Genomic DNA, 140,218 nt, shown 5'->3' on the forward strand with positions numbered 1-140,218 from the left:
AATGAAATACAATAAAAAGGGCTGGGGATGTAGCTCAGTTGTTAAGCATCCCTGGATTCAATCCCCAGTACCCCAGTACAAAAAAAAAAAAAAAAAAAAAAAAAAAAAGTATGTTTCATTTAATAGAACTGTTGGGTTTGGCATGGTGGCACATGCCTGAAATTCCAGCTACTTAGGATGCTGGGCAGGAAGACTGCAAGTTCAAGGCCAGCCTGGGCCCACTGTGTAAGACCTGTCTCAAAACAAAAAATGAAAAGGGTTGCTAGGTGCAGTAGCCCACACCTGTAATCTCAGTGGCTCAGGAGTCTGAGGGAGGAGGATCAGAAATTGCTAAGCCAGCCTTAGCAATTTAGGGAGGCCCTAAGCAACTCAGCAAGATCCTGTCTCTAAATAAAATATAAAAAAGAGCTGGGGATGTGGCTCAGTGGGAAGGAAAAAAAAAGGAAGGAAGGAAGGAAGTGGGGAGAAAATGAAAAAAAAAAAAAAAAGAGCTCTTTCTCCAAAATGTATCATCTTATTCTCCCACCAACAGTATGTGAGAGTTCTGGTTGTTCCACATCCTGATCAACATTTGGTGTTTTTAATTTCACCTGTTTGGATATACATGTAGTGTTGTCTAATTGTGGTTTTAATTTGCATTTTCCTGGTAACTAAGGATGTTGAGCATCTGTACACATGCTTATTACCATTCATTCAGCTTCTGTTGTGAAAGAGTCTGATAAAATCTTTTGTGCCCCAATCCACCCCCTTTTTTTTAAACTGGCCTTTCTGGTGTTTGTGTCTGTGGGTGGTACTGAAGATTGAATGCAGGGGCTCTCTGCCACTGACCCATATTTCCAACCTTTTTAAAAAATATTTTGGGACAGGGTCTCAATAAGTAGCAGAGTCTGGCCTCAAACTTGTGATCCAAGTGACCGGGATTAACAGGTGCCCCACCATACTTGTTTTGGTTTTCTTTTCTTTTCTTTTCTTTTTTTTTAATATTTTGTAGTTGTCAATGGACCTTTATTTTATTTATTTATGTGTGGTGCTGAGGATTGAACCCCGTGCCTCGCACATGCTAGGCAAGCGTTCTACCACTGAGTCACAACCCCAGCCCTGTTTTCTGTTTTATTTTTAAATTGTAGGAGTTAAGTTCCAATGTTAAATTCCAAACAGGAATTTGGAATGTGCCCTATGGGGAACATATTCATGAAGGATTTTGTAAATGGTCTCTAGGTGAACCACTGTATTTTCTAGCAAGAGCCAAATTTGGTATCTGACAAGCCTGCCATGATATAATCCCACCAATGAGGAAGGAAGTGTCAAAAAGATGTCTTTTATCTCATGCCCTCATTCTGCCTGCATCTAGTGTTCCTGGAATAGTAGGAAGGCTGTGAGCTTAGATGTCAGATAGATATGGATTCTAATCCCCACACCTTTAATCCATGAGTATAAGCAACCCCAGTGTCACTTCCTAATCTGCAAAATGGAGAAACATACTTTCAGACCCATTGTTAGGATTAGATGCCATACACATGCAGGATCTGGAATGTAATGTGATTAATGACAGTTTCTTAAGCGACCCTATCAGGTAGGTATTATCTCCATTTTACAGATGAGGAAACTCAAGTAGAGAAACGGGATAATTTCCTAAGACTGCAGGAATGGTGGAACCAGAGTCTACATTACCAACTTCAAAATAACTTTTTTTAAAAAGGCAGCTGCCGTCATTATGACTATTTTGTTTTTTTAAATATGGAACGCTGCGTGTCATCCTTGCGCAGGGGCCATGCTAATCTTCTCTGTATCGTTCCAATTTTAGTATATGTGCTGCTGAAGTGAGCACTACTATTTTGTATTTCTACTGCTTCCTTTTGAAATGACCTGTCCCCATCATTCACAACCCAGCCTCCTCCAGTGAAGATTTCTCCCTCTCTAGTGGGCTACAGTTCTTTGGGTTCTTCTGCTCGAACACTCGTCACCTTATAGTTCCATAGTCTGTGGCCATATCTGCTTCTAGAAGAACTCCTGGTCACCTTAGTATTTTGGTTGCCTTAATATTTAGGTGGCTAGCACCCAGCAGGTATGCTCAGTACTGCATGAACAAAGGAGCAAGAAAGCATCCCAGTAGTTCAACAGTTCTATCTTGTCCCCACATTGCCACCCTGTTTGAAGAATCAAGTCCTGCCGAGGATTGCTACAGTGAGGTTTCAAGGGAATTTTCTCAGCTGTAGTCCCTCGTATTTCCTCCAAAATATAGGGCTCTACGATGACATATCTTCTCCCCTCCTCTCCAGAGTCTGTCAGGATGTCCCCCCAGTAACAAGTCTAAACAACAGAAAGAAGCCACATTGACTTGGAGACTGAAAGCTAGGCTCCTTGACTTGGAGTTGGCTCCAAATAATTCATCTCCAAGGGCACTTTGTGGCCTCAAAAACAGTCAGCTGGAGATGATGCCTCTGAAGGCCAGCCAACTGGCTGTGGTTTGGCAGGAGAAGAGGTCATTGTCCCAACCAGGAAGTGGTCCTGTGGTCTCAGTTGATTCTAGACTTTTCCAGACAGAGCCTGGCCTCACAGTATCTGAAATGAAGGCTTCCCATAGACTTGCAAACAATTCTGCTCCCCAAGAGGGCTGCAGATCTCTCCCCCGAGTCAGGCTTCGTATCCAAACCCCCACAATCTTAGCATTGTGTGTGTGTCTGGGGTACTAAGAAATTTATCAGCATGTTGACAGCCACCAAACCAGTACAGCTTTCCCATCATTCACCCTGGAGGGGAGGAGGTTCATTCCAGATCTGAGAAGTCCTGCATAGCCACAGCCCAAGAGGAGGCTCAGCCAGCCAGACACGAGGCAGAGCCTTGTTAAAGAAAGGGTCAGGATATAAAAGGCACCAGAGGACAAAGACCATGTATTCCGAGTCCCAAAAAGTTATAAGCAACCCAAAAAAATCCCCAAGGTTAACATGAGACCGGGTCGTGGCCCAGTTTAGTGAATGATCTCAATATGGACCCAGAAACTTTTAGACAAAAAGGTATTCATTCCACAAGCTTCCTAGGGACAGGGAAAGGCTAATGGATGTGCCTACATCCCTGGAGCTCCCGTAAGTTTCTATCTTTAGGAAAAGCATTTAGGAATGGTCATTTACAATGATCTCCTGAAGGGGTAGAAGCAGGATGAGACATTAGGAAGATGGATTTCTGTTCACTCAGACTGGGAAGCACAAAGAACTTTAGGATTTTAGGCTGAAGATCACTGATCCATGGGTTGTGTTTGATATATGAAGGGAAGGAAGTGGAATGACTTTTTAAAATGTTGAGACATGAGCTGATGTTCCTTAAGGTCGGATCCTCCTTTCCACATTCCCTGAGCAAGTTCATTCTCACCCATGGCTTCACGTGCCACCAATGCACTGATAACTTATCTATTAATTTTTCCAGCCCAATCCTCTCACCCAATCCCACACTCAGGGGTCCAGGTTCCCACTCAACATGTCTAAATCCAAGTTTATAATCTTTCCAAACATGGTTCTCTCCTAAACTCCCATCTTGGTAAAGAGCACTCAAAACCATCCTGATGCAGGAGGCAGAAATAACAGTGGTACTTTTGACTCCCTCCTCTCACACTCATCCTTTAAATGTTTTGGAATTTGCCCCCAAATCGTCCTTCCTTCCACTTTTCCATCCTCGAGCCTGAACTCTCGGCTAGATGGCTGTGATCATCTTCTGGTTTCCAGGGTTCCCTCTAAACCCCTCTAATCGCTACTCCACGGGGACCTTCAGCCATCATCCTAGTTTATTTCTACTCTTTAATCAGATCTTACTCAAGCATCACTTCCTCAGGGCAAACACCCTGGTAACCCCTCTGAAAACGCCAACTCCTTCCTAGCACTAGTCATAGCTACAATTTTACATTTGGGCTCCCACTATACTGTAACTTTAGGACAGCAGGGACTATATCCACTCACCCATGCCCCGCTCTACCACCACCATATCTACAAGACCATGCTCAGTGTCTTGCACATACTAAATCCCAATAGTTAATATCTGTTCAATGAATGACGTTATTTGTTTACACCCTGATTCAACCCAAGTAAACTATCCTCACCACTGTCTTCTGGGCCACCGTCTCTTGCACCAGTTACTGTGTTATTTACCCGTCTTGAGCCAGTCCTCCAATACTCTTACAATACAGTCAGAATTAGCTTTTAAACATGCAAATCCTTCCAATCCTTCATTGCTCCCAATGAAGTTCAAACTCTAACATGTAAACTGCTAATTACCTACCCAATGACTACCGCCCTCTTGCTCCTTAGTAACAAGCCCGATTCTGTCAAGACAGCAGTGCCCTTTCAAAGGACTATCCCAACTCCCCAGCAGCCACGATACTTCTCAGAGATCTGACAGGCAGTACAAAAAGCAGATGCACTGGTATCTTAGGGTCTTGAAAGGGTTATTGTCTTTCCAAAACCCAGAATTTCCTTTCTTCTAGGTAATGCTGTGTCCTTGTCTATAAAATGTCCACAAATGAAACATTTCCTGTGTTGCCAAGTTCTGGTCAATGAGATGAAAATGGAGGCTATTGCTCAGAACGTCCAAAAATGCTTTATAAAGTGAGAAAGACATCAGGCTATGCCCTCTTTGCCTATATCCTATTTCTTCTGCTGTCAGTTTCAAAGTCATGATGGCTGGGGCTTTGGCAGCCATCCTAGACATGAGGTATCCGTAAGAATGAAAATCATGTGCCCTGAATGGCTGAGCAAAAAAATAAAAAGGAGCCCAGTTCTCAGTGACTATAGAGCTTCCATACAGCTATAGCCCTGCATATTTGAACTTCTTTTATATGAGGAAATATATTTATATCTTAAGTCATGATCTTTTACTAGCAGTCAAATTGAAACTTAGTACAGGCTTCAAAGCACCTAACCTTTGTCAATCTCCCCCCACACCCCCAAGTATTGGGGATTAAACCAGATAGGTTCTACTACTGAGCTATATCCCGAGCCCTTTGTATTTTTTGAGACAGGGTCTCATAGAGTTGCCCAGTCTGGCTTCAAACTTGAAATCCTCCTGCCTTAGCATCCCAGGCTGGGATTACAGGCACATACGACCACCTTGGTCAATCTTTCCTTTCCCTTCATGTCTTCAGATCCAATAATTTGGCCAAACTAAATGCTTCTCAGTTCCTCAAGGTTATATTCTCCCCATTTAAAGTCTTCACAAACTGCTCCTGCTGCCTGAATCCCATCTCCTTGCCTCTGCCTGGCCTGGCTAACTCCCATTATCCTTCAGATCTCTGCTAAAATCATCAACTCTTCAATTACCACCCAAGTTAGGTTAAGACACTCCTATTTACTATTACAAGTAGAACTTCATCTTGCTACTTATCAGACTGTGAATTTTCCCTTCTGTATTCATGAAGGCAGAGATACAGCTGGTCTTGCTCAAAACTGCACTCCACATGCCTAGTATTTCAGTATTTCTTTAAGAAATGGAGTCAATGAGTGACGGGGATATGGTGTTGGTGAGAAAGTAAAGACATATAGTAGGTTGGAAACCTCTGTGATGTGAAAAATGAAGTGGAATGGTTGGTATATTATTATTTGTTTATTATTTATACTGTGTCTTTTTCCAAAAAGGACGTAAGGAGGCAAAATAGCTGAAGTACCACCTCATTTGGAGTGCTAAGGAGTTCACGTCCACTCAGAGACACTGGTTTAGGAGGCTCTACTGGAAGACGACAGGATGATTAGGGAGGAAGCAGAGCTAAGAAAAGCAGTGGCCTCTTGTCCTACCTCATTTTCCAACTCCCCACTTACAAGTCCAACTCTGAAGTAAGCCAAAACCTGGTGGAAGGGTTGCAGCGGGAAAGGTTAGCAGAAAAGCAAGAGGGTTAATGCTCAGAGAGGTACGCTATCCCACCATCCTCCCCTCCCTTTGGTGCTGACTGTAAGCAAAGTGTCTGATCTCCTCCTGAAGGGCTCTGGCTGGGCCTAGGGTCCCACTTGGAGAATAGCCAGCATGGTCAGTCTGCAGGAGGGGCCCACTGCTAGCTGCAGGTTCCAGGCTCTGCTCCTCCATCGCCCCCATCCTCCTCCTCATCAGACTGTGCCAGGGGTGTATCTGCTCCACCATCACTTGGATTTGGACTATGCAGGTTGGTGGAAGAATCAGAGGACAAGGAGGAGGTCCGGGATGTAGTCCTGTCTGGCGCGGGCAATGGCAGGCTCAGCTCCTCTAGATGGTCCTCCACCCCTGCCCAGAGAGAACAGCTGGTTAGACCCATAAATGGTTTCAGAGGATTCTGAAGAGCTATCTGGCCAAAGAAACTGAACCCCAGGGAGGGCAGGTACTTGTCCAAAATCCTCTGCCAGTCCAGTGAAGAACCAGGGTTAGGAGCTCCATCTCCTGGCTCCCAGCTCCTTCCACATCATTATACCATGTGTGGGCTTGAGTCAGATCTACATACATCATCTACTCTCTGCTGAAGAGTTTTGGACAAGTCACTTTCCCTCCCAAGGATTCTGCTCTTCCTCTGTAAAAGAAGGGATACCTACATTCCCAAAGGGTTTTGAGAATAAAACGTAAGAATGCTTAAAAAATATCTGCTATAGGAGTAGGTCATCAGAGAACAGCAGGAGTTTAAAATAAGAGAATATCCTACAGTTAAGCACATGGGCTGTGGAGTCAGATGGTAATTTGCCTTCCCGGCCTTTCTGGCTACAATGTGACTGAACTTCTGAGCCTTATTCCCTTCTTATAAAATGGAGATTACTGCCAGGTGCAGTGGCTCATGCCTGAAAGCAGCTCAGGAGGCTGAGGTAGGAAGATGGTGAGTCCAAAGCCAGACTCAGCAATTTAGCGAGGACCTAAGCAACTTAGTGAGACCCTGTCACTAAATAAAATAGAAGAGGGCTGGGGATATGGCTCAGTGATTTAGCACCATTGGGTTCAATCCCCAGTACCTCCTCCCACAATGGAGACTATTTCCATTCTTCTGGGGATTAAATAAAAATAAAATGAAGATTATATATCTGCCCTGATAGGACATTTTAAGTATTGAAATAAAATACATATAAAGGACTTTAGCACAGTATTAGGAACCTAGTAAAGTGCTCAATAAATATTATGACTAAAATCATTTGTCTAATGTAAAAATTATATTTTAAATTATTTTTATTGCAGTAATTATATTAATTTCACAAATGCAAAATTACAAAGACTAAGGAGACTGGCCAATCCTAGAATCTGGGCCTAGGAATCTGTAGCCCAGTTCCCCTTCAGGGTCAACTTCCTTAAAATCAGAACTGAAGGCTGTTTCACTGGCAACACCCACTTCCAGCCCCTTCTTGAATTCTTCCCCAGTTCAGCCTTACAGCCTCAATATTCAGCTCCACTAAATTGGTGCCCAAATCCCCAAAGCAGAGAGGCATACCAGAAGTCTGGGGCATTGGTGGAGGATCTTCACAAGGCAAGAACACATCTGTTCCATCCTGATCCCCGAGATCAATAAGTTCTACTTGCTCCAGTGTGTCTACATTGACTTCCATGGATGAGATACTACCTATGGGGGCTGTGGATCAAAAAGGGGACACCAAGAGTTACCCTTTGGACACCAAGTTAGAAGTTCCTCCAGTTAAGAAAACAAGAGGGAGGTGGCCCCAGAGATTTAGGACCCATAGGACATCCTCCCCACCCTACCGCAATCCTGCACCCCAGGACATGGAACTTACGTCTTTGTGACTCAAGATGCAGGTGGGACAGAGGGAAGACAAATTCTGTCTCTGGTTGTAAAATGTCCTCAAAGAATTTCTGCCTCTCCCGAAGGCGGAGCTGTTGCCGCTCCAGGGCTGCCCGAGGATTTGGGTCCATGTCAGCCCCTGGAAGGTAGAGAAGCAAGACAAGTCCAGCTGTGAAGATGATGACAGTGGGACCTGAGCTTAGGGAGGCCCACAGAGGCCAGAATCCCAGCAGTGGGGTTTCTGGTTCCAGCTGGACACCTCTGGCCTCAGCTACCTCTTTCCCCTGCTCTGAAACAAAGCCCATCCCACAGGCTTCAAGTCCTATGCAGAGGCAGGGCTTGCCCCAGCTCTACAAAGGGGATGCCAGTTCCAGGCACCAGAGAAGATTCTCTGTATTCAGGGAAGGCAGCCAAAGGCCAACTCTCATATTATGCCCTTCTGAGAGGGTTGGGGAGGCTCATCCAGCCCAAATGATACTTTCTCCACTTACTAGACCCAAATTCCTTCAGAAAGTCAGGGAAGAGGATAGGATGGAGATGGTAGGGTAGAAGGTCCTCATCCTCCAGTGCTGTGAACTCTGGTTTCTCCCCATCCTTCAAAACCCACAGGCTACAGCAATCCCTCCCTCTCCACTTACTTTTTTTTACATACACACACACACACACACACACACACCATCCCCATCACCTCCAAACTCTTGCTCTGAAGTCACCTGTCTTTCAGACTTGGATGCCCTAAGGAAATCATCTTTCGCAGTCTCCCCATCTGAAAAGGTATAGTGGTCCTACCTTCCTGAAACACAACACACGGCTTGTGAAGGTGAGCTATTTAAGGAACCACCATCTTTTATCTGAACTCCAACAGCTCTTTATTTGTTCCCCTCTTCTGACACATCTCCCCGTCTTATCTCTCTACTGGTCAGTGAGTAGGAATTGGAAAGGCAGGTCTTGGGTCCAATTCAGGCCGGGCCTCTTGACTCCCAGTGCTGAGAGCTTTCCAGAACACCAAAAGTTCCAGACCAGTCCAGGCCCTGTGCATTCACCTCCCTTCGTTCAATCTCATTGCTGGCATTCTGCTCTGAACCCATCACCAGGGGCAGTGTAGTTTCTGGCCTGAGGACCACATCTTCATCCTCCACAGACCACCTCATCTGGGCTCAGCCTTTCCCAGGCCCGGGCCTGTTCCACAGGCGCTGGGGCAGCTCAAGATGGACAAGCGGGCCAGGCAGTGCTATGGGGAGCCAGTGTGGCAGCGAGCTGGCCACGGAGAAGGGAGGCGCTGACGCTGATTCCTGGGAAAGGCTCTTAGAGCTGCCGCCCAGGTCACAACGCTAAAAATATCCAGGGCCCCTGGGGCCGTCTGCGCTTGCTTGGGGAGAGGGGGAGGAGAAACCGAGGGGGAGCTGATGAGGACGAGGGGCTCCCGGACAGCCCCTCTCTTTCCCCTCCCCCTGACCCCATTGGTTTCACGAGATTGAAGGGGCTGCCCACCTGGGGCCACGGAGCCGCGACTGGAGCTAAGGAGTTGTTTACGCGACCACAGGTGCTGGGGAGAGAGTGAAGAGATTTGGGGGCAGGAGGCTGCCAGGGGACCAGGCAGGAGCCAGGAAATGGAGAACTCCCTCTCAGTCTCAGCCCCACCCGCACTAGAGTAAGCAAGAGGAAAAGAATTCCCAAAAAAGGGACACGCCGCGTCCGCGGGGGGGAAGGGAGGGGTCAGAGGAGGGCGCTACCCACCCCCGGCAGTTCCACTGGTGCTCGGGTCCCCTCCGTTGTCCCCGGAGTCACCTGTGCCCACCGCCGCCCGAGCCCCTACCTGCAGCGCCCGGCGCCCCCGCTGACTCAGTCTGTCCGCTCCAGCTAGGCGGCGGCGGGGGCGTGGGAGCGAGCCGCGCCGGCCGGGGTGGGGCTGCGCCTCCGGGTCTCCCCCGGGACCGACGGCCCTGGGAGCCGGGAACGAGGAAGAGGCGGGAGGCGGAAGTGGGGGAGGGGCGGCGGGCACACTCGCCCTGCGCTCGCCCGGCGGCCGGAGGCAGCCCCTTGGAGCGCGACTACTCGTACTTGCAGGGCCGGCAAAAAGTTACCGGCACGCATCCTTCCTCCCTCCTATCAGCCTCGCTCCTCCGCGCACCACCTCGCCACCGACGCCGCGCGCGGGTCCGCGCCAGCAGCGCTGCACTTGCGGCGCCCCCGCCCAGCGCAGCCCCGCTGCGGGCACCCGCGCCGGCTCCCTGCCCACGCATCTGGTGCTCTCCGACTCCTGGGCAGCGCCCACGCAACCACTACGCGCACGCACCAGCTCCCGGACTCTCGGCACCCTCAGCTGCACTTGCCACGCTTCTGCGCGCACTTCTCGAGAAGGCGCACGCTGGGGAACGGAGGGTGGGGACCTGCGGAGGGGGAGGGGCACTGACCCTGAGCAGCCCAGCGAGGCAGGTGCGTGGCCCGGAGGAGACCCTGACCCGGGAATTCACCCTGCTGCCCCTGAGTCCAGGCTCACGGAGAAGACAGAGCCGCCGCCCAACCAGTGCACTGGGTGGGGTGGATCCGGGATCGGGCGGATCAGGCCTGGAGGGGTGAGCCGCTGCGCCGCACCCCTAGACGCGGGCAAGGCGCCAGCACCTCCTCGGTGCTAAGACGGGTGCTGGACCTCCGGTATGGCATGAATGGAGGTGCCAGAAGGAAACTGCGGGCGGAGGAAAAATGCTTTCCCCCTTCGCAGCATATCCCGGCCCTGACCAGTGCTAGCAGTATTCAATGGAGCAGCTCCTGGACCAAGACTGTGTTCCCATGCCCTTCCTTCTGTGTTGGCACCCATTCCCTTGTCGCCCGAGCTCCGGAGCAGTGATGGGGACCGGCCAGCGGCGGGTGTGTATGAGGGGGTGTCCATCCAAGATGACTGTGCGTTGGGGGTCACTCGATAATTCATTCAACAAACAAGCACAAACTGGCCAAGAACTAGTAGTCATCCTTGGCACCTCCCTCGCGCTCACCGCCCACATTAAAATGCACCTCCATTTCCTGTCGAATCTCTTTCCTAAGTAACTTTCCAATCCACCATTCCTCTGCTTTCCACCACCAACTCTTGCTTGGCCCTCCGCTACAGGAGTTTTTATCTATTTTTTCTGTACTCGCTTTGGGTCTGTCTGTGCCCCACTCCCCACACAACAGTCAGCTGTCACTTCAGAGCACAAAGATGTTGTGCCACCGTCTGCTGAAATCCCGCCATTGTTAGACTAAAATCCAGGCGCCGAGTCTTGAAAGAAATGAGTTCAAACAACAGAAAGGGAGAAGGGCATTTGTAAAGAGATGACCGGAAGTGTGGAAAAGAATGTCACATTCAGGTTTCCCTGTCAGGGGAACAGCGTGCTACAAATACTAAGGTACTGACCCTTCCATTATGTTTTGGGACCTCCAAACAACCCTGTGAGATAAATACAGCAAGCAGCTTTCCCACTAGTCTGCCAGAGTGGAAATTAGTTTGTGGGAGGCGACAAATGAAGTGGTTAAGAGCACCAGACCCTTTTGGGTTGTAAAACTGCTTCCTTCTCTGGCCACCTGGGTGTAAGCATTTAACTTCTCTGATCCTTGATTTTCTTGCCTATGAACTAGGAATAATTAAACCCTACCTTTTATGAGAGAATTCTTACAGAACGCATAGTGCAGGACTTGGACACTTCAGAGATGCTCAATAAACTTAGCTGTTTTGATTGTAGTAGTTTCTGGGAAAGGAGAGGAACTGTTCTCTGTCACCAGTTTCTGAAATTGTAGAAAGGGAGTCCTAATTAGCACTGCTACAGAGCTTATTATGTGCCAGTCACTATTATAAGTGCTTACGTATATTAACTGGTAGTCTTCATAACAACCCTATGAGATAAGTGCTATTATTATTTCCACTTTACCAGTATAGAAACTGAGATACAGGGAGGTAAAGGAACATGTCCAGCATCCTACGGCTAGTCAGCGATGGAGCTGGAACTTCAACCCCGTAGGCTGCCTCCAGAGACTGCCTATAACCACTGTCCCAGCCTATTTCCTTTTTACCCTGCTGTAATTTTCATCTTCCAAGAAACATTTTAATAACTTTGACTCCTATTTCTCATTAATGGATAGATAATGAGATACTTGGTCCATTTTCAAGCACAAAAGAATGGGGCCAAGTCAGGAGTACAGTAGATGGAGCTCAGCTCCCAAAGTCACCTTTCCCATGTTCTCCCCCTGGGAACAGAACTCCATGGATTATTTTGAACTCAAAATGATGAAAGATCAGAAACCTCTGTTCCTTCTCTTTGTCAGTTGTTTCGCACAAGAATAGTCAGAGGCAGGGGGCATCCAAGCTGAAAATAATTCCGGCTGCTAAGCTGGAAGTGTGTCTCTCAACAGAAAGACCCAGGCAGCAGGCCAGAAGCTGGTGGCCAAAGGAGTTGAAAAAGAGCAGAAGAGTAGATGTCTTGATACTTCTGGCTTCCATCCAGCATGCAGAAAGCTGGGAGAGCATCGTTAACACACTAATAACAATTGTTAAGAAGCGTTGAGTAATCTACAAAATCATAGCTTCTGTCAAAACCATCAGAGAGTTGAGACTGCAGAGCAAATGATTAACCTGAATTTCAAAGGAGGACAACAATCTCCAAGAAGAGATAGGATGTAGGCACTGGCTCACTTGTAAAGCAGGAGGAGTTGAAGTCTCTATGCAGGAGGGTAAGAAGGGTTTGCTAACATTTTCACTGAATTGCTAAATGCCCATTGTGGCTAACACGAAAGCAAAGAATCCATGGGAGCTGCAGACAATGAAATAATGAGAGAAACAACAAAACCCAAACCTAATTCAGCTCCTGACAAGACTGACTCAGTTCCTCACACTAATGGCCCAATGGAAGAGACAGAACAATTTCCAGGCATAAATGATGCTATACTCAACTGTATTCAGTCTTTACTGTTCTACATACTATATGTCCAGAAATCAGTCAAAAACTCACTACACACACACACATACACACACACACTTTTAAAAACAAAACACGCTGGGGTTGGGACTGGGGCTTTGGCTTAGTGGCGAGTGCTTGCCTAGCATGTGTTAGTGGGTTCAATCCTCATAAGAACAAACAAGTAAAATAAAGGCATGCTGTCCGTCTGCAACTACAAAAAATAAAAAAATAAACAAAACCAAAAAACCCAGATTAGCAGAACCAAAAGCTAAACCCAGATATTGTAGTTACCTGAAAAAGAATGTAAGACAATATCTACCTAACATGGAAACATGGAAAATGCAGACAACATAAAAGAACAGAAGAGGAATTTTAGCAGAGATATGGAAACTATAAAAAGGAATTATGTGGCTGGGCTTGGTGGCACATGCCTGTAATCCTAATGGCTTGGGAGGCCGAGGCAGGAGGATCACAGGTTCCAGGTCAGTCCCAGCAGTTTAGTGAGACACTAAGCAACTTATAGAGAGACCCTGACTCAAATAAAAAGCGTTGGGGATGTAGCTCAGTTGGTAAAATGTCCCTGGATTCAATCCCCACTACCAAAAAAAAAAAAAAAAGGAGTATATGGCAATGCTAAAAATAAACCCACGGGGGCACCACCACCATCACCACCCTGCCCCCCAAGAGGTTTGAAGAACACTTTTGACAAACTCATCAGTAAACTCAATACAGCTGAGGAAAGAACTGGTGAACTTGAAGAGAGGTCAAAACAGAATTCCTGAAGCTGAAACAGAAAGAGAAAAGTGAAACAATCAGAACTAACTACAAGAGCTTAAATGTGAGTAATTCTGATTCCAGAAGAAGAGGGAGAGGGAAAAAAAATCTACATATAGGTGTAATAGCCAATAATTTTCCAAAAATAATGAAAGATATCAAACCATAGAGCTAAGAAACTTGAAGAATCCAGAAAAGAGTAAATACCAATGAGACAGGGACAAAGGGCAAATGTACTCCTGAGCTTTGGCTCATAGCCAAGTGGGGACAAGCAGGAAAGTGAGGTCAATACTATAGGAAACTGTTGAAGCACAAAGTTTAGCAACCCTGTTACCTGCAGTAAAATGGAAAACACAAAAGGTGCCAACGAATTGGGTGATCTAGCTAAGGGTATTTCCTAGCAAAACACTGAAGTACCACCTGGTTTCTTGCTGCTTATAGTAAAGTGCAGATGGAGAGAGAGAAACTAAAGCAACAGTTCTCAAAAGACAGAACTATCCCAGGGGATAGTTGGCAATGTCTGGAGACAGTTTTAGTTGTCAAAGCTGGGAGGTTGCTACTGACATCTAATTAGTAGAGGCCAGGGAAGCTACTGAACATCCTACTATGCATATAGGAGCCCCTCTCAAACAAACCACCTGTCCCTGCTATACACACACATCAAAGATGTGTAGTGCTGAGGTTGAGAAACTGAATTAAAAGGAAGGACTGTTAAACATGGGAGAGCCTGTAAGCCCATGGCCCACAAATGACAGGCAGGAGACAGCAAGCAAACCTGGATCAGCAAGCTTTCCTTTATTCTGCAGCAGTCAATATATCGGCATGGGAGCGGTTAAAATTTTAACTCAGGAAGGCAGTTGTACAACATTTGAAACTCACTGTCACTGGGAAAAGCTCACAACTCGGTGTTCCCTGCTTATCTTCCTTCCTCTGGGACCCGTTGTTACCTAGAGCTTCACTATTTGCTTTTCTCCTTCCAGGACTCAGCAGCACGGAAGGGTAAAAGTCCAGGGCCCAGCGTTTCAGTATTTGCCTCCTTCCTTTAAGATCTGTTGGTGTTGGGAAGGGATATGTTTGCTTTTGGTGGAGATGCTAGTGATGAACAGGGGAAGGGATGAAAGTGTGCTTACTTCCCTCGGGGCCTATTGTCACTAGAAAGGATGTACTGGGAGAGATTTAATGTTCGGCTAATTTCTCCTTCCTCCTCCTGAGTCACATTGTCACTCCATTTTTCCCAGGGAGCTGTCTTGTAGGAATATTATTTTCCATAACCCTTCAGAGCCAAGGCTTCGTGGTTTAGAAAATGCCTCTCTACTAGCAAATGATGGCAAATAGCTTCCTAGCAAAGTTCAAATCCAGGGCACTGCCAGGAAACCCTGTTGGGAATATAACAAATCTTTTGTTAACATCTCAGAAAGATTCAAGGCAATGCCTCAGAGTAAGATTCAGGCAGATAAAGAGCTCCAACAAATTTGAAGACACCCCACAGACCCTCTGAATTGAACAACAGGGATCCTAGAAAGTCCAAGGGCATTTGTTGTCACTTGGCTATCTCAACAGAGGCCTAAGGTGGAGAAAGGCTTGTCTCAAATTTGTGAGCATGTCTCTGGTGTAAGACAGTTAACTTTGATGATACCCAAAGGGATCCACAAGTTTTCAAAAGGTATATTATCCAGAAACTTCTCTACCTTGGATTTATAAGGATAAAGGGAGTAAAAGTAAAGAGAACTTCTGGTTCTGGACTGGAAAATTTATTAAAAAAAAAAAAGACTGACAAGGAATGTGGAGAGAAGACCCAAACTATGAATATCAGGATGAAACGGTATATCCTACAGACTCCCACAGATGTTAAAAGATAATAAGGGACGACTAGACAATTAGGAACAGCTCTATACGTGTCAATTTGACAATTTTGTTGAAAAGGACAAATTCCTCGGAAAGCACAAACTCCCAAAACTCACCCAGTACGAAATAGGTAATTTAAATAGCCCTGTAACTATGAAAAAAATGGAATTTATAGTTTTTTAAAAAACCAACTCTTTTTAAATAACAAAGTAGTTCTTTTTTTGGGGTGTGTACTGGGCATTGATCCCAGGGGCACTTTACCACTGATCTACATTCCTGGCCCTTATTTATTTTTTTTTATTTTGAGACAGGGTCTTGCTAAGTTGCTTAAGGTCTCTCTTAAATTGTTGAGGCTGGTCTTGAACGTGTGATCCTCATGCCTCAGCCTCCTAAGTCACTGGGATTACAGGCATGCACCACCACATGCAGCAACACACAACTCTTGAAAGAGAAATCTTCAGGCCTAGACGGATAATTCTACCAATGACAAGTCTATGCAATGTCTTTCAGAAAACAGAAGAGGAGGGAACACTTCCTAACTTATTTTGTGAGGCCAGTGTTACCTTGATACCAAAACCAGATGAAGGCAGTTCTAAAACAAAATATAATGGAACACAATAGACACATGTCATCTAAGTTATCAAATTTGAGGAAATATAGTTGTTCATAATATTCCTTTATTATCGTATTGATTATCCATGGGATCAGTAATGATGACTCTTCTTTCATTTCTAAAATTGGTAGTTTATGACTTCTTTCTTTTTTTCTTGGTTACCCTGGCTAGAGGTCTGTTAGTTTTTTTTTTTATCTTTCAAAGAATCAACTTTTGGTTTCACTGATTTTCTCTATAGTCACCCTGTTTTTAATTTCGTTGACTTCTGGTTTTGTTTGTTTGTTTGTGGCAGATTCTCACTCTGTTCCCCAGGTCGCCTGTGCATTAGCTCAGGTTATTCTCCTTTCTCAGCCTCCCAAGTATCTGGGACTGTAGGTGTGCACCACCACCCCCAGTTTGCTCTACTTTTTAATCCTTTATGTTCTTTTGGCTTAAACTGTTCTTATTTTTTTAAATCTCTTAAGGCTGAAAGCTTAGATCAACTTTAGATCTTTTTTCTTTTCTAATAACATGCATTTATTTTTTAAAATTAAAAAAAAATTTTGTAGTTGTAGATGGACAGAAAGCCTTTATTTGTTCATTTCTATGTGGTGCTAAGGATTGAACCCAGTGCCTCACACGTACCAGGCAAGAGCTCTGCCACTAAGCTACAGCCCCAGCCCTAACATATGCATTTAACACTAAATTCCTCTGAGCATTCCACATATTGCATAAACTATATTTCCATTTGCATTTAGTTTAAGATATTTAAAAATTTCTCTTGCAATTTCTTCTCTGATCCATGTATAATTACTGGTGTGGTGTCTCATCTACAAATATCTTGGAATTTTCCAGATTTCTGTTACTGGTTTTTAGTTTGATTCCATTGTGACTTGAGAACATACATTGTATGATTTCTATTCTTTCACATTTGATCAGGTGTATTTTATTGTCCAGAGTATGTTCCCTCTTGAATAGTCCATGTGAGCTTGATAAGAATGTATGCTAGGGCTGGGGATATAGCTCAGTTGGTAGAGTGCTTGTCTTGCAAGCACAAGGCCCTGGGTTCAAATCCCCAGCACCGCAAAAAAAAAAAAAAAAAAAAAAAAAAAAGAATGTATGCTATTGTTGGCTGAATTACTCTACAAATACCAGTTAGATCAAGTTGACTGATGGTGGCACATTCAGGTCATCTATATTCTTACTGATTTTCTGCCTGCTTGATTTATCAGTTATCAGAAGAGGGTTGTTGAAGTCTCCAACTATAGTAGGATTTCCTCTCTCCTGGAACTCTACCAACTTTTGCCTCAAATGTTTTGGCACTCTATTGTTAAGGACATACACATGGAAGATTGTTATGTCTTCTCAGACAATGGACCCCTTTATTATCACTTAATGACTTTATCCCTACACTGATGCTCCTTTTATAAAGTCTGCTTCATCTGAGATTAATATAGCCTACTCCAGGTTTTTTATGATTAGTGTTTAAAGTGGGCTTTTTAGGTAACACACAGTTAATTGGATCTAGTTCTTTTTTTTTTTTATATTCTCTAATAGTCTTGGTCTTTTAAATGGTATATCTAGGCTATTCACATTGAGTGACTATTAGTAACAACTTTATACAGTATCTTTCAGAAAACAGAAGAGGAGGGAACACTTCCCAACTTATTTTATGAGGCAGTGTTACCTTGATAGCAAAACCAGTTGAAGGCAGTATCAAAATAAAATATAACAAAACACAATAGACACATGTCATCTAAGTTAGGGAATTCCAGGGCATAGAATTGTTCATATAACTGGTTTAAAATTTCCCAGATTTGTAACTTTTCTATTTTTTGACTTGGTCTTTGTTTCTTTTTTTCTTCCTTCCCCTTTTTCTGCCCTCTCTGGTTTCAGTTAAGATCCATTCCCTTAGTACTGGGGATTGAACCCAGGGACACTGTACCAGTGAGTTAATCCCCAGCCATTTTATTTTATTTTGAGTCAGGGTCTCACTAAATTGCTGAGGCTGGCCTGGAACTTGTGATCTGAAGCATGTGCCACCCACTGTACCTGGCTAAAATTGAGCATTTTTACATAATTCTATTTTCTCTTCTCTCTTACCCTACAACTATACTTGTTTTTAAAAAATTTAAGTGGTTGTCCTAGAGTTGGCAATATACATTTATAACTAATTGAAATCCACTCTTATATAAAACTATACCATTTCAAAGGTACCATATAACAGGGACCCAAATACCTCATAAAAATAGCCACAAAAATCTTCATCAAAATACAGTAATCTCTTATCTGTGGGGGATGAAATGGATGCCTGAAACTGAGGATAGTACCAACCTTATATAGACTATATTTTTCCTATACATACATGCCTGTGATAAAGTTTAATTTATAAATTAGGTACAATAAGAGATTAACAATAACTATTAAAATACAATATGCTGCAATAAATGTTATGTATCTGTTCTCTCTCTCTTCTCAAAATGTCTTATTGTACTTTCACCTTTCACTTAAAGAAAGCACTTCACAGTCCCTCCTTGACAGATCTGAACATAACTCTTGTGCCCTGGGACCTTTATTAGGTGAAATAAGAGTTACCTGAACACCAGCAATGCCACAACAGTCGTCGCATTGATGCGGCGACGGCTACTCAGTGACCAAGGAACACATGACATACAGTGTGAATAGGCTGAACAAAGGGATGCCTCATTCTCTGAAGATGGAACAGGACAGCATACGATTTTCACACTATCAGAACATCAACAATTTAACTTATTTTTATTTTGAAATTTTCCATTTAATATTCTTGTAACACAATGGACAACAGATAACTGGGACCACAGAAAGTGAAACCAGGGATGGAGAGGGAATCACTCTGTTAGCAAATTGAGTCCAGCAACATAGAAAACAACAAAGTGGAATCATTCAGGAATGGAAGCCTGGTTCAGTGTTCAAAATCAATCACTATGATCAACTGAGGGGGAGAATCACCTGATAATCTCAACTAATGCAGAACAATCATTGGACAAAACTTGATACATTTCATGATTAAAAAAGAAACTCAACGAACTAAGAATAGAAGAACTTTGAATTTGAAAAAAAAAACACCTACAAAAAACCCCATAGCCAGCACTACACTTAATGGCGAAAGATTGTTTACCCTTAAGAGCAAGGACAAAGCCAGGTATGGTGGTACGCACCTGAAACCCCAGCAATTTAGGAGACTGAGGCAGGATGATCCCAAGTTCAAGGCCAGTCTCAACATACGCAAGACCCTCAACAACTTAGCAAGACCCCATCTCAAAATAAAAATTAAAGGGATTGAGGCTATAGCTCATGGTAAAGTGCCGCAGGTTCAATATCCAGTACCAAATATATGTGCATGTGTGTGTGCGTGTGTGTATGCATATGTGTACCCATATATATATTTCAAGAATGAGACAAAAATATCTGCTCCCCACTAATCTCCAAAGTTTATAAAGAACTTAAAAAAAACTTTACACCCAAAATACAAAGAACCCAATCAATAAATTGGGGCTAAGGAACTGGGCAGACACTTCACAGAAGAAGATATACAGGTGATCAACAAATATATGAAAAAGTGCTCTTTTTTTTTAAATATTTTTGATTTTTAGTTGTAGGCGGACACAACACCTTTATTTTATTTTTTTTATGTGGTGCTGAGGATCGAACCCAGGGCCTCATGCATGCTAGGGAGGTGCTCTACCACTGAGTCACAACCCTAGCACGAAAAAGTGCTCATTATCCCTAGTAATTAGAGAAATGCAAATTAAAACCACCTTAAGATTTCATCTAACTCCAATTAGAATGGCTATTATCAAGAACACAAGCAATAATAAGTGTTGGTATGGATGTGGGGGAAAAGGTACACTCACACATTGCTGGTGGAGTTGCAAATTGGTGCAGCCACTCTGGAAAGCAGTGTGGAGATTCTGCAGAAAACTTGGAAGGGACCCACAATTTGACCCAGCTATCCCACTCCTCAGTTTATACCCAAAGGACTTAAAATCAGCATACGACAGTGATGCAGCCACATCAGTGGCTCAATTCATAGCAGCTCAATTCACAATAGCTAGATTGTGGAACCAACTGAGATGCCCTTCAAGTGATGAATGGATAAAGAAACTGTGGTATATATACACAATGGAATATTACTCGGCCACAAAGAAGAATAAAATTATGGCATTTGCTGATAAATGGATAAAGTTGGAAAATATCATTCTAAGTGAAATAGGCCAAGACCAAAATACCAAAGGTCAAATGTTCCAATAAGTGGATGACGATATATAACAAGTGGGGGTGGTGGGAGGAAGAGAAGAATGAAGGAACTTTATATGGTGTAGAGAAAAATGGGGTGGGAGAGGGTGGGGGACAGAAAGATAGTAGAATGAAACAGAGAATTACCCTATGTATATGTATGATTACATGAATGGTGTGAATCTACATTGTGTACAACCATAGAAATGAAAAGTTTTACCCCATTTGTGTACAAAGAATCAAAATGCAGTCTGTAAAAATAAAAAAAAAATTTTTTAATAAAAAAAATCTGCTCCCACCACTTTTTATTCAACAGAATATTGTAAGTCCTAACAGCACCATGTGACAAGAAAAGGAAATGAAAGGTATACAAATTTGAAGAAAACATCTGTAAACCACATAGCCTACAAAGGACTCATCTGGAATATAAAAAGAACTTAGTTAAAAAAAAAAAACAACAGGGACTGGGGTTGTGGCTCAGTGGTACAGTGCTTGCTTGTCTTAGCATGTGTGAGGCACTGGGTTCTATTCTCAGCACCGCATATAAATAAATGAATAAAATAAAGGTCTATCAACATCTAAAAAATATTTTTTTTTAAAAAGCAAGTAAACAAAAATCTAATTGGAAAATGAGCAAAGGAGATGAACAGATATTTTACCAAAGGGAAAGTAGAGAAGGCAAATGAACACATTCAAATATGTTCCATATCAACATTTCTAAATGCAAATCAAGGTCATGATGAGGGCTGGGATTGTAGCTCAGTGGTGGAGTGCTTACCTTATATGTATGAGGTCTTGGGCTCGATCCTCAGCACTACATAAAAATAAATAAAATAAAGGTATTGTGTCCATCTACAAGTAAAAAAATAAAGCTTTAAAAAAAGCCATTATGAGATATCACACCTATTAGATAGCTAAATTTTTTTAAAAATTCATCTCACTAGAGTCAGAATGGCAATTATCAAGAATACAAGCAATAATAAGTGCTGTTGAGGATGTGGGGAAAAAGGCACACTCATACACTGCTAATGGGACTGCAGATTGGTGTAATCACTATGGAAATTCCTAAGAAATTTATGGAGATTCCTAAGTATGGAGTATGGAGATTCCTAAGAAAACTTGGAATGGACCCACCATTCCACCCAGTTATCTCACTCCTTGGCTTGTACTCAAAGGACTTAAAATCAGCATACTACAGTGATGCAGCCATATCAATGTTTACAGCAGCTCAATTCACATTAGCAAAACTATGGAACCAACCTAGATGCCCTTCAACAGATGAATGGATAAAGAAAATGTGGTACATATACACAATGGAGTATTACTCAGCCTTAAAGAAGAATGAAATAAGAAATTTGCAGATAAATGAATGGAAGTGGAGACTATTATGCTAAGTGAAATAAACCAATCCCAAAAAACCAAAGACCAAATGTTTTCTCTGATAAGCGGATGCTGATCCATAGTAGGGGGTGGGTAGGGAAGAATGAAGGAACTTTGGATTAGCAGAGGGGAGTGAGGGGAGAGGTGGGGTGGTGGGGATGGGAAGGACGGTAGAATGAGACAGACATTATTACCCTATATACACATGATTACACTACTGGTGTGACCCAGCACCATGTACAGCCAGAGGAATGAGAATTTATGCTCCATTTGTGTACAATGTGTCAAAATCCATTCTACACTCATATATAACTAATTAGAACAAATTTAAAAAATAAAATAATATAGTGACTATTCCAAAAGCAAGTCAGGATGCAGAGAAGCTATATCATTCATACATTGCTGGTGAGAATGTAAAATGATATTCTAGTCACTGCAAAATAGTTTGGCAGTTTCTTGAAAAACTGAACATATACTTCCCATATGATTCAACAGTCACACTACTTGGCATTTATATTAGAGAAATGAAAACTGTCCACACAAAACCTTGTGTATTAATGTCTGTAGCAGCTTTATTTGTAATAGCCCTAAGTTGGAAATGACTTAAATGGCTGTGGCTATAAGCAGCATGAGGGACCATTGGGATAACAGGAGAGTTCTGCACCTTGGTTATGGTGGCTACATGAATTGACACATGGCTTGGATACAGCACAAAAGGTATGAGAGATGTTACCCTTGAGGGAAAATGAGCGAAGGGTACTTAGGACACCTCGGTATATTTTTTGGAAACTTTCTGTGATTTTATAATGATTTTTTGAATTTATAAAAGGGAATAAACTATCAATACATGCAGCAACCTGGATCTCAACAGCATTATGCTGAAATTTTTAAAAAGTCAACCTCAAGAGATCTATACTACATGGTTCCATTCACAAAATAATCTTTTTCTTTTTTTCTTTTTTTTTTTTTGGTACTGGGGATTAAACCCAGGGTTGATGAACTACTGGGCAACATCCCAAGTCCTTTTTATATTTTATTTAGAGTCAGGGTCTCACTAAGTTGGTTAGGGCCTTGCTAAATTGCTGAAGCTGGCTTTGAACTCTCGATCCTCCTCAGCCCAGTCACTGGGATTGCAGGCATGCTTTAGCATGCCCAGCTCACAAAATAATCTTGAAATAAATTACAGAGATGGAGAACAATTAGTAGTTTCCAGGGATGAGGAATGTGCTGAGAGGAGGGGAGGGGCAGATAGCACAGAAAGATCTTTCTGGTGGTGGGACACACAAATAAAAGAGAGCAAAAGAATAGACACTTCACCAAAGAAGACAGCTTTCAAATGAGCAGATGAGCATATTTATGCTCAGCATTATTGTCATTAGGGAAAATGCAAATCACCAATACTATGAGATACAACTACATATCTAGTAGTAAAATCCCATCACCTAACAATATCAAGTGTCTTGTGTCCAATACATTTGATATGGAGCAATTACACCTCTCATACATTGCTAGTGGGAATACAAGCTAGTATAGTCCCTTTAGAAATGGTTTGACAATTTCTTATAAAGTTAAATATACAATTACCATATGATCCAGTAATCCCATTTCTAGGTAGGTATCCAAGTGAAATAAAAACCTACAGTCCCATAGAAACCAGTGTACAAATGTGTTTACTAACTTTATTCATAATCACTGAATATGAGAAACTAGCCCAGATGTCCTTTAATGATTAAACATATTTATAGAGTAAAATACTACTCAACAATGAAAGCAGACAATTACTATTATCCAACATGTGTGAACTTCAAATGAAAGTAATCCCAGCAGCTCAGGAGGCTAAGGCAGGAGGATCACAGGTTCAAAGCCAGTCTCAGCAATTTAGTGAGGCTGTAAGCAACCTAGTGAAATGCTATCTCAAAATAAAAAGGCTGGGGTGTAGCTCAGTGGTTAAGCACTCTTGGGTAATCCCTGGCACTAAAAAAAAAAGAAAAAGAAAAAAACAGAAAGTAATCCCGATTCAAAAGCCTATGTACTGCATGACTCTATATAATTTTCTGAAAAAGACAAATGTTTCAGGGACTGAAAAACACATCCTTTATCTCCAGGCTGGGAGTGGGAGAGGAGGTTAATACACAGAGATGACTTGAAGGAACTTAGTGATGTTATAAAAAGTCCCTATATTGATTGTTGTATATAATAATACACATTTGTTTAAAATTATAGAATTGCACACTGAAATGGGTGAATTTTGCTGTATGTAAAATATACCTCAAAAAAACCTAAGGAGCAAAAGCAAAAACTATGAGAAGAAACAAAACGAAAGAGTGGAAACTCATACTCTATAGGATGACAAACAACTATTAAAAAAGCTCAGACTGTATCAAGTGTGGCTGAGGGTGTGGGGAAACTGGAGCCCCTGCCACTGCTATGGGGGATGTAACTGGACTGCACTGGGCGAGTGTGGCGGTTCCTCCTGAGAGTCAAAGCAGACTCCCCGGGCTGCAGGCTAGTTCTGCCGTGCGGGAGGCTCCGGGTTTGAGCCTCAGCACCACACACACACTCACACACAGAATTACCATATAATCCGACAACTCCATTTCCAGGCATATACTCAAAAGAATTAAAAGCAGAGTCTGGAAGAGATATTTGCACATTCATGTTCAGAGCAGCATTAGTCACAATAGCCAAAAAGTAGAGAGTCCAAATGTCCTTTGACTGACAGGTGGATAAACAAAATGTGATATATACACACAATGGAAATATTATTCAGCCTTAAAAAGAAGGAAATTCTGACAAGAACTACAACATGAAAGAACCCTGAAGAGACTAAGTGAAATTAGCCAGGCATAAAAAGACAAATACTGACCTACCATGCTGGCACATGCCTACTGTCCCAGCGACATCAGAGCCTAAAGCAGGAGGATCACAGTTTGAGGCTGGCCTCAAAAATTTAGCAAGGCCCTAAGCAACTCAGTGAGATCCTGTCTCAAAATAAAAAATAATGGGTGGGATGTGGTTCGGTGGTAAAGTACACCTCTGGGTTCAATCCCCAGTACCAAGAAAAAAAAAAAAAAAAAAAGGTTCCATTGAAGACCTGGGTGTGCAGTGGCACAGAGCTGCAATTCCAGGAGCTCAGGAGGCTGAGGCAAGAGAACTGCAAGCTCTGGGCCAACCTGGGCAACTCAGCAAGACCCTGCCTCAAAATAAAAAATAAAAAGGGGTAGGATGTAGCTCAGTGGTAACAGTGCCTCTGAGTTCAATCCCCCGGTACCCAAAACAAATCATATAACACAAAATCCACAATTGTAACCATTTTTGGTATGTGGTATTTTACTACTGAGCTACATCCTCAGTCCCTTCTATTTTTTTTTTTTTTGAGACAGGGTCTTGCTAAATTGCTGAGGCTGGCCTCAAACTTGCGATCCTCCAGGCTCAGTCTTGAGCCACTGGGATTACAGGCATGTACCACAATGCCCAGCATGCTATATGTATTTTACCACATTTTCTTAAAAGAGTGGAATTTTCTCATGTAAGAGCCTTAGATTTAATCCCCAAGGTTTGCCCACCGTGTGTTACAGAGTATGAATGCTGTTTTTTCCCTGTGTAAATGGAAGAATCAAACAGGATGGAATATGAAAAATTGCTTTTGGGAGCCATTGTGTGGGCACAACTTCAGAAAGGAGGGAAACGAGTGAGGAGTGAAAGGTATGTACCAGTTTGGAATATAGCCAGTTTGGAAAATAATTTGGTGGTTTCCTAGAAAACTAAATATATGATCTAGCAATTGCACTCCGTGGTATTTAGCCAAAGGAATCAAAAACATATGTCCACACAAAAACCTGCACACGTTTATAGCAGCTTTATTCATAATTGCCAGAACGTAGAATCCCTCAGGATGTCCTTCAGTAGGTGAAAGATAAACCGACATTTCCAACAATAGAATATTATGCAGCATTAGAAAGAAATAGCCATCGAACCATGAAAAGACAAGGAGAAAAAGGCCAATCCAAAAGGCTACCTACCGTATGATTCTAATGATGGGACATTCTGGAAAAGGTGAAACTATGAAGGACTGTCCCACAGTCTTGGCTTGGTCTGTCACCCCTTGAAGGTGGAGCCAAGCACTCCCTGTGCCTGCACCCTCTCCCCCGGCAGTGGTATGGAGTGGTTCCCACACTTGGGTGCTGAACTGGCCTACTGAGGTCTGGTGCGGAAAGGCTGTTCTCACAAGCTCTCCAGACCACTCTGATGCAGCCAGCGAGGCACCAGAGCTTCAGAGCTGCCACTGTCCTTCAAAGCCAGCCCTGACCTGTCCCCAGCCCACCCCAACCTCCTCTTTGCTTTCATCTTCTGCTACTACCATCTCCTCTTCCCTCTCTTCCTTCAGGTCTCTGCTCAGATCTCATCTTGTGGGTGGATCCTTCCCAGATGGCACTTTTTAATACAGTGAACCCCTATCTTTACCCTCCTTGTCCCCTTCACCCTGTTTACTTTGCTCCAAGCACTTATTTCCATCTGACATAACAGTGGTGGACTGACTCATAAGGGCTCACAAAAGTCAATTGTTACATTTTGAGCAACTCTGCAGGCTGGTTGTTAAGCAGGGCCATCATTAAAAATTAAAGTATGTAAACTTATGACTACATAAATCATATTAAAAACATGAAAAATGCTCAAACTCATCACTTTCTAACCTTTGAACCATCTTTTATGGATCTTTTTGACTTTTGGGGGGATAGGTACTGAGAATTGAACACAAGAGTGCTCTAACATTGAGCCACATCCCCAGCCCTTTTTATTTTTTATTTTGAGATAGGATCTCACTAAGTTGCTTAGGGCCTCCCTAAATTGCTGAGCCTGACCTTGAACTTGCAATCCTCCTACCTCAGCCTCCCAAGACCTGGGATTATAGGCATGTTCACCTTCTTGAACTTCTTTACATATAGTAGAAATATAAAATATACAACAGGATGCTACTGTGCATTTTGACCCTGTTCTGAGTTTAGTGACATCAATTGATTATTTTATTTAAAAAAATTTTAGCAAACTTTGTTTTTTGTTTGTTTTGTTTTTGTTGTCATTGTGACACTGGGGATAGAACCCAGGGCCTTGCATACACTAGGCAAGCACTCTACCACTGAGGTACACCCTAGTCCCTCAATTGGTAACTTTAAATCAAATGTGGTAGGAATAGGTAAGCATGACAAATTGGCTTTTAATTTATTGTTTTGTTGACTCTCTGGACCTGGGGTTGGCATGGATCAAATCCAGCCCACTGATTATTCTTGCAAATAAAGTTTTATTACAATACTGTTACGCTCATTCATTTACTTATTACATATGGCTGCTTTCACTCTGTAACAAGAGAACTGAGCAGTTGAGTTTGGGGTCACAACTCTATGGCCCCCAAATCCTAACATATTTACAGAAGAAAATTATTGACCTTAAGAAAGTAATGGATGGGCTGGGGATGTAGCTCAGTTGGTAGAGTGCTTACCTGGCATGCACAAGGCCCCGGGTTCAATCCCCAGCACCACACACACACACACACACACACACACACACACACACACAAAAGTAATGGAGAGGCTAGGCATGGTAGCACAGGACTATAATACCAGGAACTTGGGAGGCTAAGATAGGAGGATCACAAGGCATCCAAGCAATTTAGGGAGGCCCTAAGCAACTTAGTAAGACCCTGTATCAAAATAAAAACTAAAAAGCGTTGGGGATGTGACTCAGTAGTGCCTCTGGGTTCAATCTTTGGTACCAAAAAATAGAAAATAAAAAGCAATGAAAAATTTAAAAAAGTAATGGAGAAGTTAGTCATGGTGATGCAGGCCTGTAATTTCAGGAACTTGGGAGGCTAAGACAGGAGGATCACAGTTTCAAGGTCAGCCTCAGCAATTTAGGAAGATCCTAAGCAACTTAGCTAGATCCTGTCTCAAAAACAAAAAAAACCTAAAGGGGCCGGGATGTAGATCAGTGGTAAAATATTCCTGGGTTCAAAACCCAGTACCAATAAAGGAAGAGAAAGTAATAGAGAAAATGTCAATAATATAGATTAAACAAAAGGCTATTACATTGTACATAGTTAAAAAAAAAAAAAAGTCTGAGAAAATACTTCAATACTCAAAAATTATGATCCAAGTCAGGTGTGTTGACACATTCCTGTAATCCCAGTGACTCAGGAGGCTGAAGTAGGAGGATCACAAGTTCAAAGCCAGTCTCAGCAATTTAGCTAGGCCCTAAGCAACTTAGGGAGACCTGTCTCAAAATAAAAAAATAAAAAGAGTTGGGGATGTGGCTCAGTGGTTTAGTGTCCCTGGGGTCAATCCCTGGCCCAAAAAAAAAAAAAAAAGATCTAAAATGTATAATAAACACACAACTTACATATTCTTTGTTTTAAAGGGTGAATAATGAAGCATTCACCCTCATACACATTGGTTTGTTTCCCTCCACGAGAATGTGAGCTCGAGAGTAAGAATTTTCTTTTATTCCAGCACTTAGAAAAGCACGTGGCCTGTAGCAAGTACAGTCAGCTCATGGGACCCAACAGAACAGAGGAGCGTGGTTTGGGAACCTGGTTTCCAGAGCTGCCAGACTTTGGTCAGGTTTCCGGCCCCACCGTCATCCAGCTATAAATTTTTGAACCTTTTTGAACCTTGACTTCCACATTTAAAAAGAGGGAATAATCCTCTTACCTCACAGGGAGGTTGTATCAGGTATGCTGCCGCCTGTCCCCTACTGTGTTTTTCCACAGATGGGAGTTTCCTTCTCACCTCCCACCCTCTACTCCTGCCCCCCACACACTCCCTGGAGACCCAGCCCTGTTGCTGTCACACATTTCAGTGATGTCACAGCTCCCCTGCCTGGGGGCTCCAGCACCGCTCTCTGATGTCCAGGCTGAGTGCTGTCTGAACTGCGAGGGGCAGGGCACAGGCAGTGCCTGGTACCAGTCTTGCTCCTTCAGTCTTTGAGGCCTCACAGCGCCAGCATGAGTCCATCAGCAAAGAGGCCCAAGGACAAAGTGGTTTCCGAGGTCAGACTTTGGACTGGACCCTGGGGTTAGCTCCTAGAAGGGGCCTTAACAGAGTCCAGTCATACCAAGAACAGGGGACTTCCAGCCTGGGGGGAAAGGGAAGGCGAAGGACAAAGGGAGATCAGGAGAGTTAAAATGGCCTCCCCAGTTCTATGCCCAAACCAGGGTGACGAAACTGCCAACTTGGGCCATCAAACCACACTTGGTCAAGTGGAGAGGCCGAACGGAGGTGTTCTGGAGATCCCTCCTGCACTAGCTAACTCACACTCTCTCTCCCCACCCCACCCCACCCCAGATGCAAGATGAGAAACTACAGGACAAGATAAGTCAGCCTGTCTGCAAAGCAATTGAGCGGAACCGACTTAAAATGGTAAGATGACTCACTTTGACCCCAGTTGAGGGGATCCTGAGTCCCAGTGCATAGCTGCTCCTGGTTGCCAGGCCAAGTGACCCAGAGGAATCAGCAGACCCAGTTCTGAGCTGAGAGACCCACAGGCAGGGGATTGGAAGGCTATCCCAGGACAGCTGGAGCTTCTATTTCTCTGGTTTCTTGCCCCTGACAGGTATTAAGAAATTTGTCGCTCTTGAAGCTACTCAAGAGCTCCAACCGCAGGATCCAAGAACTACATAGCCTAGCAAGACGGTGTTGGAATTCAGTGCTCAGAGTTCCGAAGATGCTCCGTATTTCCTCCGGGTGAGTCCACATTATCCTCACCATGGACCCAATAGCTGTCATTATGCTAAAGAATATAGAGAATAGGTCTAATTTTCTCAAAGGCTCCCTAAGACAGGTATTTATTGTACCTGTTTTACTACTGATGGGGACTGAGACTCAAGAGATGAAGTGACTTAGCTCACTTAACTGAACTGAGAAGTGGAAGAGCTAGGATTTGAAGTCATTCCTGTCTGATATCAGAGCTGTGGCCATAACAGTGTTCATGGTCATCCAATTATGAACCTAAGCAACACCTGCAGCACTGAGTGGGCGGAGTCACTCCCCCTCCCCCTCCCATCAACCCAACCCAGAGATTCACCTGCAGACTGGCCCCTGAAGTCTGAGGATTAGTATATCTTGGTGAGGCTCAGTTTCCTAAGTTACAACCAAATATTAAGAAAGCTAACATTAGGTACCTGCTAAGAACCTAACACCAGCTACTGTGCTAAGCACTTTACAAGTATCTGCCCATTTAGTTTATCCTTCCCAAGAATCCTAATAGGTACACAGAATTAGCTCAGCTTTACAAATACAAAAACTAGGACTTTGAGATGTTAAATATCTCACCCTAGTTCCAGTTGGTAGAGAAAGCTGATTCTGAATCCCCATTTGTCTGATTCCAAAGCCTCTGCTCTACAAGCCACTCTGCTGCTTCACTGCCTCCTACTTAGCAGAAATCTCATGAGGATTCTGGCCTCTGGACAGTGGGCCTCCAATTAGCAGCATCTATTACCATCACCAGTACTGCTGCTAGCTCAAGCCCACCTCTTTCCACATGGCTAGGATGGGCTAGGATGGGGCTTGGCAGGAGCCAAATCTATTAGACACCCTAGGGGAAGTCTCCTTCCAGCATGTAATACCTATTAACCCCCCTGGGCTCCTCTGATTTGGCCTCCTAGATACAAGCAACCAGAAGTAACAGAACCAGCAGAGTCAGGTAGCACCACAGTTTCCCAACTTGATTATGATTATGATTATGATTTGGTACTAGGGATTGAACACAGGGGTGCTTTACCACTGAGTCATAACCCCAGTCTTTTTATTTTTTTATTTGAGACAGGGTCTTGCTAAGTTGCTGAGACTGGCCTTAAACTTTCAATCCTCCTGCCTCAGCATCCTCAGTTGCTAGAATTACAGGCATATACCACCACACCCACTTCCCAAGATTTTTTTAAAGCAGTGGAACCTCTCCTCAAATATCGATCCCCAAGCCTGACTATACTTTTGTTGGGGGGCTATCTTGCCCTCATCCTGTCCACACCCTAGGGCAGGTGAGGACCTTGGAAATCTTCTTCCTCAAGGAATCTTAATGCATCTTGAGACATGATCTGAAAACAAACAAAAACAAACAAACAAACAACGAACAAACACTGAACTGTTCACCCTCTCAACTGAAGTCCAGAGAGACAAAACTCTAACCTAGTGGTAGATGCAAACAATATATATAACCTCTCCCATCCCTCTGCCAATATATAACTACAGCCCTGTCAATAGGCACAGGACTCTGGGCAATGGACAAGTTTCTTTTCAGGCCCTCTCTAGCATTTTTAAAAAATATATTTTTAGTTGTAGATGGACATAATACCTTTATTTTGTTTATTTAGTTTATGTGATGCTGGGGAGCAAACCCAGTGCCTCACATATGTTAGGCAAGCGCTGTACCACTGAACCACAACCCCAGCCTCCTCTCTAGCTTTCCTAGCAGGATCCCCTGAGCTGGCTGCACAGCAACTTTCTCAGGACAGGGCTAGAAAATCAGAGCCTTGGTTCTGCTCTGCTGAAAGCCTTTTCTCCCCCTGCCAGAGACAATGCCTGCAATGAAGTGAAAAAAAATAACGAAAAACCCCAGGAAGCTAGATTCCTTGAGAAGAAACTGGAGACTAAGAAAGAAGAATCTATAGAAGAATCTAAGGAGACAAGGGCCAATGAGTGGAAGCCGGAGATAGCATCAGAGATAAAGAAAAAGGAAAAGGAGTCAACTGAAGCAGTGCCACTAGATCAGGTGGAGCCTGAGGTCCCAAGGACATCGGGGGGTCATGGCCTGAACACTCGAGCCCGGGTGAGGCAACTATCTGTGGGCCGCCGAGTCATCTTCCTGAAGACCAACTACCACAGAAGTTCCATGGGGGATATGAAGCAGTTGGATGTAGACGGCCAGAATATCTGGTTCGAGGGGCTGCCCAGACGAATCCACCTCCCAGGGCCCCGCGTCATGTGCAGACCCTCTAGCCTGCGCTGGGTCAAGCGCTGCTGTACCCGCTTTTGCTCGGCGTCACTTGAGCTGCCTATGTACCATTCCTACAAGGTGGGTGTGACACCAGTGCCAGGCCAGGGAGATGCGCGCCCTGAGCCAGGCACAGAGCCCACAGTCAGTAGGCTCAGAATCCTAAGGCTTTTCAATTTTTATTTTTATTTTTTTATGCTATTGGGATTAAATCTGGGGCGCTCTTCCACTGAGCTACATCCCCAGCCCTTTATTTTTTACTGGAGATTGAGTTAAGTTGCCCAGGCTGAACTGAAACTTGTAATCTCCTACCTCAGTCTCTTGAAATTGCTGGGATTACAGGCATGCGGCACTAGGTCCAGCCTGAATCTTATTTTTCTGCGACGGGGTCTCACTGTTGCTCAGGCTGGTCTCGAAAGCATAGGCTCAAGCACTCCTCCTGCCTCAGCCTCCCAAGTGCAAGGCCTACAGGCATGTGCCGCCATGCCCAGTTGGGATCCCAAGTCTTGAGGGCAGTGACTAACAGTGCTGGGAGGCGCTGTCTTCACTGCCAGAGACGGGAAGCCACTGACCAAGGCCAAACATCGGCATAGTGGCAGGGCTTAGGTTTCTCAGGGGCTCTGGGGAAGGAAAGGCACTGAGAGTGTGGGTTCCAATGTGGGTCATCTCACTGCCAGGAGGCCTCGGGATGGGCTAGAACTGCTTGGCTCTCAATCTCATAGAGGTTTAAATGAACCGGTTTAGGGACATGGCCAGATTGGGCCTTGTGGCATCCTGTCCCCTCTTCCACCAAGTCAACCCTCCACTGTTTGATTTGTTCATGCTTCAAATGAGAGTTACTCTAAGTTTTGAAGCAAAATAATACTAAAAAAAAGAAAAGAAAGAAAGAAAGAAAAGTACAAGGAAAGAAAAAGAAAACGGAAGAACACAATACTTTGATCCTTCCATGGAATCAGTGCAGTCCCAGAGAAAAAAGGGGGCCATTGGCTCTGGAGGTCCAGCTTAAAGGGAGGCTTCCCCTTCAGCAAAAGACGAGCATCTCCAACTTGTCCCTGTGCCCTTTTACAGGACAGCAGCGCCCTCTGGCGGCAATCTTAGCGCCTAACACTGAGGTCTCTGTGCACGCAGGTGGAGTGACTCGATGAGGAGAGGGTGGAGATCGCGCAATCGGCTGGATGGGAGGGTTGGGCGGGCAAATTTGCGAGTCTACAAATAAAATCTTCCACATGGCACTTAAAAAATGCTGCCGCTGGCTCTGCCAGTTCATGTGAGGTTGGGAAGGATGGAGAAAAAAAGGCCCTTGGTGGAGAAGGCCAAGGGAGTGTGTGTGTGTCACGAATTCCTGCTCCCCAGCTCCTTAGGCCAGTCTAGAGCTGGGACAAATAAGCCTGCTAGAGGCACTAGCACCCACCCCCAGACCCCACCCCCGAGCGGGTCTCCTGAGTGCTGCACTATTCTCTATGAAGTCAGAGCAGGGCATTTGCTGTGGGCTTCCTGGGTCCAAGGTGCCTCACAATGGCTCTCCAAGCAGGAGGAAACCCTGGCGCCCAGACAGAAAAAGGGACTTGCCCTGACTCACTCAGCAAGGAATGGCAGGAGCTGCTTCCCATTCCATTGTCCCAAGAGAGGGAAAGGTGCAGAGAGCAGGTCTGGAAGTCACTAGGCAGTGGAGAAGTTCCAGCATCCAGCCGTGACAAGCCCTGATTATCAGTGCATTCGAGTCCATAAATGGGTTTCGGCTTGACCTCTATATATGGCCCCCCTGGGTCACATCACAGAAAACACCTGGTCAGGCAGGGAGCTGGCACATCTCTGCAGCTCCAGTGACATGGCAAGTCCATCCTTGAATCCAAGCCCTGGTCGACTCCATCTGGTGGAAGTCACCCTCTGTCCATAGGAGCCAAAGGGTCTGGAACGCAGTTGGGGAAAGGAAAGCCCAAGTAGCTCCGGTTTTCTCCAAAAACTATACTCCTCCATATTCCCGGAGGCATGCTGCGCAGAGGGCGCATGTTCCAGAGAATTCCGCAGCCATCAAGAGGCGCAGCCTTCTCCGCCCTGTCAGAGGGAGACTGCGGTGGTGAAGAATTTCAATGATTAAGAGGGTGACCTATGGGACGGCTCGCCCACGCCGCTCCTCTCCTCTGGACAAGTGCTCAGCCAGGCGACTGGGTCTCAGTGGATCTGGCATCTGGGACCCGGTCCAGCCAGAGTGGAGCCCCTCTGCGGGCTTCCTACCCCCTGGTGTGATCTAAACATACCCCCCCCACTTCCCCTGCAACCTCCATTCCAGTAACTTCCACTTCCCAGCTCAGCCTGTACTCCCGCCCACTTCATCATAGTCTGCATTTCCTTCCATGGCCCATCATCAATCCCATCGACCTTGGAAAATAACCTTACTCAATCGTCCTTCCAAAGCACCTGATCCATCAACTAATGAACTTCTGTCCTGAGTTGCCATCAGTGGGCAGTCAGGGCAGCCTGCTTCCAAACCCTTTCTGTCCCTCTCCTTTCCTCACACTGCCGGGGACCCCCAAGTGAAAGCCCAAATGGGGAAATGGGGTGGGCCTAGGGGGACTGGCAACTTCCACTTTGCTCCACAGAAAGCAGTTGAAAGTCACCCAGTACAGGGGAGGCCTGTGTGCTGAGGGTGCATGGCCAGGAGAGCAGGAACTACAGGTCCCAGGGAAGAGTGACTCCCAGCAGTATACCCGCCAGCCTTATCCCCCCCTGCCCTGGCATTTATGCCTCTGATGACGTGCCTTTCACAATCCCACAATTGCGATCTCCCCACTACCACCACCCTCTTATTTAACCACTGTAGTCTGAGGCTCTTCTGGGTTCTCTGAGATCCTGATTTGGGAACCACCTCACAAGTGGTTCCCTAACAGTTAACCAGTGCAGGAGGGGAAACTAAATGGTTGAATCTAAACTTAAGTTGATGTTTAATAAGCCAGAAACTATTTCATCTGTTCTCAAAATAGGGATAAAGTGGATCAGGCTTATGTAGGTGAAGCCAGTTTGTGGGGTATTGAACAAATGTTTGGCCTTTCCCCAAACCACCTTCCTGGCCCTTTGCCAAAATAAACCTTGAGGCTAGTACTGACTCTATTTCTTGCTTACGAGCATCTACCTGTCAGCTTTTGAGAACTAGCTGCTTGTTAACAAACCAAACTTATGTTCCCATTCACAAAATTTTGCTAAGGTGGCATCTGGACTCCCTACATTGTCCCAGTTGTTTGGACTAGGTATATTCAAACAACTGAAATGTATGGAGGGCGAGGCTTTGGGGCAGATGTGGCTACCTTTTTATCAGTCGTGCGATGTTGGGGAAAGCGACTTCCCAACCCTCAACTGTTGTCTGCAAAATGGGGGGAATGGCGGTGCCTGTTTCATTGGATTAGATGAAAATGGACATTGACCACTTCCAGGGCAGGGCACAAAGAGTCCAACACTTGGTGGTGGCATCTATATCACAGGCAAGTCAGTCCCCTATCTAACATTGGATAACACAGGCTCAGAAGAAAGTCGTCTCCTCTTCAGTAAAACGGAGAGGTGAGCAGTAGCCTAATAAATATAAATCCATGGATTCAACCTTGGACCAAAATTACTTGCGAAAAAAAATACTGGGTCCATACTGAACATGTACAGATCCTTTTCTTGTCATTCCCTATAGTATAACAACTATTTACATGACATTTACATTTCATTAGGGATTGTAAGTACTCTGGAGATTAAAGTATACAATAGGAAGTGTGTAGATTATGTGCAAATAACATGCCATTTTCCCCTTTATTTTTGTTTTACTATGCCCCTTTATTATATTTTACTTTATAAAAGGGATGAGCCTTCAGAATTTGATATCCTTGGGGGTCCTAAAACCAATCTCACATGGATACCTTGGGATAACTATACTCACCCTCATTTTACAAAGGAGGAAACTGAACTAGGGTGAGACTAAGTACCTTACCCAAGATCTCACAGCTATTAATGAGGATTCCAGAACTTAACCCTGCACTCCACTGCAGCTCTTTAAAGTCATCCAGCATTGGACCCTGAGAATACTGATTTGCCCAGGTAGGGGCAGAACATGGCTTAGCTTCTTCTATCCCCTCCTCCCACAATGCTGTTTTCTACACCCTTTAGTAGTTTTCTACAGAAAACCTCAAGCAAGACACTGGCTTCTAATCCCCCAGGACTCCTCCAATACTGAGTCCACCCTTCTGCCCTGGGTTCCCAGAAGCCCTGCCCCTGAGGATCTGTGATCCCTGGAAGTACAGAAAGATATTCCACACCTGAGTGCTAACTGCCTCAGTCCCTAAAAAACTACCCTGATCTGTAGTCAGAGAAAGAAGTCCAAGAAACTCAGCTTCTAGGACAGGCTGTTTGGGCTATGCACCACCAGAACTTAGAGAGACCTCAAGCTTCCCACCAATCCCCACTCCCAGGTATCTTTTGCTACCATCCTGGCTCCCATTTGGCTCAGATTTGGACAGGGTTGCCTAGAGCAAGGGGTTAGAGGTGCCCTCTGAGCCAGACATCCCTTTCTGCATTCCCATCCTCCTTGAGAGTTATAAACTATTCTCAGCAATTATTCAACAGTCCACTTTTCTCTCTGAATGACTAGAAAGTCAAGATTATCAACTTGAAATGGGATGAAGTAGTTTTGTGATCTGGGTACTATCCTTTATACTTTGAAAATAAAGATATTTCTGCATTCCTACAACTACTTGGGAAATTTCTGGCCATATGTAGTATACTGTCTATCAGTTTTTCTTTGAAAGTTAGTAATATTTATAAAGCACTATTCATCCTTAGTATTTAAAACAATGCAGTGGAATGGGGAGGTACGCCTATAAGGTGATAGACTGTTTAACCAATCAAAATGTATGCTTATTAATGTCACTATCAGAGCCCAAATCCTGGTACTGCCAGCTCCTTACAAGAACCTTGTGTAAGTTCCCACACTCCTCATATGTAAGATATAGATGATGGTATTTCCTTCTTCAAAGGGTTGTTGGGAAGATTAAGAAATGAAGCATAAAGCCCCCAGCTCTTATTGTTACTTTGGAAACTATAAAACTATTTTAAGGTGACTTTTTCTTTTTTGGGGGGCGAGGGGGAAAGCTGTACTAGGGAGGGAACCCAGGGACTTACACCTGCTAGATACTCTGCCACTGTGTTCACACCCAGCCATTTTTTCTTTTTGTTCTTAAGAAGTCATTAAGTGGGCTGGGGAGATAGCTTAGCTGGTAGAGTGCTTGCCTCACAAGCACAAGGCCCTGAGTTCGATCCCCAGTACCTGAAAAAAAAAAAAAAAAAAAAAAAAGAAGTCATTAAGTTGCCCAGGCTAGACTTAAAAAACTTGCAGTCCTCTTGCCTCAGTCTCCAGAGTAGCTGGGATTACAGGCACATGTACTGTGCCTAGCTTAAAATCACGTATTTTTGATCCATAACTGTCACTCAACTTGCGGGGGTGCTGGTTCTTCTGATTTGGGGCCCTTTCCAAAAGTCAAAATAACACGAGACAAAGACTTGTCATCACAGAAAATATTCAGAAAAGAGTGGCACCAGTCCTCAAAGGAAATCCTAAAGAGGTATTCCAACCATAAGAGCAGTAACAGCCTCCACAACTCATCAAGGGTTGTGATCTGGGTGCCACATGGGGTGTATCTGAAGCCCTTCGAAATGAAGTTAGTCACATGCCTGTAGAATTTGTGGTGTCTAGGGGGAAATCCACCAACCTGCCAGGCTTACCTCCTGGACCCCGCAGCCAGGAGTACCATGCCCCAGTAACAAGCTGCTTCCTTCTAGTTTAGCCACAGCACTCTGAGTTCTTGATCTGCCTCACTCTAGCACGTTCTCAGCTTCCCCCCAAGCATGTATGCTCTTAGACCTTCACCCTGTAAGCCTCAGTTCCCTACACCAGGCTCAGAGCCAGGACACTAGAAAGGCTCCCAGAGAGACAGCAAAACTCATCTATGTAACTCTAATCCTAAAAGCTAAAAACGACAGCTTTCTTGGGCAAGATCCAGAGAAACTAAAGAATACTGATAGTTTCAACGCAGAAGTGGGTCTAGACTAGTGTGCTCCATTGCACATGTTCAAAATCAGCAGCAAGTAGCGGTGGCAGGGTGGGGGCATGTCCTAAGAGTCACAGCAGTTAATCAGAGGCATAGAAGTAGCTATGGGGGGTGGGCAGGAATTTCCTGCATATGAAGTATCTTAACCAAATGGAGGAATAACTCGAAGGTCCAGGAAAGGAGAAGTAACTTAACAATTCTTTGTAGCTCCTTTGCCTAGCTGCTCATCTATCTCAGTTCCACCCACGAATTACAAAGGAAGTACAGACAGAACCATGGAAAATACTGTATTTCTGTACACAGGAAGGAGAGCTACAAGCCCCTCACAGAGGAAACTCTACCCCAAAGAAATATCTTAGCAGCAAATTTTTATCTGACTCAAGGCTATCAGCATATCCTGGGCTAGAAAGTTGGGCTTCCTATCTCTGGGCACCCATTATGCCCTTCCCACCAGAGAATTCCAAATAATATAGGAAAAAGGAACTCCTGCCAGCACTGAGATCCAGTGGGAACTGGGGAACCTGGTCATTCCTAGAGAGCAGGCAGTGACTCTATTATGAAGGTCAGACTGGAAGTGATGGGATTCTTCTCTGGATCCTGTGCCCTGCTTTGAGGACTGGCAGCAGGGGGAGTCCCAGGAGTGGGAACTAGAAGGAAGTTAATCATGGGTGCTTGGGTGCACATGTGTATGTGTGTAACAGGGCACAGGCCATGCAGTCGCCTTGTGCTTGAAGTCTGCATCTCTCGCCCTCTCCCTGACAGCAGCATAGTACTTTGCACCTACATCTCTTTCTGTGGCTATGGATCCAGAAATCTGTTTCTCCAAACAGAATCACCGTGGCTCGGCAACATGGCAAAGGAAATAGCTGTCCAGGGGTAAGACAGATGACTAAAAGAGTGGTTTGTTCCAATCAGATATCCTTGATTTTTTTTTTTTTTTCTTTTTTAAAACAACAGGCTGGTGACAGGTGTGATGGCTCAAGAGTGACATGGTTCCAAATCTTGTATGACCCTCAAAGAGGTCCCCTTCCTGACCTCCCAGATACCAAGGCTTCAGCAGACAGAGGGCATTCTTGCAGCTGTGATCCTGACTGCTACCTGCCTCCTTGATGGGGTCTCACTATCTCTCCACCAACAGAGACTTCACATTTCCAGGGTACCTCTCAGACCTGGGCTGGACCTCATCCAGAAGGTCTGAACAGCCCACGTTGGGGAACCCAAGTGCCAGTAGAGTGTCCAAAGGGCCCAATTCTAGACATTGGATTTAGGGGCTGAGTTGAGGGGGATCTCCTTGAGCTCCGTCCGCATGCACAGGTACTCCCCGATGACAGCCATGAGTGCAATGCACACGGCTTGGACCAGCCACCAGGTCAGCGCCGAGGGAAAACGGGAGCTGTAGAACCAGCAGCCCAGGAGGTGAAAGAAATGGACAGTGACAGTGAAATCCAGACACTGCTTCCCTCGCCGGATGAAGTACAGCAAGCCCAGGGCACTGTTGGGAGAGGACAGCAGTGAGTTGTCACTGAGTTGTCCTGGTTTTAGATTAGGTTATTTGGGGGGTAGGGGCAATTAGGATGGCAGCATGGTGGTCAGAAGCGAGCAAGGTTAATTGTGAAACAAGTGTTACAATATTAGATGCCTAAAGGAACCTGGTAGGTAACATCAAGAGTGAATCACACTGAATAGAAGAAAATAAAACTAGGAGAATGATGATAAACGGCAACTGTCAGAGGGATCCTAGGGATTGGTGGTGCACCCTAAAACTATACACATTCTTTCTAACGCAAAGACAAAAGCTATTTGCATCTAGGCAAATGTTATCATACTAAAAGGGTAGCCTGGAATCCATTCTTCCATTATTCAAGAGAAGCCATAAATCTGCACTTTTATAAAATATGCTAACTTTCAACTAAGTGAAAAAATGTTTTAATGCCAGGCCCAGTGGCATATCCCTGAGGCTTGAAAGGCTGAGGCAGGAGGATCATGAGTTCAAAGCCAGCCTCAGTAAAAGCGAGGTGCTAAGCAACTCAGTGAGATCCTGTCTCTAAATAAAATATGAAATAGGGCTGGGGATGTGGTTCAGTGGTCGAGTGTACCTGAGTTCAATCCCCAGTACTCAAAAAAAAAAAAAAAAAAAAAAAAAAAAAAAAGGTTTTAAACTCCATGTATGGGCTGACCTCTATATAAGCCAAACAGAACATATGTGGGAGACAAATTTAGTTCAAAATTAGCTCACCAGTTTTCAACCTCCAGTGTAAGATCAATAATAATAACTATGTACAAGGCATCATTCTAAATACTTCCTGTGAATTAGCTCACTTGATCCTTACAACTATGAGGTAGGCAATGTCATTAGCCTCACTTCACTGATGAGGAAATGGGGCTTAGATAGATTTAACTTGTCCAAAGTCATTAGACTAGTGATAAAGCTGAGATTCAAAGTCAAGTGAGTCTACCTCTGAGCCTGAGATGTTGATCACTATGCTAAACCACCTCTCAAGAGACAGTCAATGGTCATGAGTGATCTTACACATCACCAAGTCCAACTCCTTGTATGCAGATAAAGAGCCTGAGGCTCAGAAAGGAGGGAAGTAACTAGGTCAATGGCACAGGGACCAAAGATAGATAGTTTTCCTGACTTCCAGTCTTATCCTTCCCTCACTTCATGCCATATCAGGAAAGTGATCTGAGATGGAAGCTATCATGCAGGCAGCACACATAGTTACAGAAGAGCTTTGCAGCTAAGTCAAAACAGCAACAGAAGGAGTTCCACAATAGAGTCAATTCCAGAATTGATCTCTGCCACCCACTTCAGTCCACCACTCCCCAGGAACAAGTGCCAGCATGTATTATGTACAAATTTAGGAAGTTAGTCCCAGTGCTAAGACCCCAAAAGCTGGATAATAAAACTGGTGATACTCACCAGGTGAGAGCGTTGAGGATGAAGGACATCATGGAGAGCCGGCCTGGAGGGGTAGAAAAGCCCAGGATCTGAGGGGGAATCACAAATGGAAATATGCTGGAGAAGTGACTTGGCAGAGCCCCAGGCTCTAGGATCCCAGTAGACTTCCTAAGGCACAAGTATTCTTTCCAAATCACACAAGACCATACCTACTTTGATGGGACTGTATGATAGACTATTTCTAATGATATATTTTCATATACATTCATTATGGTATCCCATTTGATCCTCACAGTAGGCAAGAAAGGAATTACTATTCTCAGTTTACAGAGGAGGATATAAAAGCTCAAAGGAGTTAAATTGCCCAAAGTGATACAATATTTTGAGAAGGAGGTTCAGCAAACTCTTGGCCCATAGGCAAGGCACCTGGTTTTGTAAATAAAGTTTTATTGAAACATAGTCCTCAGCTATTCACTTACTTATTGTCTCTGGCTGCTTTTGCACTATGGTGGCAGAGCTGAGTAGTTGTGACCTAAAACCTTTACTATCCTCCTTTCAAGAAAGGTTTGCTGACTCCTGGTCTAGAACTCAGGTTGTACACATCAGTTGACTCTTCAACACAGCCTAGGATTTCCATGTGCCCTTCCTAAAAGAATGAAGGCTCCTACAAAGCTATTACCCTGCACCTGGTAGGTATGAACCTCTGCTACCCTTGACACAACATTAAGTGAAGACCAAGTATCTCTACCACACTTTCAGCTTACAAAGAAAGGCCTATGACATCCATAATCTCATATTATCCTTATGAAAACCTTGAAAAGCCTTTGTTATTTTTATTACTATCTCTATCAGGATAACAACTTGCCCAAGGGCTATGCAAAGAATAAGCATCAGGAGCAAGAACTCCAGCCAGGTCTCCTGGCTGAGCATAGGTAATGATCTGTGCTCAATACCAATATACCAATAGCTGCCTCTCAAATGTAACTTCCTTTACACTTTATAAAGCACTTCTTATTCCTAGGCCCCTCTGGGCTTCATAACATTTTACTAAGGATGATATGGTAGGATTATTCTGCCCACTTTCCAGAAAATGAAAAGGCTCTAAAAAGTGAAGCAAGTTGCCCAAGTTCCCAGAGCTAGTATGTCTGGGCTTAGACTGGACTCTTAAGTACAGGCTCTCTGTACTGCAATTCATGTCCTTTCCAATACCAGTTTCATGATTTTGCAGACATGAAAGTAAGTTCAGAGAAGGAACATTTGCCCCAAATCACAGGGCAAGTAAAGTGAAGCCTAAATGGAAGCCTGTGACCCAAAGTCTAGGCAGTATTCACTGTACCCCCACGAATGCATTTTTATCCATTCTTCTCCCCAGAAAGGAGACCCAGAGTTGCCTGGGACGCAGGCCTATGTATGATAGCATCCAGGCCTTTCCTTTGCGCTCATCTGCCTCTGTTATCAGTCATTCCATTTCACCGATGGGGCAGTTGAGGCTTAGAAGGGTAAAATCCCTCCCGCAGGGCCACAAAGAGAGAAAGTGGCCCAGCTGGGTCTAGAGTCCAGTAGTGTCAGACCACAAAGCCACTCGGTGTGGCCGAGACCCCACCCCCACCGGCCCGGGAACCCTACCTCGGCGTCGAACATCTGGTCCAGCGAAGGGCTGCTTCGCACTAGCGCGTCCACAAGCGCCAGCCACAGGCCCAGCGAGCCGTAATAGACAGTCTGCATGAGGACGATCTGCGACAGGATCAGCAACGGGTCCCACACGTAGCTGCGGAACTGGCCCGCCATGCCGGCCCGCCGGGCCCGGCCGCCGCCCGCGCCTCTGTCAGCACCGCCGCTCCATGGGTCCCGGGCCGCCCAGCCACCTGCGGGGACACACGCCCGGCCTCAGCCGGCGGGCCGTCGCCCTGGCAACGCCGCCGGGCCTGGAGGAGGGACTGGGCCCGAGGGGCGAGCCCATTCCGGGAGTTGGGGGGAGGGCGGGGCGGACAGACCCATTCCCAGAGTGAGGGGAAGTCCTGCCCATTCCGGCTGCTCGGCCCCCGCGGCACACGAACTCTTTGGGGGTTCACTCACCGGTGATGGAGTCAAGGATGAAGGTCCCGAGCGCGACGTGGCTTCATCTGCAGGCTCCCGAAGCAGGACTGACAGACAGAACCATGGAGAAGCGGCCCTACGGCCTAGAGAGGCAAAGATCCAGCGACCCGAGGGACTGTAGACGCTGCGTAGGAAGGAAGCGTTTCCGGGGACGACGGCAGAGGGGCGGGACTGAGGTTGCGCAGGCGCGCTGTGTGCAAACTTTCGCTAAACCACTTAGAGGGTATGGGCCGCCGGGAAAGGATCGGAGCACATGCGCAGAATGAAGGGTGAAGGCGAACGGAAGTGAGGCAGAAAAGCCGTAGTGCTTGCGTGCCCTCTAGAGGGGAATATAGAAAAAACCTCAAAGACCGAGTGGTCCTGGGCGGAGATTGAGGCCGAAGGATGACAGGTTTGAGGCCAACTTCTGCAACTTATCAAGGCCCTCAACAACCTAACAAGACCTTGTCTCAAAATAAAAAATAAATAAATAAAAAGGGAAGGGAATGTAGCTCAGTGGTAGAGCATCCCTGGGTTCAGGCCCCAGTACCAAACACACACACACACACACACACACACACACACACACACACACACGGGATACGGGGTGGGGCGGGAGGAGCGGGGAGTGGGCAGAGAGAGGAAGGGAGAAGCACAAGGGCAATGTTAGGATTAAAATTAAAGTGTTTCCAAACACCTGAATTCCCCGTGCCGGGAAGAAGGTTAGAACACATGAGATAGTACCTGCTGTCAGACACACTGTGACTGGTTTAGATGACAAAGTATTATAATGTGTTATCCAATGGAGAAACTAAAGGTACTAAAGTCATACCTGGAATCAAATCCGACCTTGCCTGCTGCCTTGATTATTTTATCTCTGCTTTCTCTGAGTCTGCCGAATAGTGGACAGTCAGTAAATATTTGCTAAATGAGTCAAGTACAGAGAAAGGGCAATAGCAAATTGGTGACTCACTTTATTTCCGCTCCAGCTGACCAAAACTCTTCAACTTCATTGATCCTAGGTTCCTCTTCTCTGGAGTTGGAAAGAAGGGAAGTAACTGGTTGTAGGAAAAGAACCAGGGTTTCAAAGTCAGCTCTATCACTTCTTAGCTGTGTGACCAACAAGTCATTTCCTTCTTTAAACCTCAGCTTCTCTGTTTATGCAATAAGGAGTTAGACAAGATTAATGTTTTCTAATATTTTATCTGCCCTCCACTAATTATTTTCCCATTTAAAAAATGTATCAGAGACCCATGAAACTTCCAATCAGAATTTCTGAACTGCGTGTGATAGCCATGTTATCACCTTGAGTTGATGTAATTCCAGACAAAAGTAAAGAAACTTGAGACTTTATCAAGAGTATGTGCCAGGTGCTGTGGTATACACCTGTAATTCTGGCTACTCAGGGGGTGAGGCAGGAGAATTGGGAGTTTGAGACAAGCCTAGGCAACTTCCTGTCTAGAAAATAAAAAGGGTTGTAAATGTGGCTTGTGGAGCAACTGCCTAGCATGCAGGAGGCTCTGGGTTCAATCCCCAATAGTGGAAACAACAAGGAAGACAAAAGAAGTATATGATTTTCCTTATCATTTGGAAACACTGTGAACAATTCACTTGGGTTTCAGATTAGTAGTTATTAAGGCCCAAAGGTTTCTGAAGTGTTTTCCAGGTGAATCATTCTCTTAGGCACCTCAATTCATTTTACAAAAGATACATTCAAATTCCTTTAGTCCACTGATCACTCACATGACTAGTGTTTGTGAGAAAACATCTGTTTATTAAGTGCCTACATGATCTTGTTTAATCCTCATAATCCAAGAAGGTATAATATTATCCCTCTTTTTATAGGTAAGGAAACCGATGCTCAGAGAAGGGACCTGGCTACTACCTAAGTCAGGGAGGTTGTAGGAACCTGAGCAGGATTCACACTCAGGATATCTGGCTCCAAACACCAAAATCCACTCCAGAAGAAAAGAAATGGAAGGAAGGATCCGATCGTGACAGAGTAGTAGGAAGTAGGAAAGGAACAGTCAGTTCTCTACTCAGGTCACCCTGGGGTGAGAGATAAGAAGTGAGGTTCAGGAAGTACACTGGAGAGCTTAGACTTAATTTCCCAGGGCAGTTCCATCTTCTTCCAGGTGCTGGAATGTGTGGCCTGTCTTGGAGTCCATCCCCCTCATGTCACAACTGGGCCCACTCCACCCCTTTCTCCTCCCCCACAGGTACGGCTCTCCCTACCTAATTCTCCTGGAAGGAAAACACACAGCCTAGACCTTGAAGTTAGGGCTGTTTGGAAAGCTTGTGTCTGATGTCATCCTGTATCTTTGAACCTGCCTGTGGGAAAACCCCAGGACACGACTAGGCAGGAGCTTGTTTCCTTTTCCCTTTGGAAGGTTAGCCCTTGGAATCCCACCTTTCTGTGCCCCAGAAATGGGTACCATCCTGTGTCTTAATTTGAATCCAAAAAGGAAACCAAGAGCTGGGGAAAACCAGGGCAGTTCCTTTCGCAAGACTTCTTGGCCTATCTGCAAAATTTGACCACAGTCAGCCTGGTTCAAACCACAAAATCAGAGTTAAAGTCCCACTGACTTGCTCTGTGACCTTGGAGTCACACTTGCTGGGTCCTAGTATCCTAAACTATAAAATGAAAGAGGGACATTGGATTCCAACCTCCTAATGCAGCCTGTGGCCATTTGACTCACCCCTGGAACATATTGGAACATTGCACATTCAGATTTCCAAGCAAACCTGAGTCTGAATCTCCAAAAACAGAATGCAGAAATCTGTATGTGTGTGTGTGTGTGTGTGTGTGTGTGTATGAGTGTGTGCAGTGCTAGGGATCAAACCCAGGACCTTGCACATGCAAGACCAGCATTCTACTACTGAGCTACCCTCAAAGTTAAAAATCTATATACTAAAGAGCTCCTAAAGTGAATCCAAAGTGTAGCCACATTTGGTAACTACAGAACAAGATGATCTATTGTTGACCCTAAACCAATTTCTCCATTTAACAGAAAACTTCTCTGTGACGTTGGCATGTACATGGCTCTCACTGAGCTTCGGGTTTTTTTTTTTTTGTTTTTTTTTTTCTTTTTTCTGTAATATAAGGGGGTTGGACTAGGATAGCTGGTCTCAAGGGCCCTTCCCATCCTGCCAAGTCTGTTGTTCCAAACTTATTAATGAAATTTTAAACTTTAGGACAAGGCAGAGTGACAGTCACAAGCTGGGACAGATTGTCCTCCAGGTGGAGGGGAGGGGAGTAACTTTGGTCACTTGGTCACTTACGTCACTCCCACATTGGGGCCTCACTGTGAGCATGTAAGGACAATTCCTACTAGGGTCATTTTCTGGTCCACCCCCATAAATCTCTTGAGAAATATTCTCACATTGGACCATGGGCTTCTGATCTCTGCTTAGATTCAAATACTGACCCTGTTGCTTCTTACTGGGTGACCTTGGGGAAGTTATTTCATCTCTTTCAGTCTCAATGGTTTTGGTTTTTTGGTTTTCTCTTTTATAAAGTGGGGATCAAAATAGCACCCTCATGGGCTGCCCTGAGGATCAAATATGTGCTTAGTTCACTTCCTGACAAGCAGTCGGTACTAAATAAACATTAGTAATATTTATGTTATTATTTCTTCCCTTAGAATGTGGGAGTGGAAATACCTAAGTTCTCAGATACATGGCAAGGATCCTACCAGTTATTAGACAGACATAATCCCACCCTACTCTTCCAAGATTCCCAGCTCCCTTCCTCTATCCCTCTCTCTGCCCTTAAGTGCTATGGTCCACTCACATGTTTCCTTTCAGGACGATTTTATGAAAATACTTAAGCAGAGACATGTCTCAGGAGCAGGTTATACAACTCTGCACACACACTTTTTGGAAACTCCGTGTGGAAGGCCAGCCTTTGGCTGCGATCCTCCACGTCAGTGACCATCCTGGACACCAGCCAGTGAGTTCCTTTCTTAGAATGGAAACTAGAGAAAGAGCTCATTGGTCGCCTGTTTTCTTCTCCAGACTGAGAACACTTTGTTATTCAGTCTGTTTTAAGGACAGAGTGTGTGTGTGTGTGTGTGTGTGTGTGTGTGTGTGTGTGTTTGAGGAGGAACATGTGCTGAGCACTTACTGTAGATACTTATGTTATCTCATTTAATCCTTATTTAATTTCCAAAACAAGCCTGGCAGTTGTAGATACTATTAATAGTTGCCCTTCACAGCTGAGGCACCAGAGGCTCAGAGAAGGGGCCCTGTTTACCTAAGGCCACACTGCCAACCCAGGCCGGTCTGACTCCACGCTCTTCCTCTTCCCGATAAAGTGCACTGAACACTGCCGTTTACACAGAGCTTTCACCTACGTGACCTCATCTTGTTCCCACAGCCCCAGGGACATAGGCATAAACATTTTTCCCATTTTACAGATAAGGTAACTGAGGCTCAGAAGAGGAAGTGACTCACAATCAGTATCCAGCTGAGGCATGGTGGGTGGGTCTTGTCAGCAGGAATCATTAAAATTAGAAAACGCAAGGGCTGGGGCTGGGGCTCAAATGAAGGAACACCTGGAATACCGACTTTCCACTCCAGCCTCCCTGTTCTTTACACCCGGGATGGTCAAGGGACTGTTTCCTTTGTTCCAGGCCTGATCATCACCTCTCCAGAGGGTGGACAATGCCAGACATGCCAGTTGGTGGCTGGACCTCCGAGTCCTTAAATAAAGGACTCTCTGAACCATGTGTAGGTTCCCCTGGCCTAAGATGCTCAGAAGAGGAAGGAGAGGGGTAAAACAGTCTTAAATGGTGGCCTCACCCTTGAAGTTTCCTTAGCTTGATTCTTGACCCCACCATGTGCTAAATTCACTGTCCCTACCTAGGAAATTATTCTTTACTCTGACCTTAAAGGACTCGGGACTTTGGCATATGAAGAAAAGTTGTTTTCTTCACCTTCATTTTTATGATTCATTCAGTTAGTCATCTGATATTCATTGAGCATTTACTACTCACCAGGAGATGATCTAGGAGGTATGAATATAAATGAACGAAGCGAGTAAAGGTGAAAACTTTGGCCTCCTGGAATATAATGTGGCCTCCTGGAAGACACACATGATAAACAAGTCATAAACAATGTAACGTTTTTACATCAGGTAATAAACTGTGCTACAAAGAAAACTGAGGTGTGGGGTGGTGGTACCTGCCTATAATCCCAGTAGCTCGGCTGGGAGGCTGGGAGGCTGAGGGAGGATTGCAAGTTCAAAGCCAGCCTCAGCAAAAGCGGGGTGCCAAGCAACTCAGTGAGACTCTGTCTCTAAACAAAATACAAAATAGAGCTGGGGATGTGGCTCAGTGGTCGAGTACCCCTGAGTTCAATCCCTGGTACCCTCCCCCCCAAAAATAAAAAAGGAAAAAGAAAACTGAGGTCAAGGAGGTGGAGGAGAAGGGAGGATGGAGAGGATAGGCATTCTTTCAGAAATGGCATTCACCTTGCCAGGAGAGGTGGCTCACACCTGTAATCCCAGCAGCTCAGGAGGCTGAGGCAGGAGGATGGCGAGTTCAAAGCCAGCCTCAGCAGTGAGGCACTAAGCAACTCAGAGAGACCCTGTCTCTAAATAAAATATTTAAAAAGGTCTGGGGATGTGGCTTGGTGGTTAAATGCCCCTGGGTTTGATCCTTGGTACAAAGAAAAAGAAATGGCTATCTTTCTGAAAAAACCTTAGGTAGAGGCCTGATTGAAGTGAAGGATGGAGCCATAGGATACTTGGGGAGAACATTCCATATACAAAGAACTCAAGTGGAAAACCCCAAGGCAGGAATGAGATTGACGTATTCATGGAATAGCAAGGAGGTCAGTGTGGCAGGAACTGAGTGGGCAGAGGGGAGGGTGGAGGGCCATCAACCCACACCCACCAATGTCCACCTTAGTTCGTCATCAGCTTACAACACCCCTAGGAGAGGAGTAGAGGGGAGGCATGGGGGGACTTCATGAGAAAGAAAAGTGGGGCAGCAAGTCTGTTCACTTGTCATTCATCTGGTCTGGCAAATAGTTACTGAGTGTTTACTATGGCACTGTGCTGGGCTCAGTGTATACAGCGACAGCAAAGCAGAAGCAGTCCTTCCCTGCAGAGGTCTAGTAGAGAGTATATCCGATCAGCCAGACATCGAGGGATTATGTTTATGTGAACCACAGTGAATACTGTGAAGGATGCTATAGAAAAGAATTTGGACAGGAATATAATTTGACCTCAGGGAAAGATATCACTGAGAAAGTAGCATGTCAACGGAGTCCTGAAAGATGAGTAGATTGAACCAGCGCAAGGATGTGATGTTCTAGAAGGGAGACAGCCTGCTTGAACAGCCTAGGGTCTTCACATGATGGTTCTCCTTTATTGGAGGAGGAAGCAAAGAGGAGACAATGGGAGGTGACTCACCTTGGATGCACCTAAATCAAACAGTAGGACCAGGTTTCCGTCTGTGTCCCTTCCTTCCTTCTTTCTTTTCTTTTCTCTTTTCTTTTCTTTTTGACTGGGGATTGAACCCAGGGCCGCTTTACCACTGAGTTACATCCCCAGCCCTTTATTTTGAGACAGGGTTTTACTAAGTTGTGGAGGCTGGTCTCAAACTTGCCACCCTCCTGCTTCAGCCTCCTGGGTTGCTAGGATTACCGGCATGGTTACACACCTAGCTCAGTCTGTGGTCTTTACCTTGCTGCCCTGCTACCTTTTTGCAGTAACAATAATTCTCGCTGTTTGCAAAGAGTAGGTTCCAACTTCTGTGGTGCCTGGACCAGAAGGGCACCCCCTCCACCTTGATCAGATGCTGGAGTAGGGAAGAGCACCTCAAGGGAGCCAGGAAAATTGAAAGGAAAAGAAAGTTCAGCTGAATGACTTCTGAGTGTATTCTGGTTTCCCTGCAATGCAGCCCTATGAGCTATGACTCCTGAATCACGTGGCACTGTGCCTACCACATACTAAATAGATGATGGTCCCATCAAGTAGTCTCTATGGGAAGAGCCCAGGGCTAGAAACCAAGGGGTCTGAGTTTCCATGAAGCTTTGTCAGCCTGGACAATTCCCTGCACCTTTCCAAACTTTAGTCTCCTCAACTGTGAATCAGCTGTTTGCAATAGGCATCTGTCCTGCCTCCCCGATACCCCACATTGTCAGGACTGTTTGGGGTACATAAATGCAAAAGGAATCAGGGCTGTAAGTGCAGTGGGACAACACGGGAAGGCATAAAAATCAAACAGACCTGAGTTTGAATCCTGTACTAGTCAGCTTTTACTGCACAAAAACATCCCCGGAATCCGGGGGGGCAAACAAGATAGCTTGTATTTCTCATGAGTTAGCAGGATAGCTAGGGCAGCTTTATTACAACTTTATTATCATTTCTTAGACTGTTTTCTCATCTGTAAATGAGAGATGTTACTGCTGATTTTACACAGTCAAGGGGAGAATGATGTTTGATATTCCCTTCTAACTGATCATACTCTCTGCTCAGGATATGGGAGAAACTAGAAGATGTTCACCATCTAGGCCAATTAGTGACCCCAGAAGTAGCCTGGCCTACAGGTGCTCACTCAAGGAACAGGAGGGCCTTTGGCCAAGTCAATTAGACTGTCTGCCCCCGATTTGGACTGGATGTGAGACCCAGGAAGTCAGTAAGAGAGAAGCACACATTAGGGACGGGGGGAGAGGGTGTGAAGAATGACACTCAAATTAAGAGCATGCAGGCTCAAAGATGTGGAGCCACGGCTGCCAGCCTGTGGAACCATCTCCACACTTGATGTTTTCATTTCCGTTTTACTCTTCAGCCCTCCTGATCCTCCTAATATTTCCAAGTCCCTTTTGCTGAGGAGTTCCAAGTGAGGCGTGTTTCCTTGTGATTGAGGAGCTGGACTAAGAGAAGATGCACATAAAACTTCCAGTCCAGAGCTTGGCCTAGCCTAGGTCCTTAGCCTACTACGGAACTGGTAGCTGTGGTCCTCTGTGCATAAGCAAGGACAGTGTCTCCTCTACCAGGATTTATCAAAAGACCTCTCACATCAAGATGCTCATCAAATGTTTGTTGGATAGATGACCAAACGAATGAACTGCTCTGTCTGAGCCTCTCAGGAGAAACAGCCAAATGGAATCCCCAGTTCCCACAGAGCCCAGCTCCGCTGATCCTTAGCCATGCCAGGCCTTGGGATAGGCTCTAGGGACACAAGCTCAACAAGACAACGTTCCCGCCCTCGTGAGACTTCCTTCTGCTGGGGGACGGAAACGGTACACATGTGAAAGAACAAATAGGAGATGGCAGGTAAGGAAAATGTTGTGAGAAAAAATTTAGAAAAGCAAATAGAGTAATTGAAGGGCCTATTTTTAGAATTCCTCAAAATACCAGGGGTGGGTGCTGACTCACTGCAGGGCCTTGCTTTGCCTGTCTCACAATGGGGCACTGTTGTGTGGAGTGGTCTGGGAGGACCCTGTGACCCGGTGTTCCCAGTCTCTGTGGTTATGCAAGGCAGTGGCTGGACATTCCATGGGCGCTGGAAAGTCCAGGCTGTCGTTATCTTGAGCCAGGGAGAGATTTGCATAGAGTGAGGAAGACCAGAAAGGGTTGGCACCTTTCTGGGAGAGAGAACTCCACCACCCAATCCCTTAGCTGTTCTGAAAATGGTGTTTGTGATTACCTACTTACTACTGCGTCTGAGGAGCTCTTGGTGAGCGGAATAACTCTAAACTCGCTCTCTTTTTTACTGGGGATTGAACACAGGGTTACTTGAACATCCTCAGCCCTTTTAATTTTTTTATTTTGACACACGGTCTCACCAAATTGTTTAGGACTACACTAAGTTACTAAGGTTGACCTTGAACTTGTGATCCTCCTGCCTCAGCCTCCTGAGTCACTGGAATTACATGCATGCGCCAACCTCCCTGGCTCAAGACTCTTATAAGGGAGACATCTTTGCTCATTCACCATTTTTTTTAATCTATAAAAATAGATAACATTTTCAGAGCACTGTGGCACACGCTTGTAATCCCAGCAACTTGGGAGACTGAGGCAGGAAGATTACAAGTTCGAGGCCAGCATCAGCAATTTAATGAGGCCCTGAGCAATTTAGTGAGACACTGACTCAAAAAATAAAAAGGGATGGAGATGTGGCTCAGTCGTATAGCATTTCTGGGTTCAATGCCCAGTATGAATAATAATAACAACAACAGCAACATTTATAAGCTGGATATTATAGTAATCACCATACTGTCAACATTCTTATGATGTTAAGAACTATAATGATCCCTAAGTTACAAGTGAGGAAAATGAGGCACAGAGAAGTAAGGTGTCTTACTCAAGGTCACACAGCCAGGATCACAATTCAGATCTGACTCTGAAGCCTGTGCTCTTAACCTAACTAACACGAGCAATAAAGGAACGCCTGCCCAAGGGAGGGGACAGATGGAACACTAGGACTCGGAGGAAGAGAGGAAAGCCAGAAGAAGGTGATAGATTCCAGGTTCCAGGAGAAGGGGCAGTTGAAGACAGGCTCGATCACAGCACCAGGGACCTGGTGTTTGTGGAGTCGCAGGTGTGCGCTCAGCCTCGGTTACCTCTGGCCCTGGGGTCAGGGAACAGGGGAAGGACACCTTCATCCCTGTGGTGGCCTGGGTCTCACTCCTTTTTAGACTGGATGCCAGGGAGCTGCCTGTTGTTGCCCTGAATCACTTCCATTCTCTTGAAAAGAAGCTAGGGGGAGGATAGAAAGTGTCTGGCTCCTGATTTCCCTTGGACCCACTCCATGTCAGGAACAGAAAATAAGGAAAAGGGAGGGGAACCAACCTAGGTGACCATGTACTACATGCCTGCTACTCACCTTCCTTCCTTCCCTAACTACCTGGAGAATGATCCCCATTTTACAGAGGAGCAAAGCAACTCTTCCTCCAATCTGCAATTCCCAGAAACAGGATTTTTTTTTTTTTTTTTTTTTTGTACCAGGAATTGAATGGAGGGGCGCTCAGCCACTGAGCTACATTCCCAGCCCTTTTTCATATTTTATGTTGAGATAGGGTCTCACTAAGTTACTTAGAGTTTCCCTAAATTGCTGAGGCTGACTTTGAACTCACAATCCTCCTGCCTCAGCCTCCCGAGCTGCTGGGATTACAGGTATACCACCATGCCTGGCTCAGAACCAGAATCTTAATCAAGACCTTTGAACCCTAGAAATTATGTGGGTTCTGTTATTGGCTGTTTTTTTTTGTTGTTGTTGTTCATTTGTTTGTTTTACTTCAGCTTCATGCAGCAAATTGGGGACTTCAATTCGGTACAACAAATCTGACTACTGCCTTTTGTTTTCTGGGGGGCCAAAGAAGAACTCAATAGAGCTTCTCAAATAACCTCAGGTTTTCGTCAAATCTTTTAAAATTCTTTAAGGGTCAGGAATTCTTTGAGAATCTAAAGAAAGAATGTGAAGTTTATTGCTCCAGAATAATTTATGTATAGACATGTACTCTATAGGAGGACTGATTATTCATGCCCCCCGTAACCCCCACCCAAGAAGCCCAGGTTAAAAACTCAAATCCACAGATAGAGTCTCAGAACTGGGGGAAGAGGAAATTAATTCCTTAATTTCAGGGACAATATTATCCAAACCTTCCGCTAACTATAAACTAGCCATTTTCAGTTTTTCTGCCTGTGTGCTCTCAAATTTTTATTTAAACACTAAATTATTATTTAAATACTATATACTCCCTGGCACATTTTTTAGTTGATAGCTAATATTTTTCCATCAAAAGTTTTAAATAGTTGCAAAGGTTGTAATTTCTGGCATATTATAAATTCATACACTCAGAAATTAAAAGCTCACATTATTCTCTTAAATGAATTAAATACTCTACCAATTGACACTTGCAACCATCCATTTAAAAAATATATGACAACTTGAAAGGCTGAAGCAGGAGGATCGCAAGTTCAATGCTAGACTCAGCAAATTAGTGAAGCCCTAAGCAACTTAGCAAGATGCTGTCTCAAAATGAGTAAACAAATAAAAAGAGTTGGGGATGTGGCTTAAGCACCCCTGGGTTCAATCCCTGGTACCAATAACAATAATAATGATAATAATAACAATAATCCATGAATAGACTCTTCTTTTTTTTTTTTTTTGTACGGAGAATTGAGCCCAGGGGTACTTAACCACTGAGCCACATCCCCAGCCCTTTTTATATTTTGTTTAGAGACAGGGTCTCACCGAGTTGCTTAGGGCCTTGCTAAGCTGCTGAGGCTGGCTTTGAACTTACAATCCTCCTGCCTCAGCCTCTGGAGCCGCTAGGATTACAGAAGTGCGCTACCTTGCCTGGCCCAGACCCTTCTCTAAGTGTCAGAAATGTTTCAGGATTCCTTTTCCTACTTGAACTCAAATTTCTGCTCCATGTTCTACCACAAAATTTTTATCATGTTTTTTAAATGCTTAAAAGATTTATCGATGGTTATATTATATGTATCTGCTTGAAAATGTAAGTGTAAAAAAATGAATTACTGTTTTACTTTTATCTTAAGACTGGGTACTAAACTTTTTCTACTATTACAATTATTCTTAGAATGCACTTGATCAAAATAATACAAATATATGACAATTTTCAAAAGTCCTACAGCAATTTAAATAGCGTTATTGAGGTAGACCTGTCATGAAATAAAATGCACACATTTAAAATAAACAATTTGAGTCCAGTGTGGTGAGGTACTCCTATGATCCTGGTGACTTGAGAGGTGAGGCAGGACAATCACAAAAGTTCAAGGCCAGCCTCAACCGCTTAGCAAGATTCTCAGTATCTTAGTAAGACCCTCTCTCAAAACAAAAAATGAAAAGGGCCGTGGATGTAGCTCAGTGATAGAGCACCCCTGGGTCCAATTCCCAGTATGGAAACAAAACAAAAATCCTGGGTGACTATTGGTCACTCTGGAATAGGTTTCAGCTATAATTTTATTCCTATTTTCCACTTTTTATAGATGTCAAGCAGTGGTGTTAGAAGCAGATTGCACTGGTTCATCAGGGTCAATTTTTATGAATATTGCAAACTGGTTGTTAAGCATAACTACTACTAAAAGCTAAATAATATCAACTTACAATTAAATAAACTGTATTGATCTAGAGAAGGGCTGGGAGTATAGCTCAGTGGTAGGACACTGGCTTAGCATGTGCAGTCTGGGCTCATACCCCAGCATTGCAGAAATAAATAAATACAAAGAAAATAAGTACTAAGAACTTATTTCTTCCTAATTCTCTCACTATACTTCATTATCTGTGTTCTTGAGATTATGTATACTATTTTATCCATGGATAGAAATACTGTTCATCTCTTCCCAACTCCATATTCAGTGACAGCTCATTGATAGCTTGAAATCAACCAGTGTAAGAGAAGTTGGCAAATGGCGCAAATTAGCACTCCCACCTTCACAGGCCTATTGCCAAACATTTACCAGCATCCTGCTGGCTGTAAATGCTGAGAAATTTTCCCTTAAAAAAGTTGGTGGGAACGGAAGGAATTTTGTTATAGCAGTGTGATGACAGATAACTAAAATCACATAGTAATCTATCATCAAAAATTACTACCAAGTAAATTAGGCCCCTCAGTTCTGTGGAAAGCAAAGTTTGTCAACCATTTAGCATGCAAAATGATTTTTTATTGTGGCATGAGATTCGTTCATTTTCTCAGTTTTTTTTTTCCCCCATATCCTAGGGAAGCAAATTAAGAATAGTTGAAAATAGAGGCTGAGGCAAAAGGATCAAAAGTTTGAGACCAGTTTGGGCCAGACCCTGTCTCACAATAAAAATTAAAAGGGACAAGGATGTTGCTCAGTGGCAGAGCATCCTTGGGTTCAATACCTATTACCAAAAAGGAGCAAGGAAAAAAAGCTGAAATTAATTGCTTATCTTTAACCCAGCGGGGAAAACATGGTATTTGAAACTTGTTTTACTCTCAAGAATCTTTGCCATAGAGACTTTCCTTTTTTTATAATAATTAAGGAATAGAAGGGAAGTCATTTCCAGCTCTCCACCCCACAAAATACATGAACTCATGCCAACAGATGCCATCAACAGATGATAGAGATAGACAGATAGATAAGAGATAGGACTAGTAAGGAACCTTTGTTACTTTGATTTATCATCATAGGATGGTCCTTTCTAACCCCATAATAAATAATCCCAACAGTAATGATGCATGGTGTTGAGAATTTTGTCACTTCCACCCACCCCAGAACACAATACTTTGTTAGTTCGGAGGATGAGTGATAAGGGGGACAAACAACTGCCTCTTATAAAGTATGAAAGCTGACTTGAGGATGGAGGTAAACTTGCAAAGAAGTTTTCAGAAAGATCAAACTTTCTTTTTTCTTTTTCTAGGTACTGGGGAATTGAACCCAGGGCTTCACACTAGTTAGGAAGGCACTCTGCCACTGAGCTATACCCCTAACCCAACTCCGTGTTAAATTTTGAGACAGGATCTCACTACATTGTCCAGGCTGGTCTCGAACTTGGGAATCCTATCTCAGCCTCCCCAGTCGCTGCGACTACAAGTAATCGCTACCACACCACCACGCCTGACCTAACTTTTTAGGAAGTCCCTAATCTTAAAAATGAATCCCTTATAAACAGAGGTCAATCACTTTGAGGCCGAGCTCTGCTGCGGGTTGCCTGTTTTGTTCAGCTCACTAAGAATGATTTTCACATTCTTAAATGGTCGGCGGCGGGGGAAGGGTGTCCAAAGAATATCACTATTTCGTAACCCGTGCAAAATCGTTCAAAATTCTAATTTCAGTGTTTTATTAGGACATAGGCAGGCTCAGTCCTTTGACACTGTATGGCTGCTTTTAAACCGCGACACTAGTTTGGAGAATTTGGATAGAGATGACAAGGCCCACAACAGCCTGACTTATGTAGCCTTTCACAAAAGTTTGCTGATCCTTGTCTCAACACTGCCCGCATTCACGTCCCATTTGAGTCTTCAGTACCCTCGGACAGGAGCGCACCGGGTTTGAAGGCAGACCTCAATGAAAGACTTTGGGCAAGTTCTGCCGTTCCTGGGCCTCAGTTTCCCCAACCATAAAATGGGGTCAGACGCAGTGATCCCCGGGGTCCTGCCTAGCGGTGGAAGAATTGAACCGGGCGGCTCGGGAGGTCCGGGAGGACAGGGCTGGAGGTGGACAGGGAGCTGGCCGGCGCGCGCGGGGCGGGTCCCCTGGGGTTTCCAGCTCGGCGGGCGGCGCACGCCCCGCAGGCCCCGCTGCGGCGGGGGAATTCCGGGCGGGCAGCGGGAGCGGGGACGGGCAGCGGGGGCGGGCCGGGGCGGGGCCGCCGCCTATAAGATGGGCCCGCGCCTGCCGGGGCCACTCGCCGCAGCCTCTAGGCTCCGCCGAACCATGTCGCCCGAGCGCCTGCTCGCTCTGGGGCTGCTCTTCTGCGTGGGCGTCTCCGCAGCCACCGCAGAGTCGGTATGTGCTTGGAGGTCCCCGGGGGCGGGCCGGTGGCTCCTTTGTTACTGAGAGCCTGGGGTCCGGGTGCCGGCGCTCGGGGGCTGCGCCGCTCCCGACCGGATTCCAAGGCCGGAGAAACTTGTGGGAAACTTCGCTCCGGGTGGCCCCTCCGCGCGCGGCGCACCCGCAGCCTGTCGCTCTTCCCGCCTCGCCTGGCTTCGGCGCTACCGCGGGCTCCGGCTCAGACGTGACTAAGCCGGTGTCACACCCTCCCACACCCTCGCCCCTTCGCTGTGATCCTGGCGCAGGCTTTGAGCGCCGAATCCCTCTCCTGGGCTCCCAGAGGGGACAGCTTGGAGAATCGGAGATGGCCTGAGGACGAGGGGCAGCGTGTGCTGGGAAACAGGAGGGGCTTAAGGTTGTGGTGCGGTTCTTTCGGATCACCCGGGAGTGGACCGCTGAGCCCAGACGTCAGTTCTGGCCCCCGCCCTGCCATTGACTTAGCAGGCCTGTCCTTCTAGTCTCACTTTCCCCACCTGCACAAACGGCATGGGGACGTGGGGCGAGAGGTGACTGCCGCTTCTTTAGGGTTCCTAGAAAGTTGGGACCTGTGATCTTTCAAGGGCAGACAGGAGGGGCGGTTTAGGCTCGGCACGTAGTTAGGAGCTGAGCCTCGGTTTTCTCCAAGTGTTCATTTCTGTTGAACTGCATGGGGGAAACGGAGGCACCCACCTCCAGTGCGGTTTGAGGGGACTGGAGTGGGGAAGACCTCCTGGAGCCTAGAGAAACCTTCCTCTTTCCCCTTCTGCTGGTCCCCAGCATAGCTTACACAGCCCTGGGCCACCAGAAGCTGCATGGCAGCAGCCAGCTGGGGAGGAGGGAGGCAGTCTCCTCTGGGAAGCTGGAGGCATAGGAATTTCAGGAGGGATGATCTGCTTCCAGGAGCTTGAACTCTGTGCCCTTTAGCCCTAGTGTTAGGGGGGAATAAGTTCCTGGGGTTTAATCATTAATGTTAACTCCTTTGAAAGCCCTGGGTCTCCTTTTCCTCTCTACTCTGGGAAAAGTTGACTCTATCTAGCAGCCTCTAGTTGAGGAATGATTGAGGCCCTGAGCAATACCCCTCTTCTCTGTCCCCCGGTACAATTCCAGGTCCGCACTGGTGGTTGCCAACATTTAGAGTTTTTGGTGTGTCTGGTCCTGTTCTAATAGCTTTCTAATGGCTCCATCAACTAACTTGATTTCAACAACAACCCTACTGTTTACTGTTCTTAAACTGGTCCTGAGGCTAGAGAGGTTAAGTAACTTGCCCAAGGCCACACAGCTAATAAGAGGTTGAGTCAGATTCAAATTAGGCAGCCAGGCTTCCAAGTTCCTGCTTTTATCTTATTCTGAGTGACTCTTGCTGGTCCCATCCTTGGATTACTCAAGACTGATCTAGACTCTGTTGAAATTTGGGGACTAGAAAGCCTCAAGGAATTCCACAGTGCAAGGACACAGAAGCCCAGAGTGGGGTGCTTAGTTTCCCAAAGCAAGGGCAGTTTTGCAGGGAGATTAGTGGAGCCAACACTGGAACCAGCCTTCTGCCCCAGTGCAGCGGTAACTAACTAGTGGGGCCCAAGGGGGTTGGGATCAAGCAGTTAGGAAGGCATCTGAAGGAACCCTGTCTGGACCTTGTGGGAAAAAGGAAAGGACCCAGAGGTGGCTGAGGTCACCACCTGAGCAGTCACATGTCAGTCTCAGCTCTGGGTCTGCTGAGCCTGCAGGTGCTCAGCGGGAGGAGCAGACAACTGTGTCCTGGGGGCAGTCAGAAGGATGTGGTTTGGGGGAGGGGTTGTGTCTGTCCTGTGTGGGGTGACCCAGGGTGACAGAGCCATCAGCTTGGGCAGCTGCTTCCTGAGAGAGGTATCGGTCTCTCAACTTGAACTTTGCTCTCCCCTTCCTGGCTAATGTCAGACCTCTTGCCTCTAATTGGGGCACTGGTCTTCCCCTTTTGACTCCCCTTCTCCCAGGTTGTGGCCAAGTGATAGTTGGTTTAGACATAGACCAAGTGACAGTTGGCTTAGACATAGAGATGATCCAGTCTGCCTTTCTTGCAGGTGGAGAAAAATGAGGCCCAGGGAGAAGGATTTGCTAATGGCAGTTATGATTTGTTGAGTACTTTCCATATGTCACATCTGGTGCATTTTATCTTCACAAAAAGCCCAGGATAGCCTGGCGCAGTGGCACACACCTGGAATCACAGTGGCTTGGGAGGCTGAGGCAGGAGGATTGAAAGTTCAAAGCCAGCCTCGGCAAAAATGACGTGCTAAGCAACTCAGTGAGACCCTGTCTCTAAATAAAATACAAAATAGGGCTGGGGATGTGGCTCAGTGGTCCAGCGCCCCTGAGTTCAATCCCTGGTACCCCCCCAGATAAAAAAAAAAAAAAAAAAAAAAAGCCTAGCGTGTGGCAATTATATTATATTATACCCACCTTTCCAGATGAGGGAACTGAGAGGGAGGTAAAATGTTACCACCTTGGGTAACTGAGAGCATTCAGACCATCAGAATTCCTGTTTGACTAGTAGTCCTTTTCCAATTTTAGGTTTGCTCCAAAGCGGGGCCTTCCCCTAGGATTGCATTCCCGCACCTTGGTGCCACAGGTTTTGGGAAGGAACCCCGGGGCAAGCACCCAGCTGCCCTCTCCTCTGTCTGGCGGGGTTTGCCATCCTAAACCAGTTCTTCCTGTCCAGCTGGGAGCGTTCCCCTGATCTACCTTCCTGCCACTCCTTGGCCAATTAAAGGTAGCCTTGTTTTGGGAGTGGAGAGGGGTGGGAGGGGGACAAAGGTGTTGCTGCCCAGGGGCACAGTCCATGACTTGGCACCAGGCCCAGGCAGTTCTGGGGAAGTGTTCCCCATCCACCAGGTGTACTTCAACTTAAAGACATTTCTGGTCTGCTTAAGAATTCTTTCCTTGATTGCACAGAAGTGAGGGTGGAGCGGAAGCCCAGTGGGTTCTAGGACCCTTGAGTATCCAATGAGAACTCTTGGGACTTCATGGGAGCCCACAGAGTTACCAAACACCTGGGGAAATATTCTGGCCATGGAGGGCTTCATGAGATTGGAGGGAGGTCTCTTGCCCTCTTTGCACTGATAACCCCAATCTGTAAAATGAGGATTTTAAACTGGATAACTTCAAGAGCCCTTTCCAGCATTGATATTTCATTAGCAATTAAGTACCAACTATTCAAAAGGGGTTGTGGGACCCACATGACATCCAAAGCATTCCCTCTAGAGACTTAATATGCTGTACCAAATTCTGGAATGGGGGAAGCCCTACCACCTACCCACCCACCCACACACACACAACCCCAGGGCAGGAACTTTGCTCCATTTGTTTTAGTGAAATACCTGTCCCAGAGTTAGTTCTCAGGAAATGTTTGTATGAATGAATAAATTCATGCATGGAACTTCATTGTAAAAGGTGCATTGAGGTTATATATCACCAGTATGAATATCTCCCAGTAATACTGTGAAGTAGGTATTTTTGTCTCCATTTTTTTTATAGGGAACTAATGCTCAGAGGAATGTAGTGACTTGCCAAGGTCAAAACCAGGTCTGACTGATAATGCAAGGTGTCTGGTTTGATCATCCTCAGAACATTCCAGATCAGGAGATTTTGCTGGGTTTGATGGTAGATACATTGGGTCCTATTTCTGCATTGCTGGGTATCCTTAAGCAAATACACCCTGTGTCTGAGTCTCAGTGTCCCCAACCCTAAAATGAGGAGGTTGGGCCCTTTGCCCTTCTAAGGGTCCTTCCTGCCCCCACCCAAGCCCATTGATGAGGAGAGGGGAGCTTTCTTGGCCCCCTTAGTTAAGAGTCCAAACAAGAGCCTGACTCAAGAGAAGTGGGGATGGACATTCAGCTCCTGCCATCCTCAGCTCCTGGAAACGGAGAGCTTTTCCAAGGACTTGGAGTGCTGAGCCAGCTTGAATGAGGAGCTAGAGAAGCCAGCCTGGGCTCCAGCCCCAGCTCCCTGTTGAGAGGAATTGGCTTCTAGTTGTCCTGAGGCCTCCTAGACTGGTAGGTGGGTGTGATTTCCAATGAACACTTAAAATTGGGGGATGGGGCTCTGTGAGTCACTGCAGGCTACTGTCACCTGTCTGAGTCCCCATTTCCTTTCAAATTCTTGGCTAAGAGGATGGCTCTGTGATGGGAGTGTTGGAATCGATATGAAGACTTTTACCTTATCCTTTGGAGTCAGCATTTTAGTGTCCAGAGCCTTAAGGGGACATACAGAAAGTACTTGTACTAGGCCTGCATGTGGACTTTGACACTGGACAGAGTTCATCTGGTCCTCAAAATGGGTCTTTAGACCTCTGCAAAGTTCGGGGCACATTTCCCCCCTTTCAGCAAAACTGAGTGGTGTGAGCTCAGAACGAAGCTGACCCAGGGTAGATGTGACTTGACCTAGGATTCTGTGACATTTCTGAGGCCTCCTCCTTGCTGCTGGGGCCGTTTGGGAGACATTGGTTTGGTGTGAGGCAGACCTAACTCCAGATGTGTTAAGTTCACCTCTTACTGGTGACTTCGGACAGGCCGTTCAGCCTCTCTGAGCCCAGCTTCCCAGTCTGTTAAGAAGGGCCATGCTGCAGAGCTGGAGGGTAGCTCAGTGGAGCTTGCCTAGCACGCTCCAGGTGGGTTCCAACCTCAGCAAAGCAAGAAAAAAAGGGGCTGCAGATGTAGCTCAGTGGTAGAGTGCCCCAGGCTCATTCCCAGTACCCCGCGTCCCCCCAAAAATCACAGTGCTTTTTGGAGAGGCTTTAGATGACAAGGCTGGAAATAAGGGCACACAGAATAGTAGAGTGCTTAGCGGAGAGGAGGCTGAGGCATTCCTTGGTGACTGTCCCTTCCCTGTCAGGGCCCCTAGAAAGCTTTCTCCCCTCCCCCACACCTAACCCCACAGCTGGTGGGTGGAAAGGGAGGAGTCCTGGGTGGGGCTGATGGAGTCAAAATCTCCTATTTGTTTATCTTAGAAGTGGGCTGTTTGCTAATTATCCGGATGGTTTATATTTAAACAAGAACCAGTTCCCAGCAGCCCCACCTGTCCTGCAGGAGTCCTATGGTGAGCAACTTGGAAGCCTGCAGGGAGAGGGGCAGGGTGTTTGCGAAGGGTACTGGACCACTCAGGACACTGCCCAGGACTCAGGTCACTCTCCTGTGTGGGAGGGGCGGAGTTCTAGTCTTTTTTTTTTGCGGGGGAGGGGGTACTGGGAATTGAACCCAGGGGGGCTTTACCACTAAGCCACCTTCCCTTTATTTTTTGAGACAGGGTCTCCCTAAGATGCTTAGGACCTCACTAAGTTGCTAAGGCTGGTCTCAAACTTTTGATCCTCCTGTCTCAGCCTCTCATATCGCACTATGGTGCCCAGCGAGTTCTAATGTTAGGGTGACTGAGTGACTGCAGGTAGCACTGTGGGTTTTGGAGGGACAAGGCGATGATGGACAGAAACAGTGTTCTGAAAAGGCAGTTAGCCCGACTTTCCTAGGAGAGGGGAGGACATATGTTAACTTTGGTTCTGATTTAACTCCAGGAGGATAAGAAGCCTGGCTTCTTGAGCTTGTTTGTCATTAACTCACTGGCGACCTTTGGACATATTCCTGGCCCTGGAGGCCTCTCTGGCTTTGTCTGCTAGAAGCTGGGTGACTGGAAAAGTGGGTATGTTTTATAGCCAGAAAACCTGTCTCCGTCCCACCTCTGCCACTCACCCAGGGACACAGAGTTGGTTAATAAATCACTTTGTTGATATGAGAGCCCTAGTGTCCTCTATAAAACACCTGTGTCACTCAAGGGTCATAATCGGTGTTTGGCAAACTTGTAAAGTGCTGGCTTCAGTTGATTTTATTATTAGTGGCTAGACAAGGGTTCCTAAGCCGGCCAGAGGTTGGCCTTGAGTAGGTGGTGTCTATGCACACAGTAAAACTGTAAATGGCTTGTTCCAGTTCTCAGGGTTCACCTTTTATCATTTTCAGAGGGCTCGGGACTCCCCAAAAGATTAATCTTACCAGTTTGTTCCAGCTTCAACTTCCTATAGTCTCCCCGCCCCCCACTTTCTGCCCACCTCTGGCACCCCGCTTCTCACCCCTGTCCTGGGCCAGACTGTCTCACTCAGTGCCTCCCTTTTCATGCTGCCCCTGCCCCTCCCTGGTCTTTCATGCCAGGGAACTCAGCTGCCCCAGTTTTCTCTGGCAGAGGAGAGCTGTCAGGTGACACCTGGGGTAATGGAAAGGCGGGTAGGAGGGGCTGGCGTGTGTGGAAACAGTGACTGGGTGAAGCTGGGTGGTGGCAGCCAGGCCTGCAGGGACTGGCTGCAAATGGCTGGGCTGGGCACCCAAGTGGGGGCGCTCCTTGCCTCGGGGAAGCCCAGCTGCTGGGAGATGATTATGGAACAGACTGAGCTGCTCTGGAGCAGGCTTCCCTGGGTGGTGGGGGAGGTGGGAAAGGGGCAGGAAGCCAGCACCCTGGTCCATCTAATCTGCTGCGACAAGGCTGCAGAGGAGGCTCTCAACTTGCTCTCAGAACACAAGAGGCTTGTGTGCGCCCGGAGAGCCTCCCCGGCTGCAGATCCAGCAGGGATTTCGGATCGGCTGCCTAGATTACAAGCCCAGCTTCAATGCACCTCTGTCTCCGAGGCCCTCGGGGAGCCAGCCCCTCCCAGCTGTCTCCACTGGTAATCGGAGCAATGCCCAGTTTGGTTACCAGGCCTCAGGACAGAGGGAGGCTTGTTTTTGTGAGACCCGTCTTTTATAGGTGGGGAAACCGAGGCCCAGAGAGGGAATCACCCGAGACCACCTAGGGAGTCAGTGACCAGGGTGCTGGACTGGCTCCTGGGAGGAGGTTGTCCAGAGGCTCCAGTGTCACCTCCCCCACTCCCAGCTGGCATCCCAGGATCCTGGAGTCCTTGCTTGGGAATGGGCTGCCCTGAGCTTGGTGAAAAGCTGGCTGCTGGCAGTGCCAGGCCTGGCTCTCTTCAGAGTGATTGTGTTCAGAGTAACCTGGCCTTGAGTGGGCAGAGCTGACATTTGAACCCTTGCTCCACCCCCACTCCAGACCTGCCTTAACCCTTCAGGTACCAGAGCACCAGACTGCAGATTGTGTGTGATTGCCTCTCTCCATTTGCTTAGGGCAGATGCCCACAGCTGAGTGACTTGGTTTGGTCTCTCCCCATCTCTTTCACTCTGCATAGTCTGAAGGAATCTGGTCTCAGAAGCAAAATAATAACCCACTGTGGTTATGTCCCTTGGTAGTTTGCAAAAGTCCCACTCCATCCACTGGCCAGCTTCTTTACAGCACAGGAACTGCTTCCACAGGTCTTCTCAGGTCCCTGACCCTTTGAGTATTAATAATCCCCCTTAGCCAAAAGGAAGACAGGTGGGGGTTAATAATAGTCACCACTCATTGAGCACCTGCTGTGTACCAGGCCTGAGCTGGGTTGCTTGTACACAGTAATACATTTCCCTTAATCCTTATCACTCCGCAAGGTGCTAACGAGACTGGTTACAAATGAGGAAATTGAGGATTTAAAAGCCCAAATAAACTCTCAGGCAGGACTGTGATTTGCTACAGATCTTGCACATTCTGGGAAATGTCTGATCTTTTGGAATGGAATCAGGGAGGAGGTGTCTGCTGTGCACCCTGGGGTCTCCTGCCAGAATCACTCTGGTGGGTCCAGCAGTTGGCGTCCAAGGGCACTCACCCACCTCACCCACCCTACCCACCCTGCGTTCGCGGTGCCCAGTTACTGCTCTTCTGGTCTTGCCTCCTGAAGGAAGGATCAAGTGTGGCCCTGACCCTGCCTTCCCTGTGGAGGAGGCAGGTGGGGGAGGATCTCATTAGATCACAGTTAACCAAGCCCAGACCTTGAACTCCCTGGTGCGCCAGCCAAGTTTCTGTTCCTTTGTTCAAGCAATATCACTTTCACCTTTGTTTACTCCTGGCCAGAGGAAGGGGCTGGAGCCCTGATGGGGCAGTGTGCCGGGCGATCAGGTTAGGGTGGAGAGGTGAAGAGTGTGTGGCAGTGACGAGCCTGGCCGTGGTCAGGACATGGTCTTGAGGTCCGATTCCCAGCTGTGTTGCTTTTTAGCTGTGGGTAAACAGCCCCGCCAAGCCCCAGGTAGAGCCCCTCATAAGCCTGTTGGACCAATTCAGTGAGCTCAGGTATAGGGAGAGCCAAGCAGGGTGTCTGGCACATAGTGGTCACTCCATTGCTTTTCCTAGGGTGACAGAAGCTGTCGAACTTTGGAATAAGTTTGGTGACCTTTTCCAAGTAGGGTTGGTGACCTTTTCCTAGTTTCATGCTATAGCCTGACAACCATATGGGGAGCATAACAAGTGAGGATGGATTTGCTGAGAACCCTCAGGGGCAGCTAGGACTCTTGAAAGGGAGCGAAGACAGTTCCAGCCTGGGAGCTAGGAGATCTAGCTTCCAGGTCTAGCTCTGCTGCCAGCTGCTTATGTGACCTTGGAGAAGTCCCTTGTCCTAATCTGAGAGGTTATAAAATGAGACCGTTGGACTCTGTGGCCTCAGATACTTTCTGTTGGCAGGCACTAGTTGCTATAAAATGAAAGCATAACTACCTTCCCTATCTTCTTTTTCCTGGAAGGCCTGGGAAAAAACACAGGTACCCCCAGGTACCAATTCAGGTGAACAGCAGCTACAGGGTCAGCAGGGTCTCAGCCCAGCCTTCACACGCTGGTGATTTCTATTGTGCATCTGTGAAAAAGACAAAGATGCAGAGAGGCCTGGGCCCACAGAGGGTGCCTGTGCGTGTGCACACACACGGGAACACTCGTGCCTGGGAAGGGGTGGGGCGAGCCGAGGAGAACAGACCATCCTTAGCCAGGAGCAGGGCGGGGTCCCTCTCTGGTCAGGGCTGGGCCTGGCTGCTGGGTAGCCTGGCTCTTCAAAACCACCCCAGACTGCATAGGCCCTGTCTGAAGTGGGGGGCTGTTGGTGCCTTCCCTGCTGCCACAGAAGAGAGGGACAACTGCCCGCAATCCCATGGAGCTTGTCCTAAGTGACCCCTGCTCACTTGGGAGTTTCCCTCTTGTCAGAGGTCATGGGCAGAGGAGGGGCCAGAGAGGGGCCTCCAGAGCTCAAGGAGGACTGAATTCCTCATGCCCTCGGTCATACCACCTCATGTGCTCTTACTTGATAGAAGAGGGAAGCCTCCTACCTCCTCCAATGCAACTGATGAAGAATCTGTCCCGTCAGAGCCCTGGAACAGGGTCTGGGCCTGGCCATGCCACTGGTCCCTGGTGACCTTGAACTAACTCCATCTTCTGGGAACCTGGTATTGAAATGAAGGGTTAGGGAATGACCAGATGCCCACAAGGAGGGTGAAACTGGGAATAAAGCTTGGATTCATCCTCAGTGTGCGCTGTCATGGCTGCTGGATAGTCACACCTGTCTCTCCTCATCCTCAATGTAGGATGGAGGAGTTCCTAACAGCCAATCAGCCTGCTGATCCCATGACTGGCTTGGAAACACTTTATAGCACTTTCACATACTAAAGGAAAGGCCAAATGCGTAAACAACATTCCACAGTGACCAGGAACCAGGGAGTAGCAAGGTTTCTAGACTGTTGAGACTGCTGGAAACCCCAGCCCCGTGGTCGGGACCTCATCTCTGTCCTGCAGACTTTGAACTCCGACACCCCACAGCCAGGCTGGTTTTCAGGCCAGGTCAACAAGGGGCCAAAGCATCTTTGTCTCAGCTGGATGTGACGCACCCGCTTACCGGGGCTCACGTGTGAACACATGTGTTCCTGTGTATGTGGTTCAAAGCCCAGGAGACTCATGCCCGGGTTCTGGTTCAGCATGGCCACTTTCTGCCTGTGTGGCCTTAGACAAGTGACTATCTTTCAGAGCCCTCATTTCCACCTCTGCAAAAATGGGGCCAACATCCTGTCCGGTACTTCATTATAAAACCTGGCTCTTAGTAAACCCGGAGGCCCTGCTGTTCAGATTCTGAGCCCCAGGACATTTGCAACAGCTGGAGATGGGGGTAGGAGCACAGGAACCCCACCCTAGGTCTAGGCGCTTACGCAACCGTGAAGGAGCCTTCCCCTGTGCTGCCAAACCCAAACCACAGGCACAGGCTGTATAGTGCGGGGGCTGGAATTCCAGCGCCAGCGGCTCAACAGCTCCTGATTCCGGAGTCATGAAGTCATCCCTAACCAGGGCTTAACCCCTTCTCTCTCCCACCCCCACATGTGCCAATCTCCCCGGAGCCTCCCCCAGCCGGGAGAGAAGGAAGCCTATCCCTGCCTTGCTCCCAGCCTGACCCGGCTCCCTTCCGGGAATCCAGCATCCTGCCCCCTCGGGGGGTGGAGGAGAGCACAGATTTCACCCGCCTCTCCCCGGAAGCCAGCTGGGAGGGTGGAAGAGGAGGCTGGTCTCCCAAGGGGCTTTTCTAGACTTCTGCTGCTGCTCGGTAGCTTGTTTTATGAACCAAACTGGAGGCTGTTTCTTCTCAGAGTCTCCACTGTGCCCCTGGCCGTCTCAGCTGGGCCCAGCACAGCCTGGGCAGTCAGCAACAGCGACCTGCCATCTTTCCACTCTGATCTGTGTTGCTAACACTGTGCCACCTTAGCCAAGTCACTGCCCTATCCTGGTTTCAGATTCTCTCAAATTCTGTGAAAAGGGAACAGGACTTCCTGGGTGTCTAGCTTGTATTCCGTGGTTCTGAGCAGACCCCCTGCCCTGCCTCCTGCAGTTAAGGGGTCTTTGCCTCCCTGGACCTTGGACACTTTCCTTTTGAAAGCTGCTTGGTAGGGGCGGCCCTCAGACTCTGCTGTGTCGGGGGTGGGAGGGGGACTCCATGGGGTGAGTGACACTTAAGGATGCTGGAGTGGTGGTCTGTGGGGTGGGGACTGTGCCTCTCTGTGCGCTGCACAGTGCTGGCAGCAGAACCGCTTGTGGGAGATGTTTGGAAGTCAAGGCTGATTTCGGGAGTGAGCGCCTGAGTCACCAGGGCTGAGCAACGCTCCAGTGAGTGAGGTGTGAGTGAGCCTGTCCCAGCCCAGCTTGACTCAGCTGGGAAAGGTGTCCCCGACTGGGCAAGACCAGAGCCAGGAGTCCACTCGCTGCCATGTGTCAGTCAGCTGCTACTGCTTCACAGGACCCTGCAGCATGGTGTCCCCAGGGCTGCTGGTGCACGCAGGACCCGCGGGCTCCAAAATCAGGCAGCCCCGTCATTTCTCCTCTGTCTGCAAGTTTTGTCACCAAAAGAAAATAATTTATGAAGTCTTTAATGCCCAGTCTCCTTGGTTGTAAAATAAGTTAACAACATGCCACCAGAATTATTAAAAACGGGCTGGCACATTTCAAGTGCTCAGTAAAGGATACCTAATAATACTAATAATTTCATTATTACCACTTGTATTTTTTTTAATTAACGGTGAATGGGAAACAGACTTGCCCAAGGTCACACAGTAAGTTGGGGGCGGGACAGGATCCAGGACCTGGGTCTCCAGACCCTGGCTCCATCCCCTGCTGGCACTTTTTTTTCTCTCCTAGTACTGTGTATTGAAACCAGGGACATTTTGCCACTGGATACACTCCCAGCCCTTTATTTTTTAAATTTTGAGACAGGGTCTCGCTAAGTGGCTGAGGCTGGCTTCAAACGTGTGATCCTCCTCCCAGGTGGCTGGAATTACAGGCGTGTGCTCCTGGGCCTGTCCCCTTCACTAGTTCTTGGGGCTCAGCTGTCGTAGAGCACCGGGGGCCACTGGCTGAGGCTTCTCCTTTCTTCATCCTAGATCCGAGAAACCGAGGTCATCGACCCCCAGGACCTCCTGGAAGGCCAGTACTTCTCCGGAGACCTACCTGATGATGAGGACGTCGGGGGCCCCGGGCAGGAATCTGATGACTTTGAGCTGTCGGGCTCTGGAGATCTGGGTAAGGAGGACATGCTGGGCAAGCCTGGGTCACAGGGCCGGAGGAGGTGGTAGCCCAGCCAGTGAGGAGTACGAACTTGGAGCCTGGGATCTTCGTGGGGATTTCCTACACTACCCCTCTTCTCCTCAAAAGGAGAAACAAAAGTAACTGTATTGGCCTTTTCTATGGCCGAGACCTCTGGGGCGAGCTGTGTGCTGCTCTGAATTCACTGTAGCTTTGGGTTTTCAGGCACCAGCCTGAACCTTTTCCCATAGGCTCCTCCCTTTGGCATGGGGTGGGGCAGTGCGGTGGTGGGAGTCGGGGACCCCACGTAGTTTTCTTCTTTGGAAAGGAAAGTACAGCTGAGAAATGGAGGTGGGGGTGGGAGGGGCATGTGAGGGCAGAGGCTTCCTGGGACCAAACCAGGGGCAATGTCCTTTGTGGTTTTTCACGCCCTGGCGCTGACCTCTAGGGCCGACAGCTGCTGAGAATCATCCCTCCTGTGTTCACAGTCATGTCAGTATTCCAAGTTTGAGTTTTTGAAGTCACATAGTCCTGACTTCAAACCTTAACTCTATGTCACCTCTGAGCCTCGGATTCCTATTCTGTAATATGGGAATAATAATGACTATACATCAGTGTTGTGGGAGTGAATTCAGTTAGAACTCTTGGCATGGACCAAGCACCCAGGTAACTCTGTGTGTTTGTGTGTGTGTTTAAAAATAAATTTTACTGTGTGTATTTAAGATATACAACATGATGTCATAAGATACATATACATAGTAGAAGGTTTCTGTAGCGAAATACCCATCTTCTCAGTACATGTTTTAATGATGCAATATATGGTATTTAATATTACAGTTAGAGTCTTCTTTCTTAAACCTTAATTCCCTGGGGATCTTGTTCAAATGCAGATTGATTCAGTCAGCCCTGAAATTCTGCATTTCTCTCAGCTCCTAGGTGTGGTTGTTGGTACCCGGATTCATGCTTTACAGAACAAGGGTGTTTGGAGCTAATGAAGCTCCTGCCTGGCTACCAGCACACACAGTTGGTATGGAAGAGCCAGGGAGGCAGGTCTCAGGGGTCCCATTTTTCAGACTAGGAGGCTGAGGTTGAGGTGACCAAGTTCACTTGCTGGACACGGAGATTTGAGGGGCTGCGGTTGTAAGTTAGGACTCCCACCAGCCATGGCTGCAGGGGCCACTTACTTGGGGGACTGGACCCTGTGCTCACAGAGCTATTCTGACCTTACAGATGACTTGGAGGGCCCGGAAAGCTTCCCTGAAGTGATCCATCCCTTGGTAAGTGCTGCATGCCTTTCCTCCCGCTGCACCCGTCAGACACCCGCACCCATTGAGAAGGGCAGAAAGCAGCCGCCCCCAGGGGTCTGACCGCATTCTGCAAGCAGCCTTTTCATCTGGGGTCCTGGGCTTACTTTGGGACAGGCATAACTGTGGGTAACTGGGTTGCAGGTAGGCCATGCCCCCTGCAGGGGTAGTCACTGTGACACCAGCTCCTTTTCTGTGCATTTATGGCTGTTTCCAAACTGATACCAAATAGCATATACAGTTCTGTCTACTGCATTTGTCACTATGGTGGTCCTGAACATGTAATGAAATGTCCTTGTCACTTGTACAGGCTGCATCATAGTTCACTTGGTTCTCCTTATTGATGGAGAAACTTCATATAATTTTCTGATATCCTAAAATTAAAACCCTGTGGCAAGCTCTTTAGGATAGAGTCCAGAGGCAAAATTGCAGCCTTAAAGGGCAGGCAGTTCCTAGGGTTTGCCACACTGCCTCCTGCACGGCTGCTCTAGAACACCTTCCTATCAGCGGGGTGTGGGAACATCCCTCTCCCTTTGGACAGGTTCATTTCCCATTAGGGACTGATGTACTAGAAAGGTCCAAGGTAAGCGTTTTGGCAGCATAATTTTGAGAGGTAGTTGTGGGTTCCTATTCCAGGACCATACGGGTCAGCCCCAATTCTCCACCTGGCTGAACGTCCCCCCCTGCTTAAGTCCCTCCCCATGCTCACTCCAGTTTTGTTTTTCTTTCCCCCCTTCAGGTGCCTCTAGATAACCACATCCCTGAGCGGGCAGGGCCTGGGAGCCAGGTCCGCTCCGAATCTAAGGAACTCGAGGAGAATGAAGTCATCCCTAAGAGGATCTCGCCCTTTGAGGGAGACGAGGATGTATCCAACAAGGTGTCCATGTCCAGCACTGCCCAGAGCAGCAACATCTTTGAGAGAACGGAGGTCCTGGCAGGTGAGGCCCCAAGCTCTTCCTGACATGCCTTGAGGGGAAGAGGGACGGCAGGCAGGGATGCCCCTAGGCCCCTTAGCTGGCCTTGGGGGTGGAGAGCTTTAACCTCTGCAGCCTGGTGGAGGGGGATGGGAAGAATTTCGTATCAAAGTCTTCTAAAGAATAGGCCTTGTGACTTCCTGCCTCACGCCCCTCTGGGGTATTTTTCCAAGCACTTTCACAGCCTGGGTTTGGCATCTGGGAGTTAATCATTAATTTCCCTTGAAAACCTGGTGGTTCCTTTAAGTCTGGGTTGGCCTCCCTTTCCCCTGCTCTCTGGCTTAGCAGCCTGTGACCTTGCTGAGAAGGTTTTTGAGCAGGATGAAGTCCCCCACTTTTTTCTCATCTCTAAAATGGGTATGACGAGAACTCCATGAGTTAGTGAAAAATAAAAAATGAAATTGCTTAGCAAACTGTAAAGGGCCCTTCTGATGTTAGTGTCACATCACTGAATCTTCATTGTCCCTTCAGAAAGTGAGGCACAGGGTATCTTCATGTGACAGAATAGGACACTGAAGCCAAGAGAGGTTAAACATTTGGTTTCTGATGACAACTCTTGACTATAACTGTGCTGGTGTGGGTAAGCTCTGTCCCAGGGTGAGGGGCCACTGAGTCTTACATGGTTCAGACTGTTTTGTGGAAACATCTTAGAGGTTAAGCCTCCCCATCTTTCTCCAACCACAGAGTTTCACTCTCGGGTGGCATATTTTAGGTCTACCAGCTACAGATTTTAAATTTTCAGATTTTATTTTTATATGTTTTGGCAGTACTGGAGGTTGAATTCAGGGATGCTCCACCACGGAGCCATATTCCCAGCCCCTTTTATGTTTTGATTTTGAGACAGGGTCTCTCTAAGGTGGCAAGCCTAGCCTTGCATTTGAGATCCTCCTGCCACAGCCTCCTGAGTAGCCAGGATTATAAGTGTGTATCACCAGCCCAGCACATATATGGATTTTAGATCTGTTGATTAGGTATTGCTTAGAGCAACTAAAGGTGCTTCTGTTTCTAAAGGAAAACATAAAAGTCAGTGATCTAGTCCAAACCACTGTTTCTTATTCATGGGGAGACAGGCCCAGGCTTTGGGGCACATGGCAAGAGAAGAACTGAAGCCAGGCTATCTGTTTACTCTTCCATTTGAGCATTAACCAGTATGAGATCCTTATGAGAAAGGGAACATTTTTAGCTGACTGAGGTGGGATCCTCCATTCTAGTAGCTTTAAAACAGTTCCCAGGGGCTTTAAGTTTGCTATATGCTATAAGATTCCTGTGCCCCTCCGGGGGTCCCTCCAACAATCTGAAACCAAGTCTAAATGACTTGTAGGAAGTCCCAAAGCCAGAAAGCAGTGGACCTGTTGTTTGTACCTAGGAGCACAGTCAACTTCTGAGCCTGTGCTTGGACTTTGACCCTGTGTGGAGTCTCGATGGTGTTGTCCAAGGGGAGGTGATGGAAATGGGAATGGGGTCCCTGCCTAATATTCCATGTGCTTTCAGGCACCTCTCGAAGTCCTTCGGTGCTGCTTTTTGGGTCTTGGGTCTTGTGCTCCTCCATTCCATTCTGTGCACAGATCTGTAGGGTGTGCAGTGATGGAAAATTAATCTTCTTAGCTTGAGTAAGACTGAATTAGTGGACTCAATCTGCCACAGAAAGGCTTCTGCGAGCCATTCCTACCCCTAACAGGAATGAGTCATTCAGGCCACCTGGCATGGTGGACAGAACAGATGCTCACCTCTGCCTGACACCATTCAGGCGCTCCTCGCTGAGCCGAACTATGAGTGCCATTTATTCAGCAGGCCCAATGCAGGGTGTCGGGGACACAGAGATAAATCCCAGAGGTTTACAGTTCATGAGCCTTGAGCATATGCTCTGCACTGGGCACTGTTCTAAGCCACTAGATAATTTATTTAATCTTTAGGACAAATGTATGCAACTCACAAATCCATTCTGCAATGAACAAGACTAAGGGACTTGCCTGGAATCACACAGCTAGTAGGTGGGAGTGGTAACCAGCCTGAGCCACTGGGCTCTGCATGGAAACATGCAGCATAGTACGCGGTTTATCTGTGACATCGGTGTGGACGTTAGTGTGTTCTGCGTGGATGCAGAATGTCTATGCCATGTATACTGTGTAGGCTCAGGTAGGTAGATGGGTGTGCACACACAGGAAAAGCTAGAAAGTTCCCTGTGCTAAGGGCAGATGTGTCTAAGTGGTTTTCCGCAGCTCGCCATTATTCTTATCCTGGCTCAGCACGCAGCTGTTGCTAGGCGTCTGCCTGTGCTTTAGAATCAGGTTTACATAGTGACTTTGCCATTTTAACCCTAAGGTGTTCAGTGACTTATAATGCCTCGTGGCCCAACTGGTCATAATTGGGGTCAGGCGGGGTGGAATTTAATTAGGCGTTCAGCTTGCCTGGCACAGGGAGTGGTGACATCTGGCTGCAGGAAATGCCTGTGGGTGCAGAGGGTGTGTAGCCCGAGGTTCCAAGAGCAGCTCTCACCCGGCTCCCCGCTCTCTCCTGCTCTCTCCAGCGCTGATTGTGGGTGGCATCGTGGGCATCCTGTTCGCGGTTTTCCTGATCCTGCTGCTGGTCTACCGCATGAAGAAGAAGGACGAAGGCAGCTACGACCTGGGCAAGAAGCCCATCTACAAAAAAGCCCCCACCAATGAGTTCTACGCATGAGCCTCCCACAGGCACTGGCTTGGACTTGAGCAGGAAGGGGAGCCAAAGGATTGTGAACGGTGGGCACTAGAGTAGGAGGAGGAACCTCAACACCTACCTGTCCGTATCTCCAGCGCCGATCCCCTATCCGGGGTCAAAAGCGACATCGTCTTCTACTGTGCTGCCTAGCTCTTCTGGGGTTTTGGCCTCAGTTGCCCCTGAAGAAAAATGGGGGTTAAGTGTGGCCTTTCTGAAGGCAAGCCTGGGGGTGGGTCATTTTTAAAAATTTCCAGATTAGAATCTAGGACCAGTTTAGAGCCTCTACTGAACATGCCTCATGGGGGGGCCCCCTGGAGCCAGGGGTGAAGGGGTATTTATTGTGGGAGTCCCGCCTGGAGGTCTGCCTGGCTGCTTCCTCCCCTTTCACAGCCCATCCCTCTGTGGGACTGGGGAGAAGGAACTAGAACCCCCGGCACCCCCAAGAACGTCCATCCGTGGGTCCTTGCCATGGAGCGGGAGGGTTTGTGGTACACCGAGGGCCATCCTGGGCTCTTTTGAGCGACTTGTGGAAATCGACCTTTTTTATTTGGCCAGGGAGGGTGGGGGACGTGCTGCAAGCACACCCTGAAATGAATCTATAGAATATTTGTAAATCATCTTTAGGGTGTTTTTGTTATTATTGTTTTTTTAACAGTTCATTCCTTTGTGCAGAGTGTGTCTGCCTGGGCAAGCGTGGAGATGTGAGGATGTTCTGCACTCACATTTCACAGCACCTGCGAAGTTTGTATTTAATGAGTTTTATGTTTGTTTGTTTCTTGAAAATGAGAGAAGAGCCGGAGATGTGATTTTTATTAATTTTTTTTTTTTTTTTTTTTTTACTATTTATAGCTTCATACAGGGCCTCTCTTTCCCTTTTTATTCTTTAGCCCCCCCCCCCCCATTTAAAAAAGTTCCTGCTCCCCTGCTCATGACCTTGGCCCTTTCTGAAGCTGCTTCATCTAAGAAGTAACTTTTGCTGAAACATAGTTTTATAGCAGATCCCAAAATATAATATAGGGATGGTGTGGTATTTGTGTCTCTGTTCCTGTAATATATTATTATTTGCCCTTGGTTCTAGAAAAATAGATAAATATATTTTTTCAGGATATAGTGTGATATTTCCAGTTTCCTGTTGGCCGGGTGGCTGCGCGAGTGGATTTTTGCCTTTCTCTTGCCCTGTTCCTGGTGCCTTCTGACCGGGCTGGGATGGCGGAGGGCAGATGATTCCAGTCTTTCTGCCTTCTGCTTGGGGCCCAGCTCAGGTTGTAGGGTTTGCTTTCTCTAGGCTCTAGGGCTGTGCTACACAATAGAGTAACCACATGTGGCTGTTTAAATTAGGTCAGTTCAGATCATGTAAAGTTTGAACTTCATCCTCATCTGTCAGTTGCACTAATCACATCTTGAGCATCCAGTCACCCCCCGGGGCTCGTGGCTATGGTACTGACCCTGCAGAGAGAGCCCTTCCATGCTGCTCTAGAGAACTGTACTGGCTTGGTGAGCTAGTGCTCAGCTCGGCTGGGATGACTCTCATCTCCCTGGGATGGGGAAGGGGATAGGGAGGAAGGCCAATGAGGCCCCAGCTGGGTCTATTATCTGGGGCTCTCCCTCTTAGGAGAGGCCTGGTGGCTTAGCCCAGGTAGGTCGTTTCTTCTGACCCCACTGACTGGGGTGGGGAGAATCACCTTCCCTCATTGTGCCCTGTGGCTGTTAGCTCCCATCTCTACCCCAACCCAGAGTCCCAGCCGGCTGGGTCCTCTTCTAGCCTCTTCTAGCCTCAGGGTCCTTTTCCTCTTGCTGTGTTGGAGTGAGCACATCTGCAGCCTGCCCCGACTCTCCTCCCACCCCCACTGTCGTCTGTTACTGATTTTTTGATAAAAAGATAATAAAACCTGGTACTTTCTAGATTGCCTGCCTCCGTCATTTTGATGTCATTCTTTCTGGGCTCTCTACCCCTTGAACTCAGCGGAGCATGAGAGTTGCAGACAGGGAGAGGTTAAGGAGGCCAGAAAGGGCCTGGGGAGGGAAGGCTGCCGGGCATGGAGTTCAACCTCCCTCGCCTGCCTGCCTCCCTCGGTGTTTCGTGGCTGCACTGTGGTCCAAACAAAGACAGACCAGCCTCTTCCTCATAAAAGTTCAGATTCCTCCTTTCTTTGGGAAAAAAATGTATAAGTTGGCAATGATCCGCCTGCATGGCAACCAGCAGGTGCTTCTGGGAAAGGACTTCCTTCTTTCTAGACGTGGGCTCTGCCATGTCCCCGTCTCTGTCTGCTTCACTCATGTCATTTGCTCGGGCTCTACTGACACTGTAGTTGGCAGGCTCTGGAAACCATTGACGACCCCTGGTGATGCTCGCGACAACCCTGTGAGTGGGTCAGAACATTTTTACCGAAGGGATATTCTGCACTTAGCTTGTCAGTGCAGAGCTGAACCTTAATTCCAAGTCCTTGGACACTGGGGATTCTTCCCTCTTGACACCATGTTGCCCAGTGCTTGGCTGGGGTTGGGGAGGACACCAAGAGAAATTGACAGCAGTTATGGCTAATTCAACAGCACACATACCATGTGCCAGGAGCCCATTCTCATTGCTTTACAGCTGAACTTATTAATCATCATAACAGTAGATGTCATTGGTAGACCCATTGTACAGATGAACTCACCTACGGGGTTAATGACTTTTTCAAAGCTACACAGCTTACCAGGGATGGAGGTGGGATGTGAACCAGACAGCCAGGCTCTGGAGTCTGCTTATAACCACACTGCCTATTAGAGGGTTGTATTGTCCAGGGCCCCTTCAATTCAGCAAGACCCTGTTGCAAGATATAAAAAGAGCTGGGAATACAGCTCAGGGGTAGGACATCCGGGGCCGATCCTCAGTATATATATTAAAAAAAAATCAGTTCCTCAATTTCACTAGCCTCATCTTTTTGTGCAGTGATGAGGATCAAACCCAGAGAGGGCCTCACACATGCTAGGCAAGTGCTGTACCACTGAGCTACATCCCCAGCCCTGTTTAATTTTCCTCTGAGATAGGGTCTAAGATGCTTCCCACCACAGCACTCCTACTTGCTGGGATCACAAGTATATGCCACCACGCTCACCTAGCCTCATCTTCAGTGCTCAATGCTACGTGTAGCTGGTGACTACTGTACTGTACAGAAGGGTCTCACTGTCCCAGGAATTCCTGTGTTGGATGGTGTGAGTTAAAACCTCTGCATTCTGATTTCAACCTCTGCCAGCTGTTACCCTGTGTTCTCACAGCCTATGGGGAAGAAGGTCAGAGCCCGGCACACAGTAACCACTATTGGTGGTACTCTCATAATTGGTGCCATCTTGTGGGTAAGATATTGGCTTCAGAAGGCTCCTGTGGGATCTCTTGCTATGTAAAGCTATCCCCAAACTAAGGGGCTTGTGATAACACCAGCATTATCTCACATAGTTTCAGTGAGTCAGAAATTCAGGAGCGGCTTAGCTGTTTGGTTCTGGCTTGGGTTTTCATAAGGTGGTCCAGATGTGGTCCAGATGTTGACCAGGGTTGCAGTCTTCTGAAAGCCTGACTGGAGCCGGAAGATCCAAGATGGTGCACTCACGTGCCTGGCAACTTGGTACTGGCTGCTGGCAGGAGGCCTCAGTTCCTCACCCTGCAAACTTACATAAGGTGGAGTGAAGTGTCATGACATGTCACCTGGCCTCTCCCGGAGTCTGTGATCCAGGTAGATATTACAATGCCTTTTATGACCTGGCTTTGGAAGTTACACTCTCTTCCTTTCATAAAATCTTACTGGTAGCACAAGTCAACCCTATTTGTTGTAAGAGTAGACTACAAAAGGGCTGGAAGCCATGTTTACGGTTGGTGACCATGGCTCCACTACTTGTCGATGCTGGGCAGGGCTTAGTTTATCTGGAGTGTTAACTCCGATAGGGCACTATATTATTTCTGAGAATGAAGCAAGGAATGCAAAGTGGATTCTGGACAAGATTGGGTCATTTTGTTCATGATCTGCCAATCTTCGGAGGCTGCAGAACTGACCCCTGCATGGAACATTGCCTGCATGGGGCATGGAAAGCTCTCTATGCCAAATAGATCTCCACCTGCCAATAATTTGCTACATGATTTTGGGGAGTAGGCAGAATCCCAAGGTGATCCCCAGCATTCGATCCCCACCTGGTGTATACAACTCATATAATTCCTTCCTCCTAAGTATGGCGGGACCTGTAAATATAGGATGTCCCTAGGTTTATGATTAGGTTACATTAGACAGCAAAGGAGAAGAGGTTTTGTAGATGTATTTAGTGTCCCAAATTAGTTGATTTTTAAGTTAGTTAAAAGGGAGATTATTCTGGGTGGTCCTTGAAGAAGCATGTGGCTGTGAATTCTTCAGCTATAAGGAAACAAGTTTCGCTAACAAGTCTGTGAGGCTGGAAGAGAACTCTATACCTCCCTGACTGACACCTTGATTACAACCTTGGAAGATCCTGAGCAGACCAACCAAGCTGTGCTTGGGCGCCATGGAAACTCTGGGACAATAAATATGTGTGATTGTAATCTGCTACTTCTGTGGCAATTCGTTATGCAACCTGGAAAGCAAATACCAGAAGGTCACTCACCTCCTGGACCATCAGTTTCCCCATCTGTTACATGAAGGAGGTGTGTAGTGTGCGAATCATTTCTAAAAAGTGATTTTGGAGTAACAACAGTGACAGCAAGTAGGTTATATAAAGTGGCTGCTGTGGGTCAGGCCCTGTTGAAGTGCTTTTGATATATTATTTTATTCTTCATGACATCTTATGATTAAGATCCACATTAACAGCCAGGCACCATGGCCCACGCCTGTAATCCCAGCCACTTGAGGCAGGAGGATCACAAGTGGGAAACCAGCCTCTGCAGCTTAGCACGGCCCTGAGCAACCTAGTGAGACTGTCTCAAAATAAAAAATAAAAAGGGCTGGGATGTAACTCAGAGGTAAAACACCCCTGGGTTAAATCCCCAGTACCTAAAACAGAAAAAAAAAAAAAAAAAAAAAAAAAAGAAAAGAAAAGCCACATTTACAGATAAGGAAACTGAGATACAGAGTGGTTGAATGACTTGAACTTGCCAAGCTCACCCAACGAGTACACACAGCTTTGATTCTAAGATGATTGCTGGCTGCTGTCTACATTAGATCTACCTTCCTTCATTTAAGATGACACCTCTGAAAATTAATATTGGTTAGGAGTGTGAGAAATATATATATATGTACGTATATAGATTTATATTTACATATAAATATATTAATCTATACATAGTTTTGTCCCATATATATGTCCTATATATATATGGGACATATATATATATCATATATATGTCATATATGATATATGTCATATATCATATATGTCCCATATATAAATCATATATATATCTTCATATATATATAAAAATCATATATATATAAATCATATATATATATATATATATCTTCATATATATATGATTTTTTTTTCCCCAGGACAAAACCAGCCAAATCCAGGATACCCCTATGCAGAGCAAGGTGATAATGGTAATGCCCCTTATCAGGCATCTGCCAGGGGCAGGGCAGACAGATGATCTTTTGGACTAGACAAGGGCTTAGGGATGAGCTTGGTGGGATGGGCCCCACCCCCGTACTCTTTAACCAGGGTAAGTCCGTTAAGAACTTGATCCAAGGCTCCGCCTGCCCTAGAACTTTGCCCCACCCCGCCCCCGTGGCAAGCAGCCAGCTGTGGCAGGTGTTTACCACTTCAACCACTGAAAGAATTATTGTACCACCACTACCCTGTCTTTGTCTCTTGGGGTCTGGAAGAGAGCCAGACTCGGCTAGGGGGCCTTTTCGTGTGTGTGTCTGAGTGTGCTCAGGCCTGGCACTTGGCAAAACCTTGCAGGTGTCACATTGATTTCACTTCCCTTAAAGCCGCTCACTTCCTCTCTCCCTTGTCATCTTCATGGTCCGTGCCCTCAGCAGTCCACATCCTCCCCAGGGAGGAAGATGTCTGAGAATTTTACCCAATTAACAAAAGACAGCTAGTGCTTAAAACGACAGACTATGTTTTTGGGTTTTTTTGGTATTGGGATTGAACCTAGGGATGCTTAACCACTAAGCCACATCTCTAGCCCTTTTTAATATTTTATTTAGAGACAGGCTCTTGCCAAGTTGCTGAGGCTGGCTTTGAACTGGAGATCCTCCTGCCTCAGCCTCCTGAACCTGTGGAATCACAGGTGTGTCACCACGCCTAGCTGAGACTAGTTTGTTAATGGTGGGATTTCAGCAGCTTGAGAGATGACAAACTGGTAGGTTTGGGGACAGTCATTTTGGCCTTATCCTCACTACGTGACCCATCCTTCCTCAGTCAGGGGTGCAGGATTCAAACCAACAGCAGGCTCTGTCATTGACCTGCTGTGATCTGGTTTCCCTTGGAGGCTCAGTTTCCCCATCTATAAAATGAGGAGGAAATGTGGGCCAGAGCAATGATTCTCAGTTCTGGCTCCTCACTCAAATCACACAGGAAAGTCTGCCAACAATACAGATGTCTGGCCCCCACACCCAAGGTTGAGCCACAGGGTGTGACTTAGGTAGCTAATTTTTATAGCTTTGTAGCTGATTCTAATGTGAAGTGGACTAAATTAATCCATAAACTTTTTTTCCTCTTTGGTACGGGGGATCGAACCCAGGGGTGTTTAACCACTGAGCCACTCCCCAACCCTTTTTAATATTTTATTTAGAGACAGGATCTTGCCAAGTTGCTTAGGGCCTTGCTAAGTTGCTGGGACTGGCTTCGAATTCCCAACCCTCCTGCCTCAACCTCTGAATCCATGAGGATTACAGGTGCCGTCTGATAAACGGGTTTTAGAGTACTTGGAAATTCCTTAGAAGTATGCAGAATTGAGTATATAGCCTCACAAAGAATCCCAAGAACAAATTCAAGGTTATCATTTGACTCCAACTTTTCACTACTGGAAATGAAAACTCAACGCTAAAGAGGAGAACAGTGCCACCTTGTGGTTTTACTTTGCACTTGCAACAACCAAATTATCTGCCATGCAACACAATATATTTATTTATTGAATATCATCAACCCAGTGTAAAAGGCTTTGCAATGTGCCTTCTACGACATGCCTTCTATGGCTTTCAACATGGAGCTCACAATCTGGAGGGAACAACGGGTAGGTACATAAAGCCCTTTGACCTGAAGTTAAGAGACAACAGGAAAGAATACAAGCCTAGGGCCAGGGCTGGCTTTTGTTGGTCTGGGTCTGGGCTTGGAAGAGCTCTGTGCTTGATTTCACCATCTCCTGTCTCTGTCTTAAAATTATTTGAACTAGGAGCCAAATATTTTCATCTTCCACTAGGCCCTGCAAATTATGGAGTTGGTACTTCTTCAAGTAGTTGAGGAATTTTTGACATCTGACCTGAGTCTGGAAGGCAGGGCAGTAGTGGAGAGAGAGCAAAGGAGAAAGATTATTTTAGTGTGGAAGGAGAGGCAGAGTCCTCATGCCATGGTGACAGTAGTGCTGTGGGAGGGATAGCAGATCTGGTGCTGCAGAGGGGGTGGAGAGGGAAGAAAATGTGCTGCGAGATGACTGAGGCCCAGGTTCAAGGAAGTGCCCCAGGACAGGCCCAGCAACTGGAACTCAAATACAGACCAGGGATGGAGCTTTGGGGTCACAGGCTTATAGGTGGGACCAAGGCTTGTAGGATCCCCTGAGAAAAGTGCAGAAGAGGACATTGCTGCTTGGCCGGCCCTGGGCTTTCAGGGCAACTTAGGTTCTTGACTTCCGAGGCTCCTTCTTTGAGGAGTGGCAGCGGAAGCCCTTGAGGGCAGGGATGAATGGGCCCTTGAGCCAGCTCCCCACATGGCATGCTGTGAAAGTCCTCTTAGCTTCCTCCCTGCTCCAACACCACCATGAGACAACACAAACCCTTCCAAGGCAGGCCCTGTGTTCCTCAGCTAGGATTCAACTTCAGGGCCCACATGGGATCGGAGCAAGATTCCTCCTCACCCCTCACAGTGGATTTGCTGACGGCAGATGACAGAACTTACTCAAGACTCTGGTGAGTCTAAAAAGCCAACCCGATAGGGATTTGCTCATAAAGGGATTTTCCCATAAAGTCTCTCGGGACTTTCCACATGCTGGGGGAGGAGTTCTACGGGAAATGAGCTCTTCCTCAAAAGGTCAAGGAAGGGCCTATGGGGCTGAGTGCCGAACCCACAGTTCAGATCAGGTGTCCCTACTGGACATCACCAGGGGCTGGTACAGGTAGCTGGCACCATCATGTCCCTGGTTCCCATAGCCCGAGCCAGGGTCCTGCCTGGTGTTTGTTTGTTTGTTTATTTTTTCTTCCCTGGGCAGAGCGTGGGCAGCCTGATCAGTGCTGGATTGTGATTTGGTCCTTGGTCCCCATACAAAGAAGTCCCCTCTTTTAGCTGCATTATGGCCCAGTCATCCCAAGAGTTCTGTCTGGATTATCCTGGGAAAGATTTGTTCTGAGGTGCTCCCGTGTTGCCTCTGGGCTTGGGCTGCATTCTTGCCTGAGATGTGACTATAGCTAGTAAGGTAATTAATTACTGGAGGGACAGGGGCTCAGGGATGCCAGCTACCTCTAGAAAAGATAAAAATGGCAGGCTCTTGACACAGAATCTGCCCTGCATAGGGGTTGATTCTAGGACAGCAGAGGAAGCCCTGATCCTCAGGCCTGCATTCAATTAGGCCCAGAAAAGAAATAACTAGGGAGATGGTTATGATGGCAAAGCCTGCCTGCTCTCCCGGGCACCAGCTCAGCCACCAAAGCCGTGGGCCAGAGAGCAAACACAGGCAAGGGCACAGTGTGCGGCTCCAGCCCTGGAGGAGTGCCCGGAGGGGCAGATCCTAGTGACCCACAACAGGACCAGGGCTCCAAGTGGGATCCGGTGTTCCAGGTGAGACTTAGGATTTGCTGTGACTTGGTGCTGTAGGTCAAAGCCTACAGCTTTGTGCCCGGGAGAGCAGGCAGGCTTTGACCTACATCTGACACTCCAAGCAGAACCAGTGCTCAAGGGCATGCTGGCCATGATTCAGGAGGCATGCCTCATGCCAGGGTTTGTGAAACTATGTGTTTTCTGCTCAAGTGGGGACACAGATGCCTGGAGGGCAAATGACCCAGGCTTGGCTCCTCTCCCTCCACCCAGCTTGTGAAACTGGGAAAGAAAGGAGAGACAACGACAGAGGGGATAGGGACACAAAGTTCCTGAGGCAGAGAGAGATAAATGGACAGATAACAGATAAATGATGGACTGATCGATTTAGAGACAGCGAGAAGAAACAAAGACTGGAAGAAACACACACTGAATACAGACAGCATCGCTTGGGTCGTGTCTTCCTATATGTCTAAGAACAGGTAAATGACGCGTAAAGACTGAGCTTTTCTGGCGAGCCTTCTTGCCCTTTCACGGCAAAGGGGCAAGGAAGCAGAGCATGGAGAGCTGGAGCAACCCCGGGGCGCAGGCCGCGCCTAAGTCTGGATGAAGAGGTGGAAGTTGGTGCGCGTGAACTCGTGGTGGATGCTCTCGAGGAGCGCGTCGGCGTCTGTAGCAGGCTCGGCGGCGCCGGCGGGACCCGGCCTGGCGCTGTACTCCGGGGTGTAGGTGAAGGAGAAGGCGCTGGGGTAGAACAGCCCATCGGTGCGCACCAGGCTCACAGGCACCGTGATAGGAGTGCGCAGCCAGCGCCAGTCGCTGCCGAAGGCCGCCACATCGGGCACCACGCACACGAGGGACCTCGGGCTCCTGGGGGTGGGCCATGGGGGTTAAGGCTACAGTGACTTTGGTGGCATGAACACTCCCATCCCCGCTCCCCAGAGCCCCGGGAGGCTGCTTCCTCCGCCCCGTACCTGTACATGGTTTCTGCCTCCACGTCCCCGAACCACACCTTAAGCCCCGCGTGGAAGTTCTCTCCATGCAGCTCCAGCGTGGCCACGTCACCACCGCCGCTCAGCTGGGGTAGAATGGGACCAGGTGGGCTGAGGAAGGGACCAGAAGTCTGCTGCCCTCCCTCACCAGCACTCCCACCTGCTGGAGCAGACACCTCCAGGCCCGCCGCCGGCGCCCCCCAGCGCCCCCCAGCGTCCCCCAGCGCCCGGCTCACCTCCAGGGTGCTGATGAGCGGCACCGGAGTGACGGGCTCGCGCGTACGCGCCAGGCTGGTGCTGAAGGAGAACTCCACCGACTCGGTGCCGATGATCGTCCAGCAAGAGCTGTCGTTGAGCAGCGCCCTGTTCGCCTCCTTGGGGCAAGGAGAGGCCTGCGAGGAGAAGCGGCAGAAGCTTCTGTCGATGGTGGCCACCGGAGGAGCCAACAGAGTGCCCGGCCTCCCCCCGACGGTCCCAGCCGGTCCCGTCCTAGACGTTGCGGTCTACATGCCCCGGGGGTCTGGACGAAGCCCCTAAGTTCTCTCACTTAGAGTTAAATAAATTCGGTGCACCAAGTGGTCTCTAATGGCCTTATTTTCTTCGGATTCTATAATTTTAGTTTCATTAATTAGCTTATTTATTTTGGCACTAGGGATTGAACCCAGGGACACTACCACCAAGCTGCATCCCCAGCCCTTTTTGTTTTTCTTTGACAGGGTCTGGCTACATTGTCCGGCCTGACCTCAAACTTGAGATTCTTCTGCCTCAGGCTCTCCAGTGTTTGGGATTACGGGTGTGTGCCACCAAGCCCAGCCTACAATTTTATTTTTTAACATTGTGCAATTCGGTATGCTAATATACTACTATTTACATATTCATGGGGAAGGAATATTATTCAATAATAACAATAGTCATTCTCTACAAATTAAGATTTCATCTCCCAACATTCTATGATAATATTCTTTTGGGAATAATATTGCTGAACAGTCATTATTATATTCCACACTTTGCAATTCTGTCTTAACATTCTATGATTCTAATAGTTTTGCTCAACAATGATCAATACTGTTACCAATTATGATTTTTATTTATGTTCTATAATTGTATATCCTATCATTCTATGATTTTAATGTTCTTAGGGAAGGAGTGTTGCTTAATAAATAGTAATTATTATTTTTTTAAATATCCTACAATTCTGACCTTCCATGGCAGGCAGTGTTGCTCAGTAAGCAGCGACCATGGTGATAGCTCACATCACTCTCCCGTTCTCCCTTTTGAGGATGCTTGTGCGGTATTCCCACTCACCTGGAATTGCACCACCTTCTCTGTGGCAAGGCATAAGTAGGTGCCACCCCCTCCTGGAGGACCACCTGGAAACTGAAAGGCACACTTGTGCAGTTGAGAGATAGGCTCGTCCACGTCAAGGAGCGCACACTGTTTGGCTACCTTGCGGATGATCTGCAATACAAGCGTGGTTGGCAGAGTGGTGGCGAGGTGTCCAGGGGTTCAGAGGCTGTCATCCCTGCCAGTCTCTGCTACTCTGATAACCTTTCGGTCACTGGCAGATACCCACAAACCAGTGTTTCCAGAGCGAGAATAGGTGTCTCATGTGTGGGGCCTCACCTCCCAACCCTACCCACATGCTTCCTCTCCATGAATCTGGGGAGCCCCTTCAGGCACGCCCTCCCTCCTCCTACCATAGGTGGCAGCGTGAAGCCAGTGACCGTGCAGACAAGCTGAACCAGGGAGCCGTAGCGGACGTAGCCCTCTCGAGGAGGAAAGTCCCCCTGGGAAGAGTGCTCATCAGCTGGGGGTGAAAGAAAGAAAGGAAGGAAGAAGGACTTCAGGGGCCCCAAGCTTCTGCCCCAAATCCTGGCCCCATCTCACATCATACTTGGGCCTTGTGGGAGGGGTCGGCCCTCAGGGAAGCAGTTAAGCTGAAGGTTCTAATCCTGGGAAGGTCACTTGGGCCATCATTATAAATGTCTGCTCCTGGGGCAGACACTTACGTGGTATGAGGGAGAAGGGCATGGACATTGGAATCAGAATGGCTTGGATTGGTCACTGACTCACTGGGACCCTGGGCAAGTCTTTTTATTTCTGAAGTTCAGATACGCAGAGCCAAGTTTATTTTCCTTGAGGAGTTGGGGTGACGATTGAACAAGCTAATGCACAGGGAGAGCCTGTGCCTGCTGACATAATTACCCAGGTGGAGCGTGAAGGCAGCCCACTGTCTCGCGCTGGCCACAAAGGCCCCATCTTCCACGGAGAGGTAGCGTGTGGACACCGTCTGGGAGCGCAGGCGGTTGAAGAGGGAGACCTTTGAGCCTGAGGATATGCACACTGTGAAGGGAGGTGGAATCAGTGCCCTGGCCTGGTGTGGTCCCTTGGACTTGCCAGTCAGTCTCCGATCCTCTGTCCCCTGTGCCACCCTATGCCCACTGACCTGGACACACTGCATTCATATTTCACAGCTTCTCATCTAGCGCTTGCTGCTGTCCTGCCTCTGTCCTTTGCCCACTCCCTTACGCTCCCTAGGCATCCTCTGTTCAAAAAACCAGAATCTCATCAAGTCACTCAGGGCCTACTTTGTGGTAGGCACTGTGCTGGGTACTGGGTACCAAAGTGTCAACTAGGCCCGGCTCTGCTTTGGAAGAGTTCACTGACTCAAGGTCATAACTGTACAATAGTGATATGATGTGGTGAGGGCTGAGATATGGATCTTTTTGGAGGAGGTTATGCTTTTAGCCAGGGAGCTTGCAGTCGGTGGGCATTACACAGAGGCCACTCAAGCAAAGATGGTGTGGCATGAAAACAGCTGCGTGATGCTTCCAAGGCTTGACATTTCTCTCTTCCAGTCTATCGCACATACTCAGAGTCATGGCTTGAGCTTCTTGTTGGACTCTGACCATCTGGGGAGAAGGCACGGGTGGATCCTTGGCCAGTATCTTCTTACAGTGCTGGACAGACTGCAGGTGCTCCATTTACACTTTGTCTAAGCCCCCCTCCTTAGAATAACAGCCAGTGTTTATTGTTGTTTTTTTTTTTTTTTTAGATTGTTGAATCTTTTCTTTTTTTAAGCCAGTGTTGATTGTGTGCCAAGTACTCTTCTAAATGTTTTCACATGTTTTAGCTCATTTGATCCTCTTAACAACTTTCCAAGGTAGACAATACTACCCACTATAGGTAGCAACCCACTCAAGATCATGCAGCTCACAAACTGCAGAACAGCTTGTTGTAAGCTCAGGCTGCTGAGTTCTGGAATCTGCACTCTTAATCATCACATTGTGCTGCTACTCTATCTGGCTCTCCCCTGATGCCCAGGGCCAGCCAGAACACTCTGCCTGGATCTGAACATTGCACAGATTTTGTTGCTGCTGATGTTTTCTGGTGCTGGAGATTGAGTCCAGGACTTCATGCGTGCTAAGCAAGCACTGTACCCCTGAACTACATCCCCCTGTTTGTTTTGAGACAGGGTTTCAAACTTGCTGAGGCTGGCCTCAAACTTGCAATCCTCCTGAGTAGCTGGGGTTATGGGTATGTGCTACAGCACTCAGCTCCAAATATTCCTTAAGTTAATGGATGAATATTCCAAACATCATTTTCTTCATTTACGATATAGGAACAATGATAGCAACTACCTCACCGGGACACATGAGCATCAGACAGAATGATGTCAGTAGATGCTTGCTCAGAAAGCCCCCTCCCACCCCCCATCCCCACCCCAGCAATGTTCAGACATGCCCCTCCCAGCCTTTCTTAGAACTTCTAACCCTGGGATTTGCCACTTGACATCAGGACAGTATATATCTCAAATTGCCTCTCGAATCCATTGTGTCTGTCTCCTCTGCAAGGCTATGCTTTTCTCTAGAAAGAGACCCCTGCTCTTATTATATAGGGATCTAGCACACGGCAGAGTCAGGCAGAGTCAGGCAAACAGCAGGCACTCCATATTTTTTTCTTACTTTCTTTTCCCTCCCTCTCTCCCTTTCTCTCTCTCTCTCTCTCTCTCTCTCTCTCTCTCTCTCTCTCTCTCTCTCTCTCTCTTGGGTTTCACTATGTTCCCTAGCCCAGTCTCTAATTCCTGGACTCAAACGATCCTCCTGCCTCAGCTTCCCAAGTAACTGGGATTATAGGCACACGCCACCGCACCGCGCTCCACAAATACTTTCACCTGAATTTCCTGTCACCTTATTGCCACCCCCTCGCCTCCAGTCCTGGGGATTTAACTCTGGGGCCTCGCGCACATAAGCAAGATGCTGTACTACTGAGCCCCAAACCTCTGTACCCCAAACCTCTCTATCGTCATTTTTAATCTGTCCCCAGTTTGCCAACTGCCAGTCGTTTTTTGTCTGTTCTGAGCCCCGCCCCCATCCCCCCTTCCACCCTCAAGCTTAGGCGTCGCCTTTCCTCAGTCTTTGCTCCTTGTAACCCCAGGTTACACTCGCTCATTCAGATCCCGCTCCCCTCTTGACTAGACCCCACCCCTGTCACTCGGATCCCACCCCGACATCTCGACTCCACGCCCCCCACCACGTCCCTCTCCAAATTCTGCGGCTCTTGACTTGATTGCACCTCCCGCCCTGCCTTGCAGTGAGGCCCCGCCTCGGCTCACGGTCGGTGTTTTTCAGCGACTGCTTCTTTTGCGATGGCTTGGAGATGACCTTGATGAGGCGACTGTGGAAGGTGCCCAGCTCACGGCCCCCTCGAAGCACCAGCCGCAGCACCAGCCGGAAGTGCTTCCTCTTGTCGGCGTCTGAGATATACAGGGTCTTGGCACAACCAAATTCCTGTAGGCATGAGGACAAGGGACCGTCACATCCCGCCCTCCACCACCGAATGAAACAACCTCCCGCAGTTTTCTGACGCCCAGCCCTTCGGAGGTGACAAGCAGCTCCAGGAGCCAGGCCTCAAGCGAAACTCCGACCTCCCGATCGCCTGATCTCCCGATCTCCTTACCTATCTCTTGGCTTAGGGAGGGGACATAAGGGGACCTCCTCTCCAAGAAAGAGGCAGGGATGAGAGCAGGAATCGGGCTCCCTCCCATGCACTCTCACCCTGGAGTCCGGCTGCTCCTCGAAATTCAACTTCTGCGTCTCGGCAGCGCTGCCGGACGCGCCGTCCAGTCCCATGTAACCGCAGACGGTGGGCCCGGTTTCCCCGGCCTGGTGGGCTGAAAAGGGGCGTGAACCGGCTCTGAAAGGACTCGGGATCTTGACTCAGGCGCCAGGCAAGCTTAGCTTTCGCCGCCAGAGGGCGCAGCGAGGCTGCGTCAGAGAACCGTCCCGCTCCCAGGCCCAGAGCGCAGTCCTCCCTGCTGAGACGAATAACGCGCAGCCCTTGAGTGCGCCCTTACCTTGACCCTGCACTGGCTTCACCCTCCAGCCGGGACCCGCGAGGTAGACACAGGGCGGGGGGCAGAAGAACCTGCGGAGACATGAGAGTGCTGGATTCATATACCCATCTCCGCTTGCCTGTCTCGTGAGCATCTCAAGATGCAAACCCTACAGTCCTCCCTTTCGCCTCCATGACCGTGAACCCCCTTAAGCTCCGAACTTTGTTTTATCTACACCCCTTAGCCAATCCATCACCACGCCCTCCCTTCTACCTTCAAAACATATCCGGAATCCACAGACTTCTTACCACCTCCCCACCGCTACTGTGCCTACATCTGCCTTCCAGCGGGTCTCTCTATTGTCCTCCTCCACCCTTCGAACTATTTTTCACACAGCAGGCAGAGTGATTTTTTTTTTTTTAAAGAAAACATGAGTCAAATCACGTTACTCCTCTTCTTGAAATCCTCCAGTGGTTTAAACTGCCAAGTCCTCACGTGATCTGGTCCCTTGCTTACCTCTCCAACTTACTTCCTACAACTCCGCCCTCTTCCTTCAGTTCCAGCCATTCTGACTTCTTTTGTACCTCGAACCTAGTTGGTACAGTCACAGGGTCTTTGCACTTTCTGGTCCTTGTAAGTGGATTTCCTCGGGGCTGGCTCCATCTTAACATTCGAGTCTCCTCCTTCATCTTTCAAGCTAAAGTGACCTCGCTTCAGTTTCTATCACATTACTCTTTTATTTTCCTTTTAGCTTTCCTCGTGATCTGAAAATATCTTATTTTCTGACTTGTGGGGAGTTTATAGTTTGTCTCTTCCACATTAGAGAGAAAATACCCAAGGAGGCAGGGGCTGTCAGTCTTGTTCCACTGTGTGCCCAGTGCCCAGCAGTGCCCACAGAGCCTGGCACATGATAGGATACTCAATAAGTGGATGAATGAATGAAGAGTGGGTGAGTGTGCAGATGGGAGGGTCACAGGGAGGTTCTGCAATAGGCCAAAGTGGGGGCCAGGGTTGGCTGAGAGACAGGTCCCCTGACCCGCTAATAGCTGAGGTCTCAGCCCTGCCCTGGCAGGAGGGCAGAGGGGTACCTAGGGCTGAAAGCTGAGAGGGGCTGCGGAGGCTCGTACCGCTTCTCATTTCCGTATGATTTCTGGGCCACCTTGGCATGCAGGATCCGCACTGTCTGTTCGCATCGTTGCTGCAGACACCTGCACACGCCTTCTCTCAGGACGGTGGTGCACTCTGGGGAGGACCTAGGAGCAGGACAGGCCCACAGCAGGGAGAGTCAAGGGTTGGGTGGCACATAGCCCACTGCTCAGGTTGAGTGAAATGAAGGGAGGCAGGAAGGGAGGTGGGGCTGCTCTACATTCTGCTTCCCAGAGGTCAAGGGGGGAGGCGTGTTAGGCCAAGGAGAGGACTTGGGTGCAAGTTGTGGGTTAAATATCTGGACTTTGAGATCCTCCGTGAAGCATGCTTGGGGCCTACCAGGACCACCCAGGTGCCACTCTATGAGTCTGGCTTCCTGCCTGCCCCGTTGCAGTCTGGGGCCTCAGGGAGACACAGCTGTGACACAAAGGCCCTACTTATGCTGGCCTTGAGATGGGGTATGTGGAATTGGTCGTTAAGCCTCCCCATCCCCAGAGAATGCCAAAGGGGAATGCTGGAACTGGGCCCAGAGGGCTGCTCTCTCACCTCGTGCCAGCGGACTTCACCAACATGAAAAGCACCCCCCCAACTGTGTCCCCAGGACCGGGATCGGGGCAGCTGCGTCCTTCTGGGCCCAAAGCAACATTCCTCTCTTTCTCCCGTGAGAAGGGGCCTGTTGCCCTGTGGGCTTTCCTTGATTACAGGGAATCAAAGTCGATTACATTGGGCTGCAGGGTGAGCCAGGTCACAGCCAAGGATTTCTGGTGACTTCTGGGCATGGGGATTTGAATGGGTGAGGGTGGGTGCGCCCAAAGCCCGCCCCACTGCGGGCGCCGTAAAGGAGTCTGGTGGGAGAGATTTGGAAAACTAGCAAGCTGGGACCCAAAGAGAGCCACTATCCCTGAGGCTGTGCGTTTGAGCCTTTTACCCTCTTGGTGGGACCCGAGTCAAGGCCTTTCCTCACTCCTGGAAGGGACACGGAGGGCAAGAGCCGGGCGGGCCCTCGGACGTCGGGCCAGGCAGTCGGCGGCCAAAGCCAGGACCGCTCCGCCTCTTGGGGCTCTCCTCGGGGAAGTGCCTCGGAGGCTTCCAACGCATTCCGGCTGCGAGTGTCGCCGCCCGTCTCCAGCTGTAGCCGAATTCTGACCCGCAGCTCGCGCCTGCAGCTCCAACCCGACAGGGACAAGGGACGCCACACTTGCCCCGCCCCAGTCGTAAGGGAAAGGGGGGGATCGCTCCCTGCCAGTGGGAGGGTCGCAGCCCGCGCTCCCCCTCCCCACACGCCAGCCTTAGGTTAAATGCGGCCGCCGCCTCTGCTCGCTCCAGCTGCCTGGCAGTCCCCACCTCGGGCACGCTGCCCACGTCGTTACCTGGTCCAACTGCCCGGGAGGCTCCGCCCGTCGGCTCCGAACTGCAGTCGCGCCTCTGAGCTGTCCGGCAGGCTCAGGTGAGTCAGAAGGCCCGGGGACATTGAGGGGTCTGCAGGGGAGCGAATATCAAGCCCGACCTGGAGACCTCATTTAACCCAGGAGGCAACGCCACAGTGTCTCCATCTGACCTGCAGTGACCGTTCCCTCTTCGGGAAGGTCCTTTCCAAATTGAATGTCCACGGGCAAAGCCAACAAAAAGGGGGCATTCTTCCCCTAATCTCCTCCCTCCAGGCCCAGGCACCGAGGGGTTCGATCTTGGGCAGCTCTTGAAGAAGCAGGCACAGACCTCCTGTCCCTTGCAAGTCCACCTTCCCCAATCTAAGCGCATCAGCGAAACTTTCCCTTTAACGCCAGGATTAACTCTTCAGAGGAGTCCTGGGCTCTAGTGTCAGTCGGGTGACCACCTTGCTGTGACATTGGGTGAAGACCCCCATTGTCCTCTCTGGACCTAGTTCTTTCTGTAGACTAGGGGTGACGGGTTAGATGAGTGATGGGATTCTCCACAGTCCCTATTTTGAATTTCTAGGATCCCTGGGGTTGAGGCAGAGAAAGAGTCAAGTGAATGTTAGCTCAGGTCAAGAGTAGGATAAGGGGGACCCTATTTAGGATTTGGGGCTCCAAAGGCAGGTAGGAAGGGTTGCAGAGTGGCAAAGGCCCCTCCTGCTTTTACCCACATGCAACCCAGGGGTTCTCTCCTCTGCTGTGGTCCAAGCAAGAGAAGGAATCCCCATCCTCCCATCTCCACCAGCAGCTGCAGATCCAAGGGGCACATTTAGCTTAGTCACCCTGTCACAGTGGGCTCTGCCAGAGAGATTGTTGTTCCTCCACCAGGCCTGGAAGGCCAAGGGGAAGAAGAATCCCAGTCGGGAAAGCCTTCTGGAGTGATCGGCAGCCTTGCTCAGAATAGGCCCATTCATGGAATTGGGGGGTGGGGAGATGGGTTAGGGGTGGCTGGCCCTCTCTGCCAAGAAACAGCAACAGAAAAATGACTGAAGCAGCCTCAACGTGGGGCATGGGGGTGGGGTAGGGAATGGAAGAAAAAGAGGTGTAGTGACTTCTAGGCGACAGGGAGCTAGGCAGCTTAGGAGAGAGCAGGGAAGCCAAGAGCCCTGGATTCTAGTCCTGCCCTTGCAGCTCAGCGGGAGGTCTTCTTGGGACTCAATTTTCCCATCAGTACAATGGTGGTGGCGAGGGTCCTTCCGGTGATGTCGTCGGGGCCATTGGAGGGTGAGGTCTCACCTGCTGCCCCCACAGGGTCCATGGCCACTCTGCGAGGCCTGGGCTGATCTCTGGTTGCCTTGTGGGCACGTCCAGTGCCGCCGTCGCTGGAACTCTGCACAACTCTGCTCTTCGACCTTCCTGCGGGATATATTTCATTCAGGTCTTATCTTCAAGGCCCCGGGGCTCCTAGCCCGCTGTTTGCTCTGGGCAAGAACACCTGCTGGGCAGATGTGGGCTTCCCACGGCCACTAGGCCGTGGCAGCCAGACCCGACGCCCCCTGGCGGCCTTTACTGAGAGCAGGCAGGGAACTGAGGCACGGAGTTGTGCGTGGTGGGTTTTGACTTGCTCACAGTCCACCACACCCCCACTCGAGCCTGAAAAAGGGGAGGACCTTCTCCGCCACCTGCGGTTGGGCGGTGTACGCAAAAGGACTTGGGGTTGTAAAGACAGCCATATAGAAGCTCCTGTGTGCGGAGGGGAGGGCCGAGGTACTGAAGGGTTTTGTCTGCAGAACTTGGCCTCTCGGGGAAAAGAGGGACGGAACACCGTGGTTGGCCCACAGAACCAGACAGAATAGGATACTATCCCGGCGTAACCACTTCCTTGCGGCATGACCTTGGGTACCAACGCTTGACTTCTCAAAGGCTCAGCTTTCTTCTCTGAGCAGTGGGGACAACAGCAGTCTTGGTGTTAAGAGTTGGAGAGAGGAGTAAATGCTGCAATGAGTGAAAGGCATTTAACGCTGTAGCTGGTATTTAGGAAAGGCCTTTTTTTTTTTTCTTTTAAAAATTTGCATATTTAAGCTACTATTTATTTATTATTCTGTTGTTCTACAAAGTATAAGTTTCTGCAGTTCTACAAAGACTCTCTTGTGTTTCCCAGCAACCCCAGTGTGATGACAATTTTTTGAATTGTGAAACGTCTGGAACATACACAACAATAGAGATTAGTAAAATAACCCATGACCCTCTTCTCTCCCCTTCAAGTACCCATTCCCTGGAATAAGAGCTCTGTCAATACTATTGCTTTTCTAATTTCCTTTCTCCCTCCAGGTTGACATCTTCATTCTCTGTCCTCTGTCCTCCAAGCAACATGAGAGGCCTTCTTTGCTGGCCACTGGCCATGTCGCTGCTCCTTCTCCAGCCCTGGGAAACGCAGCTGCAGTCCGCAGGTGAGCGGTGCCCCGCCCTCACCAGTGGGAGGAGGGAAGTACAAGTAGCTTCATTTGCAGCCAACTGGGTCTGCTGGGGAGAGAAAAGCCCCGGCTTGGGAGCGTAGCGCACTGGGTTTGAGCATAGGGTGCTTCTCCTCTCTGGGTCTCACCTATAGGACATGGCTTAGTTTTGGGTACATGCAGAACTGTCCATTCAGTGTTTAATTTTGAAAAACATTGAAACGTGGGGAAATCAGGAGATTTCACACAACAATTCTAATTTGGGATTTCTTTTTTAAAAAATCCAAGGACCTATTTGGTTCTCAATGGCCCACATTTGGTTGGAGTTGGTCCGTTTAGGACGATGCAAGCTGCACGTTCACAGTCCTATCCCAGCCAGTTCATTTATGTTGCCCGCCTGGCCATATGGCCATTCCACATCTCCTCCTAGCCTTTTCCTTAATGGATAACATCTTCCCAGAATAGCCCTCAGAACCGTACATGGGACTTTGTTAGATCTCCTAGCCCGGTCTCTCAGCAAATGCTGGATACGTGAGGGTATGTCACCTGCGTTTGCGTGGTTAATGCTAGGTTAACCTTATGCAGTTGCGCCGGAATAGCAGCACTTCTGGGTTTCCCTGGGGTGGAAGTGTCTCTCTGGCGGTAAGGCTTTGTTGACCTAAGAGAGTCCTTCCTGATCTCCACTGCAGGTCCCAGGTGCCATACTGGGCCCCTGGATTTGGTGTTTGTGATTGACAGCTCCCGCAGCGTGCGCCCCTTCGAGTTCGAGACAATGCGGCAGTTCTTGGTGGGCCTCCTCCGCAGCCTAGACGTGGGATTCAACGCCACGCGCGTCGGCGTGATCCAGTATTCGAGTCAAGTGCAGAGCGTCTTCCCGCTGGGCGCCTTCTCGCGCCGCGAGGATATGGAGCGCGCTATCCGCGCCCTGGTGCCGCTGGCACAGGGCACCATGACTGGGTTGGCAATCCAGTACGCCATGAATGTAGCCTTCAGCGAGGCAGAAGGGGCGCGCCCGCCAAAGGAGCGCGTGCCGCGGGTCGCTGTCATCGTGACCGACGGGCGCCCCCAGGACCGCGTGGCCGAGGTGGCGGCTCAGGCGCGCGCTCGCGGCATTGAAATTTACGCGGTGGGGGTACAGCGCGCTGACGTGGGCTCCCTGCGCGCTATGGCGTCACCCCCTCTGGACGAGCACGTCTTTCTGGTTGAGTCCTTTGACCTTATCCAGGAGTTTGGTCTGCAGTTCCAGAGGCGGCTGTGCGGTGAGTCGCAGGGGCGCTGGAGTGAGGCTCGAATTCTCTTTGGATTCTTGTTCCCATGACACTGAATCCCTTCCCATCTGGGACGAGGGGGTGTGTTTCACCATAATCTTAAGGTCAAACTCCAACACCAAATGCCTTGAACTCGAGAATTGCTGTCCCTCAAAGCTGAGAGCAATGCCAGGCAGCAGGCCTGCCCCACCCACGTGGTTTTGGCTCCTCCTCCTCTCATCTTAACTAGTTCCACAAAGGCTGCAAGATCTACTCGAGTCACATTTTGAGTTGTTCTGCCCACTTTAAACACTTCTCCACTCTGCGTGGTCCTTACCCCTGTGTGGTCCGTCCTTGTCCCACTGACATCTCTTCTGTGCCCATTCAGAGGAGCTGCTCAAGCCCTCTTCTTTCCCTAAGCTCTCCCACCTGGACAGAACCCCTCTAACGAATCATACCCCACCTAAGGCCATACTTGAAGATGGTGCCTGCCTCTGACCCCACCCCATCCCACTCTCATTCTGCTCATTCATCCCATCTGGCTCCTGCTGATTCTAGTGCGTGTGTCCTCAGGGAAGGACCTGTGTGCTGAGTGGGGACACAGCTGCCAGCACCAGTGTGTCAGTGCTCCAGGAACGTTCTACTGTGCCTGCAACTCCGGCTACAAGCTAGCAGCAGATAGCAAGAGCTGTCTGGGTGAGAGCTACCCCTGCCCTGCAATCTCACTACTCCTGAACCTTCTTTGGCTCTGTAGTGCCAGAATCAAACCAATGAGTTTGGAAGGGTCTTTAGAAGTAAACCCTGGCCTCCTTCAGCTTAGAGGCCCATGGAAGAGGAAGTCCAAAGACCTGGTAGGACCAGGGTTAAGAATCTTGACCCCGAGTGTTTTCTGTAGCCTGTTCTCCCCCTTTCAGCCCCGTCTCCTACCTGGCTCCACTCCACCTCTCAAACTTGTTTCTGTCTCCGTTCAGGAACAGTCTTCCGGTTTCTGTTACTTAGACACTGTTGGGTTTTCGGTTAGATGGAGTCCCCCCACTGCTGCTCATTCCTGCCTCTGCACTTCAGCTCCTTCTGTGGGGCTCACTCGGGCTGCCTTTACTGCTCCTTCTGCTTCTACAAACCTTCCTCCCTCCCACTCTCTTCTCTCCTTCTCTCTCTCTCTCTCTCTCTCTCTCTCTTCCCTCCCTCCCTTCCTTCATTGGTCCCAGGAATTGAATCCAGAGGTGTTTAACCACTGAGCCACATCCCTAGACCTTTTAATTTTGTATTTAGAGGCAGGGTCTTGCTAAGTTGCTTAGGGCCTTGCTAAGTTGCTGAGGCGGGCTTTGAACTAGCGATCCTCCTGCCTCAGCCTCCTGAGTCTACAAATCTTTCAAGACCTTGTTGTTCACTTTTGTCTTCTGAAAAGCTCTGGCACATGATTTCCTTGCTTACACCATTGGGCTTTTCTTTGTGGTGTATATATGTGTCTACTCTTGTGATTGTAACTGTTGCAGTTTCCTGACTGCCAAGTTAATAACAGGAGGATTCCATACATTAGCTCTCAACCTCACAACAACTTGGAAAAAGAGATCATGTGATCTTAATAACGCAGATGCCACCTGGGTTTCTAGAAACTCTTTGAAGTTTGGTTTTCACTCCCCATTTGAGGACTGTGACCCTTCAAATTCCTCCCCAAGATCTCTTCTGCTACATTCATTAGATAATATGGGTCCTTTCTCAGTTTTCAATCCCAGCCATACTGTTCTTGTTTCATGCATGTGAATCAGCCTCTTCTTTGGTTTACACACTTGTGGGCATGCAAGTGTGTACCTGTGGGTATATCCATTTTACTAAAGAATGACTGCCAGAGATATGAGTTACACTTATAAAGTCAAACATGAAAAAGAAAAAAAAATTATAATTGAATGTTAGACATGCTTATTCCTCAGTCAGCTCACTACAGGGGCCTGTCACCCGCACCTTCAACCCACAGAGTTACAGATCTCCACACCATCTGTTGTTCTTTTTCTTCAAGGCAATTTCCCCCTTCCCACTGCGTATCTGCTATCTTCACACATCCAAACCATTAGATGCTGAACAGGGCAAGAGCCCTCCTTTACCAGAAGGAAGTTGTACATAACAATGCGGTCTTCACTTATTTTTCCATTTTGCAGATGGGGAAATGGAGGCTCAGATAGGTCAAGTGGCCATACCTTGTCCTCCCCTGTAACTCAGTAGCATCTGGAGGACAGGGATCCTGCCATCTATGACTGCGGCTCAGTTCTCCTGGCTCAGTAATGGGCACACTGGGATATGTCCAGGGTTTGAGTTGGGAGGGTCACCTGGCCCTGAGGAAAGAGACTCATGCATATAGAAATTGTAGATGCCATGGTGGCACGGAGACTAACTAATCTACATCTCTGGGGCTGGGGTCTAGGCATGGGTGTTCTTTTATTTTATTTTATTTTATTTTTTGGCAGTGCTGGGGATTTGAACCCAGGGCCTTGTGCTTGAGAGGCAAGCACTCAACCAACTGAGCTATCTCCCCAGCCCAGGCATGGGTGTTCTTAACAAGCTTCCTGGGTGTTCCTGCTCTAGGGCTGAGAAGTGCAGCCCTGGGCAAAAGCTGACCTCATCTCGTCCTCAGCCATCGACCTGTGTGCTGAAGGGACCCATGGCTGTGACCACCACTGTGTCAGTTCCCTGGGCTCCTATTTCTGTCGTTGCCGGACTGGCTTTGTTCTCCAGCGGGACCAGAGGAGCTGCAGGGGTGAGTAAGTCCCCCAGCCCCCACTACTGGCACCCTGGCCTGAGGCCTCTGGTGGCTCCAGTCAGGAAGGACATCTTGCTGTTTCTTCGTCCCTGTCAGCCATTGACCACTGCAGCCTCGGGAACCACAGCTGCCAGCATGAGTGCGTTAACTCTCCTGGTGGGCCACAGTGTCGCTGCAGAGAGGGCCACGACCTGCTGCCTGATGGGAGGAGCTGTCAGGGTGAGGCATGTCCTGCGTTTGTGGGGAGGAGTGGGAGACCTTAACTGGCGCCACGCACCCTGACTCATCCTGCTGTGTCCCTCCTCTAAGTCAGGGACCTGTGCAATGGTGTCGACCATGGCTGTGAGTTCCAGTGTGTGAGCGAGGGCCTCTCCTACCGCTGCCTGTGTCCGGAGGGCCGGCAACTTCAGGCCGACGGCAAGAGCTGCCTCCGTGAGTTCCGGGTGTGAGACTGCGCTGCCTCCTTCTGCCCCACTGCCCGGGCTCTGCGGCTCAGGGATGTGGGGTGGGTTTGCTTGTTGGGGGCCCGGGTTTCCGTGCCCTGCCTCCATTGCTCTCCCCTCAGTCTTCTATCCTGCTGTCAATGGTAACTTAAGAATCCATATAGGATCAATTCTTCCTTTGCTCAAAATCCTTCTGTGGCTCACCAGTGCCTACAGAATACAGATCAAATACCTTACCACTGAGTTTTTCAAATGGCGGGCACAACCACATTAGTGGATGATGAACTCAAATTAGTGGTTTACAACCAGTATTTAAAAAGAAGAATGGATGGGAAAATAGAGTTTCCTGCCTGTAGAAAGAGTAAGTATTGTTTCATGAAACTAAAGTTTGGTTATATGTCAGTATATGAAGTGCGTCATGATGTATTATTATTATTATCTTTTTTTTTTTTTTTACTGTGGGTTGTGGTCAAAATTTTGAAACTACCACTTAGCTCATCACAGTCTAGCTTCAGCAAACACCATTAGCCTGTCTCCTGCCACATGTAGACATTTTAGTCATGCTGGCCTGCTCCTTCCTGAATATGTCAAGAACTTTTCAGCAATTATGCCTCTGCATATGCTGCTCCCCACTTTCTAGATTGTTCCCCTCTGCCTGATGAACTCCCTCCCACTTGTCCTTCAAGACTGTCTTACTGCATATGAGCTGCTATAACAAAGTACCATAGACTGAGTGGCTGCCTTCATCTGCTTTGTGTTGCTAAAACAAAATACCTATGGCTGGATGATTTATAAAGAAAAGAGATTTATTTAGTTCACAGTCCTAGAGATTCAAGTGCTGGCATCTGCTTGGTTTCCGATGAGAGCCTTCTAGAAGATGGCATCATGTGGCAAGGGCACCTGGGAGAGTTGGGCATGTGGAAGAGAACAAAGACATGGGGTGGACTTATTTTATAATTACTTACTGTCACGATAATCCAGTCCCTTGAAGCCTAACTCATTCTGTTGAGAGGGGCATTAGTCCTCGCTAAGGCGGTGCCCCCTTAACTGCATTGCCTCCCACTAGGCCCCACTTCTTAAGGGTGTCACCACCTCTTAAGAGTGTTACACCAGGGGACCAAGCTTCCAGCCGTGAACTTTCTGGGACAAACCATATCCATCTCACAGCAGTGGCTTAAACAACATTTATTTCTCATAGTTCTGGAGGCTGAGAAGTTCAAGACCAAGGCGCTGGCAGACGCAATGTCTGGTGAGGATCTGCTTTCTGGGTCATAGACAGCAGTCTTCTCACTAGGCCCTCACATGGTGGAGGGAAGGAGTGAGCTCTCCTGAGATTTTTCAGGACAGATTCCATTTCTGAGGGCTCTATTCTCATGGCCTCATCTAATCCTAAGTGCCTCCTGAAGACCCCACCTCTTCAGACCATCACACTGGGGAATAGGGGTCAACATATGAACTTTGGGAGACACAGAGGTTCAGTCCAGAAGAAAGACCAAATCCAAAGCCCTCATCTCCACACAGCCTTCCTCCATAACCACAGGAAGGAGGAATCGCCCCGGCGTGGGCTTCCTGCCTTCCCCTCTCATCTAGTACTTTCCTTAACCATGTCTGACTTGCTCCGCTCAAGCCTGATTTCCTCATGGATCGGGATTACATTTTTCTTTGTCGTTAAATCTCCTTCAGGGTCCAGTGAAGCCCCTGGCTCAGAATAGAGGAGGCAACACTGTAGAGTGGTTAGGAGCAGGGGTTTTGGGGTCAGACAGACCTGGTTTCTAGTCCCAGCTCAGTGGACAGCTAGCTATGGAATCTAAGGAAATCACTTTATCCTCCAGAACTTTAGGTTATAGAAAATGGGAATAAAACTCAAGGTTATTAGGAAGTTTGAGACTATATATACAATTACCTAGCCAAATGCCTGGTGCATAGTTAGCTGTCCATAAATAATGTTTTTGCTATTAATACTGATCAGGTGCTTCAAATTGTGCCTGATACATAGCAGATGCTCAGTTAAGAGTAGCAATTGTGTTAATTATTATTGTTGTTGGTCATTTTTAAAAAGAGTCTTGCCAGGCATGGTGGCACATGACTATAATCCCAGCTTCTGTGGAGGTTGAGGCAGGAGGATCACAAGTTCAAGGTCAGCCTGACTACTTATAAAGACTCCATCAAAAACAAAACAAAACAAAACAAAATGAAACAAAACAAAAGCTTTTACTCTCAGTTACTCAGGAGGTTGAGGCAGAAGAATCCCAAGTCTGAGACCAGCTTAGGCAGTGGCAGCTTAACTAGACCCTGTCTCAAAATGAAAAAGCTCAGTGCCAGAGAGCTGCCTCGCTTGCACAAGGCCCTGGGTACAATTCCTAGTACCCCCCCCCCCAAAAAAAAAAGATGATGATGATTTGTCCTACTGCCAGGTACAGCTGGGACTCAGTAAATGGTTTGTTTCCTAAATGTGAATGAATGACAGGTTGTTGTCGTGCTTGCTATGATGATGATGATGATGGCTGTTGGTAGTCAAGGACTGCCCTCTCCATCCAAGCCTTCTGGCTGTGCAGGGTGCCGGGAAGGCCACGTGGATCTTGTTCTGCTCGTGGATGGCTCCAAGAGTGTGCGCCCACAGAACTTTGAGCTGGTGAAGCGCTTCGTGAACCAGATTGTGGATTTCCTGGACGTTTCTCCCGAGGGCACCCGCATCGGGCTGGTACAGTTCTCCAGCCGCGTGCGCACCGAGTTCCCGCTGGGTCGCTACGGCACGGCTGCCGAGGTGAAGCAGGCGGTCTTGGCTGTTGAGTACATGGAGCGCGGTACCATGACGGGCCTGGCGCTGCGCCACATGGTGGAGCACAGCTTCTCGGAGGCACAGGGTGCGCGGCCTCGCGCCCTCAATGTGCCTCGAGTTGGCCTGGTCTTCACGGACGGCCGTTCCCAGGATGACATCTCAGTGTGGGCAGCGCGCGCCAAGGAGGAAGGTGGGCTTGGCACAGGAGAGACTGGGCTGGGGTTCGGGTGGGCGCGAGGTGGCGGCTTCCCCAAGGCCTGGCGCGCCCTGAGTCCGCCGGTCCTGCAGGCATCGTCATGTACGCGGTGGGCGTGGGCAAGGCGGTGGAGGAGGAGCTGCGGGAGATCGCTTCCGAGCCGGCCGAGCTGCACGTGTCCTACTCGCCGGACTTCAGCACCATGACGCACCTGCTGGAGAACCTCAAAGGCAGCATCTGCCCCGGTAAGCGCATCTCTCCGGGCTCCTCCTCCCGGCACCAAGGGGTGGACTCGCCAGACAACAGCCTTGTTTCAAGTGTAGGTCTCTGACCAGCCGACCAGCCGCAGGGCAGTCACCTGGAAGGGTGTCAGAAATGCAGCGATTCCCGAAGTCTCCAGACCTAATGAATCAGAATTGGCACTTTAACAAGACCAAGCGGGAGAAGCACTACACTAGGTTCCCTTTCCCCCAAATTAGCAGTGTTCAGAATAATTTGGGAAAACTTCCAAAGGCACGCCAAATTTAACATTTGTAAGTGGAGCTACAGCATGTATCCCTTGAACTTGTTGGAATTCAATTTTATGGGCTTGGCAAAGTGGCAGGACTGAATGTTTTAAGTACACAAAAACATGTGCTTGTTGGACGACATAGCCCATAAATGTAATCCATCTGCTTCATCTGGTCCTCGGCAGAGGGAAAAGGGACCAATTCTACCTGTGGAGGAGCAAGGGCTTATTGAACCCTGAACTCGTGCCTTATAAATGACATAGAGAATTTCTTGTAGGTAGTTGTCAACATAGGAATTTTAGACTCTAACCCTGGCACAAGATGTGATTCTTCTTTTAGATTATCAGGTTCTGAGGGTGTGTGTGTACATTTCTCTCTCTTCTCTCTGGGCGAATTCTAATAATCATCCAGAGTATTGCAGAGCTACTGAATTAGCTGCTCTTTTAGGGTCCAGTTCTGACTTTTACACCTCCTACAGTGTGACTTTGGACAAGTGCCTTAAACTCACCTACCTTAAGTTTGTCTCCAGCTCTAGAGTTCTAAGGGAAGTCTGGGCTCTATGGTTGAGGTTCTTTCTTTGGATGTATTATCCTCCCCTTTTTCTGATCCTTGTTTTCCACATGTGCAAAGTTGTATGGAATGGTTATTGATTCCATCAACAACAGGACATACAGCAATTTTCTAAGGATAAATACAGAACTGAGATTAAAAGATAACTTTTAAATCATCAAAGCAACTCTTTATGAAGTCTAAGTGCCAAGCATTTTGCTTACTACTTTGTATTCTGTAAAATTTAAAATGGCACACAATTATAGAATTTCAGTGCATCTTACTATGGTAAGATTTACCATTTTATATACCATAAAAAGGTGTAAATTTTAATTGTAAGGCTCTGCCCCTGAAAGGTTGAATTGTGTAGGGAAATAGATTTGATCAGTGGTTATTAAGCATTAATGTACATCACAGTTACCTGGAGTGTTTTGTTAAACAAACAAACAAACAAACAAACAAAGCTCCAACTCCAGATTTTATGGTGCAGTAAATCTGGGTTGGGGTCTGATAATTTGCATTTGTGACAGATTCCTAGGTGTTGATGCTTCTGGTTCAAGTTGAGAACCACTGGTGTAGTTGAAATACACTCTGCAGCGTTGACTTGTGTCTTGAGTTGTGCTTTCCAGTAAAGTAGCCAGTAGTTACATGCATCTTCTTAATTAAAATAAAACAAAATTTTTAGTTCTTCAGTGGCAGGAGACACGTTTCAGATGTTAAATAGGCACATGTGGCTTGTGGCTACTGCATCAAACAGGGCAGATGTAGAATACTTCCATCAGTGCATAAAGTTTCATTTGGAGAGTGCTTGCTGCTCTGGCCTCTTGCCACTCAAAGTGTGATCTGTGTACCAGCAACATTGGCATCACTTGGGGGCTTATTGGAAATGTAGCTTCTCACCTCCTTCCCCATTCTGAATCAGAATCTGTGTTTTGACAAGCTCCCCTGATGATTCCAACGAGTAGTACAGTGTGAGAAACTCTCTTGCAAGTTGTGTGCACACACACTCACACCACTCTAAAATCATAATCCTCACAACGACCGATGAACGGTTTTCTCGTTATACTCATCTAACAGATGAGCTAACTGAGCTTGGAGAGGTTGAATGAGTCTTCCAATACCTGAGAGCGACTTGGCTGGTACTCAGCCCAGGTCTGTCCAAATTCAAAGGCCATACTCAATCAAATACTCAGTGGAGGTAATCAGAGCGCCAAGGCCAGGGCCGGCTTGGCCTCCTGCAGTTTCTCCTTCCGGTGACTCTGTGCCCTACTTGCAGAGGAGGGCATCAGCGCTGGGACCGAACTTCGGAGCCCGTGCGAATGCGAAAGCCTCGTGGAGTTCCAGGGCCGCACGCTGGGGGCGCTGGAGAGCCTGACGCAGAACCATATCCTTTGGGGCTAGAGGCCTGGGCTGGAGGGAAGGTGAAGGGACCCTGGAATCCCAAAGGCTTCCTTAACCGCTCACTGGCCCAGCTGACAGCGCGCCTGGAGGATCTGGAGAATGAACTGACCCACAAGAAGTGAGAGCCGCTGGTGGCCTGGACGGGCTGGGGCTCGGCCTCGCGGACTGTGCACTTTGCGCCAGGCAGGGTCCGAACCCGTTGGGCTGGGACTGTCAGTAGGAGGCGCTGGCGGGCTCCCAGCGCTGTGCCGGAGCTGGCCTCGCCTGGATCAGAAGCCAGACTTTGGGGGACCAGGGGATGGCGGGAGGTGAGGGGGAGATGGGCGTGCTAAATCCGCACGCCCTCGCCGCGTGCTGCGCTCCGTTCTTTGTTGGATTTCTTTTTTGTTTTCTTTTTCTTAAAAAAACAAAGCTGGTTTCCACGAGGTCGGTTTGTGGGCCTTGCTGTGCCGCCAGGGGAAGGGGGAGGCCAGACGGAGCGAGGCGCCCGGTGGCGTCTCCTTGGAGAAAGGCGCATTGTGCGGGGGTCGGGCTGGGCGGTGGGGGACCCGGCTCCACTTCCCGCTACTTGTTTATTCAGCCCAGAACAGATGGTCCCTTATGCAGGATGCGGGAAGGGAAGGGGCTCAACGGGAACCCTTGGGGTCTGAGCAAGTCTGCACTCCTTCCCCCAATGCACTTAACACATCACTCTGGCCTGTGCCTATCTCCAGGTGCTTCCACATCTGGCTCAAAATCCAGGACTGGCAGGGGGGATTTGGGGAGGAGGCGGGTGTCAGTTATTGAACCTAAATGGGCAGAGTGGGGACTGAGAGTTGAGTTTTGCCTGGATTTTCTCTCTCCCCTGCACTAGGTGAGAAGAGAAGGGGGTATCAGCTAGGATCCCTGGCCCAACCTGGGGCCCCCCTTTGCCATTCCCCTGAAAGCAACAAACGAAGCCAACCCCTCCATCAATAAAGGACAGAGACTAATACCATTTTGAGCAGTACTTTAAACTTCGAGGTTTAAAGTGCTTCCAGTTCTAGAGTGATTTTACCCTGGCACTTTTTTTTCTCCTTGGTAAAGTGGAGATTGAAATTGTTACCCCAAAGCTGGAGAGATCCAGGAGATTCTAAGGCATTGACTCTGTTTTTGGAACATATCAGGTCTTCCATTAAAGCTAGCTATTAATTATTCCTATAGTAATAGCTAATATATTTAGTCTTGGGCACATTTTAATTGATTTCCAGGTATTTTTATTTTATCCTCACAATGACCTTGTGAGATAAGAATTATTGCCTTGGTCATTCCTATTTTCCAGATGAAAGAGTTGAGGCTTAAGGAGGCTGTTTCCCAAAACCACACAACTAGTAAGCTGAATCAGGATATGCTTATTTCCTATGGCTGCTGTAACAAACTACCACAGAGGGACCTAAAGCAACACGAATTCATTGCCTTATAGTTCTAGAGGTCAAAGTCTAAGATGGATTGGCAGGGCAACACTGCTTCTGGAGGGGTCTGTTTCCTTGCCTTTTCCAGCTTCTAGAGGCAGCCTGAATTCCTTGGCTCATGGCCCCACATCCTTTTGACCTCTGTTTCCATCTTCACCTTCCCTTCTCTGACTCTGACCACCTGTTTTATAAGGACCACTCTAAGTTGTGATGACCTGGTTAATTACAGGTAATCTCCCCTTTCAAGCTCTTTAGCATAATCACTTCTGCAAAGTCTCTTGTCATGTGAGATCACACATTTAATCACAGGTTCCTGAGAGTAGGACATGAACATCTTTGGGGGGCATTATTCTGCCTCCCACACAAGGCTGAAGCCAGGCGGACTGGCTCCGGAGCTGGTGCTTTGAAGCGCTTCTGTGCCTGGTCCAGCGTAATCTGGGGGAAGAGGGAGACAGGATGGAGAAAAGCCCTTGAGCTGGAGGACCTCAGGGCTGAAGGGGATGAAGTCCAGTTATAGCAGAAAGAGGGGGCTTCAGATGAGAGGATTGAGCAGTGGGCAGGTAAGAGGGAGAAATCTTGGAGGAGGTGACCTTTGAGCCACACCTTAAATGATGACTGGAATTCCACAGGTAGCCGTGGAAGATTTTCCAGGTGAGTGAAGCGTGAATGTGTGTGGTCAGAGTGACTGGAATATGGGGGAGGAGGGTGACCAAGATCTTACCTGGCCATGAGGACTGGATGAGCTGGTGCCCTGTGGAAAGCACCTGATGAGACCTCACCTTGTCCAACTCCTTCTTTTCCTTTTCTTTATGTTCCTTCTTTCTCTTATTCTTTCTTTTATTTGTCTTCTCTTTTTTCTTTTGTGGTGCTGGGGATACAAGCCAGGGCTTCATACATACTAGACATGCACTCCACCACCCAGCTACGTCCCCAACCCTCTGTATTTTATTTTGAGACAGGGTCTTGCTAAGTTGCTCAAGCTGGCCTTGAACTTGTGATCCTCCTTCCTTGGCCTTCAGAGTAGCTGGGATTACAAGTGTGCAACACCACACCTGGCTCCAACCCTTCAGTGTACAGCTGGGAAAACAGTTCTAGAGAACAGAGTTGCCTTCCCAGGATCACACAGTGAGGAAACACCAACTCAAGCCTGGCAGGGGGTTGAGCTGAACAGGGTACTGAACTTATTGGGGGCGCTGAGGAAGCAAAGGTGGGGCGCCTTCCTTCCCTCCTCCCTGCTGCCCCCAATTCTGCTGACTCAGGTTTTTCTCACCTGCTCTTTCTCCTGCAATCTCCGTAGTGGCCGCTGGATGGTGCCAGGAGCTCTGATTTGGAGCTAGATCCCAGGCTTCTAACAGGTACTTGGCCTGAAGAACCTGTCCTTCAGCATAAGACCATCCTCTACCTCAACACCAAAGGTTTAGAATAACAAGGAGCTCAGTGGGGCGGGGCAGAAGTTGCAGGGGATTCTGGGATGGAGGGTAAGCATGGGAAGATTGTGTACTACCTTCATCCTCAGACCCTTCCCCCAAATCCACGCTTGTCCTTCCAGTTATTGGTCTTTGTCATCTGACTTCAGAATGGGAGACAACATCACGTAGACCTTGGATACCTTGTGGGACCAGTGATTTGTGGGTCCTTTCCTTGGGGTACTTGTGCTTTAAAAGTAGCCAGGAAAGAAGAGAGCAAGGCAGATCAAAGGGAGTACTGGTCATGGTGGATTCCAGGCAGCTGGGGCCATATTCAGGGAGAGCTACGAACTCCTTACATGACACCATGTAATTCCCAAGGCAACACTACGAGGTTAGTGGCATCACTTTCATTTGATGGAGAAGACAGCTGAGATCACTTAGCGAGCTCCTGGATGTCCTGGCCTCTTCTCGGCCCATCAGCGCTGTCAGAACTGGGGAGAATGTTTGAGGGAAAAGTGGAGGAAAAGAGTGGCCAACAGACCCAGCTTCCGGGAGGAGAGAGAGGAGCTGGGGAAGGCTGGCATGAGCGTTGGGGGCTCTTCACTCTCCACTCGGCAGCATTCCGGCGGGGAGGGCAGTCGGTGTGTGAACCGAAGAACAATGACGACAATGTTGCTCACAGCCACAGTGACTAGCATTTGGGGCAGAGCATCAGGTGATTTCCCATCATTTATAGCTCAGCAGAGCCACACGACCACTCTGGGAGGAAGACCACGCCACGTGGCCATGGCTCTTTCACAGAAGGGAAAACTCAGGGCCGCAGAGGGAGTGTAACTTACCCAAGTTTTCATGTCAAGTTACTCCGGGTGCTGGGTGGGACCCAGACCTCCTGGCTCCCAACCCAGGGACTTGCTGCCTCATATGGGCCACAGAATGGGGCCTTTGTCAGGACCGAAGCTCGTCAGGCCCCTACTCCAGCCTCAGGTTGGGTGTCAGGCAGAGGGTTTGGACTGGGTTTGGGACGTCAGAGTCCAGAGGGGTCTGGTCAGAGTGGGGGGCAACCCACCAATCAGCCATGTGTCCTCCAGGCTTCCTTGACCCACCAAGCTGATTACCTGTGGCTGCTGCTCCCCCAGGGTCCAGTTCCAAGGCTCCTTCCCTCCCTTGTGTGTGTGTGTGTGTGTGTGTGTGTGTGTGCGCGCGCACGTGTGTGCGTATGCATGCATGTCTGTCCATGTCTCCAGGCAAAGGCCCTCTCCCTTGCTGGCTCCTTTCCACACCCTTCCCCCTAGTCAGCCTCAAGCCAAGCAGCCCCTCTGCTCAAACTAAACAAACCTCCCTGGCGAGCATGGACCATGTGCCGCTCCGCACGGGAGCGCCCACCTCTTTCCAGGCAAGCCACACCTCAACCCTTCCAGGGCAGTTCATGTCCCCCATTACCTTCCCCTCCCCGTATTTGAAGTGAATTGTTGGTTCAGGGTTGAAGCTGCTTTCTGCATGCATCAAGGAAGGAGTGTCTTGGCTTTCAGAGAGGGAAGTGGAACTATGTCACCTTCGTTTGGCCATCTTTAACCAGAAGTTCTCATATTATCATTTTTAAATAAAAAGTCACTAGCTGGAATGTGCTCATGTTGCTACTCACGGGTCTGCAGCGGGGCCCTGGGCATCCGGGTCAAGTGCAGCAAAACTCCTAATGCATGCCATCCTCCTGCCATGCTTAATTTAAAATATTTGTATAATATAGAAACCACAAGGTTGGTCAGAGAGAGAAAGGTAAAAATAGACATCAAGCAAACAGCACCTTTTAAAATGTGTGAGTGAATAAAAAAAAAAAAAAAAAAAAAAAAAAGGTCCATGAGTTATTGGAAAGAATTCTGATGACATTGTGCAATAGAAACTAGATCAAGACCCGAGTCATATTCCCCAACAGAAACCAAAAGGTGTCACATCTATTCCAAAGCACCATGGTGCCTGTCGGAGGGGAACCAAGGAGTTGTGACCCCCGTGTTCCCTGATCTGGTATACCCCCATAAGGTCTTCAGCTGTGCAACCCAGAACGGAGTGTTTTGAAATACTAAAAACAAAATCAGTAATTAGCACGAAGTATCATCTGCATTTCCCCAACCCCCAAATAGCTAATATTTATTATGCATAACTCCAGTCATCTTACTAAGACATTTTATAAGAGATATAAACATCTTTTAAAACAATGGATGCACATTTTCATATTGTTTTCTAGGAATGTATATATGTGTATGTTTTACAAATATGTACTTCAAGTAATTTCAAGGATGCAATGACTTACCTAGTAAGAGTCAAGGTTTTAGGGCCAGGTCCAGCTAAGTTTGATTCCCTTCTCTATCCCTTTCTAGCTGTATGATGTTGGAAAAATCCCTTGCAATTTCCCTGAGCCTCTATTTCTTTAACTGTAAAATAATGATGGAACACCTCTGTTTATAAATCTCAACCCCAAAAGGATTAAATTACAGCATGTAATTTACCGTCCTATTCAGAGGTCCCGTAGCAACAGCAGGGATAAAACAACAAACACTTGTGTGTTTGCCGTATACATGGCCATTGTTCATTGCCTTAGTTAATTCTCAGAATTGGCTCTTGAAGTTGGCGTTGTTATGTGTCCCATCAAACATCCACAAAAGGGTGACGTTAACACTGAATCCACCTCTTCAGTAAATGGAAGCAGAATAGGAAAGAGGCCAGGGACTTATAAGTTCTTAAAGAGGGATTTCCTGGGATCTGGCACTGGGGAAGGAGTCAAGGAGATTTGTCCAGATGAATATGTAATCTTGGACGAGGGACCAGCTGGGAACTCTTCCTTTATCAGAAATGAAATTTATTGGAAGAGGCACGTATTTGGGGGATAGATGGTCAGAGTAAAGGCATGATGGGGGCATGACAGGAGGAGAGGAGGGAACCCAGGCTGGGGCAGACTGAGTATGGGAAATAGAACTTAGGTGCAATAGAGCTCAATCTTCAGTGGGTTCGAGGAGAATGCTTAGCAGCCACATGCCTGGAAAAACAAATCCAAACTGGGACGAACTCCAGGGCGAATTTGTATCAGATCCTAATATTAAGAAGGGGAGGGAAAGGTACTCACACACGGGGTGCCATCCCACCGTGAGGGTTAATATTTCCGTTTGGAAAATTACTGGTATTTCATACATGCTTTCATATTTTGAAGGCAGGACAAATTGAATTTGCTAATGATTTAGATGTGGAGTGTCATGGATATAAGGAGTCAAAGATGATGTCAAGATGTTTGGTTTGAATGACAGGTATGATAATGTCATCTACTGAGATGAGAGAAGTAAGCAATTTTGGCAGGTGAGATCAGGGATTCAGTTTTAGACCTGTCAAGTTTGAGATGTGTTTGAGCCTTCTGAGTTGAGACTCCCTTGGATTTATGAGTTTGAAGTTTAGGAGAGAGTCTGGCCTGGAGATAGCAACTGGAGAGTCATTAGCATTTAGCTGGTAAGACTGGATGAGTTCAGAAAGGAAAGAAATAAGTGTAGACAAAGAAGACCAAGAACTTAGGCCATCCCCCGACCCCGCCCAGCATTCAGAGGAGGAATTAGCAAATGAGATTGAAGAGCCACCGCCAGGAAGGAGTAAAACCAAGATGTTATGGAGCTCTGGAAGTCAAGTGAAGGAAAGGGAGGAAGAGTGAGGTGATTAATGGCAGCAAGTGCCGCTGATGGGTCACTAAGATGAGAGATGAGAACTGACCACTGGATTTAACAACCTGGAGGTCAATGGTGACTCTGACAAGGACACAGTTGAGGAGTTTTGCTACAACTCAGTTTTCTTTCCTTTTGACTAAGAAATCCAATTATGTAGGTAAATTAAAAAAAAATATTTTGTTAAAGAATAGTTTTAGATTAGCAGAAAACTTTGAAGACTGTGCAGTGTTCCTGTATATCCCTCACTCTACTGTTGACATCTTACCTTAGTATGACATATTGTCACCACAGATGAACCAATCTGGATACATTATTGTGAGTCCACATTTTATTCAGATTTCTTTAGTGTTTTGGGGACTGATCCCAGGGGCACTCTACCACTGAGCTACAACCCCAGTCCATTTAATTTAATTTAATTTAATTATTTATTTTTTGGTGGCGCTGAGGATCGAACCCAGGGCCTCATGCTTGTAAGGCAAGCACTCTACCAACTGAGCTATCTCCCCAGCCCCTCCATTTTATTTTGAGACAGGGTCTCGCTAAGTTGTCTCGAAATCCTGCCTCAGCCTCCCTAGTGGCCGGGATCACAGGTGTGTGGCACTGCACCTGGCTTGATTTCCTTAGTTTTTGCCTAACATTCCAGGAGCCCATCCAGGATCCCAGGTATCATTTTTCTGTCTCTTAGGTTCCCTCAGTCCAAAAGTTTCCCCCACCTTGGTGGTTTTGGGGAGTATTAATCAGTTCTCTGGGACATTCCTCAACTGGGGTCCCCTTGGTATTTTCTCATGGTTAGACCGGGATCATGGGATGTGGAGAAAGACCACAGGGGTAAAAGTGCCATTAAGAAAGGTAACTTTAAACCTTTGTGATACGTCTAGTGAGGAGGAGGGGCAGCTACTGGTAAAGTTGAAGTCCCAGCAGAGGGCTGTCTCATCCCCCATCCCCATTTTAAAAGGCACAAACACAGAATTACTAACCTTATGGGAGGGGGTCTTGGGTGGGTGGAGGTGAACAGTGCTCAGAGCTCTCTGCAGCAAGAAAGAGAGGGTGGAAAAGCAGAGGTTAGGCTTCTGGAATGTTTGTTCTCAGAGCTGAGAACGTCGAGTCTGCATAGCAGTCGCCCCTGGGTCTCGGGTCGAGCCTCCAACTTTTCTGGTTCCCAAGCTTGATCCTATGCAGAGAAGATGAAATAAAGCCTACACAGGAGCTCTGACTTACAACACAGTGAGAACAGGAGGATTCTCACGATCCTCTGCAGAAATAGGTAGCATTGTCTCCAATTGCAGATAAATGAAAGGGAGGTGGAAAGAGTGGGAGGGCACTCGCTCAGGGACATGACTAGCAGGTGACAAAGTAGGGCTTAGAATCAAGGTCAGTCTAAATCAAGCCCTAGAGGTTTCCCTGCTACTGGAGAGATCTAAGTCTGGGTCATAATTGAATCATTTATTTTAGGGAGTTTCTTCCTGTCCAGTATTCTCAGCACTCAGGTCTGATGTCTAGAGCTTGTCCTCTGCCCTTCCTGCTGTTAGAGCACATGGAAAACCCAGTTAGTCACTGGGAGTGTTGCTCAGTCTCTTTCATTAGTGCTGGTGGGAGTGAAAATTAGTCCATTTTTCCTGGAAAGCCGGTTTGCAATAAGAACTAAGAGATTTGTATCTCTTGGTATTTACTGACATGATTTCACTCCTGAACATCGTCCCCAGGAAATGTGAGCTGATGGAAATACATAAAACGTGGGAAAATGTTTGTATGTGATGGGATGACATTCCCATCAGGGTGATTTATTATGGAGACGACATGGGCCTTCAAACGTGGAGGCTGGCTGAGTGAACCACGGCCCTCATTTTCTCCGGATGGAATATCACGTGGCTGGAAAAGTGTTGTTTATGAAGAGTTCCTAATTTGGAAAGTCCTTATAACAATTTTTTTTCCTAGGATATCTGGGTGTAAGAAATGTTTTATTTGCTTTTTTTCCCTAAGTTTAATTAAATCTGGTGCTTTACCCCACCCCACCTGCTGATGTGTCATGTCAACAATTCACTGAGCCTCTCTCCTATTTCCATGGGGTTCTAAAGCTCCTTTGGACCCCTCAAGTCAGGAAAATTGCCTATTGCTCAGCCCTCGATGGCCTCTATTGTTCCCATTGCTCTTTCTGACACAATGCAATTAGCTAGTGTGGCTCTCCACTACTGGCTTCCGGAAGTCTCCAGGCATGTCCACCCTGTGGTCCTCTCCTTTGACTGTAGATGTAGCCACAGAAACCTTCTCTTCTTCAAAGTCTGAGGCATCTCTTGGACTGTGGCTTGGGAACATATCTCCACACCTCAGTTTTCTTGTCTGTGTAATGAGACGTAAAAGCACCTATCTGTAAGGTGATTGCAATGAAATGAGTCAGCATGGGAATAGCCCCATCTCCACCCTCCAAGCCTGGTCTGGCACAGAGCCTGTCCTGTTTTTGAAACTGGGATAGAAAGCCATTTAACTGGTCTCGGGAGCTAATATTTTTCAGACTGAAGTAGATCCTTGAAAATGATTTCTAGTTTCAAACTTCTGAGCTTCCAAAGAAACTGTCAAGAAAATGAAAGTTAGTCACTGAGACTCAGGGGAAATATTCACAGTCCATGTGGATTGTGGAGGAACTCTTCATTGGTTTACAGATGCTGTCTTTGACCTTGACTAGAGTCCCTCTGCTCCCTGCATGGGCGGCTCAGAGACTCCAGTCCTCAGCATCTTGTCACTGATTCGCTGTGTAATCTTGACCAGGCCTTGCTTCTTTCTGAGCAATACTCTTGAGGCATTCAGACATGCCCTGGCACCTCTGGCATCTTTTCTGGGTTCACTGGTGATGGGAGGGTGTCCAAGCTGTTCCATTTCCCCATCATCCACTACAGAGGTAGGTCTTTGTTACATTCACCCCAGATTCCAGGTCTCATCTTCCTGGAGACCAAGAGCCCCTCTCTGTAGGAATTTCTTGGTGGAGGAGAAGCACCTCCTCACTAGCTTACACAGAGCCACATCCTGGGAAGTCTAACCAGTGGTGGAAAAATCAAAAGTGCAAATTAGGAAGACTTGGGTGGTGAAAGCCGGGGGGGGCGGACAGCAGGGCCACCCCATTGTCTTCTGTGTGGGAGGAGACTTTGTAGCCACAAAGTCACCCCTTGGTTATCAGGGAGCATTGACTAGCCTGATCTTCCTTCGCGTCCCCTCCTTTCCTAATCTTTCTCATCCAGCTTGCGGAGGTCCCTTCACTGTGGCCCTGTCATTAGGAGAACTTCTGGCTGCTCACCCAGTCTCCTGACTCAGCCTAGGGGTTCCTCCCATTCATTAGTCCAGCTTGTGTGTTAAAATGTTTAAAGGACCCTCTCTAATTAAGAACAAGGACAACCATAAATCCCTAGACAGTCTAGTGGCCCCAGGGACGGGCAGAAATGGAGAATGGGATGGTTCTTTTCTGGGGGCTCCAATTCTCTCATGCATTCACCCATCCCACAAGTGACTTTCTGTGTCCAGCGTTTATTGAGCTCGACCATGTGTCAGTTCTATGCCTTGCACCTAAGATAAAGTTATGAAGCAAACTTGAGAGGTTCCTGTACTCATCGGGCTAGCTAGCACCCACAGTCACAGAGTGCTTACTGTGTGCACGGAGGGTTGCTGGGAACTGACCCAGTCCCTACTGAGAGCTCTCATTTCAGTGTAGGGGGATATGGGTTTGCAGGTGATCATAACCCAGAACCAAAAAGAAGGAATCGGTTGGGGAACAGCAGAGGAGCATCCAACACAGAACAAGAGATGAGAGGTTAAAAGACTAGACTCCCAACAATGAACCTTAACCTTTTAGGGGCCCAAACTATTTGGAGACCCATGAACTCACTCCTCTGAAAAAATGCACATGGCATTTCCTGGGATTTGATGGTCCAGCAGGATCCATGGGCCTCAGGTGAAGAGCTTGACTCAACCCTAGAGTCAGGTGGAACCAGAGGACAGCTATAAGGCCCCATTTGAGAAAGAATCCCTGCCCCAAAGAAACCTGCCTAGAGTTGGCTAGCACAGATCCATCAACTGCAGGCTCATTTTTATTGATAGATCCACAGATAGACCCTAGGACTTGGGGCGGGTGGCCAGAAATCATGGTATTTCCTGGAATCCCAGGAATGTCTGTTCTAGAAGGAGACCTTCACCACTACCTAACCCAGCACAGCACACTCTTTGTGCAGATAGAGAAACGAGGCTCAAGAGGGGGAAATAACTGGTCAATTTTGTACAGAGAATCAGGGGCAGGGTTCTAAGCACTGAGGTCTCTGAGCAGCCAGTTCAGAGCAGATAGGGCACAGAGTAGAGGGACTCCAGTCAAGAGAGAACTGCAGAGTTAGATAGAGGAGGACAGGAACAGATTGGGCTGGTGGTCATCTACCCTGAGCAAGATCTTTCCAAAGATGAGGATCTGAGTTGACAGAAGAACCTGACATAGCTCCTGAGTTCCAGGCAGGCAGGAAAGGAATTGAAATAATGATAAGTACTATTTTAGACTTACTGAATGCCAGACACTGAGCTGGGTGCTTTATGACTGTCCTGACATTTATTCCTCACAGTAGTTCCCCAAAAGGGATGCATGATTACATCTACTTTACATGGATTACCCAGAATAAAACAGGGAGGTCTCCTGATCTTGTTTGAGATCACTCAGGAACCAAACTGCAGATTTGGGCTTTGGTTCAGGTCATGCTCAGTCCAGTCTCCCTCTTAGCTGCGATGGTGTGTACATGGTTTTTATTCACAGTGACATCCCTGTTGTCAAGCACCATGCTGGGGACACAGTGGACGTTTTTGAAAGATTGAGTGATTTAAACAAGATTTAGGAGGAGGCTGGGTGGAGAAGCCTCCGTTGGATTACAGGAGCCAGATCATGTTAAGAGGGCCGTGGAAGCACCCAACAGACCCCAGGAAGTGCCCAGGGCAACAACCTGGCAGGCGACTTGGGCAGTTCCTCCTCTCAGGGCCTGGGTTTTCCTCTTCTGAGAAACGATCATTTTGATCTAGATGATCTTCAAGGCCCTCTAGTGTACTAAAGTTTTAAAACCAATCACAACCTGCTCAGGGTGGCTCTGAGCTACTAATATAAAACCTGGTTCTACCCTGGAGGGTATTTGGGGACTGGAGGGAGGAGACCACTAAACTATGGGTGGACCAGGGAGGGTAAACACAGAAATAGGAGACAAAAAAAAAAATCTTCCATTCTAGGTAAGTCTGCAAACTAAAATGGAAATGTATATGCATAAAAATAATTCAGTACAGAACAAGGAAAGCAGGCTATTTCAGTCATTTGACAAAATCAAGGGAGTCTCTCTTTTCTCAAGCAGGAGCTAATTTTGGTTAATTTAATACAAGTCAGGAGGCTAAAGTTTTAGGGAATCAAGATACCTAGAGTTCAATCATAAGGTTTTCTGTTCCCTGAAGTCTTTTCCCCAAACATTATTCAGTCAGTGCCAAATTGTTTCCAGTCTTCTGTTTGATTCCTCTATTTTCCAAAACTCCAAACAGATATCCACTTTTATGGGAGAGGGTAGCAGCGGTGGGAGGGAGCACAGAGGGCTTTTCTTATGACTTCATTTTTCAGAAGGGAACTCTCCTGTACCCTTTCCTGATCTCCATTTATGCATGAGTGATTTGCAGTGCTGAAACCCATTTTAATGCTACTTCTTCCCCTGAGGCAAATCCATTGGTGCATCCTTCTCTGTTCTAGGGTGTTTAACAAAACAGTTGGGGAGCTTGATATCTGCCCAGAGAGAAACTTCTCATGGGTACTTTGTAATCAATTCATGTTCTATTTGTTGCTACGCTTTTGTGTTTCTGGGAAATGCACTCTGATCCTGGTATAAGTTGTTAATTATTATACTCCATTAATTTTATGTTGAATCCAATAGAGAGAAAATAATTTTATTGTGAGTGGTTAGGAGGTTGCAGACTTAGAAAAGTCATTTTAAGAATTCCTTGAAGCTGGGAATGGTGGCACATGCCTGTCATCCCAGCTATTCAGGAGGATGAGATGGGAGAATTGCAAGTTCAAGGCAAGTGTGGGCAACTTAGTGAGACCCTGTTCAAAAATTTTAAAAAAGGGGGGAGGGGAGCTTGAGGATATAGCCCAGGGGTACAGCACTTGCAAAAAGAACCTCTTAAAATAATAGCCAACAAACTTAATTAGGAGATGAGTTTAATCAAAACAAAATGTAAATAGTCCGATTCCCAAAAATCACTTTATAAAAATAATTGTCAGACCTTTAAGGGGATAGAAGGAATAACAACAATAAAAAGAGAACAAGAAGTTATAAAATAAAACCAGATGGATATGAATCAATAATGAATGGATATGGAAAAATTAAAAAGATGTAAATGCATCCAGTTGCAGTTCTAAAAAGGGGGAAGAAAGAATGAGGGGGGTATTTAAGGAGGTAATGGGGGGCAATTTTCCAGAATTATGTGAGGGATCAGACCAAAAGCATAATTGAGTATGGAGCAGAATGAATACATCAGCATCTTTACCACAAGGTATCTGCCATTGGTTACAAGCCCTGGCATTGCTCGGAAGCAAACTGACCAGCTGACTAAAGTTCCGGCTGAATTGCCAGGACCTTCAGCATTGGTCAAGAGGGCGCCTGCTTTTTCCTGAAGGCAATCTGCAGGCAATATTGTACCCACAGGAAGTGGTGGGGCAGAAGCCCGGTGAGGTGGCCATGCTTTCTCCTGCTGTCATGAAGGCCTAGAAGTATCAAAGGCCAGTTCATGATGCTCAAATCCCCAAACAACTGTGGGAAGAAAGGCCAGCGCTGAGGCAACTTGGAGCACAACAAGTGTCCCCCATGGTGAGTGACCCAGGAGAGGCTGACCCCGCGTAACTCACTTAAGACCACCACCTCTGGTGCTTGGCCATTGATCAGAAGTCACCTGCCCGTTAACCCTGGAGGTGGGGGATCTGCCTGGCATATCTATCTTCAACAGTTTCTTCCACAACCTCAGCAATTTTGCCCGAGGAGCAAAGATTAAGATTCAATATTATGCGATTCAATATTATCCGGGTCAGGGGACCCGGATGAGCTCACCTCAAGTTCCCTTGGCTAAGTCCCCTAAGGTGCCTCCTTATCAAGGCACCAGGCCCAGTTTCTGTTTAACTCTGAGTAGTGAGCTTCAGTACCCTGCCAGCCCATCACATCCCCCTGGGAACCCGAGAGCACCGCCCCCTCTTGACTCTACAAGCCCCACCTCCCACAGTCCCTGGTAGCTCACTCTGTCCTGGAGAACAACCCCGGCGGGGACTCTGTGTGGCATGGGTTGTCCTTCTCCCCCGGGCTGTGAGCATGTACTACTGTTGGCCTCCAGTTGGTCTCACCCATGGCGCCGTGAGTGTCACATGCCATCCTGATACTCTAGGGTGGCAATCCCTCCTTCAGGGTGGGGTGAAGAGCAGGCAACCACAGCAGGAGCTCGTAGGGTCTCACCATGAATTTCTTCTACCCATCTCCTCCCTGATTGGAGTCTGAGAGTGAGGACTTCTGGAGGTGGGGAGCAGGGTTTCATCCTAAAGGGTCGTGGGTTTGGGTTTCAGTTTTGCCATCCACTGACTGATTGTCCTCAGGCAAGCCACTGTTTCCCTCTCACCTTCTGTACTGTTAAGGGTCAGTTGCAAAACCAGGAACCTCTCTAGGTAGTTTAAACAAAAGGTGATTTATTATCAGGATTAGGTATCCTACAAAATCACTCACAGGCCTGGAGGAGGAGGGAAAATGACTGTTGGAAAAATTTCCTCCCCCTGAGTCACGCTGGGTGGCCCCAACTCAGGACGTCAGGGCAGGTACAGCGATAGTAACATCCCTCATCCTGCTTCCCCCCAACTTTGTTTTGGCCCAGCACGTGAAAAAGCATCTGAGTGGCAAGACCTAAGTCTCCCCTGGGACCCTGGCTTCAGGGGATCTGGAAAATGTAGATTTTATTTATTTATTTATTTATTTTTTATATTTTTTCATGCAGGTACATAGGGTAATAATGTCTGTCTCATTCTACCATTCTTCCCATCCCCACCATCCCACCCCTCTCTTCACTCCCCTCTGCATAATCCAAAATTCCTTCATTCTTCCCTACCCAACCCCAACTATGGATCAGCATCCACTTATCAGAGAAAACATTTAGCCTTTAGATTTTGGGGATTGGCTTATTTCAGTTAGCATGTTATTCTCTAATTCCATCCATTTATCTGCAAACGCCATAATTTCATTCTTCTTTATAGCTGAGTAATATTCCATTGTGTATATGTACCATATTTTCTTCATCCATTCATCTGTTGAAGGGCATCTAGGTTGATCCATAGTTTAGCTATTGTGAACTAAGTTGCTATAAACATTGATGTGACTGCGTCACTGTAGTATACTGATTTTAAGTCCTTTGGGTGTAAACCGAGGAGTGGGATAGCTGGGTCAAGCCGTGGTTCCATTCCAAGTTTTCTTAGGAATCTCCATACTGCTTTCCAGAGTGGCTGCACAAATTTGCAATCTCACCAGCAACGTATGGGTGTACATTCTCCCCCACATCATCAACTTATTGTTGCTTGCATTCTTGATCATTGCCATTCTGACTGGAGTGAGATGAAATCTTAGAGCAGTTTTGATTTGCATTTCTCTAATTGCAGGAGACGATGAACAGAAAATATAGATTTTAATGCCCTCTAGAGAGGTGCCCCCAAAGGTGATCAAAATGGACGTTGAGCAAATTTATCTGTGGATTCTGCCACAACCTCTGCTTTTCTTTTCCAACAATGGTTTCATAACAGCAATAACGGCAGTGCCTTGTGCCTCATTCTGCCCTATTTCACTCCTTTGCAAATTACCCCTTGTAAAGTTATTTGGGTTTTTTTTTCCCCTTTTGCCCAGCATTGTAAAATCTAAGAAAACCACCTTTGAATGACTAACACACTAACCGCTGCAGTCAACTGTTACGGGAAAAGGATCTAGATAAACATCGTCCTGAGACCCTTTAATCAGTAATCTCTCTTTCGTTTTTCAGAGTCCAGGACATGTCATGGGTTTTAGATTAAAATCAAAGTGTTCATGGGTTTTAGATTAAAATCAAAGTGTGGGTCAAGAATTTGCTAATCTTATTCTTTATTTAAAAGCGGAATAATGTTAACTTGCAAGGAAATAATGTGTTTTTCTGAAGAATTACAGAGTCTGGGGCTTAGGAGATGAACGTCTCCTGTTATTGCAAGGATGTGCTGGCAGAAGAGGAAAGAAAACACGGGACTGTGGGACAGACTCCACTCAGCAGATAGCTGCCCTGTCCGTTGTCCCCTGCAACTCCTTTTCTCTCCAGAGAAAACTTTCCATGGACCTGAGCTCCCTAAAGTGGTCTTTGGGGGATAATAGCTCCCCCAATCTTCCAGGGTGCTGGCCCTTGAACAAACTGATTTCCTTCCCACCAATTCTCATCTCCCAAGTTTTGACCTTAAGCAGTGAGCTAAACAACTTGGGTCCAGGTGACAGTTTGTTGGAATCCCCCAGGTTTGCTGGGATCTCTGACTGGGACTGGGAAGAGGTGTGGCATTACCTTGGGGAGTTCAGCCCAGATTTACATCATGGTCAGAATCTCTTTAGAGGCTATTTAGATAAGTGACTTTCAGTCCTACCAATGCCTTTTTTTAAAGTAACAATTGTCTGTCACATCCCTTCACTAATGCAATGAAATATACGCCTCATATAACTTTGCTGCACGAGCTCTGGGACACGGGGATGGTGGTGTCACAGAGAGTAGGGAGGTGAAGCTCCCAACCTTCCAAATTGATTGCCATTTGATTTTGTCTGGAGAACTGAGGTCTCGGTAAAGGAGTGTGGCGTATCCAACTCTCAATGGTTAGAATTATACATTCTATTCTCTCTCGTACAGAAAAACAATAGAAAACAAATGCAGCAGTGAATCTCAGTGATGGAATATGGCAGTTCTTTGTACTATCTTCCCAATTTTTTTCCGTGCATTTGAAGTTATTCCTAAGTGACAAGTGTAATAAATGTTAGGATACTGAATTCTGCAGAATGGCAAAACAGACAAACAAAAATTCCTCATGAATAAATAGGGTCTATCCCAAGAACACAGGGTGAGCTCAAGAACAGAAAAATCTATCAATGTGATTAAGCAAATTAAAAGTTTAAAGAAGGGGCTGGGGTATAGCTCACCTGGCAGAGTGCTTACCTCGCAAGCACGAGGCCCTGGGTCAAATCCCCAGCACCACATTTAAAAAAAAGAGAAAAAAAAGTTTAAAGAGGACCCATATGGATGTAAGTAGATTCTTCACAGTCAGTTCTATATTGCTTTATGTTTGTGATGGTTAACCTGGATTGTCCACCTGACTGTACTGAGAGATGTCTAAGATGAAGAGATTTTGGGTGTGCTGATGAGGACGTTTCCATAAATGATTGGCATATAGGACAGCAAACTGAGCGGGGAGACCCACCCTGACTATGGCAGCACCAGCCAATAGGCTGGGGTCTGGATGATAGAGTAAAAGCACTTGGGACTCCAGCTCCCTCACTCTTCCAAAACAGACTCTGACCCGAGATTCTCCAGGGAGTTGCCAGGCCCCTGGGTCTGCGCCATTGGTCTCTCTTCTTTTGAAGCTCCGGCTCTTGAACTGAGCAGCTGCTGGTTCCTCCAGTTCTCCAGGCTGCAGACAGCCAGTGTGGGACTATCCAGTTTCTGATCCAGTGAGCCAATCTAAGAGGTCTCCTGCAGGTCCTGCCCTCTGCAGAACCCTGAGGAATACAATACTCATTCCTGATAAAAGCACACCCTATAGTAGGAACAAAGTGAACATTATTTACTTAATAAATGGTATTTACCAATTGCCTATAGCAAATAGTATTCTGAGTGGTGAAACTTTAGAAGAGCATCTTAAAGACAGGTGCAAGGACAGCAAGTTCCCCATTGTCACTCTCATTTAATACCATATAAGTGATCTCAGTCCAATGCAATGAAATTTGGCAGAAAAATAAATATGTATAAGAATTGGAAAGGAAGAGACAGAGCACCAATGTTTACAGATGATGATTCTCTTCAGATGAAATGCAAGAGAATCAATTATTAAACCGTTAAAATTAGTGGGAAAACACATTGGGCTTCCAATCACAAAAGTCAATATACAAAAGATTAATCACATGCTTCTATACCAGAAACAAAGAAGCTAAAAGGGAAAACGATCCTATCTGAAAAGTCATGACTTTTGTAACTCCCTAGGAAAAAAAACCAAGGAAAAGTGCAAGAATTATATGATGAAAATAAAATTTTATTAGATGATTAGGAGGTGACTTAAACAGAATGATACTCATCTTTTTATACTTGGGAAAGTTTACTATAGTAAAATTTTGGTTCTCCCCGGTCATCCAGAACATTGATGCTATTGTAACAAAAAGTCACAACAGATTGTTTTTGGCAGTACTGGTGATTGAATCCCGGCATGCTTTACCATTGAACTACATCCCCAGACCTTTTATTTTTCATTTAGAGAAAGAATCTTGTAAATTGCTGAGGTTGACCTCAAACTTGTTATCCTTTTGCCTCAGCCTCCCCAGTTGCTGGGATTACCGGTGTATCTACCATTCAGGCTTCCAACAGATTCTTTTTTTAGGACCTTGACTAATTGATCCAAATATTTATAGTAGAGTGGAAAGCATTAGAATAGCCTGAACAGTTCTGAATAAGTAAAAGACTTACACTGCAAAGCAGCAAGATATGTGAAATGTATATGTAAATTTAAATTAAGAGGATACTGTTGGTTCAAGAGTGAATAAATTGAGTAAGAAAACATAGTAGAGTGTAGAAATACATCCATCCATATACAAAAACTTGGTACAAATTAAATGTGGATTTATAAAGCAATAGGGGATCAACGAGATAGAGAACCATTGGAATTCCATATCGAAACAAAAAAATGAAAAAGAAGCAAGGTCTCTACTTTAAATCTTTCATGAAAAATAAATTCCGTATGGATTATTTACTTAAATGTGGAAAATAGCATTTTTAAAAGATTTTTTTTAAATAGAGGGAATTGTCTTCTACTTAAGACAATTAAGCAATGTGGTCTGCTTAAAAATTGACATAAAACGTACAATCCATAAAAGAAAAAGAGATAAAATTGACTCTATTAAAATAAAAAAATTCTTTATGGAAAATGACACCCAAAACAGTTTATGCTAATGGAATCTTCTATGTGGAGTTCATTCACCTTTGTACATTGGTCGTGCCAATTGCATGAATTATGCAGGTGACACAGTGCTTTCTCCTGACCCCAATTTTGGACATGAGATGCCCTCTCGGCTGCTCTCCTGGGCGTGAAGCATTAGTCCTAGTGGACTCCTGGCCACCTCGTCCGTAGGAGTCCTTCCTCCTGTCACGTTCCTAGGATGACAGCTTTGAGCCTTGTTTTTCTATTTGTAAAACTGGGAGACCGTAGCACCTACTTAATACATTGCTACAAGGTTCCAACGTGATCAATCATGCAGAGCACTTAACACAGTGCCTGGCATGTAACAAACACTCAAGAATTATGAGCCATAACTATCAAAGGCTCAGGAATTATGAGCCATAACTATCAGAATTAGCTAAAGGAATTATTAAAAGTCACAATTTGAGAGCAGACAGCCTGATTCCAAAGTCTGTGATCTTTTAATGAATGTCACTGAAATCAAGCAAAAGGAGTTAGAGCCACTAATTTGGGAGATTTGTCCAGATTAGAGAGCTCAGGGTCTGCATGCCTCCTGTCCTAGTGTGAGAGCCCATTGCCGTTCTCCTCTGGCCACTCCCATGGGCTCTAGTTCTGCGGACAACTGCCTGACCGCCAACACTCAATCTTCTAACACTTTAACATGGTGAAATAAAACCGACTTTCAGGAAATCCATAAAATAAGAATAAGATCTAACGAATAATCACAAAGCAAACACATGTGCAGCCACCAAGGAGGCCACTTTTGCTTTTGTCTCTGTCCTCGAACCCCTAAACCACTTCCTTATTGTCGGTTACAGCCTCCTTTCTGTTGGTCACAGAGTACACGGATGTCTTCTGTAGGCAGATCTCCAGCCCCCAAGGGAGGAATAGAATAAACACCCTGACCTTAAGTCTGACACCATCTCAAAATCATATTTCAAATGGAGAGGTCTTGGACACTTTCCTTGGCTTCTACTTCAGGATCAGAAATTCATGTCCTTGTCCCCATAATCCGCTCTCTCCAGCCCCGAGTTCTCTAGTCCTCCGTTGTTCTGATTTCTTCTCTAAGTGCAGTCATTTTTCTTGTCTCCCCAGAATTGTAGAGAAGACTTTAACCTAGAAAAATAGCAGAACTCCAAACCAAGGGGAGATTAAGGACATAAGTCTCTCTCTGGATGTGCATTGTAGCTCTTAGACCAACAGGGCTGAATGGACATGTTGATCCTCCTGTGTCTTCCTCTGTGTGTGTGTGTGTGTGTGTGTGTGTGTGTGTGTGCGTGTTTAAACACTTAAACACTCTCTCACTACTTCTACACCTGCATTTAGCCACTCTCTTAGGGTTTCTGGTCTTGGGGTCCTTCCCCCCAGGAAAAGGGAAACTATGAAGGACTGAAAATGAATAGATGACCACATATGGCCTGTTCCTGGGTTCCTTCACCAAGTCATCCATTTGTTCAGTGGTTAATTCACGCACTTGCTCAATTTTTTTTTTTTTAATTATTTTGAGTTGCCAATGGATCTTTTATTTATTTACATGTGGTGGTATATCGAACCCAGGGCCTCACACATGCCGGGCAAGTGCTCTACCGCCGAGCCACAACTCCAGCCCGACTCAATTGTTTTTAATGTATCAGGCTGTGGGCTAAGCACGTAGGACACAGCAAAGAATCTAAGAGTCATTGTAAATCATGCAATTTACTACCTACATATATTGAGACCTACTGGTTACCAGTACTGATAAGAAACAAAATTGATACAAATTTTTTTTTTTTTTTTTTTTTTTGTGATGCTGGGGATTGAACCCAGGGCCTTGTGCTTGATACAGATTTTCTCCCTCAAGGAGATCATGGTCTAATGTGGAGACGGGCAAAGAGGTAGGTAAAGTGTAGCACAGAAGAGGGGCATCTCACACAGAAAGGGAGTTGGAGATGCCCCTTCTCCCTCTTTTGCCAGTGGGTGGCAAAGCAGATGATATTTGTGAGTGCCAAGGAGAGATTCAGTCAGACAATCAGATGAGGGACAGAATATTGGAGCCAAGAGAAAGCAGAGCTGAGGTAAAATGGCCGCCACTCTTCCTCCTGTTCACCTCCCGGGCCTGGACCTCAGGAAGTCAACCTGTGAGTGTAGTCAGGATGGGCCTTGGAGAGCGGGAGAGACCAGCAGCGGTGGAAGGGTGTCCAGCCTACACTGGGGGGTCCTGAGTCTCAGAAACATCAGTTCTGTATGAGACCTTCACCTTCTTCTAGTTCAACCTCTGATTGTACTGATGGGGAAATTGAGGCCCAGGGAACTGCAGTGTCCTGACCAATGTCACAAAATAATCCAGTGACAAAATCTTTAGAATCTGGAAGTAAGATTACCTTAATGGTCAACTGGATTTAGTAAGATCTTTTGAACTGGCTAACGACAGGTATCTTTCTGTGAGCACCAGGGTGTGTGTATAAATGAGTGCCTGGTTCAGAGTAGGCATTTAATAACATTGTTTGAGTGATCGAATGGATAAATGTGTTAAGACTAATGGATTTAGGAGGAGATGACAGATGTTGGATGGAGGAGATGGAATAAGAATCTGGGATCCAGATCAAGTTAGGAGGGGTGCAGCCAAACACAGCAGGCTCCTGGGATTACTTGGGAGTGCCCAGATTCAGAAAACTCTAATCTCACATGTGGTAATTAATTTACTGTGTGACTTTAGATGGGTCCCTCCCTTTTGGGACTATTTTTCTGCTCATTGAAAGAGAGAGATTAACCTAAATCTCTTCTGAAGTATATTTCAGTACAGTCTATGATTTTAAGATGAAGATCAACTATAATTAGGCCAGAGATGGTAGATATCAGGTCCTATTCTATCTTCTATGCACACTGGTCACTAATCAAATACAGTACTTTCTCATGAGTTCTTCTCAGACAAGGTGCAGGGGCCATTGCCAGTTGCTCAGTGATGGAGAACTCGGGAGTCTCTAAGATTGTGTACCTCAACAGATTTGTCTTCTGGAGGTAGATACTCAGACATCTCCAAACTCTGAGGTACATAAGTACCCGGGAGAAGGACAGTTAACGAGTAGCTCATGGGTCAGCAGGAATGGAGTCAGAGAGCCTCTGGCCCCTCATTCCCAGGTGATTATATGAGAACCAGGATTGGAGAGAACCTTAAAAACAAATTCATATGGGGACACCACTGATTGATTTGATTCTTATTCACAGGCGGAAGAATAACACTGAACAAGACAGTTATCATCAGGTGCTTATTGTTGATTACAGTTAGGTCTTTTCAATTTTTTTTTTCTTTTTCTTTTTTTGCAGTGCTGGAGATTGAACCCAGGGCCTTGTGCTTGCGAGGCAAGCACTCTACCAACTGAGCTATTTCCCCCAGCTCTCAATTTTTTTTTTTTTTTTTAAAGTGGTGAGGCTGAAATTTTAGAGCATGAAGATACCTAACAATTGACCAAAGGGTTGTTCTGCTTAACTTATTAGAAGAGTTAGCAGAAAAACATAAATTATTTAGATTTACCAGATGGATACATAAAAAAGAACTAAATAGAAATTCTGGAAAAACATGATTCAGAAATTTTTAAAATTAGATAAAATAAAGTCTGGAATATAGGCAGTTGAAAGAAAAATTAGTGAATTGGAAACTAGTACTGAGGAATTCACCCAGAACATAGCACAGAGAGACAAAGAAAAGAAAAATATGAAAGAAGACAAAGCAAAGAGATTTGATTAGAAGAGCTAATAAATAGCCAATAAAAGTTTCAGAAAGAGAATGGAGAAAATGGTGGAAAAATAGTAATTAAAGAGGTAAATGGAGGACATTTTCCAGAATTAAATTCAGACATGCACTTTCAGATAAAAGCACACATTCACAGTTGAATAGAATACATAGACAAATGTGACATGGCAACATTTTTTTCTTTTTTTTAAATTTATTTTTATTGTAAACAAATGGGATACATGTTGTTTCTGTTTGTACATGAAGTAAAGGCATACCATTTGGGTAATCATACATTTACATAGGGTAATGGCGTTTGATTCATTCTGTTCTTTTTTCCTTCCCCCCCACCTCTCCCACCCCTCTTTTCCCTCTATACAGTCCCTCCTTCCTCCATTCTTGCCCGCCTCCCACCCCCCATTATGAGTCATCATCCGCTTATCAGCAAGATCATTCGTCCTTTGGTTTTTTGAGATTGGCTTATCTCACTTAGCATGATATTCTCCAATTTCATCCATTTGCCTGCAAATGCCATAATTTTATCATTCTTTATGGCTGAGTAATATTCCATTGTATATATATACCACAGTTTATTTATCCATTCATCAATTGAAGGACATCTAGGTTGGTTCCACAATCTGGCTATTGTGAATTGAGCAGCTATGAACATTGATGTGGCTGCATCTCTGTAGTATGCTGATTTTAAGTCCTTTGAACATTTCTGAATATGTCTGCTAGCTTGCATTTTTACTTGAATTAAATGAACCATGAACCAACTGAGCAAGAAACTCAAGCCTCACCAATAATGGCCACTAATTGCTTATGCCAATCCCCAGTTCCTACCACACCCATATGAAGTGAGTTCCTGAAAAGTTACACCCCTTCCTTTCTCAACAAAAAAGCATCCTCTGCAATATTTCTCTGAGATGGAGACAAAGAAGGTAGTTGGCAAGGGAGAGGCTCCCAGAGAGCAGAACTGGATCTTCTGGATTCCAGGAACAAGGAAGTTACTCCACCACCAGGCAGGATATATATGTATATATATTTTATCTTTGGCAGGATATAATACATTCCACGGGCCAGTGACCACACATTTCCCTTTTGCAAACAGTAGTTTTTATTACAGTTATTCTGTTCACATTTTTTGGGTACATTTCAAGTGGTTAAACTTATTAAATTTAACTTAAACTGTAAAGATTAAAAGAAAATTATCTGAGTTTAACTGAGAAAACTGCTTTCATCCAGATTCCAAAAATGGAGATGAATGCAGGACCAGAGGAGACAATCTATTGTCTTTCTTAGGGAAGGAAATTTGGTACATTTTATGGAGGCGATGGTTTAGAGTGTGTTTGGAGGAAAATTGATGTAAATTAACTATGCATTTATGAAGATTAGTTATGTAGATTACAGTAGCCACAAAAGGATAGACTTAAAAGGACATTGTGGTTTTTACCATTGAGCATCTTTCACCCTCCTGCTAGCTACATATTATGCATTGTATCCTAATTTACCTCCAGAGAATCACTTTCTTTCCCACTCTGAAAACTGCATTGTGTTTGGGGGCTTCACTCAGCAAAGGGTTCTGTGACCTTGGCTTAAGCCAGTGGGTGCACTGCATTTCCCAGATCCCAATCATTGGCTTGAGGGTTTAATTCTACTCAATTCCAGTCAGTTGAGTTACCCAGAAGAAGTCCTTAGTGGACTTGAATTTGAGAAGATGGGAGGAGTTGCTGCAGCCATATTCCAAACACTAGGAGAGAGCCTAACAATGAAGCCAACATGAAGGACAGTGGAGTGGAGAGAATCTTCTGAGAGCCATTATTTGAGACCTTGTCAAATTGCATCTGAATATAACATCTAGACTCAGGCGGGAGAGGACTGGGATGGAAGCACCATCCAGATGATCTTGGGGGCAAAAGTCAAAGAACAGTCTGAAGAGGCGCGTCAAGAGTGCCGAATGGACCAAAAACAGTGTTCATGAAAGGTCACGCTCCACTGCTACCCAGTGAAGCCAATAACTTGGAGACAGAGCGGTGGGAGAAGTAAGTTTGATTGGCAGCAAGCCTCCAGGTGAAAGATGGGGTTTTCACCCAAATTCCATCTTGCCAGGGGTCACAGGTACAAAAACTTACAAGGGGTTTCTGGGGAGTCTAATTTTAGCCATAGTGAACACCAGAACTAAGAATCATTAGTTCTTGCAGTAATCAATTCTCTTGACGTGGCTTGGATGTCCATAGGTCACCAGGCATTCCTGGCTCCTCTGAACCTAAAGAAAGATTGCTGATTAGGTGGTTGGATGACTGGTGTTTTCTTTGATGTTTTTCTTATTCTTCTTTTCAGGTGAGGCTGACTTTACTGATTTATTATTTGGGGCATAGAGGACTAAGACAAAAAAATAAACAATGAAAACCAGACTTTCTAGTGCCAGCATTCATTGGCTTCAGGACCAGAATGAAGCAGCATGTAGTTGAACTCCAAAGACTTAGGTTTAAATCTCAGGGTGCCTCTGACTTGCTGTGTCATCTTGGGCAAGTGGGCTTACTTCTCTGGAGTTCTGTTTCTTCCTCTTTAAAATGGGTCCTGAATACAGTGTATTTCTACAATTATTCTCCAGGAAGGTTGGTTCTCTAAGTTAAAATCCCAGCTAGAGTCCTGAACTTAGACCTCTAAGGATCATCTGTTCCAATGCTTTGATATTATGAACGGGAGAATCGAATCGCAGCGAAAAGACAGGGCTTACAGAAAATTGAGTGAGCTGGGATTCTGGCTGGGGCCCAGGGGATGCTGTCAGGTAAGAGTCCTCCGTAGACTTCCAGGTGTTGATTGGGCCGCAGACATGCCCTGGTAGTGGTGCTCTCCACTGACCCCAGGCCTGGACACACTACTGTCCAGCTGCAGGGATCAGTCAGACACAATTACGCCATGTCCACCTATCATCCTGTCACCTCTTGGCACACTTCAAAGACGGCTTCTCCAGGATTCCTTTATTTCTCATTTGTCAAATGAGACGATGGTGGTATCTGTCCCATATTGTATCGCTTGAGAATTTAATGTGGCAAAGAACTTAACTGTGACTACTTGAATAAACGCTTTCCCAGTGAATGTTAACGATGGTGATTGTAGTTGTTCAAAGTAATATGGCTCTTAATGGGTGAAGCCAGGATCCATACCAGGGCTGGCTGATTTCAGGCTGTGATGTCTGTGGGACATTCACACTATACTCCAGGCAAAAGGAGGTGGATTTGAGTGATTGGAGGACATGTTTTCCCAGGCTGCTTCTAGCTCTGTTCTAGAGTTTAATCATTTAGTTTTTCTTTTCTGTTTTCTTCCACTGGCAGCCATGCTAGCAGTTGCTTAATGTTCAACCCTTGCTTTTATTTTTGTTTTGCCAGATCCCCAAATCTTCCCTCAAGACATACCAAAGCCTCTGTTTCATTAACCTTGGGGTAAGTAGATGCTGTCCCCTTGCGAGACAGACTCTCACTCTTTGAAGAAATGAATTGCAGAACCTACCACCTCTTGTGTGGGTGTATGAGTAGGAAGACACCTGAGATCTGCCATTGTGGGTTATTTCCTCCTTCTGCTTTTTTGCTGGGTGGATATTTCCACCCTCATCCATCTTCTGCTTTACTGGAATTCCCCTCCCATTCATATTTGAGTCTAAAAGAACAATTTGCCTTTCCCAGTTTTATTAGGAATATTATGAGTGGCTGGAGGAAGTTCAAATCTTATAAAATTCAAACTTCTTGAGTGTGGGAACCATAAGAAGGAAGTAATTGGGCCATTGTTTCCTTCTAAGAGGTGGGAGATCTGGTGCCATGTCTGCCACCCACAAATCTCCGGTGACCCAAATGACCTGCCCTGCCCTTGTCATCTCTTTCTGTCTGGCTCAGCCATGTTCCCCAGCGCTCTCCCCACCACTCCTGGCTGCTTCTCAGGCCTCCTTGCTTCTTCTTCTCCACTCTCCTTTGGTCATTACTGAATATTTTATGTGTTTTGTTCAAGGAAATAGTTCAAGTTAAGTTATAAAGGCAACTGTAAAATTCAGAAAATTGACTAAGTCTCGGGATGGGTTCATGACCTGGGAAGATGCAGGAAACAAGTATTTCTTAGAGTCACAGTTACCTTCCTGGGACAGATGGAGGCACTGAGGCCCAGGGAAAGGCAGGCGCTGCATCACTCACACAGAGAAGAACCACAAGAACCTGGTCTCCTGGCAGATTCTGAAAGAAGTGCTGTTTGTTTGTTTGTGTTAGTTTGTTTTGTTCTTTTAGACTGAGAATAGTGGGTGCTGGGGTGAAGATAGCATCTGCTCTCAGGACCTCAGACCTCAGCAATTTGAGCTCCTGTCCTGGACCTCACACTTCTGGGGGCTCTTGTGCTTTGGAGCACCTTCCTCAGAATTGTTTTCCCCAGTGCCTGAGGCCAGCCAGGACCCCCAGTGCCATTAGGGCAGAGTCCCTCCTGCTGGGCTTAGGCCTGCATGGTCCTCCTGTCCTGAGGCCTGGTCCTCCTTTCTCCCCATTGTGGGGTTTTCCCTCCACGACTCCACCCACTGCTGGCATCTGTACAGTCACCCCTTCTGCGGGTTCCTGGTGGGCAGTGTAGCTGCTCCTATCTCCTCCCCAGGGCTTTCTAGACTGCGGCTCTTCAATCAATAGGTCTTTACAATTGACATCTTTTGTTTCTTTTTTCTTTTTAATTCTTCACTCTCTGATTGACATGTGCTCTCCAGGGTCAGTCTTGAGCCATGGTGGTCCTGACTGGCCTCCGGCACTGGGGGAAACAATTTTGAGGAAGGTGCAGAGTAAGCATGTGGGGCCCCTTGTTCAAATCAAAAAGCATCAACAACAATGGTGTTGTTAGAGGTCTTAAAATTATGTTTTTAAAAAAGGTTCCCCTTCTTCTGCAGTCTCTTTGGACTTATTATGGTATTTAAAATTCTGTTTAATCTTGCTCGCCCAAAGGCATGTGGCCTTTCCTGGGGAGAGTGTGGACCCTCAGAGATGCTCAAGGTCGCCCCTGCTACTTGCTACACAAAGAGCCATGGCTAGTCCACACTGGTGGACAGGGATGAGGAACCAAGCGAACAGACTTGAGCTATTAATTGGCAGCCAGGATTCAAAGGCTGAAGGACAGTGAATCCTCCCAAGTACTGAGTTACTGGCCTTAAATAAATGGTACTGGGCACTGTGGTGGCAAGGGGATCATGGTAGTCATGGTTCTCCAAAAAGCAGAACCAGGGTATGAAGGGACTCAGATTTTGTCAAGCTTCTAGTGGGACAGCCCAAGATGGGTCCAGAGCCGAGGCCAAAGTCTGTGGCTAGAGCCTGACAGCGCCCTGTGTGCCTCATGTGTACAGGAACCTAACTGTGATAAAACAGTCTACCGCGGTGACAGGGCCAGACGTGGTGCCAGGTCTCCTCACGACAACCTTAGGACAAAGAAGAAGCAACACTCCCACTTCGCAGCAGGGGTATCTGAACCTCAGAGAGGTTCAGTGATTTTCTTCCAACTCAGGTAAGTCTGACTTTGAGGTTCAGGATTTTAGCAGCCCTGTGGTATTGACTCTGTCATGTCCGTTGTAGCTGCAGGGCCGGGTACAACCAGGCATGTTGTAAATTGTTAAATAACTTCTGTGTAATGAACAAGTTCGTAGGGTTTAGTAGAAGGCAGTTGAGAGTGTGTCGTGTAGATTTAGTGAATCAATCTCAGGTTAAGAGGCAGTTAGGAGGGGGAGTGTCCACCACCAAACAGGCTTTGAGGATTAGCATGTGAGTCACCTGTTGTAGAAAAGCTAAATTTTATGTTGTGAAATTACCTCATGATGCAACATCGGGCTTTGTACCTTTTCCCAGAGGGTTCTGTCCCTTTTACTGCAAGCTGAGGATTCACAGGAAAAAAATTTCTGTAGAGGACGAGACAGCAAATATTTTAGCCTATGAGTAAATAATTTAGGTCTCTGTCGCAATGATTTCAACTCTGACATCATAGTGAAAAAATAGTCAGGGCTATTTCATAAATGAATGGACATGTGTCTGTGTTCCAATAAAATATTTAGGAAAAACAAGAAGCCCACTGGATTTGGTTCAGGAACTGTAGTTTGCTGATCCTTGGTCTAGATAACCTACAAAGTCCACTTTAATCTTAATGTTCTATGATTTAAAGATTTAGGGTCAGGGCTGGGGTTGTGGCTCAGTGGTAGAGTGCTTGCCTGGCATGTGTGAGGCACTGGGTTTGGTTCTCAGCACCACATTTAAATAAATAAAATAAAGGTCCCTTGACAACTAAAAATAAAAATTAAAAAAAGGATTTAGGGTCAATTATGTCAATAACAGAAATTATCAGGCTTGGTTAGCCTCCTTTGGTACCCACAGACAGCACTGCTAATTGCTCACAGGGCTCTTTGATGAGAAAAAGTTGGTCTTCGTCCTCTACCAATCACAGATAGAAACCTCTAACTACAGCATTCTCTTTTTTTTTTCTCCTTAAGAAACAAATACTTGGAAAAATCCAGATACTTTCTGGGCACTGAGAAAAATAGAAAGAAACAGAGTGGGAAGTGCAGAAACTGAGTGAGAGGACTCCAGTTGTTCCTTGGGTGGTGGAAGTGAGTGGACTTTGCAGTCAGAGCAGTTCGGGCTGAATTCTAAGAAATAAATCATCCTCTTGAGAATTAGAAGTAATCTGTGCCGACAGGATAGCACAAAATGGGTTAAGTATGTGACTGCCTTTATTTATTTATTTACTTATTTATTCATTCATTCATTTCTGCTGTCACCTGAGGTCTATAGGACTTTGGGGGTAAGAAGCATCCCTCTAACATCTCAAATTAACCCCCCAGCTAAATATTGATTACAGGGACTGGCAAGCTGCTTTGCCCTATTATCTTAGATTCGTTTCAATTATTTTCAGTGATGAAGGACACAATTAACTTTTTCCTTTCAGAGTTCATCCACATTTTTCTTCTTTTAGCTCTCTGAAGAGGGCTGACTTGTTAGAATCATCTCATTTCACAGGTGGAAAAATTGAGCTCCAAAGACATTTTCCGAGGGTCCGGATTTCTTTGTGCTTCTCTCATGTATTTAGTGAGCGGCTTCCCTGTTTCAGGTCATGGAACGGACACTAGGCATGTAACGGTACAGATAGTTTTGGAAATAAATTATCTGTTGGTTGAGAGATGTGTCATCTGCATTTTTGAGAAAGAAATTACATTAGGCAATCAGTAGGGTACTTTCACAATCTGAGAGAGTCCAGGAATGTCAGAATTAGGGATGTATTGCACAAATCTCAGCGGAGCGTCCACGTCTCCAGTTTCAGCTCCGGATCTAGGGAGCGTCTTTGCAGCCGACCTCCTCTGCCCTCTTCCATGTGTGAGGCTAATGGACGGGGTCCCCACAGTGTCAGGCTCAGACAGACGTCTCCAAAGGCCTTCTTTTCAGTCTGGTAACATCTTTCAGGCCAAACCTCTTCTCTGATAGTTAATCTCTTGGTCTCAGAGTCCTGCCTGAAACAGGAACGGGCTGCCATCTCCTGGTATCATGATTTCTGGTCTCTGGCCACGCTTCCTGCCTATGCAACAGCAGCTGGGAGGAGCCAAAACCTTCCTGTTGGGGCCACACCCACTGGTAAAGGTATAAACAGTGAGGTTTGGCATTAGCCACCAAAGCCACCTGCCTGCACCATGAAGTCCAGCAGCCTCTTGCCCGTGGTGGTGCTTCTTGCCCTGGGAACTCTGGGACCATGGGCTGTAGAAGGTTCTGGAAATGGTGAGTTGGCGTTACCCTGTCTGGATCTTGTCTGGATACTCAGAAGTGGGGGTTCCTGCTTGTGTGGGAATGTCCCCATCTCCAGCCTCTGAGTTCTCAGCTTAGTCTCGGGAGACCTCTCTAAAGGTTAGCTACGCATCTGGCAGGGCTCCAAGGGTTCAATTAGAAAAGCTTTGTTCACTAAGACATCCTTTCAGCCCAGGTCTTGCTTCCTCTGTTTTCTCTTTCTCACTCTCTCCCTGCTTCTCCATCACCTTCTCCTTCATTGGAACTGTCCAGTCATGAGAATCCAACTCTCCAGTTCTCCTTGTCTCTCTCCGTTCCTGTCCTGTAGTCTCTGTTTCTGTCTCTGGCCTTCATTCTCCTGATCTCTCCAACCGTTTCCATCTATCATTGTCTCTCTTGATCTCTGACATTCTTCATGGGAGCCCTCTGCCTTTTCCTTGGGTCCATGACTTCCTCTGCTTGTGTATGTGGTTTGTTCAAGCCTGTTGCTGTTTCTGGAAGGCATTTCACTTGGGTCTTTGTGGACAGCCACTGAGGTAAGTGTCTCTTCCCGGAAAGTGATGCTTTGTCTGAGACTCTCGATGGCTGCTCAGCACCCAGCCCTCTCCTGACTTTTGACCTTCCCCTTCAGAAGCTCTGAAGGCTGGAGCCTGTCCTGTCAGACCACGTGTCCAGTGCTTCCGCTTTGAGAAACCGGAGTGCCAGAGTGACTGGCAGTGCGGAGGGAAGAAGAGATGTTGCCTGGATTATTGTGGCTTCAAATGCCTGGATCCGGTTGCCATCCCCAAACCAGGTAAGCTGGTAGAGGCGGGAGCTTGAAGACCCAGTGTCTGGGGACACAGATGGGAGGAAGGGATCCTGCCAAACCTCCTATTTTATCAGTCAGTCACGCTACTCCAGACAGGAAGTTAGCCACCTAGCAAAAGCACCTGGCCTCTCAGGAGGTCTGTCTTCCAGGCAATCATGTGGGCACTCAGCTAATCCCCTGGAAGCTGCCCAGACAGCTAGTCACTGAGACACCACCTGGGGGCCAGGATCTAGGCAGTAGGGGAACCAGATGCTGTTCCAGGGGATGCTTTAGGGAGGAGGAGGTGCGATGGGGCTCGGAGAGGAGATGATCCTCCCTGCTCAGGCTGGAGTAGACGATGGGTCAGGAAGCAAGGGCTTGGTGTCCAAGGTACAGACTGACCTGTGGCTCTGCCCCCACAGTGAATAATAAGCCTGGGAAGTGCCCAGTGGTGGATGGTCAGTGTCTGATGCTCAATCCCCCCAATCGCTGTGAGTCGGACAGCGAGTGTGACCTGGACTTCAAGTGCTGCATGGGCATGTGTGGGAAGCTCTGCGTTGCCCCCGTGAAAGGTAAGGAGGGAGCTGGCTCGGATCCTCTCTCTCCCTCCAGCCTTCCCAGCTTCAACCCTCTGGGGGTCCAGCCATGTGGGCAGGGAGACCCACACCCCAAGCAGAGCCTCTGCCCAACTCCCTCATCCCTCAAGGGCACTGTTCCCTGGGTCTCGGGGCGAGGATTTCCATAGGATCGCCTGTGACTTTGATTCTATTCCAACCTCTGGGTGAGGTCCCTGGGCAAATAATACTCTGAGTCTCAGTCTCCTTATCTGAAAAAATGAGGATAATGGCGATGACAGTGTTTTGAAAGCCCCCTGGGCACTAAGTATTTATTATTCAGGTTATTTACATTGTGGTGTCCAGGGTCTGAGCCCAAAGGATCTGCAGGGTTTGAGGATAATCTAGTTCATACTCTGAGTTTTACAGTGAAATGAAACTTGAATTCCATCTCCTGAGGCCAAAACTCTTTCGACTCTACCACTACTTTGCTGTTTTCTTTATCGCAGGGGCCTTGTTACAGGAAGTACTGTGGAAATGATTTGGCTTGTTCCTAAGGTCTTATCTGATTTTCTCTCACAGCTTGATTCCTGCCCTTTGGAGGTGACTCTGGATTCCTAGTCTGTGTGGCCTGGGGATTCCTTCTGCTTCCAGGTTGGATCCTGTGGTGAGGATTTGGTTCCCTCACCAATACCTCCTTTTGGCAAGTGCTTGGCACTTTCAAGAAATATGTTAATGAGTGAATAAATAAATACACTTCTTTCTCTACGTACCACCTGCTTCTGTGATTTACTGAGGTGTGGGTGGGAGTGAGGGACCCCTCTGGTTGCCTCCTAGGGATGTGGAGAGGAAGGCAGAGGCTCGCAGTGCTGGGAGCCCTCAGTTTCTATCGTGAATCTCCCAGTGCTGGCTCTCTGGTGTCTGCACGAATGACTTTAGCTCCTAAATGTCATTTTTTAAAACAAAGTGCCAACAAAAATCACTTTATCACAATGTCGAGAGCACCGAAAGATGCAACCCGTGAACCCTCCGTCCATCATGGCCTCTCATTGCCAGCTAGAGTGATTTTGAGTCTCTCACTTCTTTTTCCCAAGACACCATTTCTTCCGTCTTAACATAAGAATATTGTCACGGTGAGTCGTGTTGATGAGTGACTGGTGGCCTGTACCAGCTGAGGACACCAGTGTGGACTCCACAGAGAAGGAGCGAGCGGACAGGGCTTCTAGAGCCAGGGAGGAGACTGAGGTCTGCTCCACATTCCTCTGTGCTCTTTGGACAGCGGTGGACTTGAGTCTCAAAGCCAGTTGGTGGCCTTGAGAAATCGGTGCTCCTGTTCCCAGGTTTGGAATTTTCTTTATTCTTGTGAGCAGTGAAGGACATGAGAATTTAATCTGGGATTGGAAAACATGTTAGTCTTGTGTCCCCTGCTGTTAGGTAGGGGGGTGGGGGGAAAAGAGGAAAAAATGTTAGTTTTAAAATAACAATGAATTTCACCTTCACATACATCTACAAAGGACTAATTAAAAAAAAAAAAAAACTATGAAAACAGAAGGAAGTTAGGGAAGAACAGAGTTACTGTAATAGAGGGGACTGAAGGGTGGGAAGGGGCCTGGGGGTAGGAAGGAGAGAAGAGTAAAACAGACACTATTACCCTGTATACATATGACTATATGATGGGTAGGATGCTACCTCAGGTATAACCAGAAGAATGAGAAATCATACTCCATTATCTATGATGTATCAAAGAGCATTCTACTGTCATGCATAACTAATTAAAGCAAATAATAAAATAAAATAAAACAGAAGGAAGACCAGAAGCGGGAGGGAGGCGGAGAAGGAGAGGGAAGCACTGGGGACTGAAGTGGAGCAAATTCTATCCCATGCTTGATTGATTATATCAGAATGAACACCAATATTATGTGTAACTATAATGCAGTAATTTAAAAAAATAATGCTATTCACATAGAGGAAGGGGATCGAGGAGGAAGAAGAGGGCAGAGGCAGGGAGAGCAGAAACCCAGCAGCTGGAGCCAGCAGCTCAGGCTGCAGAGTTGGGGGGGGGGGGTGCAGGGGAGGGGAGGCCCCAAGGAGCCCGAGGGATCAAACGGCTGTGTGCATGTGTGGATATGGCACAATGAATCCCACCACTAAGTATAATTAGAATGCACCAATAAAAATGAGGTTCTTCAAAATAAAATTCCTAAATAGAAATAAATAAACTACCTGAGGTCAAGCAGCAAGGTTTATACTCAAAGCAGAAAGTGGACCCCAGTGCTTTGAACCAGGACTCCAAGAGCAGCACCTGCTGACTCAGAGAAGTGGAAAAGAAAGAGAAAACCCTTTTATATGTTCTTTGGGGAGGAAGTCACCCTCCAAGTTGGTCCCTGGGGATCCTCACACTTGCTTCACACTCTCATGAAGTCCCCGCCCACATTTTTCTGTGGTTAGTCTGTGTGACCAATGAAACGATGCAGAAGTGGCAGTTAGCATCCTGATGAGATTAGGTGATAAGACTGCATCTTCCCTTTGGGGAGCAGGCTCTTTCTCCTCCACCACTTACTCTGGGGAAATGTAGTTGTCACGTCATGAAGACACTCAGGCCATCTGTGGAGTGGCCCACAGGGTGAGGATTTGATGTTTTGGTCAGCAGCCTATGAAGGCCCAGGACCACCAGCAGACACATGAATGAGCTTGGGAGTAGATTCTCCAGACCCATTCTGGACTTGGGATGACCACCAACCCAGCAGACAGCTGAACTTGACCTCAGCTAGGACCACTAAGTTAAGTGGCTCCTGGATTCCAGTCCCTCAAACTGTGACAGAGGTTTAGGGTTTTAAGATGCTAAGTTTTGGGGCAATTTGTTATGCAGCAACAGAAGTACACCCAAAATTGTATTCTACAACTAAATATAGCAGGAGAAAAAAGATAATTATGCACCAATGTCTTATTCAATGATCCCAAATAAAATATTCAAAATTAGAATTTATTAGTTTTAAATGTTTCATAAAGTTCAAAGTTCCTAAAATTAAAAATAGAAATGAATACACAAACACAATGAAACTGTGTAGCAAAACCTACAATAAGCTGAATTTTCAGAGGAATTGTGATTGAGGTCAGAAACAGTAAAGATCACTACTTTCTTCCAACAATGAGACAGCTAAAACTTTGCAATAAGAGAAAGCAATAGGTATATAAAGTGGGGAAGGAAGGTACAAAATAGGCCTTATTTGCACACATTGTCATTTTCATGTGGTATTTTTTAACACTCAATAATTTTGATAAATAGGATTTATCAAAGATGTTGGATATAAGTTCTGTACAATATTTTACAGCATTTATACACATCAATCGTGAGAAATCATAGAAATAGATGTAAACAACCAAATGCTACAAAATACCTAGGAATAAGTCTAAAAATTATGCCAGAACTTCATGAATTAATGATTTAAATTCATTAAAAATACACTAAAGGTCTACAATAAGAACTAAATAAGTGGAGAAATAACATTTAAACTTGAGAAGGTGTGATATGGCAAAGATGGCAGTCCTTTTAAATCACTTACAAATTCAGTGTGATTGCAGTGAAAACCCCAGTATGGTTTTTGATAAGAACTTGACAAAGTGATCCTATGGTTAAAGTACTAGTTTGAAAGTTTCAGAGGAGCCAGTGAAATTTGGGGGTGGAGTTAATAGGAATTGAACCCAGGAGCACTTTACCACTGAGCTGCAGTCCCAATGGATTTTTTTGTTGTTGTTTTGAGAGAGCATCTCACTTAGTTCCTGAGGCTGTCCTCAAACTTTTATCCTCCTGCCTGGGCCTCCCACATTGCTGAGATTACAGGTGTGTGTCACTGTGCCAGGTGCCAATAAAATTTTTCAAAAGTGTAAGAATGGCAGGGCAAAGTGGTGCATGATATTGATGCTGAGGCAGGAGGATAGAGAGTTTAAAGCCAGCCTCAGCAGTTTAGCAGGTACCCTGTATCAAAATAAAAAATAAAAAGGGCTGGGGATGTGGCTCAGTGGTTAAGCACTCCTGGGTTCAATCCCCAGTATCCTCACCCCACAAAAGGTGTAAGAATAGAGACTAGTCAAACCAGATATCAAAACACGCTAATAATATAATAATTAATGTAGTATGATGTTGGTACAGATATAAGCAGTCTAGTCAAATAAAACAGACTATCTAAAAGGAAATATGCACTTATGGAAATTCATTACATAAAAGGGAGAATTTTTATAACTGGGCAGAGCAAAGCTCAAACTAGTAAAGAAAGTAATTTGCTTTTTTGTTAAGTTCAAACTAACAACTTTTATTGAGTTTAACAGTCATCTTTAAAGATCATTTGATGTGTTTTCTCTCAGTCACTAAGTTTTATTTTAAATTGACAAGTTGTGATTGCACATACTCATGGAATATAATGTGATGTTCTGACATATGTACACCATGTGGAACGATTAAATCAAGCTAATGTCGCCATTACCTCACACACATATTTTTTGTGGTGTAAACATTTTCTCTCTCAGCAGTTCTGAGCTATGTAATGTTATTATTAACTGTAGTCTGTATATAGTCTGTGCCTGCCATTCAATGGATCTCAAAACCTTATCCATTCTAACTGGAACTTTGC

General features: G+C 46.9%; 7 protein-coding genes and 1 pseudogene across 12 annotated transcripts; 4 read left to right on the top strand and 4 right to left on the bottom strand.

Moving 5' to 3' along the window:
- Window positions 1–1,731: 1,731 nt before the first annotated feature.
- Window positions 1,732–1,828, bottom strand: LOC124978346 (uncharacterized; annotated as a pseudogene).
- Window positions 1,829–5,555: 3,727 nt separating this feature from the next.
- Window positions 5,556–7,851, bottom strand: Dbndd2 (dysbindin domain containing 2). Its single transcript, XM_047539183.1, has 3 exons — window positions 7,713–7,851; window positions 7,415–7,552; window positions 5,556–6,234 (listed from the first exon to the last, which is right to left on the bottom strand). Exons 1-3 carry the CDS (start codon window positions 7,849–7,851, stop codon window positions 6,029–6,031), a joined length of 483 nt encoding a protein of 160 aa, XP_047395139.1. The 3' UTR covers window positions 5,556–6,028.
- Sys1 (SYS1 golgi trafficking protein) lies at window positions 7,727–42,743 on the bottom strand. 3 transcript variants are annotated; one of them, XM_047539186.1, is made up of 4 exons: window positions 42,554–42,743; window positions 42,104–42,342; window positions 40,499–40,566; window positions 7,727–7,859 (listed from the first exon to the last, which is right to left on the bottom strand). In XM_047539186.1, the coding sequence occupies exons 2-4, from the start codon at window positions 42,263–42,265 to the stop codon at window positions 7,853–7,855; spliced, it is 237 nt and encodes a 78-aa protein (XP_047395142.1). In that variant the 5' UTR covers window positions 42,266–42,342; window positions 42,554–42,743; the 3' UTR covers window positions 7,727–7,852. The 3 variants fall into 3 exon arrangements, with proteins under 3 accessions (XP_047395142.1, XP_047395143.1, XP_047395140.1); XM_047539187.1 differs by lacking the exon at window positions 7,727–7,859 and adding an exon at window positions 11,360–11,479; XM_047539184.1 differs by lacking the exon at window positions 7,727–7,859 and adding an exon at window positions 37,847–39,067 and having other exon boundaries at window positions 42,554–42,741.
- Tp53tg5 (TP53 target 5) lies at window positions 28,512–32,711 on the top strand. The gene is made up of 5 exons (XM_047540466.1): window positions 28,512–28,556; window positions 28,852–28,926; window positions 29,120–29,250; window positions 31,075–31,611; window positions 32,642–32,711. The coding sequence occupies exons 1-5, from the start codon at window positions 28,512–28,514 to the stop codon at window positions 32,709–32,711; spliced, it is 858 nt and encodes a 285-aa protein (XP_047396422.1).
- A 14,134-nt stretch (window positions 42,744–56,877) lies between the features above and the next one.
- Window positions 56,878–75,810, top strand: Sdc4 (syndecan 4). The gene is made up of 5 exons (XM_047539746.1): window positions 56,878–57,005; window positions 68,792–68,930; window positions 70,164–70,210; window positions 70,977–71,175; window positions 73,739–75,810. The coding sequence occupies exons 1-5, from the start codon at window positions 56,880–56,882 to the stop codon at window positions 73,888–73,890; spliced, it is 663 nt and encodes a 220-aa protein (XP_047395702.1). The 5' UTR covers window positions 56,878–56,879; the 3' UTR covers window positions 73,891–75,810.
- Window positions 75,811–80,962: 5,152 nt separating this feature from the next.
- Rbpjl (recombination signal binding protein for immunoglobulin kappa J region like) lies at window positions 80,963–89,547 on the bottom strand. Of its 4 annotated transcripts, none has more exons than XM_047541987.1 (10): window positions 89,477–89,547; window positions 89,164–89,234; window positions 88,865–88,980; window positions 88,423–88,597; window positions 86,013–86,150; window positions 85,505–85,614; window positions 85,113–85,265; window positions 84,044–84,199; window positions 83,790–83,893; window positions 80,963–83,685 (listed from the first exon to the last, which is right to left on the bottom strand). In XM_047541987.1, coding segments are annotated over exons 1-10 (1,299 nt in total). In that variant the 5' UTR covers window positions 89,479–89,547; the 3' UTR covers window positions 80,963–83,411. The 4 variants fall into 4 exon arrangements, with proteins under 4 accessions (XP_047397943.1, XP_047397946.1, XP_047397944.1 ...); XM_047541990.1 differs by having other exon boundaries at window positions 89,451–89,543; XM_047541988.1 differs by having other exon boundaries at window positions 89,416–89,512.
- A 1,734-nt stretch (window positions 89,548–91,281) lies between these two features.
- On the top strand, window positions 91,282–104,418 carry Matn4 (matrilin 4). The gene is made up of 11 exons (XM_047541986.1): window positions 91,282–91,735; window positions 93,993–94,111; window positions 94,804–95,373; window positions 95,935–96,057; window positions 97,991–98,113; window positions 98,213–98,335; window positions 98,426–98,548; window positions 101,115–101,528; window positions 101,627–101,779; window positions 103,869–103,976; window positions 104,057–104,418. Exons 1-11 carry the CDS (start codon window positions 91,587–91,589, stop codon window positions 104,113–104,115), a joined length of 2,064 nt encoding a protein of 687 aa, XP_047397942.1. The 5' UTR covers window positions 91,282–91,586; the 3' UTR covers window positions 104,116–104,418.
- Window positions 104,419–134,084: 29,666 nt separating this feature from the next.
- On the top strand, window positions 134,085–136,362 carry LOC124977351 (antileukoproteinase-like). Its single transcript, XM_047540847.1, has 4 exons — window positions 134,085–134,243; window positions 134,881–135,042; window positions 135,459–135,608; window positions 136,173–136,362. The coding sequence occupies exons 1-4, from the start codon at window positions 134,159–134,161 to the stop codon at window positions 136,175–136,177; spliced, it is 402 nt and encodes a 133-aa protein (XP_047396803.1). The 5' UTR covers window positions 134,085–134,158; the 3' UTR covers window positions 136,178–136,362.
- The last annotated feature ends 3,856 nt before the right edge of the window (window positions 136,363–140,218 follow it).

The sequence above is a fragment of the Sciurus carolinensis genome, chromosome 2 (genome assembly GCF_902686445.1).
Source record: "Sciurus carolinensis chromosome 2, mSciCar1.2, whole genome shotgun sequence".
NCBI lineage: Eukaryota > Metazoa > Chordata > Mammalia > Rodentia > Sciuridae > Sciurus > Sciurus carolinensis.

What these genes read in the sequence shown, in the direction of transcription:
- Dbndd2 (XM_047539183.1), bottom strand. Translation starts at nt 7,851, where the DNA reads ATGGACCCAAATCCTCGGGCAGCCCTGGAGCGGCAACAGCTCCGCCTT. An exon ending in GCATCTTGAGTCACAAAGAC is followed by an intron (nt 7,553 to 7,712) that starts GTAAGTTCCATG and finishes TTTGATCCACAG; the next exon opens with CCCCCATAGGTAGTATCTCA. An exon ending in ACCAATGCCCCAGACTTCTG is followed by an intron (nt 6,235 to 7,414) that starts GTATGCCTCTCT and finishes CTCTCTGGGCAG; the next exon opens with GGGTGGAGGACCATCTAGAG.
- Tp53tg5 (XM_047540466.1), top strand. Translation starts at nt 28,512, where the DNA reads ATGAGTCCATCAGCAAAGAGGCCCAAGGACAAAGTGGTTTCCGAG. An exon ending in AGCGGAACCGACTTAAAATG is followed by an intron (nt 28,927 to 29,119) that starts GTAAGATGACTC and finishes TGCCCCTGACAG; the next exon opens with GTATTAAGAAATTTGTCGCT. An exon ending in GTGCCAGGCCAGGGAGATGC is followed by an intron (nt 31,612 to 32,641) that starts GCGCCCTGAGCC and finishes TGACTCGATGAG; the next exon opens with GAGAGGGTGGAGATCGCGCA.
- Sys1 (XM_047539184.1), bottom strand. Translation starts at nt 42,265, where the DNA reads ATGGCGGGCCAGTTCCGCAGCTACGTGTGGGACCCGTTGCTGATCCTG. An exon ending in ACCAGATGTTCGACGCCGAG is followed by an intron (nt 40,567 to 42,103) that starts GTAGGGTTCCCG and finishes ATTCCCCCTCAG; the next exon opens with ATCCTGGGCTTTTCTACCCC. An exon ending in ATCCTCAACGCTCTCACCTG is followed by an intron (nt 39,068 to 40,498) that starts GTGAGTATCACC and finishes CTCTCCCAACAG; the next exon opens with TGCCCTGGGCTTGCTGTACT.
- Sdc4 (XM_047539746.1), top strand. Translation starts at nt 56,880, where the DNA reads ATGGGCCCGCGCCTGCCGGGGCCACTCGCCGCAGCCTCTAGGCTCCGC. An exon ending in CCGCAGCCACCGCAGAGTCG is followed by an intron (nt 57,006 to 68,791) that starts GTATGTGCTTGG and finishes TCTTCATCCTAG; the next exon opens with ATCCGAGAAACCGAGGTCAT. An exon ending in GAGAACGGAGGTCCTGGCAG is followed by an intron (nt 71,176 to 73,738) that starts GTGAGGCCCCAA and finishes TGCTCTCTCCAG; the next exon opens with CGCTGATTGTGGGTGGCATC.
- Rbpjl (XM_047541987.1), bottom strand. An exon ending in AGAAGGTGGTGCAATTCCAG is followed by an intron (nt 84,200 to 85,112) that starts GTGAGTGGGAAT and finishes TTCTCCTCGCAG; the next exon opens with GCCTCTCCTTGCCCCAAGGA. An exon ending in GAGGCAGAAACCATGTACAG is followed by an intron (nt 83,686 to 83,789) that starts GTACGGGGCGGA and finishes GCCCACCCCCAG; the next exon opens with GAGCCCGAGGTCCCTCGTGT.
- Matn4 (XM_047541986.1), top strand. Translation starts at nt 91,587, where the DNA reads ATGCGGCCGCCGCCTCTGCTCGCTCCAGCTGCCTGGCAGTCCCCACCT. An exon ending in AGATAGCAAGAGCTGTCTGG is followed by an intron (nt 96,058 to 97,990) that starts GTGAGAGCTACC and finishes TCTCGTCCTCAG; the next exon opens with CCATCGACCTGTGTGCTGAA. An exon ending in CAAAGGCAGCATCTGCCCCG is followed by an intron (nt 101,780 to 103,868) that starts GTAAGCGCATCT and finishes CCCTACTTGCAG; the next exon opens with AGGAGGGCATCAGCGCTGGG.
- LOC124977351 (XM_047540847.1), top strand. Translation starts at nt 134,159, where the DNA reads ATGAAGTCCAGCAGCCTCTTGCCCGTGGTGGTGCTTCTTGCCCTGGGA. An exon ending in TGTAGAAGGTTCTGGAAATG is followed by an intron (nt 134,244 to 134,880) that starts GTGAGTTGGCGT and finishes CTTCCCCTTCAG; the next exon opens with AAGCTCTGAAGGCTGGAGCC. An exon ending in GGTTGCCATCCCCAAACCAG is followed by an intron (nt 135,043 to 135,458) that starts GTAAGCTGGTAG and finishes CTGCCCCCACAG; the next exon opens with TGAATAATAAGCCTGGGAAG.